The sequence below is a fragment of the Muntiacus reevesi genome, chromosome 15 (genome assembly GCF_963930625.1).
Source record: "Muntiacus reevesi chromosome 15, mMunRee1.1, whole genome shotgun sequence".
NCBI classification, from domain to species: domain Eukaryota; kingdom Metazoa; phylum Chordata; class Mammalia; order Artiodactyla; family Cervidae; genus Muntiacus; species Muntiacus reevesi.
In genome coordinates, this window is record NC_089263.1 from 46,208,209 (window position 1) to 46,310,990 (window position 102,782).

Here is a 102,782-nt window from a genome sequence, read left to right on the forward strand (position 1 = left end):
AAGCAGGCAATGTTATGCTATAGATACAGTGATGAGATTTGTACATAAACCTCCAGAGTCCACATATAGTGCTCTTTTAAAATCATCAGGCTTCTCATCTCTAACATGTTATTAAGTGAAAAAGCAAAATGAAGAAGCAGAAAATGTATAAAGTATGCAGCCAATTGTTCACAAAAGGATATATCAGATTGGCTCCCATGTGCATAAAAATTATCTGAAAGGGTAAATAATAAACTTAACAGTGTTTGCCTGTGGGGAATAATGACTGAGCTGATGGGGGACAGAGATAAACCTCTTCGTGTTTTTTTTACATTTGAAACTTGTAAATTTATTACCTAGTCAAAAATAAAAACTTTAATTAATCTTTTATACTTTCCAATGATTTATGTATCCTCAATGACTTGTCATGTATCCTCAGAATTATGTGATTGGTTTAGTGGTTTATTCTTGATTTAATATTAATTATATTCAAATATCCATCTCCATGATATTTTTTAATAGTTCTATTTTCTCTCTTTTTAAATGTTAAAGATTAGATGACCTGGGTAGGTGGGGGCAGTCTCAGCATCCTACCAACCGAATAGGACTGAATATTTTTGCCCCATACTTTTCTTTTTTGGGGGGTGGGGTGGGGCACATGACATGTGGGCTTTTAGTTCCCCCACCAGGGGCGGAACTCTTATCCTCTGTGTTGGAAGCATTGAGTCTTAACCTCAGGACTGAGAGGGAAGTCCCTGCCCAGTGTTTCTTAATAGCAGGTTTACCAAAAAGGTCAAATAGAAGACAAACCCTAGCTGGGGGTTGGCTGCTAAGAGGCGTGAAAGAGGCCACGTTCTCGTTCATCATTCTATTTTGGAGCCAGTATTACCGTCTCTTGGATGACAATACTGCCTCTATTATTTCCCCTTGACATGGTGCACCCAATGGGAACATCTGCCCAACACTAATGAGCTAGTCACAGGAGAAACAAGAACTGGGTACCAGGAGCCAAGACAAAACAATTAGAGGGAAAGGGAGTCTGTTGGCTCCTGACCTAAATTGAATTGCTTTTAAGAGACAGAAACAGATTTTTAATTATGTAATCCTTTGTTTCTCATTTCCTTTAAAATTTAAAGGTCAAATTTCCCTTTTAAATGCTAAAGGCCAGATCTGACATTATTGTACCTGATGTTATTGTGTCTGTGAGACTGGCTGGACTGAAACCAGAAGAGGGGCTCTGTTCAACCTAGATGGATGCAAAGCATTTTGTTGCTGTTATTATCCAGACCACTCCTTGGAAGAATCAGTTAATAACTACTGTCTTTCTCTTTCTCCATTTCATTTTTCTTTTCAAATACTGCTCAGAGAGAAAATTTAGCCTGCCTTTGCTATGAAAAAGAACTGATTGAAGGCATGAAGATTTGGGATAAGAAGTCTAGTTAACTTCCACTTCTGCAAGACATAACTGGGCTTTGAGATAGCTTTAATCTACTCCCTCTCACATGTTATTGCCTGCACTTCATTAATGGAGGAAATTTTCTTTCCATACACTTCTCCTCCGCCCTTCCATCCCTCCTTTTCTCAGCCTACACCTTCATCCTTCCCAGGCCAGCTAAGTCCACTTTTTCAACATCAACTTCCCCACTATGTACAGCTCCCTCCGATCTTGATCTCTGACTCCCTGACTCTTTCTATTTATAAAACTCATCTTAGCACTCAAGCCCACATTCTCTTCTCTTTCACTGGCAAGAAGTCTAATAAATTAACTGCACTGGTTCCTAAGGCAGAAAAGAAAAGGAATTAAGGCCTAGCTGTGTCCAGAGGTTCAATCAGTGGCACTGGACTCTCTGCCTCCTTCTCCATCCCTTTGGCTCTGCTTTCCCTCTGTGCATTTTCTTCAAGCAAGTTCTCCCTACAAGGTGGCTTATATAATCCTAACAGTTGAAAATCCCAGGAGAAAAGGACTCTCCTTCCCAGAGTTCTAGGAGAAGTCCTAGGGCTGTTGGTAGGAGGCCCAGCCCTGAATTAGCTGCTCACCTCTGGAACAGGGATCAAGATCAGTTCTACCCAAAATCCATGCACTGCAAAGGAGGAAGGGAGAATCCCAAAAAGAAAGGAGGGATTCTGACACCAAAACCAATAGTGATACACACACACACAAAGTCATCTTCTCAAGTTAGCACCAATACTGTCGATAATGATGATTTATATGCGTCATTTACTAGACAGTAAGTTCTTGAAAATCAGAGACTTTCACTATCCTTCATCTTCCAACCTATCATGAAACACATCATTAGTGAATATTCTACACACACTCACTGAATAAGAAAATTCCTTTTACAAAAAGAGAGAGAGAGAGAAGCCCTGTAGAAGCCTCAGAGGCTCTACAGAGCTGGATACTTCCATCAACATTGGAGGAAATTTCCATCTCTGGGGACAACAGACGGTGTTTTCAAGGGTGACAGACCCCAGATGCTTCTTACTCCCTATTTGGAAATCCCAAATGTCAGCCACTCCCTATGCTGTAGGGAAAATCCCAGATGCTCGGCTTCCTTTCTGAAGAACCTACAGCAGGACCAGTGAACTTCATCTGTAATGGAGCAGATGGTACAAATTCAGATTCTGTGGGCCACACGGTCTCTGCTGCAGCTATTCAACTCTGCAGCATGGAAATAGCCACAGACAGCACATAAATGAATGTGCATGGCTGAGTTCCCATCAAACTTTATTTATGGTACTGAAATTTGAATTTCAGATACTTTTCAGGTATCACAAAGTATTATCTTCTTTTGATTTTTCTTTCAATAATTTAAAACTGAGAAATACATTCTTAGCTTGCAGGTCATACACAAGCGGGCAGGGAGCTAGAAGTGGCTCAGGGGCCATACTCTGCCAACCCTTGTTCTAAAGCTTTTCAGGTTTTTTAAGAAGGACCTTCTTCTGAATTTACTGGAATAAGATAAAAACAAAAAGTATATAAGACAAGTTTAAACTTCCACTTGGACGGTTAACTTTTTGAAAGGTGATAATCAGTTGAGCTTTCAGTGTAATAGTATATTAGTGTACTAAGCTTTTTCAAAGCTGTTCTCAGTCTGACAGCCTACAAAAAAACATTTAGCCACGTTCACTGGGGTTTTTAAGAACTGAAGCCATTGACGCTTGATACCAAGAAGACATCTTCTGCAGATTTAAAAGTCTATCTCTAGCATACTGAATTTTAGATTAGCAATACACATGTGGTTAATTTAGCTAACAGTTACATTACGATTTAGTCAGCCTCAAATTGATCAAACAACCAGTTGATCCAGGGGCGGGGAGCTTTTCTAAATTTGTACATTGATTCAGTTAACACCATTCAGATACTGGATAACAATAGCAATGAATATTCTCTTATTCTATAATGGAACTGAGGTAGCTAAAAAACATATATGTGGTACTCATTTTTTCAAATTGTTTTGAGAATAATTGTGTCATTTATATGTCATTATGTCATTTAATTCTCCCAATTTGATGAGTTAGTTAGGAAAGTTTATATTATTATTGAAATGCACTTCACTTTAAGAAAACAGAAAGACAGAGAAGTTAAAGAACTTAAAGCATCTGAACTTGAACCTAGATCCATTGGCACTGAATGCTTGTTCTTTCCATGATACTTGCTCAAGGATGGAGATTTTGTGTGTCAAGGCAGGTCGTTTATGAGCATCAAATATCTACAGTGTGACTAAAAATTTAAGCTCCATATATAAAGTCAGATACAGAACAGTGAGACTCTTGGTCTCTGCAAAAATAGAATTTTAAATTGAAAATCCTACCTTGTGAGGCAAACAGTATTTTAAAACAGGAGATAAAAAAAGACAAGAAATATCAAGTGTTAGAGGAGAAATATCAAGTGTCAGGAGAAAAGGAAACCCATATACACTACTGACTGGAATGTAAATTGGCATAGCCACAATGGAAAACAGTATTCAGACTCCTTTAAAAGAGAACAGAACTATAATCCAGTAGTTCTAATCCAAAGAATACAAAAACAGACTGAAAAAGATACACACAGCCCTATGATCATGCAGCACTGTTTACATTAGACAAAATATGGAAATATAAATGTCCATCAACAGGTAAATGGGTAAAGGTGCAGTGTGTGTGTGTATATTATACTTTTCAATCATTAAAAAGATGATACTTTTCAGTCATTAAAAAAAAAAAGTTGAAATCTCACCATTCTTGACAACATGAACCTCAAGGGCACTATGCTAAGTGAAATAAATCAGACAGAGAAAGACAAATACCATATGATTTCACTCACATGTGAAATGCAAAAAGGAAACACAAACAGAAAAACAAACTATATGAACAAAACAAACCACATAAAAACAAACAAGCAGATACAGCAGAGTAGAGATTACCAGAGGGAAAGGGAGGTGGGGGACAAAATGGATAGAGAGGATCAATCGTATGGGGACGAACAGAAACCAAAGCTTTGGCAGTGAGCACCCTGTAGCCATTACAGAAGTTGAAATGCAGTGTTGTACATGTGAAACTAACATAATGTTATAAACCAATGTTACCTCAACATTTAAGGAACAAAAGATAGCCTTAGGAAAACTGGGCCTTTTGAAAACTCCAACAATGAAAATACAGGCATCATTCCTTCAAAAGCTACAATGCATGTTCTTCTAAAGGTAGACCAACCCTAAAATAACCCTAACGCTGATTTGCCAATTTTACCCTTTTTGTTCTGACCACCCACGTGCCCACACTTCTTTCCCGCCTGAGCTAACCCCTATCCAACAAGCTGAAATGCATCTGTGGACTAGTGGTGGCTTAGAAAGGTTCTAAAACAAAGCCACTGTTCAGAAAGGACTTAAAAAACTTCCCAGCTGTGGAGTGTGAACTATTACAGAGCTTAATGACCATTTAGGCACACAACCTACCTTCTTCCTCCAAGGGAAACTCCTACCTGTATATCAAGAATCTACCTCATTCACCACATATCTGTGACCGTGCCGGACCCTCTACCCCGTTAGCATGAATTTGGCACTCGTCTAAGGTCTTATAGCCTTAGTTCAGCGGTATTTAACAACACCTGTATATTCACCGTATCTCCAACTAGAATGTAACTTTTCAGCATCAGTTTCACTTCCTTCTATCTCCACCCCTTTGTCAATATCTACCACAGCAGAAATCATTGTGATAATCTATTATTAATATACCAGTTGCTCCCAGTGACCCAAAACTCCTGATTTAAACATACTCATGTGCTTCCCTCCCCATAATTAGTGTACACCTCATGATTAGCTTTAATCACAGAATACAGTGGTGGTGACACTGTGCCAGTTCCCAGGCTAAGCCTTGAGAACACCTGGAACTTCTGCTTTTGAGTCCATGGAACCCGTGGAAAGTTGGGCGACTCTGCTGGAGAGAGGCCCCATCATCTTCATGTCCCGATTTAATCCAAGCCCCACCTGACCTACAAGTTGAATGAGCCACCACAGTGACCATCAACAAGATCAGCAGAACTCTCCAGGTGACCCCATATTGCAGAACTATAAGAAAATTAAGTCTTACTGTTTTAAGCAACTAAGTTTTCAGATTTATGATGTAATAAAAGATATCTCGGAAAAGGTACCTGGAAAATATCTGTTGATTGAGTAAATTAATGAATGAATGAAATTCTTGATTTGTTATTACTTTGCTACAGAATTTCCATAGTAACAAATATAACATCAAAAACTCATAAAGATAATGGATTGAGAGTTTGGGGTTAACAGAAGCAAACTACTATGTATAGAAGGGATAAACAACAAGGTCCTACTGTATAGCACAGGGAACTATATGCAATTTCCTGTGATAAACCATAATGGAAAAAATATAAAAAGAATGTACATATATGTACACAAAAATATGTATAATTGAATCACTTTGCTGTACAGTATAAATTAATGCAACACTAAATTAATTATACTTCAATAAAATAAACCTTTAAAAAAACTCATAGAGTGGATTGAGAAAAAGTAGAATGCATGAAAAAAGAAAAAATAACATCCCAGAAGCTTAGAAAAGCAAGAAGAGAAGTTACATGCCCCAGTCCAATGCATCACAATGCTGACCCATATTCAGGTGCATCCATATATATGCTGGCTCAGTAAGCCTGGTGTAACAGCAAAAATATATGTACTTTTTACAAGATCCCCAATTGATTCTGATGCACAGTCAGGTTTGAAAACCACTGTTCTGGTCCATTTAAAAATATAACTAATTCAGGAAAAACAGTTTTTACCCTTCAGAGCACATGTCATACTAATGGTATGTGAAAGATGATACATTTTTAATTATGTGGACTGTCTATCTTGACATCTTCAATTCACTAGATGTCATCAACCATCTTCTTTAATGCTGACTTGTGTAAAATCAGTTTAGTATCTCAAAAGGTGAGTTTTTAAATCTCAGCAGTCAGTCTAAAACTGGTACCATTACCCCATAAAACAACAAAGTAGATTTAGGCTTGGTTCTTTGAACAGATACTAATGCATCTTTAGTATAATGTTTCCAGCTGATATAGCACAGTAGATTTAAGCATATATACCTTGCCCTCATATTTCTCTACTTTGATAATTAAATGTAATGTGTTATAATTTCCAGATCAGTGTGGAATCTGGTTTTGTGATTAGTCACTCAGGCATGTTCAACTCTTTGTGATCTCATGGACTGAAGGCTGCCAGGCTCCTCTGTCTATGGGGATTCTCCAGGCAGGAATATTGGAGTGAGTTGGAATCTGGTTAATAGCCTCCAAAAAGATGCTCCCATGTTTGCACTAATAACCCATGGAAATATAAAACTAAATCCACCGCACAAACAATGAAGTGATCAATAACCTCATGCCACAATCAGTGGAATCAACACAAAGCCCAAGGCATTTGAAAATACACTGAGAAAAACCTAATTGCTCTTCACCACACCACATACTCTGGTGTGAATCATGAAAAAGAAGCCACTTCAGGGAAAAAAAATACACAACCAAAAATTATTTTTAACCTTTAAAAAAACTTTTTATTGGAGTAACATTTAGTTCGTGCATCATTAGGGCATATAGCTCAATGAATTTTCACAAACCAAACTCGTCTGTGTAACCAGCATACAGATCAACAGACAGAATAATACCAGCTGCCCAGAGGGTTGCCTCAGGCTCCTGCCAGCCACTAACCCCCACACCAAGGTTTGTAGCTTCATTTAAAATTCAAAAAAGATATTTATATTATCCCACTTTCAGCCCCCTGATTCAGAGTCCAAAAAAATGAAGCCCGCTTGCCTAGAACCTGTGCACCACAGCAAGAAAAGCCATCGCGAGGAGAAGCCTGTGCACACCGCAACGAAGAGTAGCCCCTGCTTGTCACAACTAGAGAAAGTCCCAGCGCAGCAATGAAGACCCAGCACAGCCCAAAAGAAAAAAAGAATGTAGCAAACAGAGACGAAGCCCTCCATGCCCCTTGGGTGCTGTTCTATGTGTGAAACAAAACCACACAAGACACCCCTTCCCTACCTCACTCCCAAATCTCTGCATCCAGGCAGAGACAGTAAACACCAGAAAGCAGTGGGACAATAAGTAATGGCAGAGAGGTGGCAGGAGATGCAGGAAGGGACTGGTGACATCTGTGTTCTCTGCTTTGAACACCGAATGCTGAGGATCGAAGCTTGTGTGCACCGTAGCGATTCACACGTCACAGAATCAAGCATTAGAGACAAACGGTATGTTAACTGAACAAACACCCGCTTAGAAAAGGGGAACTGGGTTGAAAGCGCAATGCATCAACCTGCCCTTCACATGTCCTGTGAAAAAGAGATCATATCTATATATCTTTGAACCATATCAATTCACCAATACGGTTTGTTAAAGATATGAGTGAGGAGGTAAGAGAAAGTCTACTCACCCTATCTGATGACAAATACAGAGTTTGGATTCATCTCACTTTGTTCAAGGAAATAAAAGGAGAAAAAACCAACATGAGTCTATGAGGGGAAAAAATACAGGATAAAGAAAAAGAGAACAACATATATGAGAGTCCAGGGAAAAAAAGAGCTAATGTCTGAAAATAAACTCTTTATATTCCAGCAAAAAATTTCCAAATTCTGATTAGTCTTCAAGAACAATATCAAAAGACATCTGATCTAATGAAGAGAATCTGGACAAAGAAAGAGCAGGATGAAATGAGAAAGTCAAATGAATTAGGAAATTTAATTAGGAATTTTAAAATTTTAAATTTAAAATTTTTCAATTTAATTTTAAAATTTTAAAATTAGGAATTTTAATTAAAGAAATTAAAAGTACTATAGCACACAGTACTGTTCCGGTAAGTGGTCTGAAAATATCTACTAGACTTGATTATCTGTGTGCTTTAGTAGCCAACAAACCTTCTAGTGGACATATATTTACCCTAAGAAATAACACAGAGTGCACCAGAATACAAATTTCAAGTTAATAAAACTGTATTGGATACTGGAAACTTGCTTAGATTTCAGGCGCTCTAATCATTTAAAAAATGAAAATATACAAAGGAAAAATATGTTAATTAGCTTGACTGTGGTAATTATTTCACTATGTATTTGTACATCAAATCATCATGGTGTGTACCTTAGATATATATAATTTGTACTTTTTTAGAGAATGCTTATAGCAGCATTTTTTTAGTAGTCAAAAACCATAGTCACCCAACTATGTGGACCCAACCCAACCCCTGTGGACACGGTAGTATGGCGATGTACATAACGATGAGATACCTACCATAGAGAAACGAAAATGAAGCAGACCACACCTACTCACCCCAACACAGATGAGGGCCATAAATACAATGACTTACGGAAGGAGCCAAACAGACAATTCACACTGGCTGATTTCTTGTACATAAAGTTAAAAAGCTAAACTGCAATATTTAGGGATGTATATGTAGGCTGCCAAATGATTAAAAAACAGAAAGCAAGGCAGTGATTACCATCAAAGTCAGAAGACCATTACCTTTGAAAGGAACAAAGAGTTTGTCCCTAGGGATGGGGCATGTGGAGACTCCTGGGATGCCGCCATGTTCTGTTTCCAACCTCCTTCCTCTTGGAATTTCTGTGTGTGCATTGAGGATATATGCTTTTCTGTATGTGCATGACACTTCATGACTTAAAAAGTTTTGGAAACCTATTAGCAAAATTAAAATCTAGGTTGAGAGAAAATGCAGGTCTGATAAAAGAAAAAACGAGAATGAATTTGTATACTTTTTTTTTAGTATTTATTTATTTGGCTGTGCCAGGTCTTAGATTCAGCATGTAGGGATCTAGTTCCCTAACCAGTAATCAAACCCAGGCCCACTGTTGGGAGCACAGCGTCTTAGCCACTGGACCACCAGGGAAGTTCCTGAACTTGGATACTCTTATAAAATATGAAACAATAAGAGGTAACATGATGACAGCAGAAGAAAAAGAAAAGGAAAGATTGAAATGCAGACAACTGACATCTCTGGGAAAAAGCCCCAACAGACAGAAGGGAAAATCAAGTAAATAAATGAGTAACGTAATAGGTACTGAAGGCTTCCCAGGTGTCACTAGTGGTAAAGAACCCACCTGCCAATGCAGGAGATGTTAAGACATGCAGGTTCAATCCCTGAGTCAGAAAGATCCGCTGGAGGGAGGCATAGCAACCCACTCCAGTATTCTTGCCTGGGAAATCCCACGGACAGAGGAGCCCACCAGACTATAGTCCAAAGGGTCCCAAAGAGTCAGACAATGGAAGGGACTTAGCACAGCCCAGAACAGAACAATAAGTACTGGGCTAAATATAGAAATTAACTCACTGAATGCTTACAATAATTATGAGGTTCAATACCATCACTGGGTTTCTTCCTCATGCTAGTGGGAAAACTGAAGCCTAACTTACCCAGGATCTTATGACTGGTAACTGGTAGGCAGGTCAGTGGCAGATAGAAACCTTAAACCTCTGTGAAGTACTAAAGTCAGTCCTCTGAAACACTATACAAGACTGCCCCCTCTTTTTTCCTGTCCCAGATTAAAATAAAATGCACTGTAATACTCAAGGCCAAAGGACAGAGGGAAAAAAATCCTTTAAAAGATTTAAGGAGAAATTCATTCTTCATTTGTTTGTTTATTTATTTGTTTGGGCATGTTTCTCGGCTGGGGATTTTTTTGTTCGTTTTTTTCCAGAGTTCATTTAATCCAATTCTAAACATGAGCACTCATTACAAAAAGCATTTATTCAAACCAAACAGAATTAAAAATATAGATTTTCCTTAACCAACAACTATGAGTCATTTATTACAAAACCAGACGTATTCAATACTTACTACAGAGTCCAAAATTGATTAAAAAAAAAAAAACTTTAAATAAGTCATGTTTGAATGGGGAAAAAACACCTTCTACTTAATGTTCTCTAAAAAAGCAAGTCAAGTTTACCTTGGTACTTGTTGGCCCTTTCTTGGACCAGAACCTAGTGGTCCAGAGTCGACGATGAGAGAGTGAAAGAAGGAAAGAGGCTAATATTCCCTGGGTTACGCAGCCGGCTTTCACGATCCAGGGAATCAGCCAGAAAGAGAGATAAAGAGGGGAAGAGAAAGAAAGAAAGATAAGGGGACCCAAGCTCTGATGGAGCAAAGGCGTTTTAATCAACATGGTGTGGGTACATATACTGTCTTACAAGGTAGTTATTCTCAGCAAAGATAAAGATTAAAATTTCAGATTTACAAAACATAACGTGATCCCTATCAAAGAGAGAGTTGCAAACAAAAACTTTTTACCATATAGTTCATAAAAAGGAAGAGGGTACTTATCACCATAATGAGAAATGCCTGGATTCCTCAGACCCGGGAAAGGCGTGCCTCTCCTCTTAATTCAGGACCAGAGGATTCCTGACAGATCCAAAGCAGCACACCGGAGGCCTCTTGTTAAATGCTTCCTGACAGGTACTAACTGGGAATAGCAATCACACGCTCTGGTTAGAAACACTAATTAATTTCTAGGTTCTTTGAGCTTGTTCTACAGAATAAAGTACAAAATAACCAACGACAATGACCCTTAAATATTATGCTACTTTAGTTACTTTATTCAGAATGTATGACCCCGTATGTTTTTTTAACCCTCTTTTGCCGGAAAAGCCTTTCAAAGTAGGTCATGCATCTCTATAGGATATAACTAGGCCGTGAAACAGTGAACAATCAAAGCCATCCTATATTTAGTACAAAACACTTAGCACTGGAGCCGAGCCTGGGCACCAGGCGAGGCTGACGGTGGACGTCAGCTACAGTAAGACCACCCGGCACCGGCCGGCGCTCCTGGTTGGCCGCAGGGGCCACACGTGACCCACTTGCCGCCTGTGACGCACCTGCCGCACCAGCGGCACGTGGGGACTGCACGTGAGCTGCGCACAAGACCAGGACCTGAGACCAGCAGCCGGGCGGGGCAGAGGGGGTCTTAGACCACGTCTCGGAGCGCAGGCAACGGGTGGGCTCTGCAAGCGCAGCACCGAAGGCCACTTCGCACAGGCTTCTGGCCACGGGGCTGCGGTCTCGGGGCGCCGGGGGGGTATAGGTGCACAGAGCCCGGCTCCGGACACAGCCTCAGCCTGCCACAGAGCCCACTACTACTCTGCTCCCGTCACCAGCACGTAGGTCGTCCACGTCATCCGCACGTGGGTCCTCTACGTCATCCGCACGTGGGCCATCCACGTCATCCGCATGTGTGTCGTGCTCGGCTTTTCGCGAAGCGCGCAGACTACATTAGGAGGTCGGCCGCCTGCCTGGCGCTGGTGACCCAGCGCCGCAGGGACTCCACCAGGGCCATGCCCTGCAGGGTCGTCCCCCAGGGAACCCAGATGATCTTGAGTCAGGGGCCGGGTCCTCCACAAACCCTCTCTGCTCTCTCTTCACCTTCAGTGCTGGAGCCTGAAGGACAAAGCCCAGTCAGTGCAGAGGTGTTTGCCGGGGGAAAGGCCGCAACCGGACGGGCCTCCTGGCCACCGATGGCGCCAGTTCAGGGACCACGCCACTCTGAGGAGCACCATCAAGTGTGCACGACCTTGCCTCCGCCCTGCTACACCTGAGGGGAAATTCATGGTGATCCAAGAATTGTATACACAGCTGTTAACTAAGGGGAAAAAAAGAAAAAGCCTTAAATTTGATAATTGTGTTTTATTCTGAAGATACCTGAGGACTTAAGCCAAGCTTTCAGCTAGCTGGAAGAGACTGCTCTAGCAGAAGTTAGAGAGGAGGCAGGCTATATATAAGCTTTGCAACAAAAACCAGGTAGTTGGAACATCAAAAGATCACTGTTAATGAAAGAAAATCAGACATCTGAAGTTAATGAATTTAGCACATTTTTCTGTAGGGGAAGATGCAAGAGTCTGGGCTCATTGAAATCCTGTCTTTGATAGGCTGTCTGGGGCGGGTGTCCTGTTTTTGTCCATCCTGGATCCCCTCAGGGGGCACGGTTGGGCGTGGCTGTAGTGGCCTTTCTCTTGATGGCCGCGGCATCCTTCCGTTACTGGTATGGCAGGCAGCATTTCTCATCCATATACCCAAGTTATCTCATACTTATGAAAGCAATAAAACAGACTCGGGTGTTCCAGAAACTAGACCCACTCATATTTTCAAAACCTTTTAAAAAAATATACACTTGAAAATCAATTTCAACTGGTCAAGAGAAGAAGCCTAGAAGGAGGTAAACATGAAGAAGGTAAACATAGAAGTGTTCCAGAGCTCCAAAAGTGGCTAAAAGATGGATTTAGTCATCTAGGAAGAGTTTAAAAAGAGAAACTAAAGCAGTATCAAAACATTCCTGATGCTACAATTAAAAATAAACAATTTTGAAAGAAAAAATATTTTAAAAATTTGTATAATAATCTAAATTTTAATACTCAGATTTCATTAAGAAGAACTGGATGGGTGAGAGGTAGTAAGCAAGGAGAAGGTGGTGGCTGTTGTTTAGGTGCTAAGTCATGTCTGACTCTTTTGAGACCCCAGGAACTGTAGTCCACCAGGCTCCTCTGTCCACAGGATTTCCCAGACAAGAATACTGGAGTGGGTTGCCATTTCCCTTCTGGGGGATCTTCCCAACCCAGGAATGGAACCTATGGCTTCTGCCACATCTCCTGCATTGCAGGCAGATTCTTTACCATTGAACCCCCAGGGATCCTCAAGGAGAAGTCGGAGGGGAGTTTAAACTGCTCTAAATGGTAATCAAAGATATGGTTTTACTCTTTGGGAGTTACATAAATGTAAATTTATGAATGCTTTTGAAAAACTTTTACGCTAAGTACCACTAGCAAAATTTAAATATGTGTGTGACTATCTCCGAAGGAAGATAAAAGCAAAGAAAATGAGATCCATATTTCAAAACAATGGAAACGCACAGAAATGGCAAAACAAAACATGAAACAAGATGACAGGTAACACCAAACATACAGAAGTCAAAGGGTTGCAGATCCCAAACTGCTGAGTTTAAGAGCCCCATATAATATCAAGTGACATAAAAAGGAAAAAAGTAAAAGGAAAGGAAGATGTATGAAAAACAAGGGCACAGGAGAAAGAAGCAGTGATGAAAATACTAATAACTAATTAAGAGGAATATAAGGCCAAAAGCATTACCTAGGATTGTTTTACATTAAAATAGGATTATTTTACATTAATAAGTCCTTAGTAAGTGAACAACAGTCAAATCTTTATATGCCTACTAGGATTGTATCGAAAACACACACAAGAAATATATCCATAGACATACAAGGATACATTTTCAGCAATGCAATAGTAGTAGAGAACTTTGACACTGTCTGTATCTTAGCCAATCAGATATAGGCCAAAAACTAAAAATAAAAAGGATGATATTCCAAGAAATACATAAGATCAATTTATTGGATATATGTATCATATTGTTTATACAACAAACTGAACATCAACTCCTATAAACCTCCTAAGTAAAACAAAAATTATTAAGATAAATTTAGTAATAGCCAAAATGAGAACACTACACATTAAAGAATACAGTATCACCAATGAGGTATCCAGAGGAAAATATTCACACTCAAAGAAAGCATCATAATATGAGCTGAGAACTTCTAAAAAAGCAATAAAGCAAGACAAGGGTAAGCACAAAGGAATTAATAAGAGAAGAAAGTAATGAAGACAAAAATAGAAAAATATCAGAATGATAACCCCAAAGATGGTTCTATGAAAGTAAAAAAAAAAAAAAAAAAGGACAAATTTCTGTTGGCACTAATCAGAAAGCAAAGACAGAAAGTAGTTACAGAGGATCTAGAATCTAGATAAGGGAAACTTTTTAAAGTAAAAGATTTAAAGTTTTGAAAATCTTGATCAAACAATGGAATACAGCTTCACACCAATTAGTCTAGCAAAAATCATAAAAATCTAACCAGTGTTGCACATGTGTGGTGCATGCCCCGAGAGCTGCTTTGGTTTGGAGGGCAGGAAAGACCAGAGACACCAAGTAGTTTAAACAGTTGCTTTTCCTTTGATCTGTTTCCAATGCAGCAAATAGTGCGAAGGGTATGATGCAGGTGGGTGGATGTGGCTGCCTGTAACTTCTCTTGCTTTTCATGGTGCCACACTGGAATTCCAGTCCACCATGTTAGAGAAGTACAGACTGGAGGGACCCCTGATTTTTTTTTATACCCTAAGATACATTAAAATCCGGACTTAGGTTTCTCTTTGCAAGAAGTCAAGTTGCCTTGCTTGTACTCAATGTTCAGATTTCATTCCTTGACATTCCTGCTGTGCCAGCTCTGGGTCAGTTTCCTTGTCTGGGTCAATACTCTTGCATTGTAGGATCCAGGTGTTTTCATTCATGTTGACTCACGGGATTTGGGTGCCAAGGCACAACATGGCATAACTTTCCAGAGTAACACCTAGTACTCTGATAGGTCTATTCATTTGTTTATTCACCCATTCATTTGTTAACCAAATATTTAACAGGCTTTTATGTATCAAGCAACGGAATAAAGTCTGAGAATAAAAAAACTTTGGGGGAAAGTTACTGCCCTCATTAGGGACAGCACAATCTAGTGAGAAAGACAGACACAGTTAAAAAAAAAAAAAATGTATCATATCAAATGTGCACAGGTAAGCTATGGGAGCAAGCCATAAGTAAGGGAAGTCTTAACTGGGGAGCTCTTTCAGGACAAATATACAGTATGTCTTTCTCTGGCATATTTCACTTAGCATAATGCCCCCTAGATTCATTCATGTTGTTTCAAATGGCAGGATTTTTCTCTAAGGCTGAATAATATTTCTCTTTGTGTGTGTGTACACGTATATACATATTTTTCACATTTTCAACAATACTATATTGCATACTTGTAATTGGCTAAGAAGACTGATCTCAATTTAAATCTTCTCAAGATAAAATTGTACATGCAGTTGTATCTGTGTAGAGCTGATTTGTAAATTACTTAGCTTGATTATGGTGATATTTTCACATTTATCAGAACATCAAGCTGAATACTTTAAATATATACAATTTTATATAGAATATATCTCAATGAAATTGTTTTAAAAACTGAAAGAGTAAGTATGAGTTTTCTAGCTAAAATAACTCTAGGCAGAGGCAGTCTGTGGAAGGGAGTTCTCCCTCCCACATCAGTCTCTGGATTCTATCCTTCTCATTACCCCTCTCCCAGCATGATCCCTCTTGCCTAGATGTCCACAAGTACTTCTCAGCTGTCATCCTTTTTTCAGGTATGACCTAAATCAAATCCCTTATGATTATACAGTGAAAGTGACAAATAAATTCAAGGGATTAGATCTGATAGAGTGCCTGAAGAGCTATGGACGGAGGATCATGACATCGTACAGGAGGCAGTGATCAAGACCATCCCCAAGAAAAAGAAATGAAAAAAGGCAAAATGGTTGTCTGAGGAGGCCTTACAAACAGCTATGAAAAGAAGAGAGGCAAAGGGCAACAGAGAAAAGGAAAGATATACCCATTTGAATGCAGAGTTCCAAAGAATAGCAAGGAGAGATAAGAAAGCCTTCCTCAGTGATCAATGCAAAGAAATAGAGGAAAACAATAGAATGGGAAAGACGAGAGATCTCTTCAAGAAAATGAGAGATGACAAGGGAAACTTTCTTGCCAAGATGGGCACAATAAAGGACAGAAATGGTATGGACCTAACAGAAGCAGAAGATATTAAGAAGAGGTGGCAAGAATACACAGAAGAACTATACAAAAAAGATTTTCATGACTCAGACGATCATGATGGTATGATCACTCACCTAGAGTCAGACATCCTGGAATGCAAAGTATACCTTAAGAAGCATCAGTATGAACAAAGTTAGTGGAGGTGATGGAATTCCAGCTGAGCTATGTGTTTCAAGTCCTAGAAGATAATGTTGTGAAAGTGCTGCACTCAATATGCCAGCAAATTTGGAAAACTCATCAGTGGCCACAGGATCAGAAAATGTCAGTTTTCATTCCAATCCCAAAGAAAGGCAATGTCAAAGAATGCTCAAACTATGGCACAATTGCACTCATCTCACACAATATCAAAGTAATGCTCAAAATTTTGCAAGCCAGACTTCAACAGTACGAGAACTGTGAACTTCCAGATGTTCAAGTTGGATTTAGAAAAGGTGCAGGAAGCAGAGATCAAATTGCCAACATCCATTGGATCATCGAAAAAAGCAAGAGAGTTCCAGAAAAACATCTACTTCTGCTTCATTTACTATGCCAAAACCTTTGTGTGGATCACAATAAACTGTGGAAAATTCTGAAAGAGATGCGAATACCAGACCACCTTACCTGCCTCCTGAGAAATCTGTATGCAGGTCAAGAAGCAACCGTTAGAACTGGACGTAGAACAACAGACTGGCTCCAAATCAGAAAAGGAGTACGTCAAAGCTGTATATTGTCACTGTGCTTATTTAACTTATATGCAGACTACATCATGAGAAATGCTGGACTGGATGAAGCACAAGCTGGAATCAAGATTGCAGGGAGAAATATCAATAATCTCAGATACGCAGATGACACCACACTTATGGCAGAAAGCAAAGAACTAAAGAACCTCTTGATGAAAGTGAAAGAGTGAAAAACCTAGCTTAAAACTCAACATTCAGAAAACTAAGATCATGGCGTCTGGTCTCATCACTTCATGGCAAATAGACGGGGAAACAGTGGAAACAGTGACAGACTTTATTTTTTTGGTCTCCAAAATCACTGCGGATGGTGACTGCAGCCATGAAATTAAAGACGCTTACCCTTGGAAGAAAAGTTATGACCAGCCTATACAGCATATTAAAAGCAGAAACATTACTTTGCCAACAAATGTCCATCTAGTCAAAGCTATAGTTTTCCCAGTAGTCATGTGTGGATGTGAGAGCTGGACTATAAAGATAGCTGAGCACCAAAGAATTGATGCTTTTGAACTGTGGTGTTGGAGAAGACTCTTGAGAGTCCTTTGGACTGCAAGGAGATCCAACCAGTCGATCCTAGAGAAAATCAGTCCTGAATATTCATTGGAAGGACTGATGCTGAAGCTGAGAAAGATTGAAGGCAGGAGGAGAAGGGGACAACAGAGGATGAGATGGTTGGACGGCATCACCAACCCAATGAACATGAGTTTGAGTAAACTCCATGAGATGGTGATGGACAGGGAGGCCCGGTGTGCTGCAGTCCATGGGGTCGCGGAGAGTCAGACACAACTGAGTGACTGAACTGAGCCTTAACAACCTCCAGATTGTCCACTCCGATCATACATTGTCCTGGGTAAAATCTGCCATGGGATTCTCAGTGCCTTTAAGATAAAACTTAAACTTCTTAACCTGGCTTACATGGCCCCTCAATATATGACCCATGTCTATCTCAGCTGTTTCATTTACTGTATCTTCCCAGTGGATTAATTTGGAGAAGCAGATATTGCCCAATTGAAATAACCCCCTAGACTCTTGTAAGTTAGATTTTCTTGCAGGTTCCAACAGTCTCTTTGCAACACATCCCTAATATAATACCCAGGCCTGGGAATTTGCTGTATATTCTCAGTGATGGTGACAATGCTTGTAGTAATAATAGTACTGGAAATAGATTATACTTACATTTAAATTAAAGAAATCAGGAGTCTTGGTAGAGAGGGAGAGGGAAGTAGGTAGGAGGTGGGTGGGAGTAAAAGAGGGATATCTAGGACATGTTTATGAGGTTGAGCACCTCAACTCAATATCAAAGCACCTGCGGTGGAGGAGACAAGTAGTAAAGAGTTCCAGTAAGTGTAAATCCCAAATCAATAGAAGTTTGAGTCTTTGTCCCTGCCTGGAGTTTTATTCTAACAGGCAATTATAATAAAGGAGACAGCAGTGTGGAGAAGGTCTATGGGAACTGCATTCAACCCCTACTCAGGTGTACCTGGATGTAGGCAGAGAGCTAGAGCAACAGAAGTTTTCAGAAACTTTAATGAAGTATCCTGAAGTTACCTGAAAAATCACAAATCAGTATACCAAGCAAGAGGTCACTGCAGCATGGGGCAGTGATGGAAGCCCACAGCCAGTGGCCAAAGTGTGGACCGACTGAGTTTGGGAAGATCAGTAGGACCCCTGCGAGCAGGCGTGGGAGCTGGTCAGCAGGGGCTCCTGGCTGGGCTCTCCTGAAGCATCACCAAGAGAGACAGTCCTCAAGATACAGGGGCCACAGGCAGCGAGGGGAAGGCTGATGACCAAACACCAAATGGAATGGCCTTCCAGCCGAGCCAGTGATGACCAAATGACACCTTGTTGGCCCCATACACTGAGAGCAAGGAAGAATTGAGGAAAGGGGCAGACCACTCCAGATTGGTGGGTGGCAGTTTTAATAAACAAGAAAATTCACATGCAAGACTTGTCTCGGGTGGCCGCTAGATGAGCTGATCTCTGCACTCACCACCAGAACCTTAAAAGCTTATACAGAGGCTTTAATTAGGTTCTGTCACCTTTTCAGCTCAGATGGTCTCATCAACATCTATTTTTTTAAGGCTATGTCTTTGAAAGAGCCTCTAGTTTGGGAACAATGGGCGGAGCATCATTCCAAGGACAGGGGCAGGGATGAGGAGCATTAACTGTATTGGTCCAGTTCTCCATCCAATTGGCGGTCACATCCTTTCAATGAGTTCCTCCCATACCCTTCCCTCATCTCAGGACTCCATAGAAGCTCCATAGGAACTTTTAATCACCCCCCAGGGAAAACAGCAAAAATAAGTTGTGGATTCTGGGGCAAATTACCTGAACTTACTCAAGTCTTATCACTAAGTAGCTATGTCATCTTGCGTGAGTCATTTGATCATTCTGTGCCTTCATTTCCTCATTGACAAAATGAAAATAATAATGGTGCCTGTCTCAGAGGTTATCCTTAGCACATAAAACAGTGTCTGGCACAAAGTGAGTGTGCAATTCGTTATTAATTACTATTAAGTTTGTTATACAGTTACAATTCATGGTGTGTTTGTGTACAATCAGTATAATATAATCCATATACTTTACCACTTATCAGCCATGCACACTTTTGTAAGGTCTTTAAGTCTTAGTTACTTTATCTGTAAAAGGCAGATAATAACGTGGGGTGCCCAACAGACAATGAAGAGTCAGAGAGGAGTAAAGCCTCCCATGACGATGATGACAACCAACACTTACAGTAGGGTGTTTAATAAGCGCCAGGCACTGTTCTGAGCATACTACAGGCACCTAATCATTTAATGCTCACACAACCCTATGAGTAGGTACTGTGATTTTCCCCATCTTACAGCTGAGAAGCAGCTTCAGAGAGATTAACGTGCCCAAAGTGATTCAGCTGGGGAGTGGCAAAGTTGGGACTCAAAGCCATGCATTCATGCTCCTAAACACCTCACTCAGCACCCTCAGTCCCCTGCGTGCGTGCTTAATATCAACACCCATGGATTCTTCTTCTTAAAAGAGATAGACTATCTGTTTCCCCCTGTTTCCTAGATAGACACAAACTGATTATACTAAAGAAAAATAAAAAAGAAAGCACCTCTTAATCTAAACTCTGTTGGATTACTCCTGCTGGAAATAGCAAATGCTCAAACCTTGATGTTTAAAAATAACTGAAACACCCACTATATCTAACATTTACCAAAGTTGTTTATCCCCACAGACGATCTCCACTCATATGATAAGTAATTCACTCGAGCATGGAAACAGAAGAGTCAGAGAATTTTTGACATTTTAGGATCTTCTACTAAATATAACTTTCTTACACAAATTCTCCTGGTTATGGTTATTGTGCTTTTGCTTAAAAAATGAACATCATACTTAAAAATCTATATTTAGTTGGTAACCAAATGAAACAGGACTAAAATATTAAATATTCTGCAAGAAATTATAGGTCAAAAATGTGGTCCATCTGGAGATTTTAGGGTTATGTGTGAATCCCCTCCCAGTCTCTCTTAATTGTGCTACAGAGTCCACAATTGTTACTTTTTTTTTCACAATTGCTACTTTTAAAAGAATTGATTTACAGAAAATTTTTAATTTTATGTATTTGTAATTTTCTTCTGGGAACTCAGATTTTTTAAGTTTTCCATGCATGATGTGGACATTAACTCAGACTTTCCAATTCTGTACACTTTCAACAAACTATTTTTTTACTTTGGAGGTCCAATTATTTTAGACAGGAGTAGGGATTAACTGTCAAAAATCATACACTAAGGCATGGGCATTGATATTTTTAAAATCACAAAAAATAATTAGAAATGTCCAGAATTTAAAGTGGAGAAATACGAAAAATGACTTGTTTCCGGTTATGCAGTAGCTGCTGCCCCCGTGTGGTGAAAAGGTATTAGTGCCTTCAAGCTATTTTCGCCTCCTGTTTGAAATTTCTTCAACATTTTCTAACATTTCTCTCAAATGCTTTCCTTGTTATTTTTATTATGTCATTATTTTCGTCCCTTAGTCATTTTATCTTTTGTTTATTGAAGGTCTAATAATATTAACGTAAAAAAACCACAGTGAATTAAAATTTTCACACAATTAAAAAACTAGTTCAGCAATTCTACAAATAAATAGAAAGTGAAAATAATACAGAGAAATGTAATGACACAGCCCTTAACAGAAAAAAAAGCACAGAATAATTTTTGTCTCTTGACAAATTTGTTTTTTCAGTCCTTCTAAAATCTAATAGTAAAGAAGACATGGCAAGAAATATTTTAGTATTAATTTCATTTAAGTACAAAAGTCAGAAATAAAGGACAGATACATTTTAATGTATGAATCATCTAACACATAGACATTTTTCATTGATTATTTGAAATGAAATTATAATTTTCTTTACAGGAAGGATAAACGATAAAATACTTCATGTCTCCCTCCCTGCATATGTCTGACTGGTAAGTTAGTTCTTTTTCTAACTTTCTAGAATCATCAGCAACTGATATTTTTAGCCCAAGGCACTGCTCTATAAATAATTTTCATCTCTAGTCTATCACCACTTATGTAACCTACATAGTATTGCATATAAAGTGAACGATAGTACCTCCGAGATATTTTTTAGTGGCAATTACCGAGAAACACTTACACAAGGTGTTAGACAAGGTGTCATAGACTTGCTCAAAGGAGTGTCCAGTTTCAGCATGGACTCCCACCAGGGTGGGACTCTCGTCACTGAAACACCCTTCCCATGGTTACCGCCCACAGAGAAGCCCCACCAGCAGAGCAGACGCATTGCGCAGAGGAGAACGTAACCACCTCTGTGACATTCTGCACAAAGCCAGATCACCACCTTCATTAACAGGAAAAGCAGACAGATGGCCTTGTCTAGCATTTGAGAGGCAAATGTAGCCTACCACTAGAATTCACTGATAAAGATTTGTCTCTTCGGGTTTACTCTGAGCTGTTTATAAGCAAATCTTGTGACTTGGAATAAAGGTCCTAAAGTGAGAATTGTGTATCACAGAGCAAACATTGGGGAGGAAGAGGTGAACAGGTCGGACCCAGGAGGCAATCTCCAGGTCCTGGGGAAAGAGTATATGGAGAATAGAACTATTCCCAAGACAGGCTGATTAGGAAGCTTCACTGAGAGAAGAACCAGAGACTGACAATGGAATTCTCTGTGTATGTATAGTTTATACTCTTCGTGTGTATAAATATGAAACAAGTGACTTGGACTAAAATAACATGGATAGCAGAATACAACATGAGCCATAAGATAGACTGCATGCAGAACTGTGAATGAAATGATGAATGCTTTCCACCTAGCAAGAATCTGGCTATTGTTAAGTGGGACTATGTCTATGACTTAAGAGAGATCTATTAGGTAGAAGTGACGCCCAAATTATCAACCTGCTAGGGTCTTCCTCAAGTGGTTGATGAATGGAAAATTACACACATTGAACAAGTTTAAAGGGACAGAGATAAAAATACAGTAGCTCTCAAAATTATGGTTCACGATCCCTGATCCCTGCCCATTCAATGCACTAATTATAAAGATGTGGAGTGAGTCATGTGTAACTCCCATTACTCATCAAGATTTTTTGTTGTCTTCAGAAAGCTATAAGTTAGGAATCCTCTTGGATAGTGTTAGAAAGACACCCAAACCAGGTGAACTTTATCTGTTCCAAGTGAGCAGATAAAGCATCTTCGGGGACTCCGATGTGCCACATATCTCACTGTCTGATTAGTCTTCTCAAATGCTGAATCCCTTTTCCTTCCAGCAGCCAGGTGAAAAGGTAGTATCATCACTGTCACTGTGACCGTTGTCTCACCACCAAGTTTAACTCTTTTTCAATAGTGGGGATTTGATGTAAGGGCACATTTGCAACTGGTTCAAGAATCCGCCTGCAACGCAGGAGACAAGGCTTCAATTCCTGGATTGGTAAGATCCCCTAGAGAAGGAAGAGACAACCCAGTATTCTTGCCTGGAGATCCCCATGGAGCCTGGCGTGCTAGAGTCCACAGGGTTCCAAAGAGTTGGACACAACTGAGCGACTAAACAGCAACAACGACAATTTGGGAGTAAGGCTGAAAGGATTCCATAGAGAGCTACACTTCAAGATTCAAGGGCTTCTCGGAACCCTCCCCCAGCCACAGCTCATGAACCTTCACCCTCTGGTTCTACAATCAACGTGCCTCTTCCATTCTTTGTTTCTTCTTTATCATTTTTCCTCTCATTACAGAAGAGCTGCTGCTCTCTGAGTTTTCCTATTCAAGTTTTAGAGGAAAAGGAAGTATACATAGTCTAATTAATTGCCAGTATCCTTACTGGGATATCCTTACGCTTGCTCCTTGGAAAAAAAGCTGTAACCAACCTAGACAACATATTAAAAAGCAGAGACATTACTTTGTCAACAAAGGTCCATCTAGTCAAAGCTATGGTTTTTCCAGTAGTCATGTATGGATGTGAGAGTTGGACTATAAAGATAGCTGAGCACCAAAGAATGGATGCTTTTAAACTGTGGGATTGGAGAAGAATCTTGAGAGTCCCTTGGACAGCAAGGAGATCCAACCAGTCCATCTTAAAGGAAATCAGTACTGAATATTCATTGGAAGGACTGATGCTGAAGCTGAAACTCCAATACTTTGGCCACCTGATGCAAAGAACTGACTCAATGGAAAAGACCCTGATGCTGGGAAAGATCAAAGGCAGAAGACGATGACAGAGGATGAAATGGTTGAATGGGAGAAGGGGATGACAGAGGATGAAATGGTTGGATGGCACCATCAACTAGATGGGCATGAGTCTGAACAAGCTCCAGGAGTTGGTGATGGACAGGGAAGCCTGGCATGCTGCAGTCCATGGGGTCGCAAAGAGTTGGACACGACTGAGCGACTGAACTGAACTGATCCTTACTGGGAAAACTTTTTCATGCCAAATCACTTTATAGGTTAGCAGCCAGTCTGCAGATTAGAGATGACTTTAAATGATCCCATGCCTTTTTTTAAGGAAGAAACTGGAACTGACTGCTTATCTCAGCAGAGGGGCTGAAGCAGAGGACTTGCTGAGTGTTACAGGCGTGCTGATTGATATGTCTAGAATACCATGTTAAGGATTTGGTTTTCTTACCCTATAGGGGCAACCTTAGATTTTATTTATGAGTGGGTTTTATCTATGACAGGTGCAGAGCCATATATAACTTGTAGCATGGCTACTTCATTATTAAACATATTTTGTGATTATATTCTTAATAAATAAAAGTAAACTCTGGTCATGTTTAAACATATCTCTTTTCAGCCATCATAGTTTCATGATCTATTTAATCATAAGAAATCCTTGCAGCGTTCCACATAACTATTGTCTTGTGGAAGGTCTTGCAGAAAGGTGGAGATTTGTTTGAATCCAGTTAATTTCCTTCATTAGACAGCTGGACAGCTAATGATATAGACATATGGACTTAAAACTGAAAGGTGCAGATGGAGAAGCAGATGTAGCTGTCTCCCATAGAGGCTGAGTAAGCACAATGGGCGCCATGAATGTTCTTGCCAGAGAACCTGCAATAACAAAGTATGAGCTCCCTGAAACCATGCTGGACTTTAGACTCCAAATGGAAACCAATCATTAGAGTCATTTACAACAAGCCACATCAAAAGCTGTATGATACTCAATAAGTGAACATAATTGAAAATACTACTGTAAATAAATATATGACAGAGTGGGAGGTGGGAGGGAGGTTTAAGAGGGAGGGGACATCAGTACACCTATGGCTGATTTGTGTTGATATATGGTAGAAACTAACACAGTATTACAAAGCAGTTATCCTCTAGTTGAAAATAAATTTAAAGAAATAAAATTTTTAAAAAGGAGACGATGTAATACACACAGAACAGTAGTCTGTTGGTGTAAAGACTGTTCAGACTGTTGAATTTATTTTTCTAATTCCATGAATATCCACGTCTGTCTAACCCATAATGGTTGTCTAGTGTGTTAACTGCTCAGTCATGTCTGACTCTTTGTGACCCCATAGACTGTAGCCTGCCAGGTTGTCTGTCCATGGGATTTCCCAGGCAAGAATACTGGAGTGGGTTGCCATTTCCTTCTCCAGGGTATCTTCCTGACCCAGAAATTGAACCCAGGCCTCCCACATTGCAGGCATATTATTGTCTGAACCACCGGATATCCATGTCTATCTAACCCATAATAGTTGTCTAAGCAACTAATAAATATACCTAGTGAAGAACATTTCGTAACATGCCTTCGCTTTCACAGTCCTAAAAAAATGAAATGCATCTTCCCTAAAATAATTAAAGCTATTCCAAAGTCTATTACTCAGAATCTTATTTTCTCAACACCTTTATCTAAATATAGAAGCTGATTCCAGGTATTACCAAAACCCAAGATTCAATGAACACATTCTCTTCAGGTACATGATACTGTACTTCCATTAATATTTCAGTAACTTAATAACTTTTTTAATAGAAATACTTGCTGAAATGGGATGTTTGATAAATCAGTTGGCTTAATGTTCTCATTAGAAATAGAATTTTAGAATGATACATTTCAAGAGATCATATAGGATGGAATAACCTGGGCTCAGCAGAGGAGGACTGTGTCTGACTCTGTATTCCCCACCTACCTTGTTAGCACTTAGTCAAAATCTGCATTTTATCATCATCAGGTGATTCCTATGCCTGGTAAAGCCTGAGAAGCACTGTGCTATGATTCTCTCATCTAGGTTGAATTTTTCTTCCCAGATGTTTTCAAACAGGCAAAATACTTGACCTATCAACATCTCACAAGGATTTTATGAAGATTAATTTTCTGCAGATTAAGTTATTTTTAAATTGCCTTCACAACAGGAACTATCAGCCCTAAACCAGTAAATCTAGTGAAATGTGATCCTCCCTCGTTGGAGGTTCTTCAATCAGAAGGCTTATCACTTCAAATGATGTCTTTACTGTACCTCCTAAGTAACCTACAGATTTGTTATCCTTAGAAAAATGTCTAACCCCTACAAAAATTGTTGATTTTATGGATTTCCCTGTTCTGCTAAAACAAACAGTGCAGTCCTCAGACAAGTTTAAATGTACACATAGGATCCTTCTGTGGCTGCTTCACCCTGTTAAGGCAGCTGAGCAAGATCTTGACACAGATCAGAAAATAGAATTCCTCCCAGCAGCAGCTCAGGCCACAGGTTCCCTAGGAAACAGATTCGCACCCCTGGCTTTTCATGCCCTTGTCTCTACCTAGAAGTGTACTCTGGTTACTGCAGTTGGGAAACACACAGGGCTCTGCTGGGAAGTAGGTACATGATGTCCTGCTTGGAAAGCGTATTTCTAAACTAGCACAGACTTCCTACATTACGGGCTGCCCCGCTCTCATTTAGCGACAGTATCAGAGGGCCAGAAGGCTTTGTAGGTCAGTGGTTATGGTCCTCAGAATGTGTTGTGTGAAACAGATTTAAATGTTCGCCGTCAAATTCCGGTCAAGGCTTCTTTTTGATATGTCACATATTAATCCTTCCCAGTTCACTATCTTTTCTTTAAAAGTTTAAGTCACTTGTAGGGGTCAGCAATTACAGCTCTCCTGTCTTAACTGTCACTACAAGTGATCTACAGAGGTCAATCAACCATCAGGGATACTGTGAGGAGATTCTTGAACTGGGTAAGGAAATAGGACTTAATGATCTCAGTGGACTCTTAACTATAATTTCTCAACTTCATAAGTACATCTACGTTCAAAAGGAGTAAGTATACTATTTTAACATCATTTTCCCTGAAATTCATTAGAGAACAAATTTTAGATGGCTTGGTAATTAAAAAACTAAACAATTATGCTTCTTAAATGGCCTGGACCAAAAAAATTTGAGTAATTGTTCATTTAAGATTTCCATTAAAAAACTATTCAGAAGATGACCTGATACTCAATTTCCTTCCTCGCTTTTGAAGTGCATTTAAGACTTTCAGAGCTTATTATCTTTTTGGTTTTATGAAGCATCTTCTCCAATTATTTTCTATCTCATTAAAATTCTTATTTTATTTCCTTTCTCCTTCTTTCCTTAGATTTGTTGTTCATTTTCATTTTCTTGAGTTGAATACAAAGTTCATTTATTTTTCAATCTTTTTTCTCCAATTGCCTTTAAAACAATATATCCCTCTAGTAATCTTTTTTTCCATACCACAAGTTTTGATAGAGTACTTTTATTGTTCAATTCTAAATATTTTATAATTTTCATTGAAATTTCTTATATAACTCATGAGAAAATAACCTTGTTTCCAAGACAGCAGTGTAACAAGATCAGAGCACTTGGCTTGAGTTTTACTGCCATATCCCAGCAATTCCAAATAATATCAGTGATAAAATACTCCAGCTTGAAATAATTTTTATTGGCCTACAATCTATACAATTGCTATGGCTATCCCTGAGTTATAATATGTGTGGAACTTTCTGATTATTACCTTGTTACTACCTATCCTTTCATAAACATTGTGTTTGTCCCATACTCAGAACTTAATTCAGAGAAATCCCATACAATCCAGTCCCAACATAAGGACACCCTTGCCTTTGGAAGGTTAAGTTAGTAACAGTTTTTGAATCATTTCATCTCCCTTGAAGAGAATTTTTGGTTTTTTTTGGTCTTCAGTATCCATTGTTCAAAGTATCCTAGAGTTTAAACAGTAGGTTCAATTAAACAGTGGTAATTACAAAGATGAAGAAACAATTCACTCAGTCTTTATATGGCCACCCAGAGTTTTTGTTTGTAGTTAAATTTTAAAACAGTGAAACAGTGTGAACTTTGAGGTGTAATCTTTTTTGTAAGTGCAAATTTTAGTGTGCATATTGAAACCTTTACTGAGCTTTAGTATCTTTACAATTAAAACTTTCTTTTTGAACTGTTTTAAAACTAAAGGACTGACCAAGAAAATCAAACTTTACATTAACGGCACAACTTAGAAATTTTCCTTGGTGCAAAGTTTTCAATGAGGTTGATCGGAAATGAAAATAGTTGCAGTCTAAACAGAACTAAACAGTGTACAGTAAAACATTTTTTAAATTGCTCCTCCATTTTTAAATTGTGAAGAGCAGCACACAGCAGTTGTAGAGGAGACTATCAGCTATGCAATGACAAAAATGTAAGATATGCATTTACACTGAATAATCAAATTTGAAGAATGCCAGGAAAGCGACAGAAAGATGTTGGTCTTAAATGATCAGAAGAAATTAAAAGAGCAATGTTCAAATGCCTTGATCATTTTCACCATAAATAGACATTTGTTCTAAATCAATGGATCAAATAATGTCAATGTTCACCAGCATTGAGCTATTTGCTCTCAATTTTTGCAAAAGAAAAATTTTGGAGGATTTTTATCAGATTAAAAGGAATTTATCTTGAATTCTCTGGTTTATATATATATTAGTGGAATTTTTTAGTCCAAGAAGTGTTTTTGAAAGCCACTAGATCCTGAAGAAAGTTTTAAGGATCCAGGAATTAATTGTGAAATGGAATATTAATGAATATCTACGAAACTTATCTTTATTTTCCTATTTGTGTTTCTGTTGCCTTAAATAATAAAGCAGTTATTCACTGAACTATGAATAAAGAATGCCCAACCTGGCTATACTCTGTAGGGTATATGAAAACACCAGTTTTTATAGTCCAAGACACATTGGCAGAATGTTCAAAACCAGTACATGTGATGTTATTATTTATTATAGTGAAAGGCTAGTAGATATTTCTCCATTTTCATAAAATACACTAAAAAAGTATTAATCCATTATTTCTTCCTTTTTGTGTTCCTTTACCATGCCTTCCCATTTGCCCTGCTGCCTTCTTAATCTTTCTTGCTTTTTCTTGATCCATCAAATTACTTTTATTGCTTCTTTTCCTCCACTGGTTTGGAAATTAAATCTGGCCTTCAAAGTATGTATCCTGGTTTTATCTTTGTTACCTTTAACTTCTAAAAATACATAGCTAATGTCATGTTGATTTAACAAAGCCTAAAGTTAGTATTTCTACCCATCTTCCAAACACTTCAGATGTATTAATTACTATATATGTTTTTCTATGTTTACTTAGGGGGAAAAAATCCTTGATTTCCCAAGTATCACATTCTCAACCCAAATAATTTGGCTTTATTTCAGTATCAGCCATAGATAGGGATGAGGGAGGAAAAAATGTGATTTACCAATGTAACTTCAGTATTGCTGCTGCTAAGTCACTTCAGTTGTGTCTGACTCTGTGTGACCCCATAAACGGCAGCCCACCAGGTTCCCCCGTCCCTGGGATTCTCCAGGCAAGAACACTGGAGTAAGTTGCCATTTCCTTCTTCAATGCTTGAAAGTGAAAAGTGAAAGTGAAGTCGCCCAGTCGCATCCCACTCTTAGTGAGCCCATGGACTGTGTAGCCTACCAGGTTCCTCCTCCGTCCATGGGATTTTTCAGGCAAGAGTACTGGAGTGAGTTGCCATTCCCTTCTCCAACTTCAGTATTACATACTTGTTATTGCATGCCTATTATTATAGTCACCAGATAATATGTTAAACTTAGACAAGCTTTCGTTTTAATATGTTTAACAAAACAGGGACAATGCACATACGAAAGGAGAAGGTATTAATTTCATAGACTATTAAAAAGCAAACAAAAAATAGAAATATCTCTGAAATTACTTAACAAAATGTTCAAGATGAATACAAACCAAGTATATAAGAGGACAAGAAGTATGTATGCATGTACATCAGAAACAGGGAAAATATAGACATTAGAAAACAAATAATCCTTATTTGTCAGTATTGCTTGAAAAATAACAAAAAATGTTTTTTTTTTTAATAAATGTGTGCTTTTTTATATTTATTATTTATTTGGCTGTGTCAGATCAGGATCTTTGTAGCACATTCCTTGCGGCACGTGGGATCTTCAGCAGTGGCATGTGAATGCTTAGTTGGGGTATGTAGGATCTAGTTCCCTGACCAGGGATTGAACCCCGGCCCCCTCCATTGTGAGTGCAGAGTCTTAGCCACTGGACCACCAGGGAAGTCCCTCATTTTTTTTTAAGCCCAGTGCAATAAGCCACAGCACTTAATCTGTAGCAGCCAGTAAAGAACACATCTGCTCCCATCATTGTACTGACCCCAAACACCACACCTAAGACTAAAGCTTAGGTAGAACTAGAGACCACCCTCCGCCCTACCTTTTCAATTGCATCCTTTGTACTATTTCTAGGGAGAGCTATAGATTTGATATATAGTATACAATGCTACCAGGTCAAAGTGCTTGGATTTTATTAGGAGGGCAGAGGGAGTGACATAATCATAACCCAGGTTTCAGTGAACTGAAGAGAGGGAGAAAAAGAGACTGGGGAAAGCAGACTGGTTAGAAAACCATTTCACCAAACCAGGTTAGACATGACGAAGGCAGAAGAGCAGTAAAATGGAGAACAGTGAACAGTGGCTGCCCTGGTGGCTCGGAGGGTAAAGCGCCTGCCCGCAATGTGGGAGACCCGGGTTTGATCCCTGGGTTGGGAAGATCCTCTGGAGAAGAAAACGGCAACCCACTACAGTACTCTTGCCTGGAAAATTCCATGGACGGAGGAGCCTGGTAGGCTACAGTCCATGGGGTTGCAAAGAGTTGGACATGACTGAGCGATTTCACTTAAACTTAAAAAAAAAAAAAACAGATTAGGGAGATACTAAAGAGCTGGAATTGGTACAATCTGGTTACTAAAGATGTTGAGGAGAGGAAGAGTTGAAAATGATTCCTTGGTTTCTGGTCTGGTCTGGACAACAAGCACATTCCTTACATGCAGTCTGGGCTAGGAAATATGAGACGGAAGTTTATCAAGTGAAGAAGTGGACAGAGAAAATATCAGATCGCTTTGCAATCAGCCAATAAAAGAATAAATTTATTCTGTTACAACAAACTATAACTGTGCATACATGAGATCTAAATTCATTTTTAGAGATAAGGCCACCAAGGGTAAGTAGGTTCAAGAATGAATTCCCAAAGAGTTCTGGACACACCAAAGCTTCTCAGTGCTGCTCATGGTTTAGCAAATATTCACTACCCACTCTAAATTCATAGAAAGGGTTAACATTTCTTCCTTCAAGTCTATTTAAATAGCTAGCAATTTAGTAATAGCTAAAAAATAATCCAGGTGATTTCTTTCAAATGGTAAGTTAAAAGGATATGATGATATATTTGTTCATCCTTACCCCTTAAATATAGAGGTATTAACACTTTAGTTCTCTCAGCTGTAATGAGGACAGTTTAGGGGTAAATACCAACTCAGCACTCAAGAGAAGAAATAACAATGCATTCTTGAAGGACCCGAGTTAAAGGGGCCAGACCAACTAAACATGTATCATCATCACAGGGACTCTTCTCAGGGCCTGACAGCAAAAACAAATAACTACTTGGGGGATGAAAATGCTCTAAAATTGATTATGGTTATAGCTACAAAACTCCATGAATATTTAAAAACTAGTGAATTGTGTGGGTGAATTAAAACTCAATAAAGCTGTTATTTTTTTTAATAAGTGACTTTTTAATCCATCAATAGCAGGTTTTATAAATGCTCTAATTTTATACTAGGCTTTTCAGGCTTACTAGATTTCAAAAGAAGCGGGAAAACAGAGAAAATGTATATTTTATTGGTATTTAGACCTATCATAGTTCAAATAAAATGGAACAGAGCAATTTATTTACTCTAATCAAATAAAACATATAAACAATTCATTTAAAGTATCTGTTTTACCATCAAATGATTGTGTTCATGCAAATATAATCGCCGCACAGTCCTTCTAAGCCCATATAGTAGCACCACCTTTTATTGCAGTACTTGATGTAAATTTCATCGTCAAACATATCTGGCTTTAGCAATGTAAACATCTGCTACAAGTAAACTTTAAAAGGTAAAGTGAATGATACTAATGAATAAATCAAAAGAGAACTGAGCATCATCACATGATAAAATCCAATAAAATATTAGATAATACTGTTTCAATAAGAACTACAACTTAATACAGTTCACAAAATGGAAGCAAAAACAAAGTAGTGTTTAAACTCCCAAGAGTTTAAAATACTGAAGGATATAATACAAAACTTACCTCAGAAAAACAAAAGCATGCAATGAATATTAAATTTGGTTTAGAAGTTGCAGTAGTCTTTTTACTGCAAAGCCTTTCTAAAACGTACTGTGATGAAACTATTTCTTTTCTATTTCCCTTTATTAAAAAAAATATGTTTAATCACATAGTTGGGTCCTTTGTGGGAAATTTCACATGTTATCAATTATGGAATTGTCACCCAAAAAAACTTTCATCTCTAAACTATTTTTTTCAAATGACCAAAAACATTAAATTATCTTCATGAAAATTACCATATATAAAGTCAAATAATTCCTAAACAAGTCATCATAAAAATAAATCTGCCTTAACAGAGTAAGTACAGAAGTGTATACATAAGTGCTGAATATCATTGAAAAATATTCAATGAATAGGCAAAAATGTTCACATTTATCATTACTGTTGATGATTTTGTTTACTTTCTGGTTAAAATTAAGAAACAAGTTTTCAAAGAGTCAGGAACATTCAGTGCCACTTTGAATTTGTCTGCAAACATACAAATGAGTTATATCCCTGTAGTGCAAGGCAGACTATTTTTACTTTTTAACATAATTAAGTTATAAAGATCTCAAATTTCTAAAACCAGTTATAATACTGTGGCAAGGAAAACAAATTTGTTCGTATTGCTCTTATATTCTAGCTTAATCTACAAACATGAACATTTTCCCAAATGCTGTCTCAAACCATACTAATACAAAAAGAGTCTACAGAGATCTCTGTTGATTTCCACAGATTAACTGAAAAGAAGAGAAAAAAAGAAACAAATACTATTTCATCTTCTCAATCTTAATAAGTTCAGCACATCAAGCAGCACTCGACACAGCAAGTTTTTTCAAGTGATCCATAAACACTTGCAAGCTAACATCATCTGTGAGAATCGGTGCTCCAGACTCCTAGAAGAAAAGGAAGATAGTTTCTATAATTAAAAACACAGGATGATACCTTAAAATGTATAAGCAAATGTGTAAAAGAAAAAAATAGACAAGGAAATCATTTTAAGCAGAATAATGTCTATGTTCTTGTATAATAAAAAATCTGACTGGTCTTTGTCCCAGATTCCTGAGAGGGAGACTACATCCTTGGAATTACCTGACAGTAGCATCTGTTATTCATGAGCCCTTCAGATCACACTAGAGTTTATGCTGTGAGATGAGATGACTCAGGATAGGGACCAGTCACCAGAAAGATCAACCATGTAATTAGATGGCTGGGCTTTAAGACAGCCTGACCTCCAGGGAGGAAGGGATGGGGGCGGGGGGGCGGGCAGGAGGGGGGGTGCAGCTAGATTTTTCAATCAATCAATTATACAAAGGCAAAAGCAAAAAAAAAACCCACTGGATACCAAAGCCAAGTGGAGATTCCTATTTGAGGAATAAATACATCGATACATCAGCTGGGAGGGTGACAAACCCCAATTCCATGGGAAAAGGAATTATTATCAGTTTTATAATAAAACTGTCATCATAAATACAGTGCTTTTCCGAGTTCTGTGAGTTGTTGCAGGGAATTTCCAAACCTGATGGGGGTCGTGGGAACCTCTTATCCACCCCGCCCACCCATCTCCCATCCGACCACTCTCCCTTCCTCACCACCCCCACACACAGATTTGAGCCAGCTGGTCGGAAATGTGGGGAACCTGGGATTCGACTTTTGGCTGGCATCTGAAGTAGGGTAGGTCTTGGGTAGACCATGTCCTTTAACTTTTGGGGTCTGCACTAACCCCAAGAGGTCAGAGTCAGATTTGTACTGCAATTCATCAGCTGGCATTAGAACAGCTCCATATCCAATTTAGTCTTTAAAGTAGTAACGTGTTAATGTGTCTTGAATGCACTGGTGCTTTTATCTCTACTAAGAAGTTAAGCCTCCCTCATTGCTGCCTGTTTACTAAAATAAAATTTCAATTACACATATTTTAGCAGAACTGCCAGTTGGATGGAAGAGAATTTATATCATGTTTTAAGTAAAACACACATATATTTTCATTCAAGTCATTTTCATTGATTCTTGTGGGTTCTATGTAACTAACAAGAGTTACGGAAAATTCCTGACTTCTATTTTAATAAAAACTGTGTTGATGAAATGATCTTAGTAATCTAATCCACTAATAATGAAATTTTATTGTAGCAAGAAAGTTTCCTGGAGTATTTTATTATCTGGATTTTTAAATTCTTCACCTGATATCCAATTTATTTATAGGTATATATAAAAGTCTAAAATAAGGAAATTAAGTAATTTTCAGAGGATATCAGCAAATTAGTGGCAAACATGAGATAAGAATTTACAGCTCTTGTGGTTCTTATCTGGTATAGCCACAGACATGCCATGACCTCTCCTGAATAAAGGAAAATCAATTTTACTATGTGTTTTCATATGTGAATTCATAAGAACTTGAAAAACTACATAACGAAGGGAGACAACAACACTGGAATTAAGAGCTTAGAGACTGGAGCCAGACAGACTGAGCTCAAATCCTGGCTCCGCTGCTTACTGCCTATATGACTTTGAAGAAGTGACTTAACCTCTCTGAGTCTTAGTTTCCTTGTTTGTAAAATACAGGTAAGAACAGAACCTACTGCACATGGTTGTTATATTGATTAAATGAGTTAAAGTGTATAAAGCAAATAGAACAATACCTGACACACACAGCTGGCCTAAACATTATTATCTATTTTAGAAAATCAATTCTTTTATAGGCTGAAATACTTCTTATTCTACATTCCTAGTTAACACAGCAAGTAAGGTATCAAAAATGTGACTTAAACTAGTAATAAGCCAATAGCTCCCTTTTCTTCTTCCTGTAATTATACCTGATTTTTTTTTCACTCTACACATTTTCCACTTCAATTCACCCAATCCCAAATCTACTTCTCCTAGTAAAGACAAAATATATATGGGTTTTCTAATTTATATACTGTGACCTTATTTGAAATGATAAATACTAAATGCTCAACTCAATCTTATCAAAAATTTCCAGTTGACTGATTTCAATTTTTCAACTGTACCCTTTTTCTCTTTAACATACACCCAGGATCGGGCAGAAAGGGCCAAGTTTTCTATCATTTAGTACATGAAGCAGTACAGCATCAGAGGCCTCCAGCGTCACCGCAGAAGCAGTGTTGCAGCGGTGCCCCCTTCAGGTCATCCATGGATAATCCTTACACTGGATTCTTGACTTCTGACAAAAAGAAAACTAAGGTATTAGATTTCATCATTTTTAGCAAAATGCTTGGCTATCATGTTAACTCCCTAAATTTCAACCATCAATTTAGCTTAATGGTTAAAAATTCATATTCTGGAGTTATAATGTCCTAGGATCAAATCCAAACCCTTGTCACAGTTTATGTGATTTGGGGAAAGTTAGTTAATCTACTTAAGTGTCAATTTCCTCTTCTGAATAAGATTAACAGTACTCACCTCACAAGAGTGTTTTCATAAATAAGAGTTTAAGAAAATCTTAGTATAATGACTAAAACAGTGTAGATTCAGTTTATTATTATCTATATAAAAATTAACATAATTTCTCTTATAAAAGTCATTGTCAAGAAAAACCTTAGGCTCTTGGTTTCTTTCTTACTTCTAATTATCACATTTATTTAATTTTGATATTTCAAACAGCATTACAAAAAAGGGATGCTTTCAAATTTAACAAAATATAAAGACTGAGAAACACTGATATAAATACATCAGACCAAAATTTCATTGTTTTTAGACACATGAACTAATTCAACACAGACTGAAAGATCTTTCAAATAGTTAGGAACCAACCTAAAAGGAGTTGTTTGTTTTGTTTTCATAAGAAGTCTATTCATAAAAGACAGGATCAAATGCCAGCTTCCCCCAAAGGTATAACTGTGACTAATTTCTAAATTTTCCTAAACCAGATGCATTTCTGGAAAAGATTATTATATTTTCTAAAATGTAATAATGAGAAGAAATCCAAACTGCTTTTAACTGCCTCTTTGAGGAAAAAACTTTATAAAATAACCTAAGGAGAGACAGACCTGATAACGTAATTAAAACCACCATATAGTGTAAGGATATAATTTAACCGAATGATTGCAAATATTTAAACAAGGTTTTATCAAATGAATAAAAAGAACTCGTTTAATAACAACTAAGCATATTTAAGTTTCTCCAAAGATGATGGCTTTCTTTAAGGTAACAGCATTCTTCCCCAACTGGCTATAGATGATGGCTTTCAAAATTGAATAGATGGATGGGTGGATGGATAAATGAATGAGTGAATAAGATAAACAATATGCATGTTTGTTCCTTGGTCTGGGATTTCCTTCTCCATCATATTCACCCAATGAAATGATCTCCCTCCATCAGGGTCTGGCTTAAAATGTTAGGGCTCTTATTTATGCCTCTAATGTTCCTATTTCCAGGCAGTAATAATTAAGTTTCAGTTTAATTATCATAGGTTATATTATTATAGGTTTTCTTTCCTATCTTAAATATCTTTAGAGAGAGACTGTTTTCTCCAGTGATAACAAGGAAAACTAATAACTAATATTTACTGAGTATTACTGGGCATATCAAGTATGTGTCATTAAACTCTACGATAAGGAAAAGAAGGCATAGGGAAGTTTAGTAACTTGCAGAATTTTCAACTACCAGCACAGAATGACACATGGATTGATGCCTTTCCACCTCAATTCACCCAGTCCCAGATCTATTTCTCCTAGACCAGACAAAATATATACGGGTTTTCTAATTTATATACTGTGATCTTATTTGAAATGATACATACTAATGCTCAACTCAATCTTATCAAAAATTTCCAGTTGATTGATCTCAATTTTTCAACTGTACCCTTTTTCTCTTTAAAAACACATCCATGATGGTTTTCCACCTCAATTCGCCCATAGGTTATAATAATATAACCTATAGGTTATACACAATATAGGTTATATAATATAATATTATAGGTTATAATAATATAACCTATAATAATTAAACTGGAACTTAATTATTACTGCCTGGAAATAGGAACATTAGAGGCATAAACAAGAGCTCTAACATTTAAGCCAGCTCAACAGGTTCTTTATAAGCCTTCCATCTACATCTCCACGTTGTAATTTAAATCCCCCAAAACAAAGAACAAGTCATTATTTCAAAGAACTAAATCATGCTTTCTTAATGCAGGAATTCAGCCACAAGGAGATATGTTTTATTTGGACTTCATAACGTGAGCTCACAACACTTTGTTAATTGAGTTACATGAACACCAACAGTCATCTGGAGGGGAGGAACAACTACTCCCTTTAGAAAAAGATCTGTGGACCCTCCCCATAAACCCTAGTCTGCCATAGCCCCCTGCCCTCAGATACTGCTTTCTGACACTGGGCCTGACAGGGTCTCTTATATGCAGCCAGTTTCACTCATCTGTTCACCTAGTCCCTACGGGCAATTGATAAATGACCCCTGAAGAATACTGTTTTAAAGTATCCTTTAATTTCCCCTTCATCCTGATTATTTACTATTTTCATTAACTCTCTTTATTGGTGCTATATTTTCTATATTCTTGTGATTTTCTTTTCTTGTGAAGTTACTCTTAACTTGTGGGATCCAGAACCAAAACCAATACTCAACTGCCTAAAGTATAAAAGAAGGCTAACTCATGGACAGTCTGTAGTCCAAAGTTCCACCTCACAGTATTATACTTGGCTTTTTGTTCCCTCCCGCCAAGTGGAAGACGGTGAGGGATGATACTGAAAATCTATACGTACAAGTATTAGGTGGAGACAGATTTTTCTCACATGTGCTATGTACTCTTTGAACAATTTCCAGGAGTAAGTTCCTTTCCTTGCTATAAAAAAAAACCTCCTCACTTTTCAGGACTTTTAGACCATGGACTCAATTTACCTACCTATATCACAAAAGCTTCTTAACTCCTAAAGCATCTCCACAGACTTCCTTACTTTAATCTCTATTCTCCTGTCCAGATGTATTATAGTCAATATGTGCTAATGTTTAAGGTACTGTGGAAAGTCAAAAATGAAAGTGACACAGTTATTACCCTCAAGTAATTTATATTCTAACAGGAAAAATAAGTGGCATCAGAAATGGATGGGGAAAGAGAAGGGGAATGAAGGGTTAGGGATATTCCACAATATCCAGTCATACAATCATAGAAAAAGTTTCATGGAGCTAGTAAACTTTTAAAACTGAGCCTTGAAGGATGGCTACGACGTGTGACAAGCAGTGACAGGGGCAAATTACATGCTCAGTACACTCAGAGTGCAGTAAGAAGACTAGTTTGATTAAAAAAACTGAATAGTAGCTAAAAGTGGGCAAAGTTGAAACACACCACAAAGGACCCTCAATAGCAATAGAGAGTTTTCTGTAACTCAACAGGGGGTTATTAAAGATTTCCAGACAGTGCTTTGACTTAGAACTGTTTTAGGGAGACCACTCTAACCAGTGCCAAGATGGGAGGAAACGGCTGAAGCAGCGCCAGCAGGTAATTCCAACAGTATGTGGACAGTACTGGGCCTGTCCACAGTATGTGGACAGTAACAAGGGCCTGACCTTGATTAGTGACAGGGAAAGGAGGGAATGGCCAGGGAAAATAAGTCAATAATTAGGGGCAGAAGGGAGAAAACTAAAGTTCCAAGCCCTGGCAATTGAGAGAACAGTGTGCTCCTCTGTAAAAAACCTGCAAGTCAGTAAGTGCAAGATGGTAGGCAAGATGGTATGAAAGAGCTCAACTTGGTGCATGCTGCATATGAAATGTCTACAGGAAACTCAAGTGCTCCACACCTGGCGGTTGTAGAAACTCCAGTCTGGAGGTCACTGTGAAGCCAAAGCGAAGATGGAGACTTACAAGTTAGACTCAAATGAAAGTTGAAGCCACAGGAATGGATGCAATCACCCAGAGAAAATTCTCTAAAATGTAGAGAATTCAAGGCAAACTTTTGAGGCATCTCTATATTCAAAGGGCTTTCCTCATAGCTCAGTTGGTAAAAAATCCGCCAGCAATGCGGGAGACCTGGCTTCAATCCCTGAGTTGGGAAGATCCCCTGGAGAAGGGAAAGGCTACCCACTCCAGTATTCTGGCCTGGAGAATTCCATGGACTATGTGGTCCATGGGGTCACAAAGAGTCGGACATGACTGAGCGACTTTCACTCACTCACTCACTCGATTCAAAAAAAAGGGGATGAATTCCAATTATTGCTTTATTACTCTTCTAACCAGCCTGGGCCCCATAGTCAGTTGTTTAACAATGCTCTCAAATATTCTACTCTCTTTGCTATGTCCATCTTTCTTACCTCTAGTCCTAAATTAGCCCCAGCTCTTTCATCTTTGATGCAATGCCTAACTACACAGCTTGGCTAAAGAACATTATGTAATCATGCTCAAGAAATTGTTAGTAAACAAAATGGACCCTCATCACTGCTGTAAGTCTTTTATTCATCCTCTATTGTTTTCTTATATTCCTTATAGCTGTTTTTAACCTGTTCTGTTATCTAGTCCTTAAACCCAGCATTTCTCACTCCAGCAAATAATTACTGAAAAGAAACAGGCTTCTCCAATGAGTTTTTCTCTGCGCCTCAAAATCTTCCTGTCTTCACCCTTTTTCTCACTCTTTGCTTTTGCAGAAAGAAATGTCCTGCCTCCGTACCAGTGTTTAAACTCCACATAATGTGATCACACTGTCTCCTTCTGAGGATCTTAAACATCCATACACCATTCTTCTGTGTCTCCCCAACATTAGATCCTTACACTTAGTCTACAAATGAGTTTTGTGCCCTTACTCTAATAACAATCATCCTTCTACTATTCATTCAGGCTAAATTTGCAAAAGAATCATTTATACTTAATGACCTCCACTTCTTCACCACTCACTAATTCCTTAACAATCTATCCTCTACACAATGACTACATTAAAACTGCTCAGCAAGGGCACAAGTAACCGCCTAGTCCTCAAATCAAGTACCTGCAGCATCTCGGAGTTTGTCACTCCCTTCTGTAAAGTTCTCCCTCACCACTTAAGACATGGCGCTCCTCCCATTTTCCTTCCACTTCTCTGATTACATATAAAATACTCCTACCACCTGTACTTCCTCAAGGTTCTGTCTCATCCTGCCTTTGCCTCTGTAGTCTCTCCTAGGACAACCATCCACTGTGATGGCTTTAAGTACCACTTGTCTAATCCTTGCCCTGACCACCAAACCCAAATTTTCAACAGCCTACTCATTTGGGCATCTAGATGGTATCTCAAACTCAAGGTCTACAACGTTTTCTTTTCACTCTCCTTCTCACTGGCACCTGCTCTCCTCAGTTACCCAGGCTCAAAACTCCTTACTACCTTGTTCTCCCTCAAATACTTTTCAAAAATTCAAACCTTAGAAAAAAGTACAATGAATACCAACATAGTGCTCAACTTAAAGTCAATGATGAACATTTTGCCACATTTTATGTCTGTATCTACTATTCCTTTTCTTTTTCTTCTTGTTGAATCATTTTTGCAAGTTGAAGACATCACAACATTTTATCCCTGAACACTTTAGGATATATCTCCCAAGATCAAGAACAATCACCCATATAACCACAACACCATTATTACTCTTAAGAAATGTATTACTATACTAGTATCTGACATACAGTCTATATATTTCACAAATCATCCCAATTATGTTCTTTATAAGCTGTTTGCTCTAATCCAGAATCCAATCAGAATTCAGATTTTGCATACAGCTGGCTGGCCCCGGAGTAAGTTTTACTTTCCTGCAACTGCTAATCAAATCTCACTGAGTCTCCTCTTGAAATATAACTCAAATCTATTCCTTTTCACCTTCTCATCTTCTTTCTCTCTCACTTGGATTACTTCAGCAGAAATAGTTCCAACTTACAGACTGCTTCCAATTAATCTTAAGATTCAACTATATTATCCAAGAGTCGAAACTGGCCCTCTGGCCAAAAACCTTCAATGACATTCCATAACTTAGCAAATACAAACTCAGCTCCTCAGTCCTCAGCCTGGTATTCAAGAGCCTCCATAACTGACTGCACAACTCCATTTCCAGTTTATTGTTCTACTATTCATCCTGACATATACTCTTTATCTTAGTCCACACTGTCGCCTACGTAGAATTCCATTCCTCACACAATTTCTACTTATTGTAATACTAAGCACTCTAAAGGAAATATCTCTTCTTCTGCCATCATGTGACCCTTTCCCCTCCTTCTCCTCTATCCCCCCGTAACACTTTAAATTTTCCTAAAAGCACACAACTCAATCTACCTTTATTTTTAACGACTTAGGTATGTGTTTTATTTCTAATACTAGACTACAAGCTCTTCAAAGGCAGGGATGAGAACTGGGATCCTGAAGAAACCAATATAGAGTCCTGCAGATTGGACACTTGATAAGTGGTGATAATAGTGTATCAAGAGGTAGAATCTCTACCAAATTAAAATATATTAATAATGATGCCCAGGCCTCCAGCCTCTCTTGTTCAACCACAATCCCTGATCACTCTGAGCATACTGTGGCCTTTTGTGGTTCACAGCCTGGCATTAAGTCTGAATCATCACCTTCTAGTTCATTTATTATACACTTTATTGTTTTTTGTCTCAAGGGAAACATGTTAAGCTTGAAATATGAAAGGGTTCTATATATCTGATATAATCACTTTTGTATTTTCTGTGGTGCCACCAAATGCTAATTCTATTTTTACCTCTTTTTTTTTTTAATTACTTTTCCAACAGAAACCATTGCCAAAAACAAAGGCAAAAAATGTAGCTTTCACTAAAATAACGAACTATAAAAAACACAAAGAAATAATTTCTACGACCTGTTATTTACACTTACCTGTCCCCAGGCATACATATTATTATGAGTCTGTGAGGGGTTAACTTTTGAAAGCAGGAAACGAGCCTTAAAAGCAAAGAAGAAATAATATTATCCGTCAAATATACGATTTGGTCAATATAGGCTAAACAAATACATTATGCCATATAAAATCAATTCTATGTAATATATTTTCATAAAATTAATTTTATTAAAATGAAACTTTAAAAAAATGAGATAAATCTTGAAATATGTAGGCCACTATATGTTACAAATAAGTGTAACCTCTCCAAATCACACATACGTAATAACATTTACAGTAACAAATACAAACTGTAGAATTCAAAACTCAGCATATAAAGAGTATGTGTGCAAGAATTATGACAAAGTTAGTGTGACATTTGCCAAACACCTGGTCTGAAACATCAACAAAGGTGCAAAGTCTCCAAAGGCTCAAAGTCTCTACATGTTCTTTCACTTTAAACAATGACTCTCAAACTTTTTCAAACTGTAGGCTATTCCATGAGAGCACTTGCCCAACACTTTGTCCATCTACCCACTATGTCTTATCACCATGAAATAATAACTAAAATTAAAAAGGAATATAGCACTACATGTGGTGAGACATCAATGAGAGAACAATTCATAAATTATTTATTTCACATTCAAAGAACAAGACAGTCCTATCATTTGAAATTTAGTACCATACAAAATCTTTTTCTACTTCTAAAGAACACCTGGATTCAAATCCCAATTTCTCCATTTACAGTTTTCTTTGGCCACAAGTAACCTAAGTCTCAGTTTTATTATCCATAAAATGGAAACAATAATAGGACTCCTAGAGAATCAAATGAGAGAAGTTATGTAAAGTGTTATCAGCTTTGCAAATCCTCAATAGGGTATAGTAGCTTCTATTATAAATATAGTAAAACCCTAATAATAATTGTTATCATTTCTGAATAATAGTTACTGGTATCTACTACCTACTTTGTAATACTGTGCTAGGCACTTGGGATATATCAATAAACAAAGCAAGGTCTGTACTTTCTAGGAACAAGTGAAAAAAACTTACAATAACCTATAATTAATTTATATACCTCTAATAAGAACTAAAAGGCAGCAGTAAAAGTGATTCAAGAGTTGGGGTTTTCCTAGCGGCTCAATGGTAAAGAATCTACCTGCCAGTGCAGGAGACACGGATTCAATCCCCAGTCTGGGAGATCCCACATGCCACGGAGCAGCTACGCCTGTGTGCTACAACTGTGGAGCCTGTGCTCTAAGACCTGGGAGCTACAACTACTAAACCCATGTGCCCCAGCTACTACAGCCTGCACACCCTAGAGCCCATGCTCCACAACAAGAGAAGCCCCGCAACGAGAAGCCTGTGCACCAGAACGACAGAGCGGGACCTGCTCACGACAACTAGAGAAAAGCCTGTGCAGCAACAAAGACCCAGTGTGGCCAAAAATAATAAATAAAAAAAAACTTTTTTTTAAAAAACAGAAAAAAAAAATGAGTGTATGGTATGGGGTCCTAATTGAGTCTTCTGTAAGGCCAAAAAGGGCTATATGAATATGTACCTTATTTAACCCTCATAGCTCTAAAAATTACACACCTTTTTATAATGCCATAATGCTTTCCTATTACATGACATTTTCTAGAAAAGTGAAATGACAGAATGAGGAAAACAAAAATTATGTTACCACAAACTTCGTATTCATAGACTTGGTCAGTAGACAAAGAGATCTGAGAAAAGTACACTAAATCACTTTCTAAGTTGTTCATATCTACTTGCTCAACTAAAACTGGCATATCACCAAAACACCACCCTGGCTCTTTACTAGAGCTGAGCTGGAGGAAGAAGATGGGAGAAACCACCACCTGTAGTCAGCTAGTCAATGATCTTACTGCTGTACTCTCAAAACTAAGGCAAGAAGAAAGCACACCTTCCTCTGGAAACCATCTGCCCATCTCTTTCCTTTTCATTTGCCTGGTGAAGCAGTCTACGCAAACTAACGTCAGAAGGCAAATAGGAACAACTCATTGCGAAATCAGCAACACACATGCAAACAAATGAAGAGTATTACCTGACTGCCCCCATGTTCAGTGTCAATGTATCTCGGCATTGGAAACCTGGAGTGAAGGATTTCCTGGGCATCATCCACTGGGGCTTGCAGAAGGTGGCGGAAATTTTCATATTCTGGCATGTCCTGGTATCCTGACTTGCGCCACTGAGCTATGGTCTAATTTTAAAACGATTAAAGGAATTATTACTTCTTTTCTTGCCTAACCAAAAATTTTTTTTTCAAATGAAACAGTCATCAGAAAGTAAGAAAATCATAGAATATTATCCCATTTATTTTTAAGTTACAATACTAATTTCAGTATTCTTGAGTAAACAGATGCAAAATTAGGATATTTTTTCTTTAAAAGTAAAAAGAAATAACAATGAAGAAAAATTTTAAAACACTACATTTGTCATATTAAAGTTAGTTAAAAGGTATCGCTGGGCTTCCCAGGTGGCTCAGTGGTAAAGAATCCACAAATCAATGCAGGAGACAAGGGTTCAGTCCCTGGGTCGGGAAGATCCCATGAAGAAGGAAACAGCAACTCACTCTAGAATTGTCGCCTGGAGAATTCCAAGAACAGAGGAGCCTGGTGGGCTATAGGTCATGGGGTCGCAAAGAGTCGGACATGACTAAGTGACTGAACAACAACAAAAAGGTATCTACCTAAGCTTGTGATAAGTACAGGGGATTTCTGGTAGAGAAGATTTCCTAGAGACTTCAAAATTAATTACCTCTTATTATGAATCTTTACCAATGGAGTTACATTCTCACAAGATACATAAAAGTAAAAACTTTAATAATAATAGCAATAATATTCTAAAGCTAATATACCTATAAAAGAGCATCTGAATCAATATTTTTAAGGCAAAAATAATGATCTTATTAATCAACTTTTATTAAGGTAAATGACTCCAAAACACCATTTAATTAAATCATCCAAAGATTTAACCTGGCTTGATTTCTAAATTACTTGAATCAATCAATGCATATCTTTATATCTCTATATTTAACAAAGGAACAGTCATCTGAATTTCTGATTTCTCATTTATGCATGTTAATGAGCTATTTGAAGAAATAAAACTACTGAAAGACAAAAGAAATAATCAAAAACCTAGCTCTGTCACAGAGCTAGTATCAGAGGCATTATTTTTAAAAATTAAATAGCTCTAGTAACTGGTATCAATTAAAAATAATCATCAATAGGTCTTTAAAAGTCCCATATATTTAAAGTGATATTTTGAATAAGATCTTCCCTGAGTGCATGCGTGCCTAGTCACTTCAGTGGCATCTGACTCTTAGCAACCTTATGGACTGCAGCCCGCCAGGCTCCTCTGTCCATGGGATTCTCCAGGCAAGAATACTGGAGTGGATTGCTTTGCCTTCCTCCAGGGCATCTTCCTAACCCAGGATTCAAACCCTGGGTTATGTCTCTTATGTCTCCTGCACTGGTAGATGGGTTCTTGACCACTAGCACCACCTGGGAAGCCCCTTTCCTATTACAGTGCAAATCTAAAACCATTTACAGTTATAACACTGGAAAAATATATCTGCACAAGTTACCTGACTACTGGACTATAAGCTTGAGTATAAGTTTATGAAAAAGAAGATCTGTATCTCTCAAAGCACCTAGGTTTCAGTGCTTTCTTACACAGAGGAAGCACTTAAATACTGCCTGAATGAATAAAAACAGGAATGAATAGAGTTATGCTAAATAACCTAGATTAAACTCAATTGCTACTCAAATAGTCTGCTCTTTTCAATCATTTACCAATCCAATTAAGTTATAAATTTTAATCACCTTGTGCTTTAAATGAATCTTTAAGATCAACTGAAATATTTCTTTTTACTTTAAATACTTCATGTGGAATATTTGGGGGGTGGGGAGGGGGTCTGTGTTGGGTTTTAGGTGCACCATGCAGGCTCTAGCTCCCTGACCAGGGAGAAAACCTAGGCCCCCTGCATTGGGAGCATAGAGTCTTAACTACTGGACTACCAGGGAAGTCCCAGAACACTTTTTAAATGGTCACATGAAATAGTATGTAACTCTATGGCTGATTCATGTCAATGTATGACAAAACCCACTGAAATGTTGTGAAGTAATTGGCCTCCAACTAATAAAATAAAATTTAAAAAAAAAAAAAAAAAGAAAAGAAAAAGGAAAGCCCACCTACTGACTCTTCCCTTCTCAGTGTCTTCAGGTAAAACCCAACTTTCACAGCTATGCTTTGTATAAAATTCATTTCTCCAATTATGTGCAAACAGACAAAATAACCACAGACAGGTCAACTGCAAATTAAGTCTAAAAATTCACAAAAGGAAGAATCACATTTTACATGTAACTTAATAAAAATGGAAATAAAGCTTACCATAGAGACACTAGTCATATAGTAAAGGGAGGGAAGCTTCTAGCAATACGAATTAAAAGACTTTACTGAAACTATGCGCACAGCTTAAAACACAAGAGAATCTTACCTCACCATGATATATCAAAATCTGGAAAAACGTATCCATGAGGAGAATACGATCTGCAAGAATGCTGCTGCTATCAAGAAGAACCGGCTGATGTGAGGATAATAATGAAAGAGGAAGAAGGAAAAATTAATTATAAATAAAATTAATTAATTAAATAAATAAATAAATAAAATTAATTAAAAATAAAAATTGATCTTTTGAGGATCTTTTAAATTTTTAAAATGCATTATCTTACTACTTAAAACCTCTTACTATTATGAATTCTTAAAGGATGTTTCAATTTCATTTTCTGAGGAATCGCTAAACTGAAATAACAACTGAAACTAGAGTCCAGTCATAGGAAATCAGAGATGACTCCTAAGTCTGATGGTGTGCGGCACCACTGAGTGAGAGGGGAAAGGCTTGGGACAGGGAAAATTTGGAGATGGAAACATAGTTCTGAATATGAAATAGAAGGAAACAGCCTGAACTGACATAAACTGGGGTATCACATGCATGAAGATGGCAATTAGAGCTATGTGATTAGACTGCACCACTTCAAAGGAATCTAGAGAAGCCAGAGATTTAGCCCGGATCACACCAACATTTAGAGTTCAGCAGGGGGAGTCTGAGAAGGAACAGGCAATGAGGAGGAGGAAAACCAGTAGGTGCTGTAGGCGTTGGAGAAGCCTAGAGCAAAAGATTTTCAAGCCGAATCCTCACTAGGTAAACGCTGCTGTGAGTTCCAGCAAGATGAGGGCTTGGTGGCCTTGATAAGAATTGTTTCAGAATAATCTCAGGGACAAGAGTCTGACTAATCTAGGTTGAGAAGAGAATGTAACGTGGGAACACATACACAACAAATAACTCTCTGCATTTAGCTGTGACTGGGGCCAGAGCAATGAGGCAGCAATTAGAGACAAAGTGAAGTCCAAGGGCTTTTGTTTAACAGGAGTGACACCAAGGTTTCTATGTTAATGAGAATGATCATGATGAGAGAAGTGACAGTGCAGAAGAGAAAGGATAAATTCAAATGCAAAGCCTTAAGAAATGAATGGGATTCATGGTTTAAATGGAGAGTTTGAAATCTGACAGGAGCAGGCAGTGGGATTCCATTTTTCTTCTAAACACTTTTTGACATTTTCCAGATGTTTACAACTTACATATATTACTAAGACAGTATGGTACTGGCACAAAGACAGAAATATAGATCAATGGAACAGAATAGAAAGCCCAGAGATAAATTCACGTACCTATGGACACCTTATCTTCGACAAAGGAGGCAAGGATATACAATGGAAAAAAAACAACCTCTTTAACAAGTGGTGCTGGGAAAACTGGTCAACCACTTGTAAAAGAATGAAACTAGAACACCTTCTAACACCATACACAAAAATAAACTCAAAATGGATTAAAGATCTAAATGTAAGACCAGAAACTATAAAACTCCTAGAGGAGAACATAGGCAAAACACTCTCCGACATAAATCACAGGAGGATCCTCTATGACCCACCTCCCAGAATATTGGAAATAAAAGCAAAAATAAACAAATGGGACCTAATGAAACTTAAAAGCTTTTGCACAACAAAGGAAACTATAAGCAAGGTGAAAAGACAGCCCTCAGACTGGGAGAAAATAATAACAAACGAAGCAACAGACAAAGGATTAATCTCAAAAATATACAAGCAACTCCTGCAGCTCAATTCCAGAAAAATAAATGACCCAATCAAAAAATGGGCCAAAGAACTAAACAGACATTTCTCCAAAGAAGACATACAGATGGCTAACAAACACATGAAAAGATGCTCAACATCACTCATTATCAGAGAAATGCAAATCAAAACCACAATGAGGTACCATTACACGCCAGTCAGGATGGCTGCCATCCAAAAGTCTACAAGCAATACATGCTGGAGAGGGTGTGGAGAAGAGGGAACCCTCTTAAACTGTTGGTGGGAATGCAAACTAGTACAGTCGCTATGGAGAACAGTGTGGAGATTCCTTAAAAAACTGGAAACAGAACTGCCATATGACCCAGCAATCCCACTTCTGGGCATACACACCAAGGAAACCAGATCTGAAAGAGACACATGCACCCCAGTGTTCATTTCAGCACTGTTTATAACAGCCAGGACATGGAAGCAACCTAGATGCCCATCAGCAGACGAATGGATAAGGAAGCTGCGGTACATATACACAGTGGAATATTACTCAGCCATTAAAAAGAATACATTTGAATCAGTTCTAATGAGATGGATGAAACTGGAGCCCATTATACAGAGTGAAGTAAGCCAGAAAGATAAAGACCAATACAGTATACTAATGCATATATATGGAATTTAAAAAGATGGTACCAATAACCCAATATACAAAACAGAAAAAGAGACACAGATGTACAGAACAGACTTTGGGACTCTGGGAGAAGGCCAGGGTGAGATATTCTGAGAGAACAGCATTGAAACAAGTAGACTATCAAGGGTGAAACAGATCACCAGCCCAGGTTGGATGCAAGAGACAAGTGCTCAGGGCTGGTGCACTGGGAAGACCCAGAGGGATGGGATGGAGAGGGAGGTGGGGGGGCGGGGGATCGGGATGGGGAACACATGTAAATCCATGGCTGATTCATGTCAATGTATGGCAAAAACCACTACAATATTGTAAAGTAATTAGCCTCCAACTAATAAAAATAAATGAAAAAAAATAATTTAAAAAAAAAGGTATTTCTAAAACTTACTTTCCTCATTCAAACAACTGTGAGACCAAATATATAGCTAGACCAATTAAAAATGTATTTTCTAGAAAAGTAAAAACAATGACAAATTACTTTAAAAAATAGCAACAAAATATAACTTTTTAACCACCATTTTTTTACAAAAGTGAATAAAGGCAGCATTAGAGACCATTAATCAATAGATATTACATTCTCTTTATACTGACCCTTCCTAAAGTTATTATTTTCAAATATAGTCATTACATACTTTTAAGTAAACAAGTTGCTTTAATCATGAAACAGAAAAGCTATCTATTTGAAAATAGGTTAAAATAATTGGGACAGTTTGCTAAGAAGGCAAAATGGATAGCTTTATCATTTTTCTGAGCATATATCTTTATAATCAACTGTATCTTATGTTCCAAAAGACTATAGGATAATGGGACTGTATTAAACAAGAGGCTTTGTTTAGACAGAATGCCCTAATTGTCAGGCAGTAAACTCTGGAATATAGTTTCTAGAATCAACATCACCTGCAGACACTGGTAAAGGCATTAAGACCAGTCATGAGCCCTGTAGGATTTTTATCAACCAAATGACTAGACAAAATGATCTTTTTAAAAGTCTGTTAAAAATTTTTTAAATAAATAAAAAGTCTCTTATAGCTGTTTATTTTTTAATAATTTCCTAATATAGCCTAGTATTTTATCTAGCATATAGTAAACACTCATAAATATTAAGAGTATATATGAATAACAAGATATTCATGCTTGAATTAAATTCTCACATTTAATAACTATATTTCAAGAAAAACCTAGTTGTTTTACTTTAATAGCACAAAGCACAGTAACAAAACCAATTTCTTTTTCTACCCCTCTTACCTCTGGTGGTCCACTAAAAGAATAAGCATACAGAATAGGCTGAATCATGATGAGAGACTGGGTCAAGTCTTGACGCATAAAGTGGTGACGATAATATGAACTCTCATCAGGACTATTGTTAAAAACTTGCAAGAAAGGAGATCTTCTTAAATGAAACATAAACTACAAGATAAAACATGCAAGATAGCTTTTACTGATTTTAATACAGCAAGAGAAGTTTATTACTATGAACACATTTGATTACAACCATTAATACAAAAAAACAACTTACAATAAGAACATTCTAAATTGTATTTCTCAGAATCTTACCCATGATATTTATCGGTTACTTAAAAATGCAACTCAACAACAACTAAAAAGTAAAAGAGATGACTCAAAAGAAAAACAAGACAAAAACCCCTTGTTTGGATCTAAGTCAAATATTCAGACTGAGGGCTTCCCTGGTGCCTCAGTGGTAAAGAATCCGCCTGTCAATGCAGCAGACACAGTTTCAATCCCTGGGATGGAAGATCCCCTGCAGAAAGAAATAGCAATCCACTCCAGTATTCTTGCCTGGAGAATTCCAAGGACAGAGGAATCTGGCGAGCTACAATCCATAGGGTCACAAAAGAGCTGGACACGACTTAGTAACTAAACAACAATAACTCAGACTAATGACCTCAATTCCCTTACTATTTTCCGATATGAAGTGAGGTCCGAGAATTCTCAAAACACAAAGGGTTGCCTCCCTTAAGACAAGTGAGTGAGTGACAGTCACTTAGTTGTACCTGACTCTTTTCGACCCCATGGACTATATATAGCCTGCCAGGCTCCTCTGTCCATGGAATTCTCCAGGCAAGAATACTGGAGTGGGTAGCCATTCCCTTCTCCATTAAGACAAGTAGACTCTGCCTTATTCTAATTCTCCAAAATCTCAACCAGAGACCTGGGGAAGTCTCCTCCTATAAACATGGAGTTTCTAGGTTACAGATCAATAAAGTTTATTTTCAAAAAATAAGAGTATCTCTGAAAAGAAGGTCGAAGATTTAAACAAAGTTTTTGTGAGGAGCAAAAATTTGAATTTCCGTATCTCAATATTAATCATCCTTCCAGGTTAAGGTAAAATAAAATACCACTTCTTCCAGAAAGATATACCAAATAATCTATTTGGAAGGATTCTTTAAAGTTTCCTTTAAATATTGTGTCTCTCTTGTAGTGTTGCATCTCACTTTCTTTTCTGCATTGTTTACATATATTTCAGATATCATCCTTCAAAATGAAAGCTCCTTGAAAAGAGAATCCATGTCAACCATCTTTATTCTCCTAAATTACTTGCACTTCGTATATACTCAGCTGAATAAATATTATCTCTATTACTCATCATATAAACCTATATTTTTGAGAATATCTACCAAAGCAACAGACAGATAGACTCCACTATCCAAGTAGAAAGGTTCTGTAAGATAAAGGTTCTCTTCTATTTATCTGGGATGTCTCCATAAAGTTGTCCTCAGGCAATGATACCATAAGACTAGCAGATTGTTAAAATTATTTCCTTTCGGCAGTACTGCAATTAGTTAGATCCCTTTTATCACATGGGAAGCTAATCTGCTTCATACCAAATTGTGCTCCCCGATAAGGTTCTGGTGTAAATTTCTACTCACCACAAATAAATGCTATATGCAAGGTTATCAGAAAAATACTACTTACTTTTCACTAACTATTCAACCATAATACTATTTTCTTAGCTATCTCAAAACTTAAAACCTAACCAAAAGAATAATCCTGTAAGATGAGTAATAAAGGCAACAGGAAAAGTGAGACCCAACGCTACTATCAACACTAAGAACACAGATCTCCTGTCGACTCACCTGTGGATAAAGGGAGAAAGTTTCTGAAAATCTGAAGGAACTTGGATCATCTTTGTGATACTCGCCAAACTTCTGGCACTAAATAAAATAAAACTTGTTAGTAATACATTCTCTGGCACAGAGCTAAAACTTCTGCCTATGTGTTTTCTATTTTTAAAAAGTTATTCTCTTTAGGAGGCAGATACTTGACACAGGATAAAACTGGGATATTATTTATAGACTTACCAAGATAATGATTATAAAAAAAGACAGAAATTTGAATTTTGGAAGCAAACAATACATTTGCTTCAGTGCAGAACAACTCACCTTAAAAGTGTCTGGATTTTTTTAAACTAAGTGTCTCTGATAGCAAATTAAGAACTCTGGGTGATGGCCCAAAGAGCTCAATATGTGCCCCCTAAGACCCTACCTAAAAAAGACAATAGTCTACAGACAGAAAGATGTACTGTCAAGATACCATAGTGGCTCTAAAGGCAAATGATGGTATAAAATTGGGTACACTCAAAAAAATACCAAAAAGAAAGAGCTACTGAGGAAAAGAAAATCAAGATCAACAGGTAAACCAGTAAAGAAAGAACACAAAAGCAGAAATTAAAAGACAATAAAGGAGACACACACTCTAGCAATAGGGAAGTAAACTCTCCATGATAATATAACAAAAGGTGTCAAAATAACTGAGATAATCCACAGGAGAAAGCGCTCAGCACAATGGCTGACACCAAGCACCAGTAAATGGTAGCTTCCTCTTTGTTCTTCAGCAAAGTCTGACCTGAAAAGTTTCTATAGTACTTATGCAACTGGTCTACTTCCTGGCGACATCTGTAGTACTTGCATAAGATCAAGGGCAAAAATAACAAGCAAAAAGTAACAAAAGATTCACTGCTGAAAGTAGTACAGGGCTTTTGTAGCCTAAAATGTTCAACTAAATCATTTACGTAGCTATCTGTGCCATAAAGAGCACATAAAAGGCATAATTGGTTTGATCACATTTTTGGCTTTCAGGAAAAATCATTTCAGAACCACAGCTATCCAAAGGATAAAAAAGCTGCAGCTGCAGCACTAATCCTCAGAAAATACATCTTGGTATCTGGGAATAGAGTATTTCTGACATCAATGTGCCCTAGTGACATTTCACTGATGAAACTTATAGATTAGGGTAATAATTTTCACTGTCCAATATGAAAAGCCACTAGCTATGATAAATTTAAATTAATTAAAATTAAATTAAAATCCAGCTTCTCAGTTGCACGAGCCATATTTCAAGTACTCAAGAGCCACATGTCGGTAGTAGTTCCATAATGGACAGTGCCAATAACAGAATATTTCTGCCATTGTAGAAAGTTCTCCTGGAAGGACTAAACTATAAAATATACTTCAGATCCAGAACATCAAACACATTGAAAAGATTCTTCAGAAAAGCCGGTATGTCACATACCATTTGATTTTATTAGAAGATTAGTAACTTTTTCATGTTTTTCGTTTTCATTTTTATTGGTCACTGCATTCCTTCTTTTGCTAATTCCTTGTCCATGACCTTTGCTTATCTTTTACCCAAATACTACTGATTTGCAATAGCTCTTATATATGAAAATTTTCACATTTTGCCATACATGTAATAATGTTGGTAATAAATTGTGCTACTTGTATTTTTACCACACAGACTTTTGTCTCATTTGAATGTAACAAATCTTTTAATATTTTTATTTAATGACTCCTGATTATATGTTTCACATTTAAAGTCCTTTTTCATCCAGAAGTTAAACACATATTAACTTATTTTTTATAAATATTGCCTATGCCACAGATGACAATATAAACTTTGTGTAGTATACACAAACATAAATCTCTAATCTTTGGGCTACTTTTTAAAATTTTATTGAACACTCAAATGCCCTAGCATTAATTACTGGAATTGTGAGGAGTAGTTCTTATTTACAACCCAAACAGAACACTACAACAAATGAGAAAAAAAGAAAAAAAAACTGAAGCAAAAAGGAGGTATATCAAAGATCCACTGTTTGAGTTATTTAGTAGTAGTAAGACTGGGCAAATAAACCGACAGTAACACAATTTTCTTGGAGAAAATAACAACACTTGTAAAAACTTTAGTCTTTAATTCAGCAATCAGTTATGCACAAAGCCAGCCACACAAATGGGCCCAAAGGGTCAAAGCCTAACCTCTATAAGAATATGGTAATAATGGAAGCAGTCCTCCCTAAAAACAGCACAACTAAAGTGCCTGGTCCCACTAGTATACCAGAAAAAGTCCAGTTTCACACTGAAAGCTACTTATCAGTGGGTTTTACACCGGTTGATAACCCAAGTTGTACTATTAATTTTATGCCATATGTCATAACCTACAAATGCAGTGATAGCTCCAGCAAAACGGGAAAAGTACTTTACTACAAATCATAACCATATAACAAATAAATGTGCTGATTACTTCAAACAGCTTTTAGATTCTCAAAGCAGTGAAGCATTTGTTAAAATTACATAGTCACAATCACTGAAAAAGCTCAGGAAACAAGATATTTCAGAGCAAAATTTATTATCTAGAAAAGTAAAAGTCACACAGCAAATAAGAACTTAATAATGACCACATGTAAAATTACAGTAAGTAAAATGCTAGGATAAGATGAAGTCTGAGAAATTAAAAAGGTTCCATTGTAAAACAATATAAAAAGTGAATGCATTCATGACATGTTACATGATGTTGAAGAGGTCTGTATAATGGGCTGAATAATAACAGCTTCCCTATTCAAGCGAACAAGTCAACAGATTTCACCAATATCATGCCAACTTGCTAAATAACAGTGAAATTCCAGAGGACTTTTCTGCTGCCCTAAATAAGCAAAGGACATAACATATTTAAAGTTTTGATCTTCTTATACGGAAACCAAAGTCTACCTTGGAGAAACTATGCTGGCATTTGTACTGATGCTGTCCAATTAATGGCTGGCTCCAAGAGAGGTTTTATGACTCTTGCCAAAAAAAGACAGGCTGATGTTGTCATAACACTGCTTTCTTCACAAAGAGGTACCAGCGTAAAAATGCCCTCGAAAGTGAAAGAATGAAAGCACTGGATGATGCTACAAATATGGTTAACTCTATTAAACAAATACTAGTTCCCTCAATAATGTTTTAAATATACATGAAAATTTAGACAAAGAACACAAAAACTTCCTGCTAAAAAAAGAATTTGATAGCCTAGCAAAGAGAGTTCTCAATAGAGTTTCCAAACTCAAGGAAGAATTGAAGAAGTACTTTCAAGGGAATTATAGGCCAGAATTTGCTGAGTAAATACGAAGCATTAAGAACAGGACTTAACTAGGCATTCTAGGTCATAAGGAAAGTAATGGGTTCCTGATACGTTAAAGCCCAAGTATAATTATCATTCTTAATAACTTTACTAACATATACTTTGGTAGCCTAGATACAGATAATAAAGACTTGTCTAAGTTTTATATGTTAATGTGTATAATTTTTATATCCTAATTAATTTCTCTTCAAACTTCCACTAAAATAAAAATAGAAAATTAAAACCATAGCAGTGGAGGAAAATATGCAAAAATACAGTAAAAACAAATACAGCAATTAAATTGGGAATTAATTTGATATCAGTCCCCCAAAATAATAATAGGTTATATAACTGTCACTCCTTCGTGTTAAGGAAAAAAGGCATTTTCATTTACTGGAAGAGATCAATGAACTCTACTATTCATTACTATGCCTTTCTCAGCAACTTGATCAGTAGTCCCTCACACAGTCCTTCAGTTACACTGTCAAATACCTTTGAAAGAAATTATCAGAAAATATTGACCATAAATAAATGCATACCGATTTAGAACAGTATGTTTATTTCTTACCAGTCTGATGAGCTGTCTGTCTAGCCATCTAAGCACATCTGGACCTTCTTCAGTTTCGGCTCTATAAATCGCCAGCCGAGCCATAAGAATGGCAGCTGCCTCCTGGTCAAAAGATGCAGCAATGTTTTGGATCTGAGTTTGAGCATCTGCCCAGCTAAAAACAAGAAGAAAACACAGAATTTCTGCTAAATTATTATGTTCATGATACCTTAGTTGGCTATTACACAGATTTAAATTTAAAAGATACAGAAAATTACTTCAATATTTCAAAATTCCAGTATTACCTAGAAAAATCAGGTTAAAAAAAATCACTAATAGTAGTTTCAGTATAGTACTCACTGTTTTTCAGAAAAATACATGCAAACCTAATAAAATCCTCTAAAATAACTTCATGTGCCTAGGCGCTTCAGTCCTGTCCAACTCTTTGCGACACCATGGACCACAGCCCGCCATGCTTCTCTGTCCATGGGATTCTCCAGGAAAGAATACTGGAATGAGTTGCAACGCCCTCCTCCAGGGGATGTTCCTGATCCACTGATGAAATTCATGTCTCTTTCTCCTGTACTGGCAGGCAAGCTCTTGACCACTAGTGCCACCACAGAAGCAGCAGATTTCCAAACACATTCCTTAAAACATTAAGATCTTTACACATAAAAATAACAGCATAACTATCTGTGTGTGTATGCACACAGATACATGGGTTGGTATCACAACAAACTGGAAAATTCAACAGTTAGAACTGGACATGGAACAACAGAATGGTTCCAGATCGGGAAAGGAGTACATCAAGGCTATATATTGGCACCATGTTTATTTAACTTATATGCAGAGTACATCATAAGAAATGCTGGATGAAGCACAAGCTGGAATCAAGATTGCTGGGAGAAATATCAATAACCTCAGATTCACAGATGACACCACCTTTATGGCAGAAAGTGAAGAACTAAAGAGCCTCTTGATAAAACTGACAGAGGAGAGTGAAAAAGTTGGCTTAAAATTCAATATTCAGAAAACTAAGATCATGGCATTCAGTCCCATCACTTCATGGCAAATAGAAGAAGAAACAGTGGAAACAGTGACAGACTTGATTTTTGCGGGCTTCAAAATCACTGCAGTTGGTGACTACAGAAGTAAAATTAAAAGGCACTTGCTCCTTGAAAGAAAAGTTATGACCAACCTAGACAGCATATCAAAAAGCAGAGACATTACTTTGCCAACAAAGGTCCATCTAGTCAAAGCCATGGTTTTTCCAGTAGTCATGTATGGATGTGAGAGTTGGACTATAAAGAAAGCTGAGCACCAATGAATTGATGCTTTTGAACTGTCGTGTTGAAGAAGACTCTTGAGAGTCCCTTGGACTGCAAGGAGATCCAACCAGTCCATCCTAAAGGAAATCAGTCCTGAATATTATTGAAAGGACTGATGCTGAAACTGAAACTCCAATACTTTGACCATATGATGTGAAGAAGTGATTCATTTGAAAAGACTGATGCTGGGAAAGATTAAAGGCAGGAGGAAAAGGGAACGATGGAGGATGTCATGGTTAGATGGTATCACTGACTAAATGGACATGAATTTGAGTAAACTCCAGGACTTGGTGATAGACAGAGAGGCCTGGCAATGCTGCAGTCCATGGAGTCACAAAGAGTCGGACATGACTGAGCGACTGAACTGAACTGAACTGACATGGGTTGGTATATCAGATTTTAAAAATTCATTTCTTCAATCTTATAAAAACAGAAAAATGGAAACGCAAAAAAAAAAGTTTTCTCCCAGACTAAATAATTACCATTTCCTAAACTGGAAAATGAATAAAAAATCAGAATTTTATCTCATTGGTCTTTAATTCAATTATTAGTAATAAAAATTATCTAATTAAAATTATTATGTATTCTTTTCTCTCCATATTGACACAATAAAACCAATCAAAAATAATAAGTAAAATTTTAGTCTAAGTGATTCATTTGATATTATATATAAAATAGCACAAATTATTAAACTCACCTGCACTATAAATCTAATCCAGTCAAGCTGATAAAGGGGAGACCATTCAATAGCTTTTGTTTGTTTGTCTAACATTTCACAGGCAGAGTTTTTTAATACTTCAGCTGATCCTGTTCCTAAAGTACCTCACTTTAAGCAATTCTGGCAATACTTATAGCTTTGTGAAAAGCTGAACCACTTTTATATGACTCAGAGCTCTAAGAAGGGATCTCAAGAAAACTCAGGCAGCAACATTCAAATTCTTCTTTCTTCCTCTGCTTTTAATTTTTTTTCAAGTAGACAAATAATTGTTTAATATTTTCCAGGTGACTTATAGCCATAGATTATCTCAGTCTAATGAAATACCAAGAAGCAGAAAACAATGAGAATGAATAAAGAATAAGAATTGGTGATTTAAAGGTTATTTTTAGTGCAATTTAAACACTTAGTGATCATACTAATAGTTTAATTTAATTACTTTTTAACTAAAAAAATAACAGAGAACTAAAACCAAAGCTGTTGCTTGTTTGTTTGGCCATGCAGCAGGGCTTGCAGAATCTCAGTTCCCCAACCAGGGAGTGAACCAGGGCCCACAGCAGTTGAAGTACCAATGGTTAGGACCACTAGACCACCATGGAATTCTCAAAAGCAAAATTGTTTTAAATGGGAATTTCCCCAACTTGTACGACCATGATATTCACTTGCTGAAACATTTTTCTCCTGAAAACATAATGGTTCAACAGTGAAAAATACATTAGTAAGCAAAGACATACAAATTTACTACCATAAATTTAAAGTTATTTAAACCATAAATTTAAAATTTTATTCTTAAAGTTTAAAGGGTTTGTTCACATTGCAAAATCTGTCTTCTGTATTTTCAATACTCCTTCACTATGATTCTTACCATGAGTTTCAAACCAAACTTTTAAGATCAAAGCTATTTTCTCTTTACAACACAGGATAACTTGACTGTATCTCAGGAACTTAAGTCCTTTACTTTCATATGGCTTATTCACTTAACAAATGTACTTGCCTCAGCCCCTAAAGTCGTATTTCTAATAAATAAAGGGAAAAAAATAAGACTTGATTATTGAAAATGGCCAGGATAAGTTAATTTGAAGGAGTGGGTGTTTTGGTGAGATACAATGATATAAATGGCACCAAAACACACATGGTATCCCTCTACAAATAGCCTCAAAAATTCGGTGCAAAAAAAAATTGAGGATCTATAAATCCATGAAAAATTTCTCACAACAAAAGTTCCCTTTCTCTTGAAAGATTAACCTCTTTTTAAAACTTTTCATTTTAAGAATATTTCAAACATAAAAGCAATGAGTAGAATAATCTTTATATGCATCACCTAGATTAAACAAATGTCAGCGCTGTAACATTCTGCTTTGCCATTCTCTCTTCCTTCATACACACATACTTTTTCTTTTGCCAAACTTTGTGAGAGTAAATTAAAGATAGATATATCACCTTCTCCTTAAATACTTCAGTGTGTATCTCCTAAGAACAAAAAAGCTCCCTTATACACCTCCAGTTACAAAATTAATGAAGTTAAACACTGATATAACTCCAGTATTCTTGTCTGGAAAATCTCATGGACAGAGGAACCGGGCAGGCTATAGTCCACGGCTTCGCAAAGAGTTGAACACAAGTTAGCAATTGAACAACACCACCGCCACACAATCTGGAGGTTGGGATTTGGGGAAATAGTTCTTGATGGAAATTTGGCATAAAATGGAAAGTGAAGTGACCTAGCAATATGGAATTTAGACTTTTCTATGAAATTAAAATTTGTGTATAGAATAATAGTTGCAAATATTCAAACAATAAAGTCCGTGATTAAGGAAAAAAAAAAACCTGATAAAATATTATTATCCTATATGTAGACCAAATTCAAATTTCCCCAATTGTCTCAACAATGTCCCTATAGCAAAAATTTTCCGGACAGGATTTTATCCAGGATCACATACTGGCTTTAGTTGTAATGTCTCTTTAGTCTCCTTTAATTTGGACAAGTTACTAACAGTTTCTTTACCTTCTAAGACATTTTTGTTGAGTCTGAGTCAGTGGCTTTGTAAACTATCCCTCAATTTGACATGCTCAGTTGTTTCCTTAAGCAAATACTTTGAATTCCAAATTAAGCTATACATGCATGTGGGGGTGGGATGTGTATATGTTGAGGGGGCATAAATAAATTGACCTATTTGCCAAGAATCAATACTTCAAAGTTTGTAGCATGAAATCTGAACAAATATAAAGGAAAGCTCAATTGGCATTTTTTGTTCAAAAGAATAATATATTCCCTTAACATTCATTCAAGGATTTTAAGTCAGAGCAAAGTTATATCAGGACAATAAATCTAATCTCTCTACATACTGCCCTCTACTATTTAACAGGCCATCCAACACAACACTCTGTTGAAACATTAGGCCGTGTCCATCACTCACCAAAACAGTCTCATGGTTTTCAAAAATGAAGCTGGAATTTAAATACGTTTCAATAAAAGAAGAGCTATGATGCCTTCCTTCAGTGTGCATTTTCTAGACCATACCTAGACCAGGTTAAGTTTATACTGACCAACACTTCCTACCCAGACAATCAAGTCCAAGACAGACAAAAGTAGACCAAAAGCCTATTCACATCTAGACTCACCTCATCTAAGAATCCTTTCCAGACTAACTTCATTCCAAAATGTCATTCAAAATAGGAAGCCAGTTTTGGGAGCATGACACATAAATTAAATCTCTAACAAACACAACTTACTTCCTAGCAATGGTGGTCACTCGTATACGTCTCTGCCCACTTGAATGTTGATACTGAGTCACAAACTGGATTGCACCACGCCCTCCTTGAGGAATTGGAGCATTATGCTGCATAAAAATAAAAGAGTAGAATCTAAGCAAAGTCTATCACAATGTTGTCATGCACTCATGGATTGCATACCCTAGCACTAACAATTCATTCTAAAATCTATCAGAAGGATGCTTATTTCAAGGGCACACAGAACAATGGTGATTTGCCACATGAAAGAGAAATGGATTGGGGAGAGGAGCAAAATTATGAAGGATAAAAGGGGATTGAGTCACGCTAGTAAACCAATTTCAAGTAATATATAATTCAGAGAAACATGAAAAAGCAGAATGAAGGGAGAAATATAAAGAAATTAAAAGATTAAAAAAAGCATATGTGAGGCAATTCTGCCTAACAGTAACTGGATAAAAAGAAATGGAACTAACATAAAAAAGAATGAAATAATGCCTTTTACAGCAATATGGATGGACTGAGATATAATCATACTAAGTAAGAGAGACAGAGAAACATGTATATCATATGATATCATTTATATGTAGAATCTTAAAAAAAAGATACAAATGAACTTATTTACAAAACATAAACAAATTCACAGACATAGAAAACAAATTTATGGTTACCAAAGGGGAAGGTTGGGGTGGGGGATTAGGATTTGGGGATTAACATATACACACTACTATATGTAAAATAGACAACCAACAAGGACCTACTGTATAGCACAGGGAACTATACTCAATATTTTGTAATAACCTATAAGGGAAAAGAATCTGAAAAAGAATAGAAAAATATATGTATAACTTGGCTGTACACCTGAAGCTAATACAACATTTTTAATTGAGTACAATTCAAAAAAGAAAAAGAACTTGAGCTAACGTCTCCTCCCCTAGGTACACAAGATGAAAACAGAGACTTTAGGAAGATAACCACATGATGAACACATGACCAACAGAAAACCATTAACGAGAAGAGACTAACAGTAATATATGATAATAATCCTCAGAAACAAGATGGTCAAAAGGGAAACTTTCTTCATGCCCTTTGACAACAGACATTCTTGCTTTGCTGTTGTTGTTACTGTCTGTCAATAAAAGCCACTATCTTTTTCACAAATTCTAATAGTTAAAGAAAAATTACTGCATCTATTTTAGGAAGGCTCACTACTAATACTTCACAGTTCATTTTATGCCAATAACTACTGGTATATCAATATTTATATGTTATATCATTCTTTAATATGATAATGTTCTCCTGTAGCAGAACAAAGTATCTTTCCAAATACTGGCATCTTTACCTTCCAATCTTCTTCTATAAATATTGATATCTTAAACTTTCTTTCAAAAGGACTCATATATCAGTATATACCTTGTGACACCTAGAAGAAACTAGATACCTACCTACAAAAATGCATAACTAGAACAGAATTTAAGATTTTATTTATGCTACAGTTTTAAAACAAAAGACTAAAAGCTGGGTTGCCCAAGGTTGGGTATTTGCAGCTCTCCATGACATCTCTATTATATAGTATGTCCTCTCACCAAGGAGTATAGCCTTGAGAAATAGAAAATGACAAAGAAAAATTTCAAAACAGAATAAGCTTTTGGTCATAGCTCTGGAAATACTCATGGCCTAAATTATGTTTTCAAATATACATTTCAATATTCAAATATAAAAGTCATACCTGATTGACCACTTCAAAATATATGGCTAAGGTTGTAGTGGGACTGAGTCCACATATCTTCCACTGACAAGTGCCACCTGTTCCTATCTCCTGTAAAAATAAAACATAGCATATTTGAAAGCTAGAGAATATAATTTATCTCTGGTGGTGGTGGTGGTGGTTTTGTCACTAAGTCGTGTCCGACTCTTACGACCCCATGGACTGTAGCCTGCCAGACTCCTCTGTCCATGGGATTCTCCAGGCAAGAGTACTGGAGTGGGAATTTACCACCACCACACACACACACACACACACACACACACACACATGCATATATATAAAGGTGGAAAACTAGAAAAAAATACCAGTGAGAAAAAATTTACTTCAGGTTTCTAACTAATTCAATAAATGTCAAATGTCTAAGATTTTTTTATCATATAAATATGCCATGAAATAAAATTAAGCAGTTTTCACACAAATAAAAGTAATTCAAATTCTTGCTAAGTAAATTATAAAAGTATTAGCATAAGTTCCTCATATTGTAGACATTAAAAGTATACTCAATTTAATGAAGTAATTACAACTAACATTATCTTTCTATCCAATGATTTAACCCACTTAAAGAGATAGTGATTTAGTGAAGTCCCTCAGTTGTGTCCGACTCTTTGCGACCCCATGGACTGTAGCCTACCAGGCTCCTTCGTCCACAGGATTTTCCAGGCAAGAGTACTGGAGTGGGTTGCCATTTCCTTCTCCAGGGGATCTTCCCGACCCAGGGATCGAACCCGGGTCTCCCGCATTGCGGGCAGATGCTTTACCATCTAAGCCACCAGGGAAGCCCAAAGAAAGTGAAGTCACTCAGTCGTGTCTGACTCTGTGATCCCATGGACTGCAGTCTACCAGGCTTCTCAGTCCATGGGATTTTCCAGGCAAGAGTACTGGAGTGGGTTGCCATTTCCTTCCCATGTGATTTAACATACGCATATATGAATACAGGGCTTCCCTAGTAGCTCAGATAGTAAAGCATCTGCCTGCAATGCAGAAGACCTGGGTTCAATCCCTGGTCAGGAAGGTCCCTGGTAGGAAAGGTCCCCCGGAGAAGAAAACGGCAACCCACTCCAGTATTCTTGCGTGGAGAATTCCATGGACAGAGGAGCCTGGCGGGCTAGAGTCCATGGGGTCATAAAGAGTCGGACAAGACTGAGTGACTAACACACATACATATATGAATACAGGTTCTTTGGATCAGAACTGTGTAATTTAAGCAGCCTAATTCCCAACAAAACATCTTAGATATAAATTTTTACCATGCAAACTGCTTAAAATTAATTTTTAAAGTGTCATTTCAAAGATGATTGCACACTTTATATTTTATTCCATCATTTTCTTCACAGCTACATGATTCTACCATTTCAAAGCGTCTTATACATCTCCTAGATGGAATAATAGTAAAGAAAGGAATTAATTCAGCTTGTGGCTTAGCTGGTAAAAAATCAGCCTGCAACGTGGGAGACCTGAGTTATAACTCTGGGTTGGGAAGATCCCCTGGAGAAGGGAAAGGCTACCCACTCCAGTATTCTGGCCAGGAGAATTCCATGGACTGTATAGTCCATGGGGTTGCAAAGAGTCAGACACGACTGAGTGACTTTCACTTTCACTTTCACAATCTTAAATCTAATTTAATTACTCCAATGGAACCTCTATTAATGAAAAAAATGGGGGGATTAATTTTGACTTTCAGAAATCTCCAACTTTCCAAATCGTAATAGCTGTTTTCTTTCCCCCAGGTACAATGGGGCAAGGAATAACTCAGGCATAAAAATAGAAGGCTGGTGACAGTGCAACAGCTTTAATTTAGGGACAGATGGGAAAAGTAGTATGTGGAAAGAACCACCACAAACAGAGGTATACCAGTGGAAGCTGAACCACGTTCTACTGAAAAGCAGCCCACACAGTAATTTTGAAAGGAATGCTACATACTGCCACCCTAGGTCTCTACTGGATCTGCCCTGAGAATTAATGAATTTTAGAAAAAAAGGTCATGACTTACATTTTCAGACACACAGGGTCCTTTAGAATTGAGAGACACACAGGGTCCAATAGCTCCTGAAATCTTTATTTCCCTTGAGGTCTGCAAAACAAGAATATACAGTCAGCCCTCCATATTGGTGGGCTCCACATCAGCATCGTTTTGAATGAGAGCTTTCTGGATATATGTGGCAATTTCTTAAAATAAGACAACAGTGAAGTTTGCTGCATCAAATTACTCTTCTTTTCACAAGCAATTTCTCTGTAGAATGCAGCACTGTTGGACAGCATTTTACCCATTAATTGAACTTCTTTCAAAATTGGAGTGAGTCCTCTCAAACTCTGTCACTACTTCATCAATTAAGTTTATATAATACTTTAAATCCTTTGTGGTCCTTTCAACAATCTATACAGCATTTTCAGCAGCAGATTCTATTTCAAGAAACCCCACTTTCTTTGCTCATTCTTAAGAAGAAACTCCTCTCCATTCAAGTTTCATCATGAGATTGTAGCAATTCAGGCACATCTTCAGGCTTCATTTTCTTTTAAATATTTATCTATTTCACTGTGCCAGATCCTAGCTGCAGCACACAGGATCTTTGATCTTTACTGCAGCATGCAGGATCTTTTAGTTGTGTCACGTGACTTCTTTCAGTTGCAACATATGAACTCTTATTTGCCGCATGTGGGACCTAGTTCTCTGACCAGGGATGGAACCTAGGCCCCCTCATTGGGAGCACAGTCTCAGCCACTGGACCACCAGAGAAGTCCCCAAGCTCTAATTCTAATTAGCTCTAATTCCCCACTTCTAATTCTAGTTCCCTAGTTGTTTCCACTATAATTACTTCCTCCACTGAAGTCTTGAACCCCTCAGAGACCTATGAGGCTTGAAACATCTTTCAAATGCCTGTTAAGGCTGATATTTTTTACCTCTTTCCACAAATCAAATATGTTCTTAATGGCATCTAGAATGGTGAATTCTCTGCCAAGTTTCATCAAATGAATCACAGTCTATGGCAGCCATGAACTTATGAAATATATTTCTTAAAAAATATGACTTGAAAGTTGAAATTACTCCTTGATCCATGGGCTGCATAACGGATATTGGGTTAGCAGGCATGAAAACAACACGAAACTCATTGTCCATCTATATCAGAGCTCTTGGAGTACCAGGTGCATTTTCAGTGAGCAGTAGTATTTTAAAAAGAACCTTTTTTTTCTGAGCAGTAGGTCTCAACAGTGGGTTCAAAATATTCAGTAAACATGAGGTAAACAGATATGCTGTCATCCAGGCTATGTTGTTCCACTTAAAGAGCATGGAGAGAAGATTCTTAAGGGTCCAGGGATTTTCAAAAATGGTAAATGAGTCTAAACTCAACTTAAAGTCACCAACTGCATTAGCCCCTAACAAGAGAGTCAAGACTGTCCTTTGAAGCCAGACACTGACTTCTCTCTAGCTATGAAAGTTCTCAGTGGCATTTTCTTCCAGTAGAAGACGATTTCACCTACACTGAAAACTTGTTTTAATTAGCTACCTTCACTAATTATCTTAGCTAGATCTTCTGGATAACTTTCCTGCAACTTCTACATCACCACTTGCTGCTTCCCTTGCACTTTCATACTTTCCTTAAACCTTATGAACGAACTCTGTGCTAGCTTCAGATTTTTCCTCTGCAGCTTCCTCACCTCTCTCAGTCTTCCAAGAACTGAAGAGAGTTAGGGCCTGCTCGAGATTAGGATTTGGCCTAAGGGAATGTTATAGCAGGTTTTATCCTCTATCCAGGCCACTAAAATTATCTGCAATCAGGCTATTTCACCTTCTTTTTGCTATCATTCATGTACTCTTAATTTCCTTCAAGAACTTTTCCTTTGCGTTCACAACTTGGCTAAATGTTTGGTGCCAAGAAGCCTAGCTTTTGGCCTGTCTTTGCTTTTGACATGGCTTCCTCAGTAAGTTGTTTTTTTTTTTCTTCTCAGTAAGCTTTTGATTTAAAGTGAGAGATGTGGGACTCTCTCTTTCACTTGAATGCTTTAGAGGCCATTGCATGGTTATTAATTGACCTAATTTAAAATATTATTGTGTCTCAGGGAATAAGAAGGCCTGAGAAGAGGAAGAGAGACAGATGGAGTGATCAGAACATATACATTTCCTGATTAAGTTCACTGTCTTAAATAGGCATGGTTCATGGTGCCCCAAAACAATTATGGTATTAATGGTAACATCAAAAATCATGGATGACAAATGCAATAATAATGAAAAAGTTTCAAATATTGTGAGAATTACCAAAATGTGACAGAGACATAAAATAAGCAAGTGCTGGTGGAAAAATGGTGCTAACAGACTTGCTCCACACAGGGTTGCCACAAATCCTCAACTTGTAAAAAACAGTACCTACAAAGCACAATAATACAAGATATAGTGTAAAGTGAAGTCGCTCAGTCGTGTCCGACTCTCTGCGACCCCATGGACTAATGTAGCCCACCAGGCTCCTGCGTCCATGGGATTCTCCACGCAAGAGTACTAGAGTGGGTGGCCATTTCCTTCTCCAGGGGATCTTCCCGACCCAAGGATTGAACCCAGATCTCCCGCATTGCAGGCAGAGGCTTTAATCTCTGAGCCACCAGGGAAGTCCCCAATACAAGATATACCTAGTCTTAAAAAGTTAAACCCTATATAAACAAAAAATGGAGTCAAAGGAAATTTTACTTACATGATTTTTTGTTTTAACAATTATCTATGGATGCTCAAGTAAAATTTCATTATATGTTTAATAATGAACAGTATTATGGTGAATAAAATCTCTAACTCCAGGTTTCAATGTAAAATAACCACTATTTTTAAAGTATATATTGAATTTGACTGATGGTATTTTAAAATTATGATCAAGCATACAAATTTCTCTCTTAGTAACATACCACACGTGTCAAGTTTTAGCTCTTACCTTTATTTCTAATGTACCACCAAAGCCCATTTTAAACTGCCCATGCATATCTTTGGTAAAAACTCTTTGAAAGGTCTGCTTGAATAAAGAAGTGTTGAAAGAGTCGCCCATTACCATGTATCCTCTGCATGAAAAGAACAAGAAACAATGTGATGCGAGTACCTGGGTCTATGTGGTAAAACCAGAAAAGCAGATTATTTCTCAACACTACTAACAACATTTTAAAGATACTTCCTAAAATGTGTTCATTAACAATTTTAAAAACTCAATTATATGAAAATATTCCTCCCCACAAATAATCTCAATTCTGAGGGTACCTGAGTGCCCCTAACACTCATATTTGTCCTCAGTAATTTTTTTAAAAAATCTTTTTTAAATAGGTTATACATCATACATTACAAAATTCAGAAAGCACAAATGGGTACACAGTACCATGTGTTGGATGTGAGAGGTGGACTATAAAGAAAGCTGAGCGCCAAAGAATTGATGCTTTTGAACTGTGGTGTTGGAGAAGACTCGAGAGTCCCTTGGACTGCAAGAAGACCAACCAGTCCATCCTAAAGGAGATCAGTCCTGGGTGTTCACTGGAAGGACTGATGTTGAAGCTGAAACTCCCAATACTTTGGCCACCTGATGTGAAGAGCTGACTCATTTGAAAAGACCCTGATGCTGGGAAAGATTGAGGGCAGGAGGAGAAGGGGATGACAGAGGATGAGATGGTTGGATGGCATCACCGACTCGATGGACATGAGTTTGGGTAGACTCCGGGAGCTGGTGATGGATAGGGAAGCCGGGCGTGCTGCAGTTCATGGGGTCACAAAGAGTCAGACACAACTGAGCAACTGAACTGAACTGAACATATGTGTCTCTCCTACCCCAGTTACCCAGTTCTCCCTGCTAGTGAAGACAGCTGAGCTAATGGCATGCATTCTCATTTTTAAAAACAAATATCTACATGTGTATGTGTATATGCATTTGTCTCTGTGTGTCACATCAAACTTAACCCCGTGAATGAGAATACAGGGATACTTCAGGAGCATTTTCACTTTATGCACTTAAATACTGTTAATTTTTTTTTCCATAACCACGTACTTCTGTAAATTTAAGTTTTAAAAAAACATTAATTGTCAAACGGAAACTATCTGAGATGCCATTTCCACCCTAATAAATCAGCAAAGCAGTCTGACAATGTATTCTGTTGAGGAGACTGTGGCAAAAGTAGGCACTTTCATAATTGCTGATGGGAATGGAAAATGGTGCAACCCCAACGCAAGGGAATGTGACAATATATAACAAAATTAAATATGTATTTTCTCTTTAATCCAGCAAACACACTGTTAGGAATCCATCCCAAAGATCACTGGGCAAACAAAAACAAAAAGCAAAATATAGACACAAGTCTATTCACTTAAGTACTTTTTACAATAATAAAAGATTGGAAATAATCCAGATGATCATCTGTTAAACTAGCTGAATAAAATATGCTATATCCACACTGTGGAGTAATATACAATTGATCCTTGAACAACACAAGGTTTTGAACTGCATGGGTTCACTTACACGTGTGGTTTTTTTTTTTTCAGTAGTAAATACACAGAACCATACTATTCACTGATGGTTGAATCTGAGAATGTAGAACTGCAAATATGGAAGAACCACAGATATGGAGGGCTAGCTAAAAATCATATTCAGACTTTCCACTATGCAAACGGTCAGTTCCCCTAATCCTCAAATGGTTCAAGAGTCAACTGTATAAATCTATTTCCAGGATGTGGGTAAAAAATGCAAAGTAGGAACAAATGCAAAGTAGGGGAAGGCATGTAAAATTTCTGTTTACAATAAATGGGGGATTAAAAAAATGTTAATAAAAAATTAAAAGAGGACACATATACTCATAAACATGAGTACAAACATTTATAAACATTTTGTATAGTTTTTAAATAATAAAAACATTTTGAGCAGTTTTTAAATAATAAAAGCAATCAAAAATTAAATTAGGCAAAAGAATAAAACTGTAATTAATCAATGTTATTAATTTATTTGGCTGTGCAAGGTCTTCACTGAGGCATGCAGGATCTGGTTCCTGGACCAGGGATTGAAACCAGGCCCCCTACATTGGGAGTGTGAAGTCTTAGTCACTGAAGTACCAGGGAAGTTACTCAACAGTAATTTTATTTTTGATACTGCTAAAGTCCTAATTTATGTCATCTCTGATGCTATTAAAGATTGTATGTTGTTAAATTTTGCTTGCTCTTTATTGTTGACTCTTGAACAACCCAGAGTTGGGACACAGACCCTTATGCTCAGTCAAAAATCTATGTAAAACTTTTTAGTTACCCCGTTGTATCCACAGTTCCACATCCCCAGATTCAACCAACTAAGGACAGTGTAGTAATTCGGTGTATATTTACTGAAAAAACATCCCTATATAAGTGGATCTGTAGAGTTCAAATTTATGGTGTTCAAGGGTCTACTGTATTTGTTACTGGTATACAAAAATATAATTGAAGCTTGTACACTGACTCTGATTTAGAAGTCTTGACAACCTAACATACTGATTTTACAGTCGACATGTACATTCTTTCAGATTTTCTACTTTTGTAAACATACCATCTATAATGATCTACGTTATACTAAACCTAGTTAAGCATCCTAAACTAATGGCAACATATACCGCACCCTATTACCTGCTCCCTTTTACAACAAACTTTTATGCAAGAGCTGTCTATACCCTTCCTAGTCAGTGTGGCCCTTGATCCATCAACATTAGCATCACCAAGGGTCTTGTTTGAAAAGCAGAATTTCAAGTCCCATCCTATGCATACTAAACCCAGAATCTGCATTTTACCAAGATATCCAGCTGATGTGTAAATGTGAAATGGAAGTCTGAGAAGTTCTGGTCTATAACAGCTGCTCCCACTCTCCTCTCCTGTTCCTTTTCTTATTCATTCTAAGTCAACTTTCAGCCTCTTAGGAAAGTCACCAATGACCTTCACAGTGATAAATTATACAATCTTATAATCTCATCCACTTTTACTACTTTAAAAAAAACCTGTACTATTCTGGCAACTCCCACATTTATATCTACAAATATAAATCCAGACCTATCTTCTGCCTTCCAGGTTCTAATATCCAACTACCTACTCAACTCTTCCAACGGATGTCTACTGGCATATTAAACAAACATGCTCAGAACTGAACTCCTAATCTTCTCCCCAACTGTTCTTCCTCCCAGTCGTACCCATTTCAATAAGGAACAGCACAATCCTTCTAGACTCATTTGCTTTTCTCAAACCCCAGATCCAACCTATCAGCAAATCTTCTGCCTTCTAAATATATCCAAAATCCAACCATGTCTCACCACCTGTGATACCACCACTTGGTATTCCTGTATCTCACTGCTGAAGACAACTGAAATCAATGACCCTTTTAAAACATTTAGTCAAATCATATCACTCCTCTCCTGAAAACTCACTAATGACTTCCCATCTCACTCAAAGTAAAATCCAACAATCTAGGGATAGGAAAATATTCACCCTGATAAAAGCATCTACAAAAATCCACAGCTAATGTTATTCTTAATGGAGAAGTACAAAATGGCTTCCCCCTAATCAAGAATAGGCAAATCTATAGAGACAGAAAGTAGTTTAGTGGTTGTTTAGGCTGAAAGGGGAGGGGAAGGAAGGAGAAATAGAGAGTAACTGCTAATGGGTACAGAGTTTCTTGCTGGGATAATGTAAATGTCCTAAAATTAAATTATGTTGATAGTTAGAATATACTAAAAAAATAAATTATATGCTTTAGTGACTTCCATGGCTGTCCAGTGGTTAAGACTCTGTGTTCTGAATGCAGAGGGCCCTGGTTTAATCCCTGGTTGGGGAACTAAGATCCCACATGCTACATGCCATGCAGCACAGCCAAAAGAAAGTAAAATAAATTATATGCTTTAAATGGGTAAATTTTATGGTATGTTGATTAAATTTCACAAAAGTCACTAAAGTAATAAAATATAACAATGACTTAAGAGTATCAAGATGAGCTTTTCAAAGAGAACTTGTGCCTTTTTAACTGTATTTTAGAAAAAATTTAAAGTGAGCATCACTGAAAGGAGTATCAAGAACTTAATAGCTGTTGCCCGAGAGTGGCCGGATGATGACTCAGTTACTTTTTCCAAAACTGTCATTGGTTTATATTTTTAAACTCTCATTATTAATTTATAATTATAAAACTTATAAAAATGTGAATACATACCCGGTAAGGTTAGGACAGCATTTCATCTCCAGGAGACCTGTCTGATCTAATGCACATGCATAGATATCAATAACATGACCAGTGGTAGCAGCACGATTAGCCAATGCTTCAAAATGCTACAACAGAATTTTTAAGATCAAATCAAAGTAATGTACACACTTCATCATCCTATAACTCTTTTGCCATTAATAGGTCAAGATGATCTAAGAAATGTTCAGAGTCCATAATAATTTAAATGTGATTTGTCCTAATTGAATTTTCTATAATGTCTCATAAAATAATACAATACATTATAGTAAGTCTGGCACCTTCACATTCTTTACTTTAACTGCTATTCTTTCTAAACTACTCAATCAAGTTAACCTTGAAGAAAAGCATAGTGAACATCTTGCTCTTCATACATAAAAATAATATAATCAACACAGAACTTTTTCTTGGCTAAATCTATACCCAAGTAACATCAAAAACAGAGAGATAATAACAAAAGTGTTAAGATAAACAAATATAAAACTTTTTTTGCAGCTCTAAGAAATATTCCAAGCTCAAAAGAGAAGTTAGGTGTCAGGAAAATAGTATCCATTAATAGTAACAAAAATTATCTGTTATTAACTACATACTAAAAATTGAATAATGACTACCAAAAAAAAATATGAGACAATACAGCACAACCAAGCTAAAATTGTAAACTTTAGAGAATTTTTTTTAAAGGGGGGATGGTTGGGAATTAACAAACAGAACCAATACAAGAGTGTCAAGAATTAAAAGTAGTAAAAATGTACTGACACAAACCCAGGTAAAATTGAAGTTTCATGAACAGAGAACAACTCATGAGAAAATGATGGACTATTCAAATTACGAATAATACTCACATCTAAAGGGCAGCCTCTTGGAAACAAGAAACAGGAAAATTTAAGAAATTCTTCCTTATGGGAAAGATGTTCATTAACATGAATATTAAAAAGACACACAGGTTTTCTCCCAGGATTAACTTTTAAAGAGACACCTACTGGTGTCCACTATTAAGTTTTTAATTAAAAAATTAATTTTTAAAGTTTTTAATACTTCAGCCACCTGATGCGAAGATCTGACTCGTTAGAAAAGACCCTGGGGAGCGGCGGCGGCACGGGGTGCAGCCTCAGAGGCTGCAGGCAGCAGCCGGCGGGCAGGAGCGTGTTCAGAGAGGATCCAGGAAACGTAAGGGCAGTGGCAGGTAGACTGGAGGAGGGTACACTGATGCTGAAGTACTATGAGCTTTCACAACTTCTGGAAAGACTACAAAGTTCTGGTTGTTATGGTACCTCTGATTGGGTTCATACATTTGGGGTGGCACAGGATCAAAAGCAGCCCTGTTTTCCTAATTCCTAGTAAGGACAACCTCTCTGAACCAGACACTGGCACTTACAAGTCCTAAGAAGAACCACCTCCCAGGGAAGTAACAGGCTTGCAAGTTTCAGAAAGAAGCAGCTCTGAGTCAGAGCTTGAGTTAGAAAGAAGAGATGAAAAATAGCAGTTGGATCAGAAAGAACTGGCTTCTTGTAGCTGTGATTTCCTTCATAGGTGTCCATCTTGGGACATATTTTATACAGAGGGCTGCAAAACAGTCTGTAAAGTCTCAGCCTGAAGGCAAACAAAAGAATTTGAATAATGAAGAAAAATAAATATTTGGAATTACTAAAATGTCATTATATCGATCATTATGTGCCAATTAGCTTCATAAGCATGGACCTCAGTATTTAATTTTATAGTCACCATGCTGTAAATTCAAACTCTGATTCCTGAAAGATAATCTTGTTAAATGTTAAAACCCACGACAATACAATGAATAGAAAACTCTGGTTAACAAAAAAAAAAAGCTTTCTTCACAAATTAAAAAAAAAAAGAAAAGACCCTGATGCTGGGAAAGACTGAAGACAGGAGAAGAAGGGGACAAGAGAGGATGAGATGGTCGGATGGCATCACCGACTCAATGGACATGAGTTGAGTAAACTCCAGGAGTTGGTGATAGACAGGAAGGCCTGGCGTGCTGCAGTCCACCAGGTCACAAAGAGTTGGACACAACTGAGCAACTAAACAATAGAATTAAGTTTTTAAATATTTAAAACCAGAAAATAAAATACCCTAACTTATCAAGGAAAAAAAGACTATTTCTCTAATTCTGAACGGCAGCTTATAGGATCACAACAATATCGAATTTATCATCAAGTAATTATATTCCTCCTCCTTCATCAAATGAATTTTTCTAATAAGGCAAAAAGATTTAAAAAGAAAACTTACCTTAGTTCCCTTTTTGACATATTTGGCATTGTCTTTTTCAATGTCATGCCATGATCTTATGGGTGTCTTCAATTCATCTCCAACCACCATTCCAGGTCCCTGAGTGGCTGGACCACCAATGAACATCATGATACGAGCACCAGTGTTGGGAAAAGTACACTATCAGGAAAAAGTAACCCATGAGAAGAGTTTAAAGGGAAACATGGATATACATTTCTGACAGTGAATTTTGATATATTCTTTCTAAACAACAGGAAAGCACATGTATTTCAAGAATAATCAAATGTTTAAAAATAAATTTAAACACAAGATGTTAATATCTTTCTTTTGAAATTCTATTCTAATAACCATGTTTTCCTTATTTTATTTTTCTAATTTTAAAATTATCTATAAACCTTAAGCAAGGTTGTTCCTCCTGCTTAACTAGTACAGACAGGAAGGAGTAGGGGAAGAAGAAGAAAATAGGGCACTCTATTTGTTCCACACTAGTAATGAATAATATCATATTCAAAATGCTTTTATTTTTAATTTCTATAAGCAGTTATTGAATAAAAATTCAGAGTGCATTTTCAAGCTACTTATTCATTACATTCAGAAAAGAATATATCACTTCTCAGGCTTTTGGCTAAGATCAAGTGCAGAAAAGAATGTAAGTGACATAAACTTTAATAATAATTTTAAAAATCACATACTTAACAAATCTAGGGAAGAGCAAGGAAAACTGCCTTTTAATTTTCATTTTCATATATCTTTATATATTGTTTGAATGTTTTTATTAGGTATGCTTATTACTTGTATAACTTTCTTAAACTAGATTAATAAACAAAAATACTCTTTTCATCCTGGGTATCATCTTCCTGATGTAATAGCAATCATGTAAAGCTGAAACATCAGTAAAGAAGAACAAATAAAAGTATACAAACCACACGTCTTCATAACTAGAACACAAAAAATGTTTAAACTTTGAATTACTTATAAGGAAAAAAATAAGCACTAAGTCCCAGTGAGCTATCTCCCATGCAAACCTTCACACAGAGCAAGGGCAGTTTGGGGAAAAGTACAGGGGAAAAAAGAAGGGAGCTAGCAACCAGCATGGAACAACTGCCAGATTCAAATGAAAACTTAAAGGAAACTGAAGAAAAGCAAGAAAATACCCAAGAGCATAAAAACGAAGTAAAGAAGAATAAAAGAGCAGAGACAAAGTGGCTGAAAATAGGCAAAGATCCAATTTATGTGTAATTGGCGTTCTTAAAGAAGATAAAACAATGAAAAAACTAACACTTAAAACTATGATACAAGAAAACTTTATAGAAACAAAAGATTTGAATACACATATAAAAAAGGATCACCAGACACTAGAGAAAATTTACCCACAAGACACTCTACTAATGCTATTAAGATAATAAAGATAAATTCCTCAAGATCTCCAAGCAAAATGATCAAATAATTTACATGGGCATGAGAATTAGACTGGCATCAGTCTTCTCAAAATCATCAAAGCAAGAAAACAACAGAGCATCATTTTCAAAAACTACCAGATAGAAAGTGAGAAGCAAGGCTTTTTATATCCTACCAAGTTATCCTTCAACTATAAAAAAAGCCACAGAAAAAGTGTTTAAACATTAGACAGTTTATGAAATTCTGTACCCTTACATCTTCTTAAGAAATTTACCAGAAGACAAATTTCATACAACAAAGGGACTGACACTACTCTGAATACATAGTTTTGTACAACTTTGATTTGGAAGCATGTTAATGTTTCACTATACATATACACACATGCAAACAAGAATGGGATTTTTAAAAAAGAAATGTACAGAATGTGCAACAAATGAAAAACATAACCACACGAAGTGGGGGGAGGGTATGGATAACTAACCCAGTTCACTTTTGAGTACAGTATAGTATATTTTGTCTCATATATCCTCAGAATGTTAAATAAACCTTGAGCCCTAATTCCTAGGTTTTTTTCACAGAGATCTGAGCTAAAAATTCTAAAACTAGTCTATCTGTATTCTAGGACTGAGCAAACAAGTAAATATATTTTGAATAGTCACAGCCAGCTTCTCATGGTCAAAGAAGGAGTTACAAATATGCAAAGTGGGAAGGACAGAATAAACCCTGTGGAACTAAATTGGAATTAGATATATCTGAAAGAACTCTTGGTTTTTAATATATACAGTGTTTAAGGTTTCAATAGAGATAGACATAGATGTTTGCAGGGGAATGTAGATATATGTGTAAATATATGCACATATATGTACACATACACTTAATTATATGGGTATGTGTGTATGCATATAAATATACAGCTATAGAGAGAGAGGGAAACATACATATAGATATATCTACTTTTCTTCTTCTTATACATATCTACTTCTTAGCTGTATTCACTAGGACATAAAAGCAATGACATTCTGGTAACAGTGAACACATGAACCATCAGTTCAGTCACTCAGTCGTGTCCAACTCTTTGCAACCCCATGGCCTGCAGTACGCCAGATTCCCTGTCCATCACCAACTCCCAGAGCTTGCTCAAACTCATGTCCATCAAGTCAGTGAAGCCATCCAACCATCCATCCTCTGTCATCCCCTTCTCCTCCTGCCTTCAACCTTTTCCAGCATCAGGGTCTTTTCCAGTGAGTCAGTTCTTCACATCAGGTGGCCAAAGTATGAGAGCTTCAGCTTCAGCATCAGTCCTTCCAATGAACACTCAGGACTGATCTCCTTTAGAATTGACTGGTTGGATCTCCTTGCAGTCCAAGGGACTCTCAAGAGTCTTCTCCAACACCATAGTTCAAAAGCATCAATTCTTCTGCACTCAGCTTTCTTTATAGCCCAACTCTCACATCCATACATGACTACTGGAAAAACCATAGCTTTGACTAGATGGACCTTTGTTGGCAAAGTAATGTCTCTGCTTTTTAATATGCTATCTAGGCTGGTCATAGCTTTCCATCCAAGGAGCAAGCATCTTTTAATTTCATGGCTGCAGTCACCAACTGCAGCGATTTTGGAGCCCAAAAATTAAAGTCTTTTTCCATTGTTTCCTCATCTATTTGACATGAAGTGATGGGACTAGATGCCATGATCTTAGTTTTCTGAATACTGAGTTCTAAGCCAACTTTTTCACTCTCCTCTTTCACTTTCATCAAGAACCTCTTCAGTTCCTCTTCACTTTCTGCCATAAGGGTGATGTCATCTGCATATCTGTGGTTAATGATATTTCTCCCAGCAATCTTGATTCCAGCTTGTCCTTCATCCAGCCTGGCACTATATGTACTCTGCATATAAGTTAAATAAAAGCAGGGTGACAATATACAGCCTTGATGTACTCCTTTCCCAATTTGGAAGCAGTTTTTTGTCCCACATCTGGTTCTAACTGTTGCTTCCTGACTTACATACAGGTTTCTCAGGAGGTAGGTAAGATGGTCTGGTATTCTCATCTCTTTAAGAATTTTCCACAATTTGTTGTGATTCACACAGCCAAAGGCTTTGGCATGGTCAATAAAGCAGAAGTAGAAGCATGGTTATGTTCAAAAAGAAACAGAGCTAAAAGAAATCAGGGCTTTTAAATGGCTGATTCAGGTCAAGGGCAGGGAACATGTAAGATGAGCCTTGAACATCTTACTATACTAGAAAGCAAGTAAATGTTCAAACAAAGATGAGGACATATAATAAGGACCCAGGAGCCAGCTTGAAAGGGCTCCCATTGCCCAAATCTGGACAATTTGATTTTCAAAATAAATGATGACAGTAAAGGAGTATAATCCATTGGATGAAATAAGAATTCACATTGATATAATCATATAAATGAAGAATAGAACACTCTTCCTCAAGTAGAAAGTCAATAAAAGTAGAAGAAATGATGGAATTAGTCACTATTTAGCCCCCTACACAATAATAATTGATCAAGCAAGAATCAAGAATGGATGCTAAAACTCCTGGGTAAAAGTTTGATGAGTACACAAGGAAACTCCCCATTAGATACTTACAATGGGAAAAATATAACGCTACAGTGAAGAAATCTGGTAGAAACTACTTTGACCAAGTGATCAAAGCTAAGTAAACCAGCAGAAATAATATAAGTTAACATCACATCATGGACTTCCTGCGATGCTCCACTAAGCAGATCGCAAATCAGTATTTGTATTTTTTTTTTTTTTTTGCAATATTCCTGCCAAAAGTGCAAAAGCTCAATCTACTCATGAGAAAAGATCAGATAAACCCAAATTGAAAGTCATTCTGCAGAATAACTAGCCTAAACTAACACAACATTATAAAGCCATTGTCCTACAATTAAAAATTTCAAAATTAAAATAAAAAAATAACTAGACTGTACTCTTAAAAAATATTAATGTCACAAAACACAAAGAAAAACTGAGGAACTATTAGAATAAAGGACACTAAAGAGACACGACAACTGAATACAATAGAGTATTATTAGGATAACTGGTGAAATCTGAATAAAGTTTAAAGATTTGGAAAATAGTGTTCTATCAATGTTATCTCATGACTGTTAAATGAACTGCATTATAAAAGGAATGTTCTTGTGTAATTAAGAAGTACACACTAAAGTACTTAGAAGTAAAAGGACATATTTGTAACTTACTTTCAAATGGCTTCACTATCTATATAAGTATCTAGAAAGAGAAGGACAAATCAAACGTAATAAATGTTAACATTTGAGGAATCTGGTTAAAAGATATAAAGGAATTCTTTAAACGACTTTTGTGACTTTTCTATATGCTTGGAATTATGTCAAACTTGAAAGTTAAAAGAAAAAAAACTGAAAGTAACAGATTATAACTCGTATAAAACAGGAAACCATCAATCCACAGTGATATTAATAAATAAATGAATAAATTGAAAGTTTGATGAGGAATGGGATATTTTCATGGTTTTAAAGATTCTCACCATCTAATGTTTATTAATCATAAAGGGAAGAGAAATGAGAATAATTTTACAGTGGAGACTTCTGCCAGACACATTTTAATGAATGATCAAAGTGATCATCATCAATAATGGGGCAAATGAAAATCATGTGCCACCTGATAGGCTATAAAAATAACAGATCACTTCTGTGATCTTCCTGCCAAAGATGCAAGATCTCAATGTAATTGTAAGGCTACCATCAAGACAAACCTAATTTGAGAGACATTCTATATACTGGCCTGAATCTTCCAACACGCCAAGGTCATGAAAGTAAAGGAAGGCTGAGGAAATGTACTCAAGTGGAGACTAAACAGACATAATCACTACATGTGCGTGCATGCATGCTGAGTAGCTTCAGTCGTGTCTAACTCTTTATGACCCCATGGATTGTAGCCCACCAGGCTCCTCTATCCATGGAATTCTCCAGGCACGAACACTGGAGTAGGTTGCCATGCCCTTCTCCAGGGGATCTGCCCGACCCAGGGATCAAACCTACGTCTCTTATGTCTTGTGCATTGGCAACCAGGTTCTTTACCACTAGTGTCACCTGGGAAGCCCAATCACTACATGCCTCTGAATTAAATCTTTTAAGCAAAAAAAAATTATGGAGATAATCAGTGAAACTTGAATGAGTTCTGAGAATTAGACGGCAGTAATATATCTGTGCTATGTATTGTATAATTCAATGGATATGAATTTGAGCAAACTCTTGGAGGTAGAGAAGGACAGGGAAGCCTGGTGTGCTGCAGTCCATGGGGTCGCAGAGTCAGATGCAACTTACAACTGAACAACGACAACACAACAATACATCAGTGTCGTGTATTGTATAAAACATCAGTATATACATACACTGATATATATATCACATATTTTAAAACCTGATTTTAAAAGCTGTATTGTGGTTATATAGGAGAATATCTCAGTTTATAGAAAATACAGCTAAAGTATTCATGGAGTTGGGAACATCACTTAATCACAAATAGTTCAGAGAAAAAAGTCCTTTGCAACTTTTCTAGTTAACATTTCAAATTTAAAAAAAACCTTTTTTTAACAAAAACTCTTCTAATTACTAATATAAAGCTAAGATATATCAAGTTTAAAATTTTCAAATTGTATTTAGTAAAATTCTCCTTATCCTACCACTCTTAATATTTGGGAAAACATCATTCCAGAAGCTTCTCTACACACAAAAGGATATACCACAGATCACACTTTAAATAAAATCATGTATGTGCTGTCCCGTGACCTGATTTTTCCACCCAGCATCATCTTGTGCATATCAGTCCACACATATATGTACATATTTACATTCCAAAATAAAGTTACTGTCACTACCTCAAGGAGTCCTACAGCTATGGAAAGTGCCACCCCAGAGGAACGCAAAGGTCTCTTCCCCTGTGGTACAGGCCAGGGGTCTCGCTGAAGTTCTCCCAGAAGGTCTGTGAGATTCATGTCTATCTTCTGTACTGGCTGCAAGAATCTACAAAACAAAATAAAAAGCCATTGATAAATGTTTGTGGGTGAAGGTTTAAGAAACAAATTGTCCACGTTCTTAAAAACAGAAAAAGCAGCTGAATACATGGCAGACCAAATGGTTCTCAAACTTTTGTGTATATCAGAATCAGTGAGAGGGTTTGTACTGACAGACTGCTGGTTCCAAGATTTTGTTTCAGTAGGTCTGGGGTGGTGACCAAGAATTTGCATTTCAAGTAAGCTCCCAAATGATGCTGTCTACTGCTGAGGAACTCCTTGTGTAAAGCTACTGTAAAGAAAACACTCAAACCAAGTGTTACTTTGAGACTGCATCTTCCGTTTACCAATCTAGTAAGTTTTAAAGTTACTGAATTAATTATGAGAAGATGCATCAACTCAATTTTACTAATACCACCTCTGATCAGGAAGTTTAGCAGAAAAAGCTACCCATAAAGGTAAGAAGGTAAAGTAAAAAGCTTATGGGGCCCTATTTTTGCTTGGCTGCCCTCCCAAGAACAAAAATTAAGGTTTTTGAACTTAAAAATAGAAAAATCAAGAATATATCAAAACTGTATTCCAGAGGCTTTCCTGGTGTCTCAGTGGTAAAGAATCTGCCTGCCAATGCAGGAGACACAGGTCTGACCCCTGATCCAGGAAGATCCCAATGCTGCAGAGCAACTAAACCCCTACGCCACAACTATCGAGCCTGTGCTCTGGAGCCTGGGAGCCGCAGCCACTGAGCCCGCACACGCTAGAGCCGGTGCGCCGCAATGGGGGCGGCCACTACGGTGAGCAACCCTTGCACTGAAACTGAGGGGTTTCACAGCAACTAGAGAAAAGTCCGCGCAACAACAAAGACCCAGTGCCATCCAAACAAATAGATAAATAAAATGCCCCAAATAAATTTAAAAAAATATATATATATACTTCAATACTAAAAATAAATTTTTAAAGACTGTATCAAAACTAAAATAACTCCTTACATCGTAATGATGAAAACCCAACCATTTCAGCAATGTGATGCTACCTCAACTCTTTAAAAAGTATACTAATTCAGTATTTATATTCCTAAAAATATTTAACAGTATTGTATCACTGAAGGCCTGTGTTTAAGTTAAGGGTGAAGATAGATGCATTAACTGTAAAACTGTGAGGTTCTTTTTGCCATATTTATTACCTATTGGAAGGCGGAGGCTGCTGTACCTGAGGACCACGTGTTGCTTGAGTAACTGGTACTTTAGAGAGTCCCAGCATTTCCTGTAAAGAGATTATTTCTGTGACGTAAGTTTAATTACTCCCACAAAGATGTACTAACTATTTATGGCATGGAAGGTGCTTCCATGGGCATTAGAAACACAAAAAAAAGAACACATAATCTCTTCCCTTGAAAGCAAAAGTTCCAAGTAGGCAGACTGTCAGGTAAACTGATACAATGAAATAAACATCATAAGAGAGCAAAGTACAAAGTGCTATGTGAGCAAAGAAGGGGGAAACTCGCTCAGAATACTTCATTTCTAATTAATAGTCAAAATAAATTACTGTGTAACTTGAATGTATTCTTAACTTGTATTCATTTATTCCTTTCAGCAGCTAAATAGTGCAAGTATCTGTTATGGGCCAGGTATGTAATGGTGAAAAATATAAATAGTCCCTGACTATATGGAAATTTAAATCTGGCAAAACCAATAAAAGTTAAAGTATTAGCTAAATAAGTGTGATAATAAATATGATGGACAGATAATAAGGATTGTATAAGGGGGGTTATAAAGTAATAAACATCTTGCATGCCTATGCTTTTTAATTCTCTGACTTGTATGAACATTCTCTGCCATCTCAACTATCTTCCAATTGATGAACATATTCATTTGAAGTAATATGAATATCTCTCATGATCTATCAAAATATTTAGACAGAAAAAGATTTTGAAAAATATACCAAGATAGTCCTAGTATGTTGCACATAATTCCCTGCCTTGGAGGACAAGGCTTTAATTTGCTCCAAAAACAAAAATATCCCAGTGTATGAAAAAATACATATATTCACGGTTCACCTATTAACTCTGAAGCCTTAAAATATCTCCCCTTGCCAAACACAAAGTGTTCAGCTCCTAAGTGACTCACAAAGAAACAAGAGCTAACACTGTGTGGCTGCCTCCTCTCAGTCTTCAGCATGACTCTTCTACAAGCCTTCAAATCTTTAGTAAAATAGCTTCAGTTTCACGCCAAATTTTACAGATACTTCAAAAGTAAAGGGTCTTCAATCTCTATGATGACAGCGTGAGGCAAACGAAAGAAAGCTGAGGCCAACACTAAGTTTAAAGGCTTTGTGATAAGGCAGCTATATTAGTCATTCATAACATTTTCTGGAAACATCTATCTAGAAGGCATTTTTAGACGTACACAGAAAGATACGCAGAGACAGGCAAACCACCATTCTTGTTGTTTACCTGCAGCTGTTTGGCAGACAGATCTTTTGTTCCTCTGAAGACATAGCTTTTTGAAATGCCCTCACATCCAAGTTCATGAACCTGCACCATTCTCCCAAAAGTAATTAAGCCAACCAAAGCTGTAGGTGGTAAAAGGCTTAGTGACATCTGCATAGATTCTTTCAGGGCTTGTAAATCTTCATCTTCCATGCAAGTATCAACCACATAGAGGAATATCAAAGGCATCTGAGGACCACGCTTTTAAAAAACATTGCGATAAAAAAAAATGTTTTAAAAGTATAACACTTCAGCTCAATACACAGGATAATCAATAGAGGACTAATTAAATAATGTATTATATGTTTAACAGTGGAATTCTAATAAAGCCATTTTACAAATGAAACAGATTCTATATCTAATACATCATCAAGTGAAAAATTAACTTTATGAACATTACTTATGTTACACGAAGGGGACTTTCACTTTCAATTTTACTTAACTGCATGAAGTTTGATTTCTTACAAGCATTTCTTTTAAAATAACAAAACAGTAACTTTAAAGCTTAACAGCAAAATTAGGTTATTTTTATAAAATAATTATCTAATCTGAATTGCATTGTAAAGGAACTGGAAACTAGTCAGAGTGGACAAATTACTGACAGACTCAAGTGAGTCATATTCTGCTTTCTCTACAACATTCATAAAAGATATTACCTTAAGTATTAAAATAAACTATGTAAAGCTGTTCAGAAAGGGAAGAAAAATTATTTTCCTAACAAGAACCAATTCAAGAGTAATTTCATCATTAGACTTGGGGATATATCATTAAGCTCCAGTAACATATTGACCAAGTATCTGTAACTAACCTTCCAACTACAAAGCAAAATTGATTCTTTACTATTTATTGACCTACTCAATATAGCAAATCAAACCTCCCCGCCCAAAATCCTGGCCACCTTTCAAATAACTACAATAGAAATTACCTTGCTCAAACTGACCTTGACAGTTCTACCTTTGAAATGCTCAATCAATTCCATGTGAGAATGAAGAATGAACCTTTTAAGTCAGCTCAACTGAATAATTACTTTGGTATAAAGTACTGCTACATTACTGGATATTTTAAACTTTCTTAAAGAGTTACTCTTATGTTCTTACCAGAACTACATATTCAATGCTAGAAAACTGAGGTAAAAGTTCAGCAGGCTGATTCAGTTCAGATATACCAGCGTAAGTCGGTGGAAACTACAGGTAGAAAAAAGCAAAATATTTTAAGAAATTATTACCAAGTAATGAAATTTTAAACTGTAAAGAATTATTTCCTGATCACTTAATTACTTAAAAATAGATACTTTAATCACTTATTTATTTAATCCTATAAAAAAATTAATCTTTATTTTTAAATATGTATTTTCCTGCATATATAGATCAGCATTAGTATTACAGCATTAACATCTACATTGGGGGCTTTCTTACCTGATTCCTTTGATAACAAAAGTTGCAAGCCCAGAGTTTTGCTCGATAATCCACTTGACTGTTTTAAGAAAAGATACAATAGCTCATGATTCAGGTAAACTGTGCAGTAATTCCAATTTGAATAAAATTAACTTCTTTCTGAAATGAATTAATTCAAATTGACAGTGAAAGCGATCTTTAAAAGCCATGTATTTTTAGGTGTTGCCAATATTTAATTTATACTTTTAACACATACAAGCTCACCAAAATGAATATATTGTAACTTTTAATATACAGCAAATACCAACAATAAATTAAGATAATACTATTTTTTTTCTCCAAGTGACTCAGTAACTTCTAAACTCAGCTCTAGAAAACACATATTCAATAAAAATATATACAGTTATTGAATGCCATTATTCTAGGTGCTGATGATAAGTAAATGAGATCAAAGGTCCTATTATCTTAAAGCTTATATTCTAGAAGTAAAAGACAATCAACAATAAATGCATAAATGCAGAAGATACTTTTAGATAGTGGTAATAAAAACTGAAGATAACAAAGCAAGACACGAGAATGTTATTTGGGAGGGCAACTTTAAAGGAAAGCCTTCATTAATAAACAACTAAAATGTAACTGAAGTGAAAAGAAACCAGTTACCGGAAAATCTGGGGGCAGAGCAATCCATGGAGCATGTATAGCTACTGCATAAAGTTTGTGGTAGAAATAAGTCAGGTATATCCAAGAATAGAAAGATGATAAGCTGCAATGTAGGTGAAAATGAAAATGGATGATACAGATGAAGGCAGAAATATACACAGGCTAGATTATATAGAGCTTTACAGGTCTTGATAAGGGGTTTGGATTTTTCATTATAAGTGTAATTCTCCACTCTTCTGGGTGGAGAAGAGACTACTGAAAGACAAGAATGGAAACAGGAAGAACAGTTAGGAGGATAACAAAACCACCCAAGAAGAGATCACCATCTTTTGAAGCACCATGTACTAGCAGAGAATGAGAGTAAGAGACAGGATCAATAATGTTCTTGAGACAGAATCCACCAGATTTGCCAGTGGATTGAGTGGAAAGAGGGAATAGAAAGAGGAATAAAAGGTGATTCTTCAGAGTCTGGCTTACATAACAAGAAATCATAACATTTTTGAAAACACCATACCACTCACTTACGACTTTTCAAATGACACAAAATGAGGTGATAGCCAGCATCAGTATCTAGAGAATACTGATAGAATCTAACAGTTTACATACTGACAGTTTTGCATTTGGTTTCTTTTTAACTCACTACAACTAGTATGAGTCTAAAATTTTATAACTCTTTGATTCTACTTTAACTTGAAAAAACTATAAACAAAAACATTTTATATAAATGAACAAGAAAGAAACTACATTTTTTAAATCATAGGGACACTTTAGTGTTTTCCATATGCTTTAATTACCATAAAGGATTCAAGACTGCACGGCAAGTGGTCCTACTACAGAGAACAGGTTCATATTGAATGGGTGGCAAATCTGGTCTCTCCTTCAGTGGTGTAAATAAGGCTGCTACTGGAACGACCATTCTTGTAGCTTCTAATCGACTCGATGGCCAAACATTCCAACTAAATCGGACTCCATCTCGTTCTTCATTTTGTTGGATGAATTCCAAATAGGTTGTCATTGTAGAGCTTGATTCTTATTTCTGTAACAAAATTTAAAGATATTTTTAAATCTTATTAAGAAAATTCAAAATAAGTATGTATTTCCCAGTTCTACTGATACTCATCCATTAGAAATCATAAGTGAAAGAAAATAATTATTTCAGAAAAAAATTAGTAAGTGAACAATGACCTCAATTATAATAAAATAATGAATGGCTCTACAGAACCCAAAGCTCATTAAGCCCCAAATGAGGTATTTTATCCTTTTTTCATTCCCTCTTGAAAAAAAATACAGAAAAAATAACAAATGATAAAATTGATGTCCTATTGATTTAAGTCAAAAATAGGGAAAATCCAAGTCCTAAGTTTTCTGTATCAGCCTTGTGAGTTACATCGTTTTAATAAACAGATTGTCAAAAACATTAAATTCTAAAACTCACATGCTTTTCTACCCAGAAGGTAGTAAGCTTCCACTAAACTTGCTAAAGAAAATGCTTAAGAGTACACAACAAAAAGATTTTTCTAAAAGAGGAACTTCTATTTTAGACAGGCAATTTTTTATCATACTAATACAGGACATTTGAGGCACAAGAAATAAATACATGATAAGTAGTAAAATACATGATAAGTGTTCCATGTGATGTATACATCATTTACTTCTTTTGCAGAAACAATTCAGAATACTTCTAACATTCCAACTTATGAGAGCATTTTAAACTCTAATTTGAGATATATAATTTCAATATAATCATTTAAACTCACTACCAGAAGAGGGAGGCGCCATTCTGGTTAGGGCCCGGTATCAAAAGACATCTTTATCTTGTTATTCTTTAACTGCTTGACTAGGATGCCAGCTCTCGTACCTAGGCAACAGGTCTATCTCATGCTCTCAAACTGCAGCAGTGGTTAGTGATGGAGGGAAATTATAAAATTTAAAGGTCTAAGAAGATAGAATCTCAAGTACTATCTGACTGGCTAAAAGATTTGTGGGAGGGATGAAAGGCATCAAGAATTGAAGAATTATGAAGGTAGGGTACCAACAGAGCCAGCATGGATGCTGAAGTTGCTAAGAACAATGATGGGATGAGGAACTGATTCTAAAATATAAGTGAGGGAAGAAAAGGTATTATTAGATATAACTGTTTTCAGAAAAATGCTCAAATATATTTTGATAATACAAATTACAGAAACTGATGCTTAACAAATCTAAGTATCTTAAACAGCTAAGAACTTTCCCTTCTTTAAAAGAAATAAGAATGTTATTAATCAATTATATCCTAATTGAAAATATAATAAGAAAATAAAAATTAGACATTGTAATTCCTCCTATCAGAATTTCAGAGACAACTAGGGAATCTTATACTAAGCAAAAGCAATCATGGATTTTTCAAAGATTGACAAAGGGTAGAGAGAAATCCTAAGATAACTAGATTTGTTTAGAAAAGATTATTTTAAAGCTAAATATAGGAAACGGCTTTGAGAAAAATATAAGCATTCAAGAAAAACATGGCTGTTGAAAGATAATGATAAAACAAAGGTCAAGGATAATCAGAGGGGAGTTAGAAGATGCCAACCTCAGTCTTAGCATAGGAAACAATAATAGTTTTCCAACTATGTGTTTATGTGAGGCCAGATTGCCTTCATACAATTCAACCAGACAACATATCAAAACAGATAGCAAGTAGATCTGAAAATCCACCTGTCTTCTATTAAGCCTAGCTCAGCTGGTAAAGAATCCTCCTGCAATGCAGGAGACCTGGGTTCAATCCCTGGGTTGGGAAGATCCCCTGGAGAAGGGAAAGGCTACCCACTTCAGTATTCTGGTCTGGAGAATTCCATGTACTGTATAGTCCATGGAGTTGCAAAGAGTAGGACGTGACTGAGCGACTTATTTTTTTTTTTTCTTTCCTTTTCTTCAGGATCCTCAATAATGTTTAAGAGTATAAAGAGGTCCTGAGAATCACCTCCTTAGGACTCTAGGGCTTAATTTAAAAGCATGGAAGCTGGTAGAGAAAGGCTCTATGAAACTTATCATGAAGACATCTACACACAGGCAATGGCCAGGTTTAGGTTTCTATAAGAGGTAATAAGCCTGGATGGTAACTCCACATCCTTACTTTTTCTTGAGACATACTGAGTATCACCTGACTGATATTTGAGTACAATTCCCCTCCTCTTCCTCACTGTTTGTCCTCTCAATCGCTCTGCTCTAAGATCACATTTGTTCTCTAAATCACATCTATTTATTCATTATCACTTTTCAACAGTAGTCTGAAAAATGTCCCACGTTCTTCTTCTTAACTGGTCTGATTACAAAGACAAGCAAAATACCTCCCCAAATTCCCTCACCTTTCCAAGAGAGAAATTAATCTTAAAATCACTTACTCTAGAACAAATGCTGCCAGGCTTGGTCCCATACTCAACAACATCATATTTGACATAAAGTCCTTTTGCAAACCAGCTCTTTATGAAACGGCATTATTTGATAAGCATTCTCTCCCCTAGTATTGTCTCTATAAATGCATAAAACTAAAAAATTTTGATTCAAACACTAAACTAGGATGCAGAAAATAGACTGACTAGTCATTACATTTTATTAAGTGGTACAAAACATAAAAGACCATTCTAAAGAAATGTCCCCTTTTTAGCACAACTTATAATCATTGGGAACTACTTTACTTTCTCATGGTATAACTAAAAGTAAAGAAACATTAAGTCACTGTAACCTAGCACATCAGATATATGCCCATTAGCCATTTTATAGATAGCTAAGTGAAAAAACTGTAAATTGTAAGTAAAATTTGAGTTCCTTCCAAACAGATGTATCTGTTAACAGACAATTAAATGTGGCTTTCCCACTTTTCTGTCCTAAAATCCTCAATTGAAGTGTCTTCAACTACTTCCCACGACTAGATTATGCTGCACAAATAGCTTAATCTCTCAGATCCTCAAATTCTCATCAGTAAGATGAGAGGTTTGGGTTGGAAAACTACAAGGCCCCTTCCAAATCTAAAATTCTGAGTCAATTAAAAATGACTGAACTTCTAATGATGTCTGTTAGACTACTGCAGAGGGCAGAAAAGGAAGACTTAACATACATCTATATTTAAATCTAAAACTTCTTTTAATCAAGTTCACTTGGCTGGTTATCCACATCTTTGAGGCGTAGACCTTGAGGAAGCTCCCGTGAAAACACGGATTCAACATAAACTCATTCCAGTGATTCCAAGAGGATTTACGATGACTTTTCCCTTACCACCAAAACTGGAAAACACTTAGGGCCGAATGGAAGTACGGAAGATGGGTCCAATCCGAAAAGTGAAATCTATTTGTAATCAAGGCCCACGGTGTGAGCTCTAGCTGGCACTTTTCTCCTTCTCCCCTTTAACTCCCAAGGCCAAACTACGAGTGACGAAGTCACCTCGGGTCAAAGTCTAGGGCTCTTCAGATGAGGAAAGGAATGACCCAAGAAGCCAAAGTACCCAGAAGCCGTGATGGGGTGGGGTGAGGTGCGGTGGGGAAGGCAGATCGGCCATGAGCGGAGGGTGGGGTGCTGCGAGAGGTGCCCCAACTGCTGTTTTTCACTCGACTCTCATCTTTCACCCCTGATCCGGGGGAGGTGGGTGAGGGGGCCGGTTCCCAGGCCCTGACAGAACTAAGCAGAGGTGGTGGGTGAGAAGGTGACAAGTTCAGGGCTCAAGGCAGCCCTCACCGGGCCGGGTCGCAGCCCCAGCGCACCCCCACCTGGCCCGGGGCACCCAGAGGGCAGAGTGGGCACCACCCTCGAGACCCCGGCCCCGCGGACCCGCCGCCGCCCTTCCCCCGCTTACCAGTGAGCGCTAGCGGCCCCTAAGTCGATCCTTACCACAGTGCCACCACGTACGAGATCCGCGCCTGTCGCAGCCTCTACCTTACAAATCCGTCCTCTCCGCCGCGCGGGAGCGGCCGTGGCACCGCAATCAGGGACCGCGCTGCCCCGCCCCCGGCCTGCGCACAGAACTCTGGTGGACCAACATGGCTGGTGCCGCCTCTGCCACGTCAAAGGGAGGGGGAGGGGCGGGGCGGGAGAGGAGGGGCGGGGCGGGGCGGGAGGGGAGGGGAGAGGAGATGAGAGGAGGGGCGGGGCGGGAGAGGAGGGGAGAGGAGGGGCGGGGCGGGAGGGCGGGGCCACTCTGAGGGCGGGGCGACCGAGCCGCAGACCCGCAGGCGAGCCCGCGGGAGCGCGGCGGAGACCCGAGGTTGGAGAAGGGGAGGAGAGAGGGGAGGGGGAATAGGCGGAGACGGAGCCTGAGGGGCGGGGCGACAGTGACAAATCTGGCACGGATAGCCCGGAGAGGCGCAGAAACCCGGTGGAACTAAAACGCCAGGGTGGGGATGCGTCGTGGGGATGCGGTCTCCTCTGCCGGGAGTCACGGCGGATTCCATTCCCCGTGGGCCTTCACAATGTGGGACCTTCTGTCGCCAGACTCCTACCTCGTTGAGAGAAACGGAGGTGTTCCCTAGGACATCTCTCCTTTAGGGCCCTGGTTGATTCCAAGAACAAGCCGCATCTCCCCTGAAAAAGCAAAGTGAGAAGTTCGTTCTTTCGCTTAGTACAACAAACATTTACTGAACATTTGTCTGCTTTGTGCTAGGCACAGCAGCGATGCTGTGATACCGCGTAGGCAAAAAGGGCCAAATATTCGGTCTGGAAGAACTTACATACTATTTGTACACTATTGATGTATTCCTAGTCAGTTTACCTCCCCTCCCACACTGCCTCTGCCATCTCTCCCCCATAAACACATACAAATACACACACACACACACACACACCCTCTACAATCTTTGGTTGATTAATCTTGATGTCTTTTCTGATTCTCTTTCCAAGAAAAGAATTGAGCAAAATGGGGAAGACAGAAACTGGCTGGAAAGACACTGGAGCTTGATGATCTGAGGCAACCCCACCCTTCAGTGAGGAGTTTGTTGACTAAAAAAATAATATATTCACAACCTTAAAGTACAGAGGTATTTTATTTGGTGGGAATGTTAAGGACTTTGAGCCCAGAAGCAGCATCATTCACTAGACCTGAGAAAACTGCTCCAAGGAGGCATGAAGGGAAGTCATGCTATATACAAGTTTACAACACAGTGGAGCAGGCAGTCTGACCATCAAAGATTATCGTGAGGTATGGGAAATCAACATTCAGAAAACTAAGATCATGGAATCTGGTCCCATCATTTCATGGGAAATAGATGGGGAGACAGTGGAAACAGTCTCAGACTTTATTTTGGGGGGCTCCAAAATCAGTGCAGATGGTGACTGCAGCCATGAAATTAAAAGACGCTTACTCCTTGGAAGGAAAGTTATGACCAACCTGGATAGCATATTAAAAAGCAGAGACATTACTTTGCAAACAAAGGTCTGTCTGGTCAAGGCTATGGTTTTTCCAGTGGTCATGCATGGATGTGAGAATTGGACTGTGAGGAAATCTGAGCGCCAAAAAATTGATGCTTTTGAACTATGGTGTTGGAGAAGACTCTTGAGAGTCTCTTGGACTGCAAGGAGATCCAACCAGTCCATCCTAAAGGAGATCAGTCCTGGGTGTTCATTGGAAGGACCGATGCTGAAGCTGAAACTGCAATACTTTGGCCACCTCATGTGAAGAGTTGACTCATTGGAAAAGACCCTGATGCTGGAAGGGATTGCGGGCAGGAGAAGGGGGTGACAGAGGATGAGATGGCTGGATGGCATCACTGACTCGATGGACATGAGTTTGAGTAAACTCCGGGAGTTGGTGACAGACAGGGAGGCCTGGCGTGCTGCGATTCATGGGGTCGCAAAGAGTCGGACACGACTGAGCGACTGAACTGAACTGAATTGAACTGAAGGGAAATCAACATTCAGAAAACTAAGATCATGGCATCTGGTCCCATCACTTCATGGAAAATAGATGGGGAAACAGTGGAAACAGTGGCTGACTTTATTTTGGGGGGCTCCAAAATAACTGCAGGTGGTGACTGCAGCCATGAAATTAAAAGACGCTTACTCCTTGGAAGGAAAGTTATGACCAACCTAGATAGCATATCAAAAAGCAGAGACATTACTTTGCCAACAAAGGTCCCTCTAGTTAAAACTATGGTTTTTCCAGTAGTCATGTATGGATGTGAGAGTTGAACTATAAAGAAAGCTGACGGTTGAAGAACTGATGCTTTTGAACTGTGGTGTTGAAGACTCAAGAGTCCCTTGGACTGCAAGTAGATCCAACAGTCCTTTCTAAAGGAAATCAGTCCTGAGTGTTCATTGGAAGAACTGATGCTGAAGCTGAAACTCCCATACTTTGGCCACCTGATAAGAACTGACCCTGATTTTCAGCATCTGAAAAGACCCTGATGCTGGGAAAGATTGAAGGCAGGAGGAGAAGGGGATGACAGAGAATGTGATGGTTGGATCGCATCACCGACTGAATGGACACAAGTTTGAGTCAACTCCAGGAGTTGGTGATGGACAGGGAGGCCTGGCATGCTGTAGTCCATGGGGTCGCAGAGTCAGACGCAACTGAACTGAACTGAAGGGAAATCAGTTATCAAGTTAAGGAATTTAGCATTCTATGTATGGGAAGATGCAAGTCTCTGGGCTCACTGAATTCATTCCTTTCACATGGACCTCAACTCTCGGGGGCCAAATCCTGTTTCCTGATTGTTTACATCCTTAATTCCTTGTTCACCTTAAGGAGTGGCAAATGTGGCAGATGGCTGCTTCCCCTAACTTCTCAGCAATCCTGGGGGTGGAGGGTAAGGAGGGGGGCATGGCAGCATCTGCTGGACAGAAGGCATTGTGTCCCAAAATTGCTGATGTCTGTGACATTTCTTATTTATTGATATGGCAGGAGTTACTTCATGTCACAGATTGTTCATGAAATTATTTCCAAAAAGGACAACACCTAAACTCTTGCCAAGCTTAGCCCTATAAGCGTTTTACTGCACAGAGAAAATGATTAATTTTTTGTTCTTCAAAGCTTATATTCACAAGAAAGAAGATACATAGCAAATATATATTTTACTTTCTCTAAGCTTGTTTTGTAAGATAAAAGAGGATGACTTTGGTTGTCAGATTTTAAACAATCCTGAAGAAGAAATGGGAATCAAAGGCCAAAATTCTGCACAGACCTGCAAATAAAGTGGGGTCAATGTGCCACCTTAACAAGGATTCTTGACTGAAAGTACAGCAAGTAAATAGCTGTAGACGATGATATAAAGGTGGAATATGGACATTCACAGAAAAAAAAACAAGATCTAAGAATGAGTAAGGTAAATAGACACAGAGGAGAGGATCCACTGGGATCCTGGAATTCCGTGAGAAATAAATCAAAGTCCAGCACCTTTGGTAAGTTCATTCATTTTATGGTCCCCAGAGAGGGATGTTTGCCATCCAACTCAATGAATTCTAAGAACTCATAATGTTTATGTTTTCAGTTGGATAAAAGGCTGTTGTTTCCTATTACAATGAAATAAATGTTAGGATGGGTAACAAATTCAATTATATCTGTCTTTATGTACTTAAAGATTAATGAGTTTAAGAGTTAACCTTTCTACATATTAGGATCTATTAGACCCAGCTTTAGTTTTCAAAGATTTCCTCTTCTGGGAGTACTATTTGTAAGGATTGATTTTTTACAACTTTTATTATTTCTTAAAGATCTTTCAGAAAACGAAAATTCATTTAAAAAAATAGGATAAAACTTAATTCTATTTGCAGTAGTTACATGGGTCCATTGAACTCTTGTAAATCTAGGATACATCATGGAATCTTACTGATCTTATTTTTCCTGTCTTGCAGCATTCTGCTACTTCGTCATCCATGGAATTACTTCATCATTAATGATTAATTGTTCCAAACTATGCTTTAAAATATAGTAAAATAATAAGAAAATGGAAAATGATATAATTACCTAAGATGATAGAATAGTGAAGTAAGTCATCACCATTGCATTATCCTTCAGTTTTCTTTTTGCAATGCTCCAAGTACTGTAGCTTCTTTCAAGATCTTTGTACTATGGCTCTAGCTCTCATTGAATATAGTTGAGAATTCAAAAGATGAATACAGAAATAGAAATACAGAAATTGCTCTCTAATAATGAGAGCAAAATCTTAAAATAAGAATCTTTATTCTTTACCAAATAAAGTAATTTGGTACCCAAAAAAAAAAAAAAAAAAAAGAATCTTTAGATGACCATTTCCTAAATGAATGTTTCAAAGTCAAGAATTAACGAGTCAACAATATATTTCTAAAGACAAAAACCATGATATTCTCATTCAGTTATTCATTCAAAAGGAATAACTTCATTCCACAAGATTTGCAACAAGCAGCTGCATGATCTTATTTTGCTAAGAGTACATATTATTGAATTGTTTCATCTTTTATGATGTTTATATGGATAATTTACTTAATAAGATTCTTAAGGGGATATTGGCTAATGGCAATTTTGTATACAAAGATGATAAATAAACAGATAATCTAGAAATTAAAAATTCTTTGAGTTGCTCATTTATTAAACTAAAAATACAAATGTTTTGCAACTAGGTAGCCAAGAAGAAGAAGGAAATGGCAACCCACTCCAGTATTCTTGCCTGGAGAATCCCAGGGACTAGGGAGCCTGGTTGGCTGCCATCTATGGGGTCGCACAGAGTCGGACACGACTGATGCGACGCAGCAGCAGCAGCAGCAGCAAAGAAGATGGCTGTCGACTGTTCAACAAAATGATGAGCCTTTAAAGGTTTCAAAAATTCTTTGTCTTATGTTTTGATGATGCAACTACAAAAAGAACCAGAAGTAACAATAAGCAATTCATAGTATGCAGTAGTAATGTATTTGGAATTTGCAGTCACTCTGTGCAAGATGATTGTGTTCCAGACACATTATTGCAGGCAATGAGAAGGTAGTTGCATTCAGAGCACATTGCCCATTTGGGGTATATCTTCAAAGCCAGGAAAAAAGGGAATAAAAGCTGGGATATTTTATACTTAGATACTTGTTTAAATTTCCAATAAAGTTGCTTTCCATTATCCTTTTATTCTTTTTTTAACAATGGCTTTATTGAATACCCCTTTAATCTAAATTTGTATCGGTTATTCATGAAATGACTTGAAGATATAAACTTTAAAAAGATAATGAGTCCAGATGGTAAAAGGTGAAGACTATTTTTTCTGATATATTGAAAGTTAAGTAGTTTTGATCTGAAGAAGAATAAAGAATGGGAAAAAATTTTTTAATTGAAGTATAGTTGATTTACAATGTTGTGTTTGTTTTTGGTCTGGTATATAGCAAAGTGATTTTGATACATAGATATAGATAGATATGTGTATATATTCTTTTGACTAGATCAGTCTGACTTAAGAAAATACTGGTGAGATTTATAGTAGAGAATGTTTTGCCTATGTTCTCTTCTAAGAGTTTCATGGTATCATGTCATTTAAGTCTTATGTCATTTTGAGCTTATTTTTGCAAATGGTGTAAGTGTGTGTTCTAAGTTCAGTGATTAACATGCAACTGTCCAGGTTTCCCAACACCACTTGCTTAAGAGACTGTCTTTTCCCCGTTGTATATTCTTGCCTCTTTTGTTGAAGATCAATTAACCATACATGTGAGAGCTAATTTCTGGGCTCTCTCTTTTCTGCTCCATTGAGCCATATGCCTGTTTTGTGTAGTACTACCACACTGATCTTCCCTGGTGGCTAGTGGTATCGAATCCACCTGCCAGTGCAGAGGATACAGGTTTGATCCCTGGTCTGGGAGGATTCCCTGGAGAACCCATTGCAGCATTCTGGTCTCAAAGAGCTCATCACGACTTAGCAACTGAACAACAACAAACAACACTGTTTTGATTACTCTAGCTTCGTAGTAATGTCTGAAGTCTGGGAGGGTCATGCCTCCCACTTCGTTCTTTCTCCTCAGGATTGCTTTAGCGATTCTGGGTCTTCTGAAGTTCCATAAAATTTTTAAGATTATTTGTTCTAGGCCTGTGAAAAATGTAATGGGTAATTTGACAGGTATTGCATTAAATCTGTAGATTGCTTTGAAGAGTATGGCCATTTTAAAGAATGGAAAATTTCTTGAGCTCCTGAGAAAGGAGTCAGACAATGAATTGGAAAAAGGGAAAATCTCCAAAAACAATCTTTCCTGGCTTTCTAATTTAATTATAGACATCGCTAGACCAAGGCATTTTAGATCAATCTATAAACCTGAAGGATACTAGTTAAACATTTACCAACATGCAACCGATTATAACTGTTTGCTTTCAGTAAGTCCTAACACAAAATGACTGTTCCCCGAAATACTTATGAATTGTGCATGAAACCTAAACAATCATAAAATACTGTTTTTATCATCATCATTCTTATATATTTAGATTGACTGTAAAACTATAAAATCTGACATAAATCCCCCCACAGAAAAAGCCTTTTTTTAAAGTAAATACTCCTAAGATAATTACTTCAAACTAGTAACTTTGAAAATGTCAGAATAGCCTGGCGTACTGCAGTCTATGGGGTCACAAAAAGTCGGACACAACTGAGTGGCTGAACAACAGCAAATTAAAAAGAGAGAGGAAGAAGGAGAGGTCCCATGGTCAAATAAAGTCTGGAAATGCCAGCTATGTAAAAGAGGTCTCTTAACTTGTCAAGAGTTATAATATGTTAATATTTATTGTGAATCTTTAAGAGTGGCATTTGTGTACATTTCCCAAAGATGTTTGACCTTGGACTTTTTCCAGGGACTATCTAGGGGCGAGTATTCTGAACAACCTATGACTTTGTCTTCAGTCATTAATCACTTTAATCACTAGTTAATGTGTAACAGCCAGTATTTTCCTTCCCACTTTTGAACCCACAGATTTTTCCAAACTGGAGATTCCAGTAGTACACAGAGAATGCAAATTTCTTGGAATTGCATATGCTCACCACCAGATGGAGCCTTTGCCTCTACTTTTTCTTTTGGTTTAATCTCTTTGGTTTTTGTCCTGTGGGATCTCAGTTCTCTGCCCAGGGATTGAACCCGGGTCACAATAGTAAAAGCACCAAATCCTAACCACTAGACCAGGGAATAAATGAAGCACCTGCAGTTTTTTCTAACATGGATTTTCTTCTATGTGTTCAGATGGTGACATTATAAGACACTGCCCAACTATTTTTGGAGTACTCACTAGAAAAAGGAATACTAAGCATCAGCAGAGTGTCCATATATATTTCATATGTGATATCATAGCCCATATAATGTTGTAGTCTGCACATACAACTACAATTGTTGTTGTTGTTCAGTTGCTAAGTCGTGTCCAGCTCTGCGACCCCATGGACTGCAGCATGCCAGGCTTCTCTGTCCTTCATTATCTCCTGGAGTTTGCTCAAATTCATGTCCATTGAGTCTATGATGCCATCCAACCATCTCATCCTCTATCTCCTCCTTCTCCTCCGGACCTCAATCTTTCCCAGCATCAATTTCTTTTCCAGTGAGTCAGCTCTTCATATCTGGTGGCCAAAGTATTGAAGCTTCGGCTGCAGCATCAGCCCTTCCAAAGAATATTCAGGGTTGATTTCCTTTAGAATTGAGTAGCTTGATCTCCTGGCTGTCCAAGGGACTCTCAAGAGCCTTCTCCAGCATCACAGTTCAAAAGCAGCAATTCTTCGGCACTCAGCCTTCTTTCTGGTCCAACTCTCACATCCATACATGACTACTGGAAAAACCATAGCTTTAACTCTATGGACCTTTACCAGCAAAGTGATAAAAAAATCTGAAAAATAATCTTGGAATGTTATATTAATTACATGAAATAGTTTTCCATTATAGTATTATCTAGTTTTAAATCACCTTGAATGATGAATCCTTTTCATTGTCAGGAGTTTGTTTTGTCCATTCTTATTGCAGTATACACATGGTGATAAATTTTTGTTCATGTTTGACCTTAATGAAACTGTAGATCTTTTTTATTAGTTCCAAAAATGGGCAGAAGACCTAAATAATCAACATCACAATTTATTAGAGAAATTCAAATCAAAGCTACAATGAAGTACCACTTCACACCAGTCAGAATGGCCATCATTAAAAACTCTACAAACAACAAATGCTGGAAAGGGTATGGAGAAAAGGGACCCCTTCTACACTGTTGATGGGAATGTAAGTTGGTGCAGCCACTGTGGAAAACAACATGAAGATGCCTCAGAAAACTAAAAAGAGAATTATCATATGATCCAGCAATCCCTCTCCTGGGCACAGATCCAGACAAGATTCTAACCGAAAAACCTACAAGCACCCCTGCATTCATAGCAGCACTATTCACAATAGCCAAGACAACCTAAATCTCCAAACAACCTAAATCTCCATTGACAGATGAATGCATAAAGATGTGGCACATATATACAATGGAATGCTACTCAGTTATTTTTAAAATGCCGTTTGTAGCAACATGGATGCAGTTAGAAATTATGATACTAAGTGATGTAAGTCAGAAAGAGAAAGACAAATAACATAAGATATCACTTACATATGGAATCTAAAATAGAACACAAATGAACCTATCTATGAAACAGAAACAGAACCATAAACATAGAGAACAGACTGGTGGTTATCAAGGGGGAGGGATGGGGTGGGAGGATGGGGCTAGCAAATACAGGTTTTTATACCTAGAATGAATAAACAGCAAAGTCCTTCTGCATAGCACAGAGAACTATATTCAATATGCTATGATAAACCATAATGGAAAAGAATATTTTAAAAAGAATGCATAAATATATACATATATGTGTAACCAAATCACATTTCTGTACAGCGGCAACAAACACAGTGATGTAATTCAACTCCACTTCAATGAAAAAATTGATAAATTTGCAAAAAATTCAATTATACACAAGAGTTCAGTTCAGTTCAGTTGCTCAGTCATGTCCAACTCTTTGCGACCCCATGAACCGCAGCACACCAGGCCTCCCTGTCCATGACTAACTCCTGGAGTCCACCCAAACCCACGTCCATTGAGTTGGGGATGCCATCCAACCATCTCATCCTCTGTCGTCCCCTTCTCCTGCCCTCAATCTTTTCCAGCATCAGGGTCTTTTCCAATGAGTCAGCTCTTCGTATCAAATGGCCAGAGTATTGGAGTTTCAGCTTCAACATCAGTCCTTCCAATGAACACCCAGGACTGATCTCCTTTAGGATGGACGAGAGTTATAGAATTCTAAACTCAAATAGATCTCAGTGATCAGTTAGCCCAATCTCTGTATATAACAAATGAATGTGAGGATAATAGAGTTTAAGTAGCATATCCAAGGTCAGGGTGTTTATGTCCATTTAAAACCTAGAGCACTTAGTACTAGTTTCATGCCTGTCATATTCTCTTTAAATGTTGGCAAGACTTGGCATTAAAATTTCTAGCTCTTAGTCAAACAGCAATTGTTTCTATTCCACAGAGTGCCCCACCAGTGTTATACTTCAGTATCATTTCATTTTGCCACTCTGACCAATCCATAATTATTACTAAGAATACATGTAATCAAACAAAACAAATGAAATCGTATGATCTGCTCTTAACTCAGTTATAGCTAAAGAAACATAACATGGTTATTTTCTAATTTTTTTAAAAAATATTTTTAAAAGTTTTTTTCCTTTTCTTTTTGTCTAATGTTTATTTGATTTCCTAAGAACATAAGTGAAGTCACTCAGTCGTGTCCGACTCCAAAGAACATAAGAATTATTAAAACCATGTAGCAAAGAAGAGAACTCCTACTTTAAAAGGAAGGAGCTAGATTTGTATTTTTACTTTAAAAGGGGAGTAAAGTTTTGGGTTTGGGGTTTCTATAATTAAGTTAGACTTCGCCTCAATTTTCTGGCATCAAGTCAGCTTTGTTTGATCTGGATTCAAAAGCTTAAGAACAGCATTCTCAGAGATAAAGAGTCTGACTGCCCATGCCCAAAGGGTGTGACCTAAGACTAGGTGTGACCTTGAACCTAATAGAATTGCCTCTCTCTAATCTACAGCCAGTGGTCATAAAGGCTCTCACAAGTGATGAGCTGTATCTTGTGGAGCATGGTAATTTTTAGAGCAATGGTTCATTAATCTGACTACCCAAGATGGACTCTCCCCTTCATCCACTTCCTAGTTGTATGATCTGGGCATGTTATATAACCTTTTCTGAGCCAGTTTCTTCATCTGAAAATAAACATAATAATTGTACTTACCACTTAGAATAACAACATATCATGATAATCTCTATTAAAACATACAGCTGAAAGAAAGAGAAAAGCAGTTTCTGAGAACTTGAAATTAGCCTGGCTCTATCTGTGGGTCGGGAAGATCCCCTGGTGGAGGACATGGCAACCCACTCCAGTATTCTTGCCTGGAGAATCCCATGGACAGAGGAGCCTGGCGGGCTACAGTCCATAGAGTCGCAGACAGTCAGACATGACTGAAGTGACTGAGCATGCACACATAGTCAGGCCTAAAAAAATCACATGTAGGTATTTAACCAAGGAACAGGACTCCTCAGAATTGTCCTCCTCAAAATTGTCCCCATTTCCTGACAGCAAACCTCCACTGTCCCCACATCACCTACTAAAGTCCAATGCCTATGACAGTGTCTGACACATAATAAAAAACTGATAAACCTAGACAGCATATTAAAAAGCAGAGCATTACTTGGTCAACAAAGGTCCATCTAGTCAAGGCTATGGTTTTTCCAGTAGTCATGTATGCATGTGAGAGTTGGACTATAAAGAAAGCTGAGCATAGAAGAATTGATGCTTTTGAACTGTAGTGTTGGAGAAGACTCGAGAATCCCTTGGACTGCATGGAGATCCAACCAGTCCATCCTAAAGGAGATAAGTCCTGGCTGTTCACTGGAAGGACTGATGTTGAAGCTGAAACTCCAATACTTTGGCCACCTGATGCGAAGAGCTGACTCATTTGAAAAGACCCTGATGTTGGGAAAGATTGCAGGCAGAAGGAGAAGGGGATGACAGAAGATGAGATGGCTGGATGGCATCACTCATGTCAATCAATGGACATGAGTTTGGGTAAACTCTGAGAGTTGGTGATGGACAGGGAGGCCTGGCGTGCTGCGGTTCATGGAGTCACAAAGAATCAGACACGACTGAGCGACTGAACTGAACTGAACTGAAATGTTAATTGGATGACTGAATTTATTAAAGTTTAGTGGCATAAAGGGACAAGTGAAATTTCAGACTATGGCCAAGGAGAAAAGAAAGTACCTGATAAAGTATGGTAACACAGAAAAATTCTAGGGTGTGTGCTAAGTTGTTTGAGTCATGTCTGACTCTTTGAGAACCTACGGACTATACCCCACCAGACTCCTCTGTCCATGGGATTTGTCAGGCAAGCATACTGGACTGGCTTGTCAAGCACTCCTTTAGGAGTGCGATCTCCAAGCCAGAGCCGAACCCAAGTCTCTTATGTCTCCTACATTGCCAGGTGAGTTCTTTACCACTAATACCACTTGGGGAGCCCCAAATTCTAGGGGAGTAAATCTTAAAGAATAAGGAGGAAAAGATAAAATGGATGGACTAAGCTATGTTTCTCACTTGGAATGCTTTCTAAAAATTTCAGTTTCAGAGTCCTACAACCAATAAACAGAGTCAGAAACTCTGGAGGAAAGAGTTATAGGACCCAGGAGTCTGTATTTCAAAGAATTTCTTCCAGTTAATTCTTATATACACTAATACTTGAAAATAACTGAGCTGCTTAAAAGGACATAAAATACAGGGACAAATTTTTCATTTAGTTCTGCAAGTTTGACTTAGCAGATGCCGCTGTCATCAATAAACAGACATTCTGTGCTCACAACCTTCATATTACTCCCACGGCCAAGAACCAGTGTGAGAAACATTGAAACATAAAATTCTTTCCAGTGTAAACTAAGAAGTGACTGGAAATCTTTAAAAACAGGGCCTCAGAAGCAGTTAAGTATCTTAGAAATAGTTCTTCCTAGGAAGAAATGGCTATTATAGTTTTAGAAGTTCAGATTTCTAAAAAGTTAAGTTTTTCTTCAGAATAACTTCATCAACAAAATATAGTTTCTTCTCAACTGTCTCATAGCTCAATCAAAACATTCAAAAATACTTAGTGCAGGGGACTTCTCTGGTGGTCCAGTGGTTAAGATTTCACCTTCAATACAGGGGCTGCGGGTTCTATCCCTGGTCGGGAAGCTAACATATCTCATGACCAAAAAGCAAAACATAAAACAGCAGCAATATAAACAGCAACATGAAACAGTGACAAATTCAATAAAGACTTAAAAAAATACTTGGTGCAATTTCCTATTTATAACCATATCAAACGTGTTCCAAAATTCATTCCTTAATTCTTTTAAGCCAGATTAGTTTTAAAGAGCAGACAGTAACCCTTATAAATGTTTAATTAATTTCCTCTCTCTCGAATTATTGATGTCCTTTATTACACACTTCTTTTGAAAAAAAATTCTTATTATTTCCTGGGACAAGCTTTGTTCCATTTTGTTATCTCTCTTCTTGTTTCCTTCATCCATGTGTAGTTTTGCCATGCACTTATATATGGAATCCAGTATGAAGAATTGTTCCCTTTGTGGTTGATCTAGTAGGTTCTTTTCTACAGAAAAATGGGGGAAAATTGCTAATAAGCTAGTTTCCAAAAACAAAAGTATGTATAAGAAAATCCAGAAATGACACATTATGATTTCGAATTTATTCTTGATCATCACCAAAATGTTTGGTGACAGGAGTGTTTCTCCACATCTCTTGTAAGTTTGTTTCTTCTAAAATCAGTAAGATTTTTTAGCCAAATAACTTTTTAGTTTGCAGCCAGGCAATTTCTTTCCATGTCTCCCAATTATTTAGTTAGTATTTATAAGCACCAATTCTTAAGCGCTTAACCTAAGATTGTCCTTACTTTACTCTAGTTTAGAAAGTTACATTCTGGTTTTAAAACAAATTGCTTGCAATCTAAAGACTGATTTAAGAACAAACAAAAAAGCCTTAAATTAAATAGACCTTAGAAAACAATTGTATTCACTCAGAGCTTGTTTAGAAAAGACAGTACTTTGTTTAGAAGAGACTTAGTACTTTCATTATTTCTTGCAATTTGTGACCTAGCATAAGTTAACTTATTACATTTCTGCCTTGTTCACTCACTAGTAAAGAAGAAATAATAGTACCCCCTCACAAGATTGCCCCAAGATTAATAATGATAACTTCTGGGTGTTGGCATTAACTTTGTTCGTTGCACTATTTAAGAAATGTTTCT

General features: G+C 37.4%; 1 protein-coding gene across 3 annotated transcripts; it reads right to left on the reverse strand.

Annotated features, from left to right (window-relative positions):
- Nucleotides 1–31,507: 31,507 nt before the first annotated feature.
- SEC23A (SEC23 homolog A, COPII coat complex component) lies at nucleotides 31,508–89,552 on the reverse strand. 3 transcript variants are annotated; one of them, XM_065905990.1, is made up of 20 exons: nucleotides 89,355–89,552; nucleotides 85,324–85,565; nucleotides 83,891–83,948; nucleotides 83,573–83,659; nucleotides 82,440–82,676; nucleotides 81,171–81,250; nucleotides 79,856–80,000; nucleotides 73,586–73,744; nucleotides 71,312–71,427; nucleotides 67,061–67,184; nucleotides 64,141–64,221; nucleotides 62,112–62,201; nucleotides 60,386–60,492; nucleotides 55,631–55,784; nucleotides 51,765–51,842; nucleotides 49,915–50,076; nucleotides 46,345–46,431; nucleotides 43,891–44,046; nucleotides 41,825–41,890; nucleotides 31,508–32,896 (listed from the first exon to the last, which is right to left on the reverse strand). In XM_065905990.1, the coding sequence occupies exons 2-20, from the start codon at nucleotides 85,542–85,544 to the stop codon at nucleotides 32,807–32,809; spliced, it is 2,298 nt and encodes a 765-aa protein (XP_065762062.1). In that variant the 5' UTR covers nucleotides 85,545–85,565; nucleotides 89,355–89,552; the 3' UTR covers nucleotides 31,508–32,806. The 3 variants fall into 3 exon arrangements, with proteins under 3 accessions (XP_065762062.1, XP_065762063.1, XP_065762064.1); XM_065905991.1 differs by having other exon boundaries at nucleotides 89,390–89,551; XM_065905992.1 differs by lacking the exon at nucleotides 89,355–89,552 and having other exon boundaries at nucleotides 83,891–84,028; nucleotides 85,324–85,448.
- Between the last annotated feature and the right edge of the window lie 13,230 nt (nucleotides 89,553–102,782).

Bases quoted from the DNA above. Each gene is read 5' to 3' on its own strand.
- SEC23A (XM_065905990.1), bottom strand. From the start codon at position 85,544: ATGACAACCTATTTGGAATTCATCCAACAAAATGAAGAACGAGATGGA. The intron at 71,428-73,585 runs GTAAGTTTTCTT...ATTCTGTTGTAG, and splicing joins ATGTCAAAAAGGGAACTAAG to CATTTTGAAGCATTGGCTAA. The intron at 46,432-49,914 runs GTAAGAGGGGTA...TCCTCACATCAG, and splicing joins CTTTTAGTGGACCACCAGAG to CCGGTTCTTCTTGATAGCAG.